At 52.6% G+C, this 137,904-nt stretch overlaps 7 protein-coding genes across 9 annotated transcripts; 3 read left to right on the forward strand and 4 right to left on the reverse strand.

The window, feature by feature from the left end:
- Window positions 1-429: 429 nt before the first annotated feature.
- Hmox2 (heme oxygenase 2) lies at window positions 430-19,222 on the reverse strand. 2 transcript variants are annotated; one of them, XM_042698384.1, is made up of 6 exons: window positions 19,127-19,222; window positions 4,879-4,998; window positions 2,699-2,816; window positions 1,610-2,101; window positions 793-919; window positions 430-706 (listed from the first exon to the last, which is right to left on the reverse strand). In XM_042698384.1, the coding sequence occupies exons 2-6, from the start codon at window positions 4,962-4,964 to the stop codon at window positions 579-581; spliced, it is 951 nt and encodes a 316-aa protein (XP_042554318.1). In that variant the 5' UTR covers window positions 4,965-4,998; window positions 19,127-19,222; the 3' UTR covers window positions 430-578. The 2 variants fall into 2 exon arrangements, with proteins under 2 accessions (XP_042554318.1, XP_042554319.1); XM_042698385.1 differs by lacking the exon at window positions 19,127-19,222 and adding an exon at window positions 18,922-19,103 and having other exon boundaries at window positions 4,879-4,999.
- Window positions 19,223-20,228: 1,006 nt separating this feature from the next.
- Nmral1 (NmrA like redox sensor 1) lies at window positions 20,229-27,805 on the forward strand. Its single transcript, XM_042698309.1, is given in 6 exon segments — window positions 20,229-20,351; window positions 20,699-20,808; window positions 22,087-22,325; window positions 24,745-24,994; window positions 25,474-25,664; window positions 26,790-27,805. Coding segments are annotated over 5 exon segments (900 nt in total). The 5' UTR covers window positions 20,229-20,351; window positions 20,699-20,768; the 3' UTR covers window positions 26,970-27,805.
- Window positions 27,806-31,783: 3,978 nt separating this feature from the next.
- On the reverse strand, window positions 31,784-52,164 carry Dnaja3 (DnaJ heat shock protein family (Hsp40) member A3). 2 transcript variants are annotated; one of them, XM_042698307.1, is made up of 12 exons: window positions 51,934-52,164; window positions 48,374-48,507; window positions 46,731-46,814; window positions 44,648-44,848; window positions 43,930-44,082; window positions 41,251-41,398; window positions 39,992-40,056; window positions 38,496-38,624; window positions 37,238-37,353; window positions 36,524-36,621; window positions 33,506-33,626; window positions 31,784-32,902 (listed from the first exon to the last, which is right to left on the reverse strand). In XM_042698307.1, exons 1-11 carry the CDS (start codon window positions 52,142-52,144, stop codon window positions 33,523-33,525), a joined length of 1,443 nt encoding a protein of 480 aa, XP_042554241.1. In that variant the 5' UTR covers window positions 52,145-52,164; the 3' UTR covers window positions 31,784-32,902; window positions 33,506-33,522. The 2 variants fall into 2 exon arrangements, with proteins under 2 accessions (XP_042554241.1, XP_042554242.1); XM_042698308.1 differs by lacking the exon at window positions 33,506-33,626.
- Window positions 52,165-54,098: 1,934 nt separating this feature from the next.
- On the forward strand, window positions 54,099-105,603 carry Coro7 (coronin 7). The gene is made up of 28 exons (XM_042698090.1): window positions 54,099-54,453; window positions 57,039-57,135; window positions 58,259-58,333; window positions 62,338-62,408; window positions 62,850-63,033; window positions 63,789-63,865; window positions 69,905-69,955; window positions 75,889-75,975; window positions 76,442-76,524; window positions 96,184-96,238; window positions 96,974-97,031; window positions 97,109-97,254; window positions 97,368-97,460; window positions 97,655-97,786; window positions 98,884-99,010; window positions 99,200-99,375; window positions 99,885-99,993; window positions 100,100-100,186; window positions 100,266-100,408; window positions 100,484-100,588; window positions 100,670-100,755; window positions 101,524-101,665; window positions 101,749-101,838; window positions 103,210-103,326; window positions 103,560-103,695; window positions 104,055-104,146; window positions 104,801-104,887; window positions 105,017-105,603. Exons 1-28 carry the CDS (start codon window positions 54,394-54,396, stop codon window positions 105,020-105,022), a joined length of 2,772 nt encoding a protein of 923 aa, XP_042554024.1. The 5' UTR covers window positions 54,099-54,393; the 3' UTR covers window positions 105,023-105,603.
- On the reverse strand, window positions 81,231-91,703 carry Vasn (vasorin). The gene is made up of 2 exons (XM_042698092.1): window positions 91,565-91,703; window positions 81,231-83,847 (listed from the first exon to the last, which is right to left on the reverse strand). Exon 2 carries the CDS (start codon window positions 83,836-83,838, stop codon window positions 81,808-81,810), a length of 2,031 nt encoding a protein of 676 aa, XP_042554026.1. The 5' UTR covers window positions 83,839-83,847; window positions 91,565-91,703; the 3' UTR covers window positions 81,231-81,807.
- A 1,818-nt stretch (window positions 105,604-107,421) lies between the features above and the next one.
- Window positions 107,422-113,595, forward strand: Pam16 (presequence translocase associated motor 16). The gene is made up of 5 exons (XM_042698093.1): window positions 107,422-107,529; window positions 111,621-111,705; window positions 112,539-112,675; window positions 113,003-113,068; window positions 113,438-113,595. Exons 1-5 carry the CDS (start codon window positions 107,527-107,529, stop codon window positions 113,522-113,524), a joined length of 378 nt encoding a protein of 125 aa, XP_042554027.1. The 5' UTR covers window positions 107,422-107,526; the 3' UTR covers window positions 113,525-113,595.
- A 225-nt stretch (window positions 113,596-113,820) lies between these two features.
- Glis2 (GLIS family zinc finger 2) lies at window positions 113,821-132,668 on the reverse strand. Its single transcript, XM_042698380.1, has 7 exons — window positions 132,629-132,668; window positions 119,466-119,705; window positions 118,661-118,833; window positions 117,521-117,697; window positions 117,300-117,433; window positions 117,105-117,223; window positions 113,821-116,287 (listed from the first exon to the last, which is right to left on the reverse strand). Exons 2-7 carry the CDS (start codon window positions 119,635-119,637, stop codon window positions 115,488-115,490), a joined length of 1,575 nt encoding a protein of 524 aa, XP_042554314.1. The 5' UTR covers window positions 119,638-119,705; window positions 132,629-132,668; the 3' UTR covers window positions 113,821-115,487.
- Window positions 132,669-137,904: the final 5,236 nt, after the last annotated feature.

Here is a 137,904-nt window from a genome sequence, read left to right on the forward strand (position 1 = left end):
TGTGCCTAGACCACTTTATTTAGTGTTATAATGTTTACACAGATAAGAGGAGGAGACAGCCCAAGCTCACAGACCTCAGGGAGTCCTGGTGGAAAGGGATGTACCACTAGGGTCTCTGGGGGCAGAGGAAACCAGGAAGCCGGGGAACCTGGCTTCTTCCGCCTCAGCCTGCCCTCCCACGAGAGACCAGACGTTGAACAGCAGCATCTGCAAAACCTCCTTCCTCCCAAAGAGCCAGAGTACTGGCCACAAGGCAATAACATCCAAAACCTGTCAAGCTGGAGGTTCAAGAGGTGTAGAAGCCCCAGAAAGAGCTGGATCAGAAGCATGGATCCACCCTGCCGCGTTGCACTTCTGTGAGCTGCTATGGGGTGATAACCTGCAATTAGTACATACCTGGCCCACAGAGAGGACACTGTCAGGAAAGGCTCTAGTGTCTGGCTTTTATTGGTTGCTTATTTTCTCAAACCCAGCATTTAAAAAAGTCACCTGAGGTGGTAATTTAGTCGGGTGGAGATTGGGGGGGTTGGGACAGTGGTCTCTTGGGAGGAGGATGCCGGCATGACAGGACAGGTCCTTCACATGTAGTACCAGGCCAAGAGTCCAGCAGCCAGGGCCACACAGGCAGCCAAAATGAACTGGAGGCTGGGCTTCCTCAGCACAGCTATGGCTGTCCGGAAGGGGCAGCTGCTGCCCTCCAGGGCACCTGTATGTGGCACAACAGGAGACGTGGCTTCAGTGCGGCCATTCACATGCCCACCCCAGGAGGGGAGCTTGGGACCTACAACCTACCTTTGTCTTGTTGAGCAGCGTAGAAGGGGCATTTGCGCACGTCTCCCTTCCCGTCATGCATCGGGAGCCCATCCTCCAGGGTCTCTCTGGCCAGCATGCTGCCAGCTTGATCCAGTTCATTGAATATCTGAGAAGCAGAAATCAAGGATCCATCCCTATATCATGTACAGACTCTGCTTCTGGAAAACTCCCTTGCTGCCCTACCACCAACACAGAGGGAGCTCTGAAGCAGGTACAAGGTACAGCACACTAACTGCATGAATCTAGCAGGTGATCCTGGGAGGCATGGTTTGTCTGTGCTGCTGGCACCTTACTCTACTCTCGTTGAAACTGCTGTTGACCTTAGGCTCTGGGTACAGAAACAACCTCTGAGTGGTTGGCCTCAAGTAAAGGCTTCTTATAAACAATCTATTTTTCTTGGTGAATTCTGGCCTTATTCAGTTTACCAAGCAAGACTTTTCATGCTAATACTCACTAAAAAGGAAGAGTTTTTCCACTTCTCAATCCCAGCATCTTGTGCTGAGAGGAAAAAACAGCTCTACTTTCTCCGACCCCTGTGTGTGCTGGCCCACATCCTCCCCAACACCAACCCTGTCAAGCCAGGCCTTTGTGCTGGGAGCCGACCACCAGGCACACCTTTTGGAGGCCAGTTTGGTTCCTTCACCTTCCTCCAGACCATGCTGCAGCTATATCTGTCCTCAGGCTCCTGATGCTCTCCTAGGAAGCTCTGGATTTGTGCCCACTGTCAAAGGTCCCTCTGAATCTCAGGCTTCTGCAGAAAAAGCTGGCCCCATGGTCAGTGCCCCATTGTAAGTACCTGCATGTTATACTCAAAGGCCCTGTTGGCCTCCTCCACGATCTTCTCTTTGGTCTTCAGGTTCAGATCCAGGGCATTCATCCTGGCCCGATAAAACTGCTTAAACTGCTGGGCATTGTCCACATTCTCAAACAGGTAGAACTGGGTTCCTTCCCCAGTGCTGGGAAGTTTCAGTGCCCGCTGGGCTACCTTCTTCAGCACTTGGCCTCCTGAGAGGTCTCCCATGTAACGGGTATAGGCATGGGCCACCAGCAGCTCCGGTTCATTCTGCCCTATGTAGTGGATCCGCTCCACATACTTCTGGGCAGCCTCGGAGCACTTTACCTGCTCTTCCCAGTTTTCACCAAAAAAATACTCCATGTCCTTGATCAGTGCCTGCTTCCGGTGCAGCTCCGTGGGGAAATACAGGGGTGTGAAGGCTGGGTGGTCCTTGTTTCGGTCCATTTCCTCCTCAAGGGCAGAGTATGTGAAGTAAAGTGCAGTGGTGGCAAGCTGTGGGGGGATGATGGAAGACTGGAAAGGGGCTGTAGGCCAGACCAGCAGGTCCAAACCTACATGTTGGAGCAACTGGAAACAAGAACTAAAACTCTTCCATATCCCCAAAACCCACCCTATGACCCATTTTTATTTACTGATCTTTGAGAATGGGATTTTTTTTTTTTTAGGTCCGGTCGTGGGGCCTGAACTCTGGGCCTGGGCGCTGTCCCTCAACTCTTCAGCTCAAGGCTAGGGCTCTACCACTTGAGCCACAGCACCACTTCCGGTTTTTTCTTTTTTGCTTATGTGGTGTTGAGGAATCGAACCCAGGGCCTCAGGCATGCAAGGCAAGCACTCTACCACTGAGCCACCTTCCCAGCCCTATTTACTGATCTTTGAAACACAGATATTTTTCTTCCTTTACACTATGCTGTCCATAACGTCAGGACAGCCACAGCTTAACACCAAGAATGAATGCATGTGGAGAAAGGCCCAGCTTGTGCCTCAAGAGGGGTGTCAAGACTACCTGGAGGACTAATTAACCTCCCACCTCCTACCCCAAACCCAAATGAAAATTTGACATCCAACCTCATCTGATTGAGAAGCACAAACCTTAAACAGTTCCTTTTGAATGTTGCCTTTCAAGAAGTCCTTGACAAATTGGGTATTTTCTGCCCGGTCATGTGCTTCTTTGGTCCCTTCCTTCAGGAGCTCAGAAAGGTCAGCCACTCTGCAGAGATGGGGTTTATGTATGTGTGTAAGAGTTAGCCCTTCCCAAAAAGGTCCACAGGACAAAATACAGATCCCATGGTGACCAGTTGCTAACCTGGAGGAAGGAGCTTCTCAGACACTTCATTCCAGCACAATAACTAAGCACGGGGAGCTTGTCAGGGAGCACAGGGCAAACAGACATAACAATCTTCTGCAAAGACTGAGGGGGCCAGGTACCAGTGGCTCATGTCTGTAATCCTTGCTCCTCAGGAGGCTGAGATCTGGAGGTTTAAAGCCAGCCCAAGCAGGAAAGTCTGTGAGACACTTATCTCCAATTAACCACTCAAAAAGCTGGAAGTAGAATTGTGGCTCAAGTGGTTGAGTGCTAGCCTTGAGCAAAAGCGTACAGGACATGAGGATGACTATGGCTTCCTCATGTCTTGTGCCTTCATTGCTAGAAACCATCCAAATGATTGACACTTTGCTTCTGTGACCATTTAGTGGCCAGAGAAACACCATTCTAATTTCAACAGTGTTAGCTAGTTTTCTCCAGAAATCTGCTTTTTAGAAATGTGACTCTCAGCCGGGCACTGGTGGCTCATACCTGTAATCCTAGCTACTTAGGAGGCTGAGATCTCAAGATCACGGTTCAAAGCCAGCCCGGGCAGGAAAGTCTGTGAGACTCTTATCTCCAATAAATCACTAGAAAACCAGAAGTGGCGCTGTGGCTCAAACAGTAGAGCGCTCGCCTTGAGCTGAAGAGCACAGGAAAAGCGCCCAAGTCAGAGTTCATGTCCCACGACTGACAAAAAAAAAAAAGAAAGAAAGAAATGTGACTCTCTCAGGATCCATGCTGTTGTGACGACCTGCGGTAGCACATCTCCCAAGGCAGCCCTGAGTCCAATCTCTCAGGACTATATGTGGCTTGGCCCATGTATGCGAAGATGAGATAACTGAAAGGTAGGGACCAGCACATTGGGTTTGTGTTAAAGCTGTACTCTTGGATGAATACAGATGATAGCATTTGGGTTGAGGGTCATGAGCACCCACAACATCTTAGAGAAAAACACGGCCTGTTTGTGGTCCAGCCTCTGGATTAGCTTGCATCACCCACATGCCAAGAATCCATTTATTAGCAGTCATTTCAAGGTATAAAAATGGAAATTAACGGGCTGGGAAGGTGGCTCAGTGGTAGAGCGCTTGCTTGCCTTGCATGCACGAGGTCCTGCGTTCGATTCCTTAGCACCACATAAACAAAAAGAAAAAAGCCTCAAGTGGCAAGTGTGGCTCAAGTGGTAGAGCGCTAGCCTTGAGCTGAAGAGCTGAGGGACAGCGCCCAGGCCCAGAGTTCAATCCCCATGACAGGACCCCCCCCCCCCAAAAAAAAAGGAACTTAACCAATAACAGGTTTCTAATGAGAGACTACAAACTCTCTGTAATTTGAGGCTACAAGCCGGGCGCTGGTGGCTCACGCCTGTAATCCTAGCTACTCAGGAGGCTGAGATCTGAGGATCGTGGTTCAAAGCCAGCCCGGGCAAGAAAGACCCTGAGACTCCTATCTCCAATAAACCACCAGAAAACCGGAAGTGGCGCTGTAGCTCAAGTGGTAGAGCGCTCGCCTTGAGCTGAAGAGCTGAGGGACAGCACCCAGGCCCAGAGTTCAAGCCCCACGACTGACAAAAAAAAAAAAAAGAAAAAAAAAAAATTTGAGGCTACAGAGGGGGAAAAAAGACTGCTCTAGAATTCACATTCCACATTTTAAAAGAAAGTAGTCAGGCTCTGCCTCTGATTACCCACTTCTCAGCTGAGATGAAAAATGCTGAGGTTGTAAAAAAAAAAAAAAAGGACAGGAATACCACTAAAGCCACAACTTAGCACTCCCAGTCTGCCTCCTTGGGCAACAGAATAGAGGAAATGAGAGATACTGAGCAGTCAGGGTTGGACATGAGCCTGAAGAACAATGCGCATGAGGAGACCACTGCTTAGGATATCTCACTACTTCCCAGGGGCACCAACAGAGGAAATCAAGTGTGTTGGGCAAGGCAGCCAGTGACCAGATGCAGCCAGCCTCCACTGCTCACCTGGCATGGTTTTCCTTGTCTGAGGCCACAGAGTTCTTTTTCTCTGACTCGTCCACCCCCTCAGAGGGTTCCACTTCCGCTGACATTGTTGCTGAGTGATTCTTGCTGCCTCACTCTGGTCCTGTAGAGACAGATCAAGCCAGTCCTTCAGCATCATTGTCACTCACTTGGCTAAATGCCTATCTGCTCTACCTTTCTCTAAGCCATAACCAAGGCAGTAATATACCCCTGTACCTCAGAGTTGTTGCCATTACTACACATATCACAATATAGATATATTTATATATAGACAGTGGATTAGATAAGATTTATAGGGACATTGAACCTGTTCTCAGCAGGTATGTACTGAGGGCATTCAGAAGGGACATCCTACTGTCAGTCAACCAGAAGGGTATGTGTGTAGACATGCAATCTATGTGCAGGAGAGTGTGGCTGCCTATAATCCTAGCTACCCAAGAGGCTGAGATCTGAAGACCACAGTTCAAAGCTGGCCCAGACAGGAAAGCCTATGAAACTTTTATCTCCAGTTAACCAGCAAAAAGCCAGAAGTGTAGGTATGGCTCAAGTAGCAAAACACTAGCCTTGAGGGAAAAAGCTTCCAGACTCTTGAGTTCCAAACCCAGTATCCCGCCCCCCCCACAAATATACCAAGAGTTCTTTTTATTATTGTTAAAGTGTTTCTGTGTTTGCAACTGTCAAAATTAAAAGCTACCAGAAAATACATTTAAAAACAAGCAAAAAAAGAAAAACACTGCAGTAGTTCCCAGCTTGACTTCCATGTTGCCACAACTGTACTTGAGAGTGGGGTTCCTGTTCATGTGTTTGGGCTAGATAGCTTCATGCAGAAAGAATGACAGGAACAAGGTGTTGACTGGAATTAACCAAACTACACCCAGCAGCTCTCCTGTAGAGCAGAGCAGCTCACAAAGCACCCAACAATCCTGTGTCAGCTACATGAGTCATCAACACACTAACTGGCCCCAGTCTACTCAATACTCAGTTGAAGGAGATAATAAATTGGCCAACTAATTCCCATCGCCTGCTTCAAGGGCTGAGCCTTCGTCAGGCTGGGAAATACAGTCCTACATGACAAGCTCATCCTCTATCCCTGGAGGCTTCCAATTGGCAGTCTAAGGGGCAGCCCAATTGGAAAACTTTCCAGCTCAACAGCAATAACCAATAAAGTCACAAAGACATTAGTACCAACATTCCACGTCAGAATGCATTAGACCAAAGAAAGAAGGAATCTTACTTTTCTACCTCAATCAGTATTTTACTATTTTCTATAAGCTGTATCTAGTTGTCAAGGAAGCCCAAGAAGTTTAAGTAGCTAGGCACCAGTAGCTCCTAGCTACTCAGAGGGGTGAGATCCAAGGATTGTGGTTTGAAGCCAGTCTGAATTAGAAGTAGAGGTGAGGTTCAATTAGTAAGAGTGCCAGCAATGAGTTTGAGGCCTGAGGTTCAAACTCCAGCGTATGTGCGTTTGGTCACGCTCTCCCCCACCCACCTCTTACAAATCCAGCCCTTAATGGGCTAGGGATAAAGCTTAATGGTAGGTCACTTGCCTAGCATGCTTGAAGATCTGTGCTTGATCCCCAGCAATGTAAAAAAAAAAAAAAAAATGCTGAGCACCGGTGGCTTACACTGCAATTCTAGCTACTCATGAGGCTAAGATCTGAGGATCATGGTTCAAAGCCAGCCCAGGCAAGAAAGTCCGTGAGACCCCAATTAACCACCAGAAAATCGGAAATGGAGCTGTGGCTCAAGTGGTAGAGTGCTAGTCTTGAGCTGAAGAGCTCAGGGACAGCACCCATGCTCAGAGTTCAAGCCCCAAGAACAACAACAAACAAACAAAAACCACCTGTCTTACCCCACCAACTAATGTATTGGTACACATATATCTTCCTCAAGTTTCCTCTAAGCGTCTAGCTACATTCTTTTTGTTATCTTTTTGTTCATAGGGTCAGTGGGATCAATTATAAAAATTAAATGAGGACAGGACAGCACAATGTCTGCTATGGCAAGCACTCAATATATGTCACTGATTGTATTGGTGTGTGTTGAACCCAGAACTTCATGCATGTTAGACAAGTGCTCTGCCAGTGAGCTACATCCGTAGCTCTTGTACTAGGGGATAGTGATGTCTAAGAACACTAAAAAAATAAACAGCAAAATAAAAAATGGACTTTCTCGACTCAAACACACTCTCTTCTGCATAAAGCTGATGAAATCCTGGGCAGTTGTGGCTTCATTCCTGTAATCCTAGCTACTCAGGAGTCTGAGATCTGAGGATCACGGTTCAAAGCCAGCCTAAGCAACAATGTCCACGAGACTCTAATCTCCAATTAACCACCATAAAACCAGAAGTAGCACTGTGGCTCAAACTGGTAGAGCATTAGCCTTGAGCACAAAAGCTCAGAGACAGTGCCCAGGCCCTGAGTTCAAGCCCTACAACTGGAAAGAAAAAAAAAAGCTGATGAAATTCATGGTCCACAGAACAGTCCAGAAAAGTACACAAGCACACAGTCATCAAGTGGGAAAGAATGCAAGTGAAGAGATGTTTCATAAAGGACTGATGCAGCACCTTGGCAATGGCAAGATGCCAGCTAAATGAAGGATCTGTGTTGTACATCATAATACCAGGTTTCTGGTAAAAAATGTGGTTTTAGCTTTCTTCAGATTTGACTTATATGGTTCAAGTGGTACAGTCTCAGTCTTCAATGAAAAAGCTAAGCAAAAGGAAGAGGCCCTAAGTTCAGGCCACAGTGCTGACACCAAAAGAAAGAAAAAACCCATAAATTCGTGGCTCATGCCTATAAATCCTAACTACTCAGTAGATTGATATCTGAAAGATTGTGATTTGAAGCCAGCCAGGGCAAAAACAAGTTCACTAGTCTCCATCTCCAAAATAACCAGCAAAAAAGCAGGTCTGGAGATGTGGCTTAAGTGGTAGAGTGCCAGTCAAGTTCAACAACATCAAGTTTAAACTCAAGTATTGTCAAAAAGATTCAAAGTTGCTATTTCCTGCCTTCCAACACTCACCTTGACACATTTAGATCACAGGGCAACCTGAGATTGTTCCTACTTTTGTTAACTAACAGGGCAACCCAAGGTTGTTCCCAGAAGGGAAGATGGCACAAGCCACCACTCTGTGCCTGCAGAAAATTAGCCAGACTGCCAGGTCTTGGTGGACAAAAAAGTTACAAGGATTCCCAGACACCTAGACACAAAAGAAGGTCACAATAGCATCGCACATCTCTATAGCACCCACTACCATAGTAACTAGAGATAGAAAAATAGATTTCAAGAATCTAAAAGTTATCTGAGTACTTTAAAGTCTAAGCTATCCTATCTTTGTGCTTCTGAAAACATATGCTACCTTGGAAACAGAAGTGCACAGATAGACAATATGCTCATAGAAACCTCCTGTTAAGATTAGCTTCCAGCTGGCCACCAGTAGCTCATACTAGCTACTCAGAAGGCCGAGATCTGAGGATCATGGTTCAAAGCCATCCATGGTAGGAAAGTCTGTGAGACTCTTATCCACACACAAGCAATAAAAATGTTAACCACACACAATAAAAATATATTAAATTTTTAAAAAGCTTAGGGACAGACACACACACACATACACACACAATAAAAAATATAATAAATTTTAAAAAAGCTTAGGGACACACACACACACACACACACACACACACACACACACACACACACACACACACACACACACACACACACACACACACACACACACACACACACACACACACACACACACACACACACACACACACACAGAGTTCAAGCCCTAGTACTGGCTTAAAGAGGCTAGGGAATTTTTCTGCCCAGGCTGGCTCTGAATCACGATTCTCAGATTTCAGCCTTCTGAGTACCTAGGATTATAGGCCCAGCCTATAATGGAGCCCAGCCACCCCTGCCTTTTGTGGTTATTTTACAGAGGAATTTCCTTTTTCTACCTAGGCTGGCTTTGAACCAGCTAAGATTACAAGAATCAGTGACTACTGCCCAGTACTTTGTAAGACAAAAATCTTAACAAAAAGAGCTGTTAGTAAAACAGATTACTCATAACAGATCTCATAACCATAATTAAAAGGCAGAAAATCACAGTGACATAGGGATTACTAAGCTAAAGAACCTTCAGCTGGCTTTCTAGGGAAGCATTCTAGAAACTCTAGCTCTTCATTGAAGCTTTCAAGTATTAAAGAGAAGAGGTAATAGATTATTCTGTATTGTCTACGTGAGGAACTTTAAGAGGTGTGCTATTTACCTTCCTCACTGTAGAATATTCTCAGAACACAGCCTCTCCAAGCTAACAGTTACTTAGTGATGACTCAATATCTACATGAATGCCATTTGACTATTAATTTAAATACACATAGTAAGTATCTGCACTGCAATTATGTGTCTTATGACATGGAGAGAGAATTTTCTCAACAGGAAGTTTCTAGAAGCTGGGTACGATATGTCTAATAACACCATGCAGACAAATCTTTTGTTTTGAACAAGCAGTCTTCATACTAAACTGTTCAGTCTGCAGTAGGCACCCACAAAGGTAATCTAAAATGAGCCAAGGGAGAAGTCTACTGGCCACATGGAGACCAAGAAGCAATACATGGTTCAGCCAAAACTCCTAACATGTACAACTAAGAGTAAATCCTGGATCTGCCCTATCAGTTGGATGACCCCAGAATAACTACTTAATTTCTGTTTCTTTTTCTTGTAACAATTCTGCATAAGAATTTAAGTCATCCAAATGCTAGAGGGGATGTGGAGAACAAGGAACTCTACTCCATTGCTGGTGGGAATGTATACTAATACAACCACTTTGGAAAGTAGTCTGGAAGCACCTCAGAAAGCTAAGTATAGACTTCCCCTATGACCCAGTCATACCATTCCTAGGCATCTTTCCTGAACAACAGGAACCAATATACAAAGATACATGCACCTCCATTTTTATTGCAGCACTACTGTTCACACTAACCAAGATTTGGAAACAATCCAGATGCCCCACTACTGATGAGTGGATACAAAAATTGTGGTACCTATGTACAATGGAATATTATGCAGCCATTAGAAAGGACAAAATAATGGTATTTGCAGGGAAATGGGTGGAACTAGAGCAGATTATTTTGAGCAAAGTAAGCCAAGAACAAGGAGACAAATAGCACATGGTCTCCCTGATATATGGATGCTAAAGCCAAAATACAAGAAGATATGGCAAAGTAACAGGACTCAAGAAACAAAAGACAGCCACCCATTTTGTCATATCATTGCTAAATGACTCCATGTTCTAACCATATTATGGTAGATATACGCACACAACAGAGGGAAGCTAGAAGGAAGAACAGAGTAAGTGGGAACAGACCACACTAAGCAAAAAGAAAAATGTAAACATCACCTGATGTGGAAAAAAATAACCTGTATTGTCAAAGCTCATAGAACTCACAAACTGTATAGACCATGATAATGACAATTTGCCTTGTGAAAGTTAAAATGTGTTTGTGACTTTAACTAAGTATCACTATTCCACAATACTGTGAAATGTGTGAAATTTATGTAATCACCTAATCTCAATAAAAGAAAAAAAATGAGAGAAGGGATGGGTTAGGAGAGATGGGTGACAATGTTGTCAGACACTTTGTACTCATATGCTGTTTTGTAAAATGGGAACTTCTTTGTACAACTACTTAAAGATAACAAAAAATAAAAATAATTTAAGTCATCAATTTTGCATAAGAATTAAGTTATAAGACTTGACTTAAATAAGTTAAGTCATGAGACTTAAATGAATTCAATGAATTATGAGACTGGAACGTGTGCTAACACACTCCTTGAAATCCCTGCATTAGGGAAGCAAAGGTAAAGAGGATCATGATTTTGAGGCCAGCCTTTGTAGGATGGAACCTAAAACTAGGAGAAATCTATCATTTATCAGTCTGGTATCTGATTGCTAAATAGGCTAAGAATCAGAAGAACTAAATTGTACTTACTGAGATTTTAGGAGAATTTCCAGACACTCCAGCTTCTCTAGAACTCCTGGTGTCTGGCCACATCTGTCTTTCTGCTAAGTAACTGAAGATAAGAGATTTTTCTGTCCTGGCTGGCATTGAACCGTAATCCTCAGATCTCAGCCTCCTGAGTTGTTAGGATTACAGGCTGGGTCCCTTAGGCCTGTATGTCTTAAGAGAAGCAGCAGTAGGAAACTGGTCCTAGATTATACACGATAACAGGAGCTTTCTGGCTACTTGCATACCTCATTTCCAAAAGTTCAAAAGGACCTTGAAAACTTCATGACCTCCCAAAAAGCACATGGTTTCTGTGTCTTCAACTCCTTCTACCCCCAACCATTCTTCTTGCCTTTAAACCCTATGTGATAGCCATAAGGGCCTTTCCTGATAGCAGAACTGAGCCTTAAACACCTCTGCCTCAAGACATTATCAGTGAAGGTGCAGTGCCACCTTTCCTGGGAATCAGATCAAACTACTGCATCCACATAGGAACAAGCTGTCCTTTGGATTAGCACTAATGCAAGCCCATGACAGCTGGTGTTCTGAGCAGTTGTGTTCATTTACAAAGGAATGTCCTTGGGTCTGCCTTTCACCCAAATACCTCCCTGAGAAGGTGGGAAAAAGAGTATTTACCAAAACAGTCTTTAGCCATTTCTGGTGGTACTAGAGTCTAAACTCAGGGCCTTGCACTTGTAGGCAGGCAATCTACCACTTGAGAGCCATGACCCAGGTGTTTGAGTGGTGTTGAGATTAAACACAGCTCCTCACACATTCTAGGTGTGTGTGTGTGTGTGTGTGTGTGTGTGTGTGTGTGTGTGTGTGTGTGTGTGTGTGTGTGTGTGTGTGTGTGTGCGCGCGTGTCTGTGTGCGTGCGCACGTGCGCGCGCACACGCTTGAATTCAGACACTGTCCTTTAGTTTTTGTACTCAAGGCTAGTGTTCTTCCGCTTAAGCCACATGTCCACTTCTCTGGCCTTGACGGCTACACAAGCTAGTTTACTTGGATCTCTGCCTCATCTTTCTTTTTATGGGCTTCAGCTTGCATGTGCATCCAGTTCTCATGGCATAGAGGTTTCTAAGAAGACAGAGCTCAGGCTGAGAGTCTTAGTATTACTATACTCTGTAGATTTGTACATTATTTAGAATTAAAAGTAATGAAAGGCTGGGAATGTGGCTTAGTGGTAGAGTGCTTGCCCAGCATGCATGAAGCCCTGGATTTAATTCCTCAGTATCACATAAACAGAAAAAGCTGGAAGTGGCACTGTGGTTCAAGTGGTACAGTACTAGCTTTGAGCAAAGAAGCTGAGGGACAGTGCCTAGGCCCTAAATTCAAGCCCCAGTAGGAAAAAAAAAAAGTAATGAAAATGGTGGGGGAAGAGTGTCATGTATTGCCTCATCCCTATCTCAAATAACTAAAAAAAAAAAAAAAGGCAAATTCAAAGTAGGAAAGCAGTCAGGCACTGGTGGCTCATGTCTGTAATCCTAGCTACTCAGGAGGCAGAGATCTGAGGACTGAGGTTCAAACTCAGTCCAAACAGGAAAGTCTATGAGACTCTTCCAATTAACCACCAGAAAGCCAGAAGTGGCACTGTGGCTTAAGTGGTAGAGCGCTCACCTTAAGCTAAAGAGCTCAGGGACAGGGCCCAGACCCAGAGTTCAAGCCCTATGACCAACCAAAAAAAAAAAAAAAAAAAGGAGGAAAGCATAATCTACAGCAGCTATCACATACCACTTTTCTTTTTTGGACCCACATAAAGTTTTTCAAAGTTAGACAAATATGACCTTCAGCACAACATTTAGGAATTTTTTTAAAGTTAATAAATAACCAACTGTGTGATAGAGGAAGAATAAAGTATGTGTGGGTGGTAAGGTTTGTTGTTGTTTTTGTTTTGTAATTTGCTAATTATTAGGATACCTGCTATTACTAAGCAAAAGGAAGGCAGGATTTTTTCCCCTTGTCTTCCAATATAGAAAGATAATATAGCTCAATGACACAGCACTTGCCTGCCACACACAAGGCCCAGAAGGGATTTTGGTTTTTTCGTTTGTTTTTTTGGGGGTCCGGTCGTGGGGCCTGAACTCTGGGCCTGGGCGCTGTCCCTCAGCTCTTCAGCTCAAGGCTAGCGCTCTACCACTTGAGCCACAGCGCCACTTCCGGCTTTTTTCTTTTTGTTTATGTGGTACTGAGGAATCGAACCCAGGGCCTCAGGCATGCAAGGCAAGCGCTCTGCCACTGAGCCACCTTCCCAGCCCAGGATTTTGGTTTTGTTTTGTGTTTTTTTTTCATCACATACCACCACACACAGAAAAGAAGGAAAGAAGTGAAGATTTATGTCTTTCAAACAGGACTTAGAGGGCATCTGGACCCTACTTCCCTCTATTTCCTTTCCTCATCTTCTTTCCAATAGAACTACGTGGGACCCTACATGGGAACTCTGTCGGCTCACTGAGTCTTCCCTTGTTCCCTCTTGCCCCTCTGGACTGCCTTGGAAACAGTTCATCTGCCTCAGCACACAGTGATCTTGCTAGAAAACAGCTCAAATATCTATGGAAGCGGATGGCTAGTGGGGGAGTGACATCACATACTATCAACATTATTCTCATGGGCTCTGTGACTACAAAGAAGGCTAAGACTGCACTTTGGATTTCAAATAGCACTTGCCCACCATGTATGAGGCCCATGAGAGAAAGATAAATGGAAAATCAGAAAAAGATCAACAGGCACACCACTGTATAAACACTAATTGTACAATACAGACAACTGTAGTAAAGACAAAGCTTATGTTCCAAATTTTCTAGAACAATTCTGTTTTGTTTTTAGTTTGTTTTATGCTGGTACTGGGACTTAAACTCTGGGCCTGGATGCTGTCCCTCAACTTTTTCACTCAAGGCTAGCACAGTACCACTTGAGCTACAACTCTACATCCAGCCTTCCTGCCTGGGTTGGCTTCAAACCATGATGTTCAGATCTCAGCTTCCTGAATGGCTAGGATTTTAGGCATGAACCACTGATGCCCGGCTTCCAGAACAATTCTGATTTCAGATATCCTTTTCCACCAGTTTCTTCACTACAACTGTACATTTGGATCATGAGTCTTTTCATGTTTGGTAGGAAACAAACAATCATAACAGCTACTTAAGAGGTAAGCTGATCAACTAAATCAACTGAAATCAAATAGCATATAATAATAAAAAAGAATAAACAAACCAAATAGCATGATGTAAAATTGTTCTAATCATGCTAGCACCTTCCACAGTACCAGCACAGTGCTTTAATAAGCTCTTAAGTAATTGCAGGATTGAATATGAAATGTAATAAATCAGGCGCTGATGACTCACGCCTGTCATCCTAGCTACTCAGGAGGCTGCTGAGATCTGAGGATTGCAGTTCAAAGCCAGCCTGGACAGAGCAGTCTGTGAGATTCTTATCTCCAATTAACCACCAGAAAACTGGAAGTGATGCTGTGACTCAAAGTAAGAGTTCAAAGAGAGCACCCAGGTCCTGAGTTCAAACCCCACAACTGACCAAAAAAAAAAAGCAATGAAATCAGAGTCTCCTAAAACTAAGACAGCTAATCAGGAGAAAGGTAGAAACCCAGAACACTTAAAGAAGCTTAGGAAAACCAGTTACAGGACACTAGTCTCTGTTCTGCCATCCTTCTCCAAGGCCCTTTCAAAGTTACTGAAAACTGTGACAATAATTAGGCCTGTGATACTCCTGGGAAAGAAATAAATCTATTCGTGTGAGAAAAATTAGTTTTCCCACTAAGCAGAAAGAGGAGACTATCTGCCCAGTTGCTCTCTGGCACATAAAGTGACAGCACAGTTATCACCACACAACAATTACCTCTTTCTTCTCTCCCTGTACCTTTCTTCATGTATCTTATTGACTTACTTCTATAAACTCTGTCCATTCATTCCCTCCTCTGTCCAGTATGTGCTTTATAATCAAGGAAATCGCAAACAAGAGTCAACTAGAAACTCTTAAAAACCAGATTTCCAGTCCTACTCTCATATTTACCAAATAGGAGTTTGGAAACCTGTGTCTTAGAGCAACCAGGCGCCAGAGACTTTAGCATTCACCAAGTATTAACAGCTCCCCCCCTCCCCACCTCTTTCTCTCCAGTCCTAGGGCTTGAACTCAGGTCCTGGTACTGTCCCGGAGCCAAATTTTGCTTAAGGCTGGCATTCTACACTTGAGCCACAGCACCATGTCTGGCCTTTTCTGTTTAGGTGGTACTAAGGAATCAAACCCAAGGCTTCATTCATGTTAGGTAAGCATTCTACCACTGAGCCACCTTCCCAGCCTCAACAGCCTCTTTTTTATTTTTGTGGTAATAGGGTTTGAACTCAATTCAGGAGCTTGGGCTTGCTAGAGCCCCTTTTCCACTGTTGCTTGTCAAATAGGGTCTTGCTTTTGGCTGAGGCCAAATCCTCCATTTACGCTTTATGTATAACTGGGATGACAGGCATATGGCACCACATCCCACTTTTTACTAGCTGACAGTCCTTGATTTAAAATATTTGCTTAAGCCGGGCGCTGGTGGCTCACGCCTGTAATCCTAGCTACTCAGGAGGCTGAGATCTGAGGATCGCGGTTCAAAGCTAGCCCGGGCAGGAGAGACCGTGAGACTCCTATCTCCAATAAACCACCAGAAAACCGGAAGTGGCGCTGTAGCTCAAGTGGTAGAGTGCTCGCCTTGAGCTGAAGAGCTGAGGGACAGCGCCCAGGCCCAGAGTTCAAGCCCCACGACCGACAAAAAATAAATAAATAAATAAATAAAATATTTGCTTAAAATAGTTATACCATTGTACGAATATATGGTTAAAATGGGCATGGTAATATACATCTGTAACCCAAGCACTTGGGGGGCTAAGGCAGGAGGATCTTAATATGGACATGCTAGGAGAAAAATGGTGAAATCCTGTCCCACTCCAGGTCAGGTGGTCATAACTGAAATTTAGATGTCATTTTAGATGTGTTGGGCTGTTTATAAATGGCTTCTCTTTACAACAGCTTTATATCTTGCCTCTTAATAAGCCAAGTAACTACTCTTAGTTATTACTATTAATATTACTTTAATAAGAGTAATATTATTAATATTACTTTAATAAGAGTAATATTATTAATATTACTTTAATAAGAGTAATATTATTAATATTACTCTTAGCTGGGCATGTTGGTATGTGCCTATAATCCTGGGGACTCAGAAGATGGATCCTGAGTTCAAAGTCAACCTGGCCAAAAAGATATCAAGACCCTGGTCCCAAATCAAAAACAAATGGCAGCTGGGCGCTGGTGGCTCACAACTGTAATCCTAGCTAGTCAAGAAGCTGATATCTGAGGACTGTGGTTCAAAGCCAGCCCAGGCAGAAAAGTCCCTGTGAGACTTTTACCTGCAATTAACCACTCAAAATCTGAAAGTGGCACTGTGGTCAAGAGTAGAGCACTAGCCTTGAGCACAAAGAGGCTCAGGGACAGCACCCAGGCCCTGAGTTCAAACCCCACAACCAACAATAAATAAATTAATTAATAAATAATAAATAAAAAGAATCTGGGTTCAATTCCCTCTACCACAGAAAAACAAAACAAAACCCCACAACTAATGTTTTTGTTTTTTTTTTAATTTAATTTTATTTTATTTGAGAACATACTGTACAGAGGGGTTACAATTACATGGGCAGGATAATGCATACATTTCTTACCAAGCATTGCAGCCTCCTCCTTTGTTTACCCTTCACCTCCCTTCCCAGCCACAACTAATGTTATTATTAAAGAAAAGACTGAGAAGCCTGGCCCCAGTGGTTTATGCCTGTACTCCTACTCAGGAGGCTGAGATCTGAGAATCTTCAATGTCTTGTATACAAAAGGGAATGTGGTCTTGACTTTTCACTTATTATTTTTGGCAGAACTGGGGATCAAACCCAGGGCTTTTGGCATGATAGGTAAGCATGCTACTACTGAGGCACATCTCATCTCCAGAATTCTTGATTCTCCTTTTAGCTACTATCAGAGAAAAAGGCTATGTCATTTATGTTTGTAACTTTTTAGTTAACTATGACCAGCAACATAGGCAACTTATAGGTCAAATTCTTCATCTTTTTTTTTCTCCAAGGAGTGACAAGGTGAGTTTTACATTTCATGTCAAAACATAACAATTCCAATTTCTAAAAGATCTGATCTCTGTAGGAATTATATTCCGGTTTTTGGTGCAATCTACATGCAGAGCCCAACTGTCCTATAACAAGTCACCTACTTAAAAGAAATTTGAAAATGAAGGCAGCCCTAGGTGTCTTATTGAGGGATAAGCTAAAGGTAATAAACATTAAATTTTATGTAACTCACTGGTATTGTCATTTCTAAGTAGGTCCTATTCTTGCTTCCTTTGACTCAAAGCAGCTCAACTTATTGACCCAAGCAAAGGAAAAATGGAAGTCAAGTCATTCAAAGGGGAATCATAGGATTTACTCTTTATATCCCTAGCTGGATTAGGTCATTCAATGAACACAAGGCCCACATATTCCCAAACCTACATCAGTGTTTTGGCTCTAAGACTATTTTTGGAAACTTTTTCCTTTTTTTGGTTGGTCGTGGGGCTTGAACTCTGGACCTGGGCACTGACCCTGAGCTCTGCAGCTCAAGGCAAGCGCTCTACCACCTGAGCCATAGCACCACTTCTGGTTTTCTGGTGGTTCATTGGAGGTAAGAGTCTCACAGACTTTCCTGCTTGAACTGGCTTTGAACTGTGATCCCAAATCAGCTTGGCTACACAGAACAGGCTCTATTAAAAAAAAAAAAAAAAAGCAAGAAAAAAAAAAAAAAAGCCCACATACACACATGCAAGAGGCCCAAGATTCCGTCCCATCACCAAAAAATGATATACACTTGTTAATGAACACCATGCCAGAAATTCAAAGGCACAAAACCATTTTATATCCTTTTACTTGACAGGAGTGAAGGAAGACCACTTCAACAACGTAATCCATTTCCAATTTCTACAACTCCGTTTAGGAAGGAGCACAGTATCTATCTGGGGCCAAACTGCCGAGTTCAACATCACCTGTGCTATCTTCTTGATTGTGGGATGTAGGTCAAGTTACTTCCCATGAGTCTCTTGTTGATCTCATTTTACAGACAGGAGAAATGATCAACTCACAAGATTCAGGGAGAGCTTGAGAGCAAGAGGTCTTGCTCTCAATTATAGTACATTATAAAAGGTTACCGTTCAAACCCGGTCTTGTCCAGTTTATGGCATCATCAACAAAGCACAGTAAGAAGAACAGCCACCGGCCACGACAACTGGTCCTTCAGAACCAATTTAAGGGGCGTGACCCACAGAGAGGCCTTTTGCAAAGACTGTGCAAGGCGGTCCCGACAGCTTTTACAAGGCAATTAGGACGCCTAAAGCACAATACTCAGAAGGTGACTAGTGAGTGAACTCCTCATCCAGACTAACCAGCTTCACTTACAGGTCATTGCTCCTCTTGCTGAATTCTGCACTAAAGGGTACCAGATCTAAGCCGGGCGTAGTGGCTCATGCCAGTAACCCTAGCTACTCAGGAGGTTGAAGATATGAGGACGGAGGTTCAAAGCTAGCCAGAGCAGGAAAGTTCATGTGACTCTTCAATTAAACACCCAAAAGGTGGAGGTGGAGCTGTGGTTCAAATGGTAGAGCGACCCTCCCCCCCCAAAAAAAATAAGCTCAGGGGCAGCCCAGGTCCTGAGTTCAAGGCTCCAGGACCGGCAAACACACACCCACACACAAAAGGACACCGGAGGTCACCCCCAAAGTCCCCACGCTGACGCAAAGGGCGCCTCCCACGAGGTGAGTCACTACAAGGACGGAGCTGCGGCCGACAGCCAGCGGGACAGCGACGCCGGGCTCCCGTCGCGGACCCCGGGGGCCCCTCGCCAAGCTCACCCGGGACGCTGCGAGGGCTGGGCCCCACGGGACATCAGGGAGCCGCTGAGGCGGCCCGGGCCCCCCCAGGCGAGGCTTCGTCCTCACCTGACACTCCGCCGCCGCCCGGGTCCCCGCGGTCGGCCGCTCCTCCGCCTCCCTCACCGGCTTCCGGCCGCCCCCCGCCCGGCGTCCCCTCAGCCCCGCGCCCCGACGAGTTCCTGAGGAGCCCCGTCAGGTCAGGACCCGCGGGGTCCCGGCGGCGCTGTCCGAACAGACGACAGGAAGGCCAGGGAGAACGCGGGTCACTCACCCCGCAGCCAGTGCGCTCCCCAAATCCGCCAATCCCCAAGTCAGCGACTCCCTCCGCGGCGCCGCAGCCGAGCGGGCCAGCGACAGGACGGCGCGACGTGCGCACGCAGCGCGAGGGCGGGGCCTACTAGAGACACGCCCCCAGACATCACGCCACGCCCCCCTACGAGAGGCGGGAGGCATTAAACCAGGACTGAGGTTGTTTCGCTCATTGGCCGAGCAGTCGTCTTGCCCGGGTAGTGGGCTCCACCCCTCGCCTGGGAAAAACAAAAACCCCATCATCTTGTGGGTTATCTCAAAGGCTAGATTATAACTAAAACAGCAGCCGCTTTCTGACTTGACCTCGTAACTGCAGTGCCAGGCTGTTCAAAAGTTGTTTCAATGTCTGCCTTGTTCCAGATACCACTTCTGGTGCTAAGAATCAGCAGTGCCAGCAAAACAGATGCTCTGCAAAAGATGACCTTGGGGGCTGGGAGTGTGGCTTCGCGGTGGAGTGCTTGCCTAGCACGCTTGACACCCTGGGTTCGATTCCTCAGTAACACACACACACACACACACACACACACACACACACACACACACACACAGAAAGCTGGAAGTAGCACCGTGGCTCAAGTGGTAGACTGCTAGCCTTCCACAAAAGAAGTTCAGAGACAGTGCTCTAGACCAGAGTTCGAGTCCCAGGACTAGAAAAAAAAAAAAAAAAGATGACTTTGGTCTGGGATCTTGATACAAGTAAGGAAAAAAATAGTGATCTTAAGCCAACAGCAATAATTTTTTAGGAGTCATTTCAGAAGTTTGATTAAACACAAGACCTACCATGTAATAAAAAGGATTGTAATCAGAGCAAGTCCTGACAACTGCAAACGTGACTCAGGCATACCCAAGCACTGCAACAGGCCGGACTTTGGAGGTTAAGAGTTATAGCCACAGGCTTGGTTGGCGGTAAGAGAGAAAACGCAATGGGTTTTTTTTTTCCTTTCCTTTTTTTGTTTGTTTTTTTCGTCCCGCCTCAGGTCAGGCAGCCTCCCCGACACGTGCACTAGAGGAAGAAGTGATTTGCAAGATTTTTCCAGGCTTGCGCAAACACGTTTGCATCCGGCCAGGATCCGGACAAACCATTTGGGCCAATATGTGGGGAAGAGCAAGGTCTGCGGCGTGCAGGGCCATGCTCAAGACAAGGACTGCGGGCGTCCAGGAGCCGCGAACTGGAGGGGGATTCTCGGGTACAACGCGGCCTACGGGGGCTCTGCCAGGATGGGTGGGAGCTGGAGTGGGTCAGGCAGCTCACTCAGGGCAGAACCACCCGTCGGCAGTGGGCTCTGCTGCAGGCTGGCGGGCGGGGTGCACAGAGTGCCCAGGCAGGGCCCCGCCCAGTGGGCGTTTCCCATTGGGCGTTTCCCATTGGCCAGCTGCGAGGGAGGTGGAGATCTCGCTGGCCGGAAAGAGGGGCGGTGGGCGTGCCCGGAAGTGGGCGGGGTCCTGTGGTGGGCGGGCAAAGGGGGCGGGGTTGCAACCACCAGCCCGCTCTTCTTTGGTGCGCACGCGGCGTCTCCGGCGGTTCTGCGTCCAGATCGTCTATTTCCACTTCTGCAATCCGGCCACTTCAGCCTTGGGACCTCGCCCCTCGCCTGGAGCCCTTCATGGCGGACCAGAAACTGGTGGTGGTTTTTGGAGCCACAGGTGAGCCGGCGGGCCAGGCCTGCGCGAGCCACAGCTGCTCTATCCTGGGTCTGCAGAGACCCAAGGCGCAGAAATTGAGTGCAGATGACTTTTAGATTTAAAAAAAAGTTACATGTACAGGATACCAAATTGTATTTTCCTACGCCCCTCTTCCATCAATTAGCAAATTTCTGGGGTTATCCCCCAGTAAACACTATCTTGCCACCCCACTTTTCCTTTTGTGTGTTTGTATGCATGCACGCATGTGTGTGTGTGTGTGTGTATTTTCTTCTTTTTGCGTGCTAGGGGTCAGATTCAAGACTTACCACAGCTAAACCTAAATTCTTTCACTGAGCTACACCTATGAGGGATTTTTTTAAATGGTGTTTTCTTAAGAAATTAGTTGTACCAAATGGCTTCAGTTCAACATATTAATTTACAAGTAGAATAAGGATTTTATTTACTACTTTGCTTTTTAAATCCCCTGATATTGAAGGCTTGATCTCAGGGCCTTGTCCCTTATTAAACTTTCTTCCTAGGCTGGTGCCATGAGAGTTTTGGATTGTCTGCTCCTCCTGGCTCCAAACCTCAATTCTCAGATCTCATCTTTATGAGTAGCTAGGATTACAGGCCTGCTTGCTTGTAGGCTTTTTAAACTTGGTTTCTGTGCCAGGTATGGAACCCAGGGCCTGGAAAAGCACTACCCTGTACATTAAAAGAAAAAAACATTGGTAGTATACTCCTGACACTGAGGAGGCTGAGGCAGGAAGATAATACAGTTTGAGGCCAGCCTTAATTTCATACAGAGGCCATGCCACAAGAAACAAACAACCCCAACTAAAGGGTGTTGGGGTTGTTGAGCTGGGGATGTGGTTCAGTGTTAGAGCATTTGCCTAATAATCTTTTTTTTTGGGGGGGGGGCTGGGTCCAGTTTGTGGGGCCTGAACTCTGGGCCTGGGTGCTATCCCTCAGCTCTTCAGCTCAAGGCTAGCGCTCTACCACTTGAGCCACAGCGCCACTTCTGGCTTTTTTTTTTTGCTTATGTGGTGCTGAGGAATCGAACCCAGGGCCTCATGCATGCAAGGCAAGCGCTCTACCACTGAGCCACCTTCCCAGCCCACTTACTTAGTATTTTACAGACCATAGGTTCTATCCCCAGGACTGAAAAGGTAAATGTTATGCTAAGTGAATTATATGTGAATACACCACAGCTCCTTGCTGTGGTGCAGCAGTCGCTTCTGAGCTCTGCTTTCTCAGGACTGTCAGTAGTGACTCTGGAAGTTTTCTGACTCTTCACAGGTGCCCAAGGGGGCTCAGTGGCCCGCACACTCCTGGAAGATGGAACATTCAGGGTTCGAGTAGTGACCCGGGACCCTGGGCAGAGAGCAGCGAAGGAGCTGAAACAGCAGGGTGCAGAAGTAGTATAGGGAGACCAGAGTGATGAGGCCAGCATGGAGCTGGCTCTGACCGGGGCTCATGCCACCTTCATCGTGACCAACTACTGGGAAAACTGCAGCCAGGAACTGGAGGTCAAGCAGGTGAGGGCAGATGGGAGAGGCATCTTTGACCCTAGTTGATCTGCTTTGCTAGGAGCCAAGCACTGCAGGCCTTCGTCTTCTCAAACCACCCGTAACCTTTAGCACCAGAACCCTGGGAGGCAAACTACATGGAGACCACAACAGAGTGGACAGTCTCTGGGTAAAACAAATTGTGTGTGTGTGTGTTGACTCTGGGGCTTGAACTCAGGACCTTGGCACTGTCCCTTTGTTTTTTTCATTCAAGACTAGCACTCTACTACTTCAGCCATATTTCCATTTGTGGCTTTTTGGTGGTTAGTTGGAGATACAAGTCTTATACATTTGCCTTTCCAGGATGGCTTCAAACCTTGATTCTCAGATCTCAACCTCCTGAGTGGGTAGGATTACAGGTGTGGGCCATGGGCACCCAACCAAATCTCATTGTAATCCTTGAAAACCTGTGTGAGCATCCAGGATCTACTGTGGCAAATGACCATATTTGTGTTTTTTTTATTTTTTTTTTTGTTGTTGGTGATGGTGGTCATGGAGCTTGAACTCTGGGCTTGGATGCTGTCCCTCAGCTCTTCAGCTCAAGGCAAGCGCTCTACCACTTGAGCTACAGCGCCAGTGGTTTAGTGGAGATAGGAGTCTCACAGTCTTTCCTGCCCAGGCTGGCTTTGAACCATGATCCTCAGATCTCAGCCTCCTGAGTAGCTAGGATGATAGGCGTGAGCCACCAGCACCCTGCCATATTTGTGTGGTTTAAAATCACAGCATACTCATACTCCCTCTCCAAAGGCCCTAGGTGGGGAGGATCTTTCCTCACCTCTTCCACCTTCAGTAGCTCCAGGCATTCTTTGGCTTGTGACTATATCACTCCAACTTCTGCCTGTCTTCATATGGTCTTCTCTTCATGTGTCTTCTCTTATTCCTTTTTGAGTTGTCTTCAAGATAGGGTCTTGCTTTATGCCCAAGTTGGACTGTCATCCTATTTGTGCAGGTGTACACTTAAGCACCCAGTCACTGTGCTTACCCTATAGCTCAGGAGGAAAAGTATGCACTACCAACGCCCAGCATTGTCAAGATGGGACTCCTTCTTGACTTCATGAACTCCATGAGACTTCATGAACCTTTTTTGCCCGGGCTGGTCTTGAACTGAGATCTTCTGATCTCCATCTCCCAGGTAGCTAGGATCATAGGCTTGAGACACTGTAGCCAGCTTTGTTTTTGAGATAGGGTTTTGAACTAACTTTGGCCTCTGCTAGCCTTTGACCATGGTCATCCTAGCTCTATCTCCTGTATAGCTGGGATTCTAAGTGTATAACTACCATGCCTAACTCCTGACTTTTATTATAATTATTAGCATTATTAAATAGTTGTACAAAGGGGCTATAATCCCTTAAGTCAGGTTATGAGTACAATGCTTCTTGGCCAACCCCCCCCCCTCTTCATTTTCTTCCATTTTCCCTGTCCTTTCCCTCCCAAGTTATATAATGTGTATTGACTATAATGACTATAGTTACTCACCCTTCCTCTCTCCATTCCTGTGGCACCCCCTCCCTTTGCCCATGTTTCAAAACATATTTTCACCTCCTGGTATTTGTTTTGATAAAGAGTATTTATTTTTTCTAGTTCTGGGGCTTGAAGTCAGAGCCTCTTGCTCAGCTTTTTTTGCTCATGGCTGGAGCATTATCACTTGAACAATTCCTCCAGTTCTTTTTGCTGGTTAACTGGAGATAAGAGTCTCATGGGACACTATGTTGAAAAATGAACTTTACAACTTGGGGGGGGGGAGTTGGGGAGGTGGGAAGGGAAGGGATGGTAGGGGAAAAACAAAGGAGGTAACAATGCTTGATAGGAAAAGTACTCATTGCCTTACTCATGTAACTGTAACCCCTCTGTACGGTATTTTTACAATAAAAAATGTATTAAAAAGTCTCATGGATTTATCCGTCCAGATTAGCTTCAAACTTCAGTTCTGCATAGCATATGGAATTATAGGCAAGAGCCAGTAGTGCCTCTTTGACTCTTGTAAGGTCACTTGTATTGGATTAATGGTTAATCTAGGATGATCTCATCTCAAGATCCTTAGTGACATCTCCAGTGACTCTCTCTCAAAATAAAAAATCCTTACTTAGGAGGCTGAGATTTGGGATCGCAATTTGAAGCCAGCCTGGGCAGGAAAGTCCGTGAGACTCTTATCCCAGAAAACCAGATGTAGTGCTGTGGCTCAAGTGGTAGAGCGCAGCCTTGAGCACAACGAGGCTCAGGGACAGTGCCCAGGCTGAGTTCAAGCCCCACACCAACAAAAATAAATAAAATAAAAGATCCTTAGGTTTCACAGATTTCTTTCAGAGATGGTCACATAATCTTAACAGCAGGGCTCATTGCTGAGTTTGACCAGTGGGGTCTTAATCTTGTGATCTCTCCTGTCCACCAGGGAAAGCTGTTGGCAGATCTGGCCAAGCGCCTGGGCCTCCACTATGTGGTCTACAGCGGCCTGGAGAACATTAAGAAGCTGACGGCAGGGAAGCTGGCAGCAGGCCACTTCGATGGCAAAGGGGAGGTGGAGGAATACTTTCGAGACATCGGCGTTCCCATGACCAGTGTGCGGCTGCCCTGCTATTTTGAGAACCTCCTCTCCTACTTCCTGCCCCAGCGAGCCCCAGATGGAAAGAGCTACTTGTTGGGTGGGTTCCCCCACAACTCACAGTTCTCACCCTGTGAAGCTGCAGGTGTAGCTGGGAGGTATAACTTGTCATCAGGGTAGTCCTGGGTGCAGGCCCTGACTCCCTCTCATTACGTGTGAGCTCATCCTCACGTGCGGGCACTAGCACTGGCAGAGAGCTAGGGGAGCCCTGCCCACATGGAAAGTAGAATCTGGAACCACTAGTAGGCCACTGGCATGGCCCTTTGTAGTTTGCAGAACTACTGCCAGGAATTTATGTCTCTTTGTTGGGCTCCATCCCCCTGGGTTCCTGGGTGATTTGGACAGACCCCTTTTCCAGGGTGAGGAAGACTGGTGGATGCTGAAGTGCTATTGTCATCACACCTGGACGCTGACCAGGCTGATGGATGCAGGTTCCTAGAGGACTGACTGCTGAGAAAACCAGTCCCAACCCCCACAGAGGTACTCTGTCCCTGCTAGCACATCTCTCTGTCCCCACAGACCTACCCATGGGTGACGTCCCCATGGATGGCATGGCTGTGAGTGACCTCGGTCCTGTGGTTCTTAGCCTGCTGAAGAAACCAGAAGAGTACGTGGGGCAGAACATCGGGCTCAGCACCTGCAGGCATACTGCCGAGGAGTATGCCACACTGCTCACCAGGCACATCGGCAAGACTGTACACCATGCCAAGGTGGGCTGTCCCCTCCCCAGGGTTGTGTGTTCCAGCTCCTGCCAGGCAGGGCCACTTGAATCCCAAAGGAACCTTTGGGGGTTTGTGAGAAAGGAGTCTGTAGGGTTTATGCAACCCTCTTAACAAGGCAAATCTAAATTCACAGTCAGGGTGAATGTCTGTGTCATGCTGTTGCTAGGAGCTAAGTGTCGCCAGAGTGAAATTTTTGCCTTAGAGGTTTTGACCAAGGTGGGCGATAGAGATTTCTGCAAGAATGGACAGCAGTCCTGGCTGGACAAAGGCCTGACCTGTCCTGCACTGGGCCTGAATGGGTAAAACAGGAAGTTCCCCTATCCTCACTTTTCTCACAAACTTTCATGCCTTGGCTGGCTTTGAACCATGATGCTCAGATCTCAGCCTCCTGAGTAGCTAGGATTACAGGCGTGAGCCACCGGCGCCTGGCTCCCTCAGGCTTCTTGTTCAGACCCCTGAGTGCCTTGTTTCTTTTTAGAAAGTAGGACCTACTACTCATGTAAGAAACTGAAAAATACCAAGTTTTTGCAGCTCCCACTCAGACCTAAGCAGAACCACAGAGGGAAAAGGAGGGGTGGAGGGCCCAAGCTTCTAGATTCACATCCAGGTTCTAGCCCTAATCCACCAATGTGTGAGCATGCTAAGTCCCTGGCCTCCCTTATTCATAAATGGGTAAATACAGTCTATCCCCATGGGTGGCTGAGGATTAACATGGTAGTTTGTATTAGAGCTTTCTTAGCACTTTCAAAGGAAACGTTGAAATGGACACTAAGGAGTCAAGTTACATTTTTTTTTTTTTTTAAGAGGGCTTAGGTCAGGGTTGTGAAGATTTGGAGATTCACTTCTGTAGGGAAAGGCAACCGTTTTGACTTTTGAGCTAGAAAGTGATGTTGCATTTTCTACTGTTTTGAAAGGCTTTCATTTTATGATTTTGAAAGAAGATCTAAACCAACTAATATCAAATAGATCTCCAGGGATACTGGCTTCCAAACTTTTTATCTTTCACATGACTGCAGACTATGGCCAACAGCGACTGGGGGCAGGGTGGGAAGCAGGTCTAGCTTCTCCCCACATTGGAGACAAGATGGAGCAACATGGGTTTTCTGTTTCCAGACAACTCCTGAGGACTATGAGAAACTTGGCTTCCCTGGGGCCCGTGACCTAGCCAACATGTTCCGTTTCTATGCCCTGAAACCCGACCGAAACATCGAGCTGACCCTGCACCTCAACCCCAAGGCCCAGACCCTAGACCAGTGGCTGGAGCAGCACAAAGGGGACTTTGCCCGGCTGTGACCGGCCTATCTGGAAGCCCCTCTAGTGTGTGTGGGGAGGCTTAGAGGCACAATCATCTGTCCTGTGTACAAGTTTGTTGTTGTTTTTTTTTGAAACAAAGCCATTGTTCTTACAGATGGTTTCAAAAAGAAAAGGGCTCTGTCTCTGGGACGTGGGTTGGAGTGGCAGCTGTTGGGCACCGACAGCATGAAAAACCCAGCAGGAGACATGAAATGGCTGGTGTGGGAAGCCTCTCTCTCTTCCCTGAAATAAAGGGGAAATGGGAGAACTGGCTAGCCAGAAGGTAACTGCAGAGAAGAAAACGTTAATGTTTACGTGTGGAGTATTCCACCCTGGCCAAAAGAGACGCACAGATGTTAGATGTGCACTAGGCACAAAGAGGAGCCTCAGCATCAACAACACCCTGTACGCACCCCTTGCATCTCCAGAGCCAGTGGCCATCTGCACATTTATTTTGAATAGTGACAGACTTGGAAGGGAAAGAAAAAATTAGAAACCCCTCTCCTTTTCCCTTTCTGTGTGTCTGGTATAGCCCAAGATGGACAGAACTTTCACAATAGTCAGGAGGGTGGGAGGGAGGATGGCAAAGTTGTAGACCACAGGACAATGGTGCTGCCTACAGCAAAGACCATTGTGGTGAACCAACTCCAACTTGGCTCCTTTTGAAGAGCACAAGTTACCTGCTGAGATTCCATGGTAAGTGAATGTTAACCTGTGTATGAGTTTGTGTAATCACTATCAAACTCCACCCTGACCTATGAGCTGAGGTATAAAAGGAGCAGCATCCCCATGAGATTTATTCTACATCTAGAAAACAGGCATTTCCTTGACAACTTAAATACAACCTTGACACAAAAAAACAAGTTATACCCTCTGCCTTGAGAAGTTTATTTGTTGTTGTTGTTGTTTTTTTGCCAGTCATGGTACCTGAACTCAGTCTGGGCGCTGTCCCTCAGCTCTTCAGCTCAAGGCTAGTGCTCTACCACTGGAGCCACAGGGCCACTTCCGGCTTTTTCTGTTTATGTGGTGCTGAGGAATCGAACCCAGGGCCTCATGCTTGCAAGGCATGCACTCTACCGCTGAGCTACCTTCCCAGCCCCAGCCTTGAGAAGTTTATATGGTGAGAAAGCCACATAGAAACAGAGTAGACACAGTTGACACCAGGGCTGCAAAAGACCAGGCCAGAAAGCCGGGCACCAGTGGCTCATGCCTGTAATCCTAGCTATTCAGGAGGTTGAGATCTGAGGATCGCAGTTCAAAGCCAGCACAGGCAGGCAAGTCTGTAAGACTCTTATCTCCAATAAACCATTAGAAAACTGGAAGTGGCGCTGTGCTCATGGTAGAGCACTATCCTTGAGCACAGAGGCTCAGGGACAGTACCCAGGACCCAGAGTTCAAGACCCAAGACAGACCAAAAAAAAAAGCCATACAATGGATTATTTTTACTATACTGTGTAATGACATTCTGATGCATTCTATAGCATGGATAAGCCTGAAGAACATTAATTGAAGGAAGTCAGATTCAAAGGATCACATGTATAGGAAATGTCCAGAACAGGCAAGTCCACACACAGAAAATAGAAAAGGAACCATCAGAGACTAGGGGGCACCAGAGAGCCAAGAATGAGTGAATGCTAACCCACACAAGGTTTCTTTGTAGAGTTCTAAAATTGGTGATGTTCAATCAATGTGAACTAAAAGCCTTCATAATATACAAATTTAAGGTATGTGAAAGATATCACAACAGCGTTATTGCCGGAGAGATGAGGTTAGTAAGATCCCTGTGTAAAAGCCTCGTATCTGAGCCAGGCACTGGTGGCTCGCACTTGTAATCCTAGCTACTCAGGAGGCTGAGATCTGAGGATCCTGGTTCAAAACCAGCCTGGGCAGGAAAGTTGGTAAGACTTATCTCCAATAAACTACTCAGAAAAAGCTGAAAATGGTACTATGGCTCAAGTGGTAAAATGCTAGCCTTGAGACAAAAGAAGCTCAGGGATAGTGCTGGTCCCAGGACCAGCAAAAAAAAACAAAACAAATGTTTTGGTTCTCCTAGAAAGGCCAATCTCACAGGACTGGGTTTGGAATCTCCAAGAATCCCTTAGGCTGGAGGAGGAACAGGTGACTCCAACAGACAGGGCACCTGGTCTGTACCTCTTCTCACTGTATAGACACAGGTTCTGGCCATGTCCTTGGCCACATGACTGTAAATCTACCTTACTCTATTATGTAAAGATCCTGACCCTTTAAGAGTGTCATGCTTGGGGCTGAGAAGGTGGCTCGGTGGTAGAGTGCTTGCCTTGCATGCATGAGGCCCTGGGTTCAATTCCTCAGCACCAGATAAGCAGGAAAAAAAAGCCAGAAGTGGCGCTGTGGCTCAAGTGGTAGAATGCTAGCCTTGAGCTGAAGAGCTGAGGGACAGCACCCAGGCCCAGAGTTCAGGCCCATGACCGGACCCAAAAAAAAAAAGAGTGTCATGCTAAACAAGCAGAATTCTAGCTAGAAGATATAACAACAGAGTATATGTTTAATGATGCTTAACAAGCAAGAGTATTTAAACAAACCATCAGAGATGTTTTCATCTGCCTCAGAGCCAGCCCAAGGATACACAGCAGGATAGGCCAGGGCAGTTTTGGCACAGAGGTGGCAAGGCTTGTGGGACTAGCAAAGGTTCTGGTTTTTGTTGGTTGTGTGCAGCCCAGGCTAGCCTGGAACTCGTTCATGCTTCTCTTGCCTCAGCCTCCTGAGGGCTAGGATTACAAACCTATCACCAAGCCACTATGCTTGGTGAAAAGGATTCTAGTCTGCTGAGGGGTTTTGATGATGGGGAAGGGTGCAAAGGCCTGAGAAGGCAGGAGCTGAAGGCTAATTCCCCAAGAGTCCACTTTGTCCACTCCATTACTATACCTGTCCCAATGGATCCTCCTAAGATTGCAGCAAAGGCTGAACAGCCATGTACCTTCTCCCTATTTGTAATCCCCAGAGGTCACAGGCCTAGAAACACCTTTAAAAATATATATATATTACTTATTTATTTTGCCAGTCCTGGGGCTTAAACTACAGGGCCTGGGCATTGTCTCTGAGCTTCTTTTGCTTACGTCTAGCACTCTACCACTTGAGCCATAGCACTGTTTCCAGCTTTTTCCGATTATGTGGTACTGGGGAATTAAACCCAGGGCTTGATGCATGCTTGATGCATGCAAGCACTCTTACCACTAAGCCACATCCCTAGCCCTGAAACACCTTTATTTTAAATATACCATATTGCACACTAGCTCAGAGGGCACAAAGAAGTCTGGAATCAAACGCTTAGAAGCTACATGTAGAAATGAACATGAAAGCAGAAGTCTGTAAATGTTGTATAGCACTTCTACCTGAGGAGGCCTCACAGCAGCAATGCTGTCCTTCTAGACAGAGGACAACACCTTTTTTTTTTTCCCCCAGTCGGAGGGCATGAACTCTGGGCCTGGATACAGTGTCTAGCTTCTTTTGCTGAAGGCTAGTGCGCTATAACTTGAGCCACAACACCACATCCAGCTTTTTCTGAGTAGTTTATTGGAGCTAAGAATCTCATGTACATTCCTGCCCAGCTGACTTAGAACCATGATCCTCAGATCTCAGCCTCCTGAGTAGTTAGAATTATAGTCATGAGCCACCAGTGCCCAGCTTGTCCCTTAGCTTTTCTGCTCAAGGCCAGCACTCTATCATTTGAACTTTTTGCTGCTTGACTGGCTTTGAACCAGAATCCTCAGATGTCAGCCTCCTAAGTAGCTAGGATTACAAGTGTGAGCCAATGGTGCCCAGCTATACACCTTCCTCTTCTAAAGTCTTCCTAGAACCCTCTTTCCAAGTACAGAAGTAAGACTCAATTCCCACAGACCTATGCTTTCCTGAGACACTGTCTAACCTCATTGCTTTATCCCCTCTCTAGAATTGTGTCTGAGCACTATGTGAATGAAATAGGGGAAAATATCTCAAGTTTGAAGAGAATCTCTATTGAGCCTTTCTTATCCATCAGCTTTCGTGTGTGTGTGTGTGTGTGTGAGAGAGAGAGAGACAGCACTAAGGCTTTCCTGGAAGCACAGGTGGGTTAAACTCATCGAACTCTCAGTGGCTTACATCTATAATCTTATCTACTCAGGAAGCTGAGACCTAAAGGATAGTGGTTTGAAGTCAGCCTGGACAGAAAAACCTATGAGGCTTCCTCTCCAAAATAATCAGCAAAAAACAGGGCTAGTGGGGCTGGGAAGGTGGCTCAGTGGTAGAGTGCTTGCCTTGTATGCATGAGGCCCTGGGTTCTATTCCTCAGCACCACATAAGCAGAAAAGGCAAGTGGTGCTGTGGCTCAAGTGGTAGAGTGCTAGCCTTGAGCTGAAGAGCTGAGGGACAGCTCCCAGGCCCAGAGTACAGGCCCTGCAACCGACAAAACAATAACAACCAGGGCTGGAGGATTCACTCAAGTTGTAGAGCACCAGCCATGTGCAAGAAAACCAAGCAATAGTACAAGGTCTTGAGTGTAGCTACAAAAATAAATAGGTGAAAACTTTCTGAAGGTAATGAAGGAAAAGGAGCCAATGTACATCTTAGCACAGGCTCTCCAAGTCAGCCAGGTGCGAGAGCATTTGCACAGGAGAATGCTGTTCGATGGGGTACCCTGCTTTGGGTTTGGGCAGTGGGGGAGCAATACTGTCAAGACACTATACCAGCTAAGCTGCGGGGGAGTAACCTTGTGGAGGAAGGCAGCTGACCCTCCAGTCCCTGTGGGACTGCCTGCAGGTTGTTTGAACTCTTTCAAAGAAGAAATGACCACAATGTAGGTTTTAAATATCTTTTGCAGTAAATAATCTTATTTACATTGATACAGAATCATTTTACATTCTTGAGTCAGACGCTAATAGATGCTTTACTTTTGTAAATTATAAAGGAAAATACAAAGGAGGCTACTGAGAAAGTGTTCTTCATTATCCTCTCTTATGCTAGTGCTCAAAACCTTGAAACACATGGACAATGACATGTTACCAGTATGAAGCTATGGCTACCAGGCTGAGGATGGATTGTGTGCTCTAGCTGCACGGTGGGAGCCTTCACTGGCTCACACTGCACTCTGCTCTCTTGAGCAGACCTTCACATAGGAAAAAGACAATGATTCATAGCATAGCATTAATTTAAACACACAGTATAAGTGGGGAGAACGAAACCCTCCCAGCACAGCTCCAAGAACCCATAGCATCTGAAGTCTGCCCTATGGGGCTACAGTGTAGTCAAGTCCTACCACACCAGCAGCAGCTGAGGCAGGTGGCCATGTGAGGTGGGCAGGAGGAAGAACTGTCCTTTGCCTGGCCCCAGTACCCGCTTTCCAGCTGCATGGAACCTTGTGGACTAAGAACACACTCCAAGAGGAGAAACGTGTGTTGGCAGAGCCTACCGGGAGAGAGCTGACCTGGTAGGGTGTGCAGTCCTCTCTTCCTGAAGACAACCTGTCAGGAAGGACTTTTTCCAGAACCTCTAGGAACTTGCTGAGAGGAAAATTAATCACATCACAACTTGATGCAGCTTAAGGCTTCATTTTTAAGCAGTAAGCATGGCCTTTAATTTTTTTTTTTTAACTAAGATCACCATATTTGATTCCAAATTAGAGTTTTACTACTGCAAGAGGAGTCCAAGTGTCTTACCCTGCCTAAGCCAGAAGTGGAGAATCTTCTACTGGTGGACAGAAAACTTCTACCAGCTCTCGGGTGCTACATGTCACTGCCCATGGCTGCCTACTGTGACCTTTCTATTCAGAGGTGTTGTCACATGGTTGTGCTGTTGCCGGGCGGTCTGGAGGGCTGTGCAGGCAAAGGCTCAGTGCTGTTGCTCTGGGATCCTCCTATCTCCGAGGTCCTGGCCATGAGAGAGGCTACTGCTTCCAGCCTAGTTTCCAGTGGACCGTTTTCCTGAACCAAGGGGACAAACGGTTACATTTCACAGTTCACAGAACACACTCCTGTCCTGTCAGAGAGCTTCCATTAATCCCTGGAGAGCACCAGGAGTGAGCACACACAGTAGTACATTTCAAAACACCACAGTGTGCAAGTACTAACCCCACAGCAGCCCCAGAGTTGGCACAACGCTACACTGCCCAGGCAATGGGAAACAAGCAGGAGGTGGAGGAGATCTGAGTTCTAGGCTTGGTTCTGCCATATGCAATTCACTCTTCGTGACCATGGGCAAGCTGATCCCACCGCTAGGATGGAGAGCCCCTGGGAACTGGCTTAAGGAGGGTCAAGTGGCAGCCCCCAAAATACAAATTCCCCAGGTAGGAGTATATAGAGTTGGAATGTAAGAGACTAGTTGCAGCAGCCTGGTCAGCCCTATGCTGGCTGACCGTGCCACATTCTCTTCCTACTGGCTAAGAAGATGCCAGATTCATCACTATCTTCAACTCATACCTCTTGCAAATCCTGGGGTCGGTGGGGTTGGATAAAATGTTAAAGTGAGACAAAAGGGGATTAGTTCACAGAGGGAAACAAAGGAAGAAACCTCACAGGTTTTCCTACCTCAGCTGGGATGGGTATCAGGAGATAAAAATTTTCTTAAGTTTGGAAAGGAATCCCTCTTTGTCCTCCCCAGCCTCACGCCTAGCATTGTTTCCTTCGGAGCTATCCATGGTCCTGCCACCTGGGCACAAACAGCAGAAAGAACTGGGGTCAAGGGTGCACTCTTTCATGTGGCACATCCCCAGCCCCCACCTACCCATGCCTGTGTGCTCAGGCGGTAGCACTCAGTCAAGAAGCAAGTAAATGCTACCCCAGAAACAGGGAGGTCACTCCCACGTTGGCAAGGGCTATCTGAACTGTCTCACCAATTCAAATGGGCTACTCAGAACTCTGTTATCCCAATTCCTCTTCAACTCATGGACCCACAGCAACCAGTTATCTCTAATCTGAACAAAAAGTAAATAATGGAGCCAAATGACAGACGACTTCTAAGCCACGCCACACTACTTACTTAGGGTAGCATTCATCATCATAGATGTGATATAACAACATGGAGGCACAGTTCAAGTGGCCCCAAAGTCAGTTGGCAGGGGAGCAGATCTGAGTTCAAGTACAAGCAGCCTGAACCTGAAGCTCAGGCTCTTTTCATGCTACTAGCAACAACAGATCCTACTTCTAGGTCCACTACCACATTCCATATGCATGCACTTGTAACGTGCCCGGGAAACCCAGTAAGGAAGTCACTGCCGTGTGAAATCCACTATTGAGTGCACTTCATCCTGTCTACCACGCCAGCAGGGGGCATCTGTGGCTCTAAGCAAAGTCTCTGTGGCTGGCTCCCAAGCCTGACTGCTAAAGGTACGAGCAGCCCCAGTGATGGTTCCCCAGGGCCCAGGCCAAGATTACCTAGGTAACGCTGCTATACAAGATTCACGATGATTTGCAGTGACGTGCACAACAACATTTAGAACTTACAGGAATACTGAGTAGTGTGCAAATAAAATAGTCATGATCTCCTTGAACTCATTCTGAGTCAAATGAGGCCTTTCCAAAGCATGGACAGAAAGGTCCCCAAGCAGAAGGGGTAAAAACCTCTGGGTTCTGCACAAGCAGCATGACTGGGGCTCACTTCTCTGACAGGCAAAACTGCAGAGCTCAGGTGTGCCCTTACAGAAAGAACAGCCACCTAAAGAGCACTCTCAATAAGGTCTGGATAACTGTCAAAGCTGCAGGGGTCGTGTCCAAGTTCCAGGGCTGCACAGAGAAAGATTCAGGCCCTGAACAGCACGCTGAAAAACTGGGGTGCTCTCCTTCAGTTCTTGGCAACCTCTTGCTTACGTAAAGACTTGAGTAACAAAAAGAACCCTTTTGCCGGGTGCTGGTGGCTCACACCTATAACCCTAGCTCCTCAGGAGGCTGAGATCTGAGGATCGCGGTTCGAGGCCAGCCCAGGCAGGGAAGTCTGTGCGACTCTTATCTCCAATAAACCACTAGAAAACCGGAAGTGGTGCTGTGGCTCAAGTGGTAGAGTGTTCGCCTTGAGCTGAAGAGTGCAGGGACAGCACTCAAGCCGAGTTCAAGCCCCACATGGACAAAAAAAAAAAAAAAAAAAGAGCCCTTTTAACAATCCATAAAGTGTACACTCCTGGACCTCCTAAGACAGGAAGAGTCTGGAATTTTGTCTAACCATTGGTAAGCAGATGGCAAAACTTGGTGAAAGGTATTGTATGTGACACTTGCTTTTGATATATGACAAGCTCAGTGTTGCAGGCTTTACTCACACAATCTTATTTAACTGCTGAGAAAGCCTATTAAGTGGTATTACTACTGTCCTCAGTTTAGAAATGATGAAGCAGGTTCACAGAGATAATCTGCCTAAGGCTTCACTGCCAACAATGATAGCTGGGATATAAAACACCCAAGCTCTAAGTGGACATAAAAACACTCAGCAGGCTGAGAATGTGACTTAGTGGTAAAGCACTTGCCTAGCATGCATGAAGCCCTGGGTTTGGTTCCTCAATAACACAGAAAAAAGCTGGAGCACTGTGGCTCAAGTGGTAGAGTGCTGGTCTTGAGCAAAATTAGCTCAGAGACAGTACCCAGGCCCTGAGTTCAAGCCCCAGGACTAGCAAAAAAAAAAAAAAAAAAACCTACTTGGCATCTGCCACTCCCACCTCCCCCAACTCTGCCACCCCACCACAACCAGGAAGTGGTTTGTGCCTCATAACTATAGATACACTACAGCCAGAGTGGTTGAAGTCTGCAAGAGTTACAATAAGTACCTGGTTAGCTAGTAGGTGGTTCAAGGAGTAGAACAAAAAATGCCAAACAAGCTAGACATGGTGATGCATGCCTAAAACCCCAAACAAAATGATGCAAGGAGGTAAAAACATGTGCAGCCTGTCCTGACCTGAGCAAGGTCCCCATCAACGGAAGAGCCTGCCTCCTGGAAGGGGGCCAGTGGCCGCCAGTGCCTTCATCAAGCAGGCGGCTCCAGCAGGCAGAGGAGCTGATGGCAAGTCACCAATGTTCAACTAGTCTCCCAATGACAGTATGACATCTGAAGTAACGTGCCTGTACACTGCAGGAAGAAGTCAAAGCTAGCCTGCTCTAAAAGACAGAGTCCTCTCCAATACAGTTTTCACTGTGGCTTGCAAGACATCCTGGTGCCCCAGCAAGATGTTCAGGGTAGGGAATGTACAAACGCATCCAAGTCACCTCCTTAAGCTGTTACAAGAAGCTCTCATGGAGGAAAGTGCCCAGTCACAAGGGAAGTGGCAGAATCAAGGCTAGAAATCAGAACATTTGCTCTGAGACACAGAGCTGCCTGGAGAGGAAGTACTCCAGCACCTCCTTGGCACATGAACACAAGCTAAGAATGGGAGAGAAGCTTTCATAGGGAGGGGAGATTCGAGACTTCTCTCTGGCTGTTCCTGCCCACCCCTCCCTCTCTCAGTAGTGCTTTTGGGGGGCTTCATGAAGCCTGACTGGAAACTGCAACATTTTGCTCCAAATTATTCACCCTCCAAGGGACTGAGAAGCTCCCTTATGCCACCATGTCACCTCCAGACCCCTTACCGGTGCTTGTGTGGGTCACGCCATTCACTGTCCCCTCCACATCTGTCTCGTCCTCAGCGTAGCTCAGAATCAGGCTCTGCTGCCGGCTGGTGAGCCTCCTGTGGACCCAACACAGCAACAGTGCTTCCTCTGGGCATCACCACACAGACAGACAAGTTGCTGGTCTGGGCAGGAGCATACCCACAGCCAGTAATAAGAACCTGAGGGCCAGGGCCTCAAAGCTCCCAAAGTACACCAAGTCATTTAAATGACTGTCGCAGTGGCAATGCTGCCACAGTTATACGAGGGGCCTACAAGTAAGCATGTAATGAAGCAACAGGCAGGAGACTATGGAAAGGATGAGTGCTGGAAACCAGCCTCCAAGCGAAGCCAGTGGACACCTAGTTTTGGTGCATACCCAGCCTTAGTGCATACCCAGCCTTGGTGCCCACAGCATTCTGCCCATAACAACTCAGTAGCAGCTAAGCATCTTCTGTGTGTTATTCACATCATTCCCCCACAATTCAGTGAGGCTGACCTCTGGTATGTCTACTCCACAGATAGGGAACCTGGACTACACACACCTGATGCCCAAGCCTGGGGCTCATAGGACCCTGAACTGTTGGCATAGGGCTTGGCAGGTGACAGGCTCGGAGGGTGCCTGGAGCATTGTGTGTGTGTGGGGGGGGGGGTGCAGAGGGTAGGCTTGGCCACTGAGCTAGAGAGGACACTTACTTTGGAACTCTGATCTTCACGTGAATGTAATGATCACCATAACCATAGCTGTTTATCCGGGGTATGCCTTTCCCAGTCAATCGAATCTTCTGGTCTGTCTGAATTCCCGGGGGAATCTATATTGAAAGGAAAGCAGTACATTCCTTGGTCACCACTACCCAAATGTAAACCATTTCACTACACAAAAACAATCTTGAAAGGACTCAAGGAAATAAAAGATTGCATTCAGGAGTACGGAGCAAGCCCATCAGTAACCATGAAGACAATGGCTGAGTTGCAACCAGAACTTGAGAGCAGGAGTTATGTGGGGTGAGCCCCGGAAGCAGAAGTGAAGGTCAAAGCACTGGACACAGGGATAGAAAAACACAACTCGGGATCCAAGGCTGAGCTTGCTCCAGGGCCCTCACTGGGCTGGAAGGCATGGACAGGGATGGCCCTTGGATAGAGGCAGCAGTATGCCCACAGTGTCCACTCCACGGACAGGGGTCACCCCAAAATCCCTACACAGAGTCTGGAGAAAACCCTAGGTAAATGCTAACAGTGGTGGGACCTGGAGATAGAGGAGAGAGGTTCAGGTGGAACAAGAGGCTGTGTACTACTGCTGAAACCTGAGGGGAGGAGACATAGCTCCTGAGGATCTGCTACCATCATCAGACCCTGAGGAAGCAGACGCAAAGAGCACCAACTTCAACAACACACCTCTGTGTCACAGTTTCTGGGATTGCTAACCAGCAAAGGAGGGGACCCAAGCCAGGAACTGCTTTACATGGCAATACACCAAGGCCTGGGCTTATGATTCTCACAAGGAATAACCTAAAGCTTCTAGTGTCCACCCCAGGCCTCTTCTCTCAGAATCATTGACGGGCTAGGTGCTTACAAGTCTCATTTCCCACTTCAAAGAAAAAGTTGCTGGGTACTGTCTCATGCCTATAATCCTGGCTACTCAGAAGAGTGAGATAGCCTGGTCACAAATGTTTGTGAGACCCCCATGTCAAATAATAAAAAGTTGGGTATGTGGTGAAACACGCCTGTCATTCCAGCTCTGTGAAAGCACAGAGAGAAAGACTGTGGTGCAGAATTGCCTGGGAAAAGGTGAGATCTTATTTGAAAAATAATAAAATCAGAAAGGGCTGGGAACATGCGTCAAGTGCGAGAGTACTTGTCCACAAGTTTTCAGTTCTAGTGCTGCCAAAAGAAAAAAGAAAACAAAAAGGCGCAACAAAATACTGCTGGCAATGTCATCCTTGCACCCTCTTACCGTCACACTGATGGTCTCGTACAGACCCTGGGCTCTTGCTGTCCCCCCAAGAATAGCCTGAGCTATTGAAATAAAAAGGTCGGAGTGGATATCTGCGCCGTCCCTCCGGAATATAGGGCTTTTCTGTACCTGAGGCCAAAACACAAGATGATTGTGACCATCACAGAATTCACCAGCATGAGCCACATGGCTTGGCAGGCCTGAGCTTTCTACACTTACAGCTCAGCACTGAGAAAGACCTGCATATCACAAATGTGTGCTAGCCCCTCACAGCTCTGGAGGGGACACAGCCTCCGTACTTGCATACTGCAGAGGAACAACATCTACCCCTTCCTCACAGTGCCCAATTGGAGAGGGAAGAGAATGAAAATTAGCTTTTTTAGCTTCTTTTTCTAAAACTTCTATTGCTTTTGCTATGTATTTCCATGTCCCTAAATACAGTCCATCTCATACATCTATGACAGCTCTAAGGAGATGGTATTTAAGGCAGGAAAGCCTCCCAGGACTCGCTTTCTTCTGTTTAATGACAGACAAGGTGACTTGTGCTCACACTTGTGGCTCTGGTGGTATTCTGATTATTAGCAGCCTTCACTCTGTCACTCAGCAATTTGCAGACTATTCTCTTATTCAAAACCAGCAAACCGTTGGAATCTTACAAACAGGGCTGTCAAATCACCTCTGTATCTGTCATGTATAAGTATACCCTATACGTTTACAAGTGTTTTTCTCAGGTACACATCTAGGACTGTAACTAGTGACAGAAGCCATTACTTTCTTTTTATCTGCATATTATAACATATAAAACTTTAGCTTAGGGGGCTGGGAAGGTGGCTCAGTGGTAGAACGCTTGCCTTGCATGCCTGAGGCCCTGGGTTTGATTCCTCAGCACCACATAAGCAAAAAGAAAAAAAAAAAAGCCGGAAGTGGTGCTGTGGCTCAAGTGGTAGAGTGCTAGCCTTGACCTGAAGAGCTGAGGAACAGCGCCCAGGCCCAGAGTTCAGGCCCCACGACTGGACCCCCCCAAAAAAGAAAAAACTTTAGCTTAGACCTGGGGATGCTTGCAGAGTATGCCAGAGGGCCTGAGTTTAATTTCTGACCACACACACACACACACACACACACACACACACACACACTAAACTTCGTTGTAACTTTTTCCCATCAACAGATCTCTGTGTGTTCTTGTGTCTTGCACACTTGCACACACACACACACACACACACACACACACACACACAATAAACTTTGTTGTAACTTTTTCCCATCAACAGATCTCTGTATGTTCTTGTGTCTTGTTTCTAACTTGTAAACATCATGAGGAAGCTTTATTTTCACATCAAGCACAAAACCTCCACAAAACAGTTAATAACCACATGAACACAGCCCTTCTTCCTTTTAAAAACAGCAACACTTCACCCACAAAACTCAGGCCAACAGCAGCCTCAGAGACACTGAGAGGGCAAAGACCTAACAGAAGGTAAATAGAAAATGCCTACCCTGAATGTGACAAAAATCTCTCGTTTTCCCACGGGCATCCGCACAGTCTGGCCATCCTCAACTCCTAGAAGAATCAAAGTTCCAAAAACAGCAGTTAGGTGGCACCTCATGCAACACTGACTTCCCAAACCCCTTGCTCATTCCCAATCCTTGTTAAGGTGGCTCTCATTGAATGAAGACAGAGGGAGGGGAGAGGTGAAAACCACAGACTGGGAGCTGCTCCTTCACAAGCTGAAGTAGAGTGGGCACATTTTAAAGATAACTGGTACAAAAAAAAAAAAAAAGATTTCAAGAGCCCGTGTCTACAATCCTAGCTACTCAGGTGGCTGAGATCTGAGAATTGTGATTCAGAGTCAGCCTAGGCAGACAAATCCAAGAGATTCTTATCTCTAAGTTTAGCAAAATGCCAGAAGTGGAGTCATTGTTCAAGTGGTAGAGCACCAAAAATGAACAAAAAAGCCAAATGAGAGCAAGAGGCCTTCCATTTAAGAACCAGTACCAGCAAAAACAAAAAGGTGGCGGGGCTGGGAAGGTGGCTCAGTGGTAGAGTGATTGCCTTTCATGTACAAGGCCCTAGGTTCCATTCCTCAGAACCACATAGGCAGAAAAAACGGAAGTAGCTTAAGTGGCTCAAGTGGTAGAGTACTAGCCTTGAGCTGAAGAGCTGAGGGACAGTGCCCAGGCCAAGAATTCAGGCCCCACAACTAGCTACTCAGGAGGCTGTCTGAGGATCATGGTTTGAAGCCAGCCCAGACAGGTAAGTCCAAGACTCTTATCTCTAATTAACCACCAGAAAACTGGAAGTGTAGTAGTTCATTTTTTTTTTTGGTCCGGTCGTGGGGCATGAACTCTGGGCCTGGGCGCTGTCCCTCAGCTCTTCAGCTCAAGGCTAGCGCTCTACCACTTGAGCCACAGCACTATTTCCAGCTTTTTGCTTATGTGGTGCTGAGGAATGGAACCCAGGGCCTCATGCATGCAAGGCAAGCACTCTACCACTGAGCCACCTTCCCAGCCCCTGGAAGTGTAGTAGTTCAAAGTAGTAGAGCACTAGTTTGAGTACACAAGCTCAGGGACAGTGCCTAGACTCTGAGTTCAAGCCCCAATATCAACATAAACAAATAAATAAAATAAAAGATTCTAGGAGATTTTAGCTCTTTCTCTAGCCTGAACTCCAGGGCCTCAAACCAAGCTCCTGCCAGATCACATAGGGCTCAGTGGGCCTGGCCATCTCCTGAACATGGGGCGCTCTGGGACCCACCTGCAGGCACAGGGATCACCACTCGCTTCTTCTGCTTGGCTTGTCCTGTTCCTCTACAGATCACACAAGGATTTGTGATAATGGAGCCTCGGCCACCACATCTCCTACATGTGGAACGCATCACAAAAGGGCCAGTATTGATGGTTTCCTAATGAATATGAGGGGGGAAAAAAACAGTAAGCAGGCAAGTACACTGACTCCTGAGAGAAATGTTTGGTTGAAGGCTTTTTTGGTGTGCACGTGCACCTAAAGAATACTAAGAACGGGCTGGGAAAGTACCTCAGTGGTAGAGTGCTTGCCTCGCATGCATGAGGCCCTGGGTTCAATTCCTCTGTACCACATAAACAGAAAAATCTGGAAGTGGTACTGTGGCTCAAGTGGTAGAACACTAGCCTTGAGCTGAAGAGCTGAGGAACAGTGCCCAGGCCCAGAGTTCAAGCCCCACAATGGACAAAAAAAAAAAAAAAAGAATACTAAGAAGCCGGGTGCTGGTGGTTCATGCCTGTAATCCTAGCTACTGAGGAGGCTGAGATCTGAGGATCACGGTTCAAAGCTAGCCCAGGCAGGAAGTCCGTTGAGATTCTTATCTCCAATGAACTACTTAGAAAACCTCAGAAGTGGTGCTGTGGCTCAAGTGATAGACCGTTAGCCTTGAGAACAGAGAGGCTCAGGCACAACGCCCAGGCTGAGTTCAAACCCCACGACCGACAAAAAAGAGATCATATTGCCTGTTTGAACTTGTAAATACAGACTTTACAACCAATTTTTTATAGTTCAGTTTTAAATATTCTTTCCATAACTCTTTCCATGTCTTTTTTGCTATGTAGATTATGGTGGCATTAAACACTTGATCTCCTACTTCAGCCTTCCAAGTGTTAGCATTACAGGGTTGAGTTACCATACACAGCTAAATAATTAATTTATATCATTACATATTCTGAAATCCTTCCTGCCATTAAGGATCAAATCTAGGACTTTGCACATACTAAGCACATGCTCTAACACTTTTAAATATTGAGAATCTTTAAGCAGAAATGTTTTCCACATTATATGGATTTACAATTCTAAAATGGTTAATTCTTTAATGTGTTTTATATGATGGAGAAAATGATTAAATATTTTGGGGATAATCACAGCCAGGTTTATCTTTGTTAAAAACTGTAAGCCGGGGACTGGGAAGGTGGCTTAGTGGTAGAGTGCTTGCCTCTCATGCATGAGTTCCTTGGTTCAATTCCTCAGCACCACATAAATAGAAAAAGCTGCAGGTGGCAGTGAGGCTCAAGTGGTATAGCACTAACCTTGAGCTGAAGAGCTGAGGGACAGTGCCCAGGCCCAGAGTTCAAGCCCCACGACCAACCAAAATAAAATGTAAGCCAGGCACCGGTGATTCATGCCTATAATCCCAGCTACACAGGAGGCTGAGATCTAAGGATCACAGTTTGAAGCCAGCCAGGGCAGAAAAGTCCATGAATTTCTTATCTCCAATTAATCACAGAAAAAGCCAGAAGTGTGCTGTGGTTCAAAGTGGTAACATGCTAACCTTGAGCAAAAGGAGCCCAGCATTCAAGCCCTAAGACTGCCCCCACCCAAAAAAAAAAATTAAGTGTGAAATGATTAGGTTAAATTCAGTCTGTGATGCACATATGTGCACATGTATATCTATAGCATTTGAACAGACAGATAAGGAAAGAAATGCATGACTATACAAAATACTGACTCAGTGACTGAGAGGGCTGAGAGGCAGTCTTGTAATAGGAGCAATTAGTACTTCCAGGTGTAGATCTTGGTTTTTGGCCCATCATATACTAAGCAGAACCAGGGCTCAGTGGATAGGGCTAACTGCAGTACTGATAGTACAAGTTCAGCTTAATAAACTTTGTTAAAAGGCAAGGTAAGAAAGTGCTGAACCTATGGTCAGAAGACAACACAAGGACATAGGACCAGATGGAAGGGACTTCAAAAGGCCAAATCAGGGACAATTTAAACACAGAAGTAGGGCTGGGAAGGTGGCTCAGTGGTAGAGCGCTTGCCTTGCATGCATGAGGCCCTGGGTTCGATTCCTCAGCATCACATAAGCAAAAAAGAAAAAAGCCGGAAGTGGCGCTGTGGCTCAAGTGGTAGAGTGCTAGCCTTGAGCTGAAGAGCTGAGGGACAGCGCCCAGGTCCGGAGTTCAGGCCCCATGACCGGACCCAAAAAAAATAAATAAATAAAATAAACACTGAAGTAACTATACTGACCATAACATAGGAAGAATCCTTGAACTCATACAGCTATAAATAAATAAATAAACAAAAATGAAAAGAAAAGCAGCACACCATCAATGACAAAAAAGCAAAGGGGGCCAAATGCTTCAAGTGGGTGCATCTGAATAAAAGGAGAGAGAATGATGATACTTCAAGTAAAATCTTAATCCTGATTTTCAAATTCTCTGTATTTCCCAAAGTACATTTTCTAAGACAATGGTTTCCTTTTGCCATCTGTACTGTTGTCATGGGCAGAGAACTAGTGCAAAGTGCAGAAGGTTCTAGATTTAAATACTCTCTGCAGCTATGAATTTTCAAAGCCTAGAGTCCTTGAATAAAAACCTACCGGAGCATATAAAAACAGAATGGTGTAAGTAGTAGGATTAGGTGGTAGGAGGGTGGGGAGCCTGCAGGGAAGACGGGGCACACCCTTACCATGCCTGAGCCACCACAGTAGTGGCAGTGCTGCACCTTGGTGCCAGGCTCATTGCCCTTGCCATCACAGCGCTCACAGGTGTCCATGATGTTCACGGTGAACTCCTTGTTGACACCCTTGGCAGCCTGGTTGAATGTCAATTCCATGATGTACTTAAAAAAAAAAAAGAAGAAGCATGGCTTGTCAGTCTTTCCTTGACAATAATCACTGGGATGTACCATTTGGGGACAGAAAAGCACTGACTACCACTTGCAGCTACTCTGTCACTACTACTGTTCTTATGTAAGTCTGCCAGGCAAGAATGACTGGGACTCAGTTGGCAGGTTTTGTTCCACTTCTCAGGAATTTTAACGGATAATATGTCTTAGTTTCAGTGAAAATTTAGTTTCCTTTTGTGCTTCAAAGCCATGAGATGAGCAACTATATTCTACCATGCATTCCTCATTGGGATATGAGGTCAAGTCAGAGGCCTAAAAACAGTGGGGCCATATATATGTGTATATATATATATATATATATATATATATATATTATATAAATAGTCAAATGAATGTGTTCATTATTATCTATAATACTTTTCAAATGTTGGAGTTACTTTCTGCCAAAAAGCTACCTCAAGATCATTCCATTTAAGCTGCTTTGCCTCTCTCAGAAAAAGAAACTGACAAAACACTGTTTAGATCACCTTTGGAGGAGTCTTCAAAATAAGAAACTTACTTCTTGAGGCTGATCAAACACACTCTGGAAATCTCCAAAGGAAGATGATGAAAACTCCCCAAAGATCTTCCGGAACAGCTCCTCTGGGTCAACAGAGGGCCCCCCCCTCCAATAGCTCTGTCCAGAGCTGCTGGCCCCAGGATCAAAGCCAGCAGAACCGTAGGCATCATACTGTTTCCTCTTCACCTCATCACTCAGAACCTATAAGAAAAGCAGAGTTATCAGGTCTGGGAAGGTTGCTCAGTGATAGAGTGCTTGCCTCGCATGCATGAGGCCCTGGGTTCAATTCCTCTGCACCACATAAGCAGAAAAAGCCATAAGTGGTGCTGTGGCTCAAGTGGTAGAGCACTAGCTTTGAACTGAAGAGCTGAGGGACAGTGTGCAGGCCCAGAGTTCAGGTCCCACAATTGACCAAAAAAAAAAAAAAAAAAGCAGAGTTATCAGAAATTTCTGGTTTTTTGATACCCAGGAACAGTGATAAAATTCACACCAAGTAACCTCACATACAAAAACATTCAGTGAGGGCTGGTATGTAGCTCACTGGTAAAGTGCTTGCCTAACAAGTGCAATATACTGGGTTCGATCTCCAGTACCAAAACACACGCGCGCGCGTGCACTTTAAAAACAAACAAACAAACAAAAAAAAAAAAAAAACAGCTGGGAAGGTGGCTCAGTGGTAGAGTGATTGTCTTGCATGCACAAGGCCCTGGGTTCGATTCCTCAGCACCACATAAGCAGAAAAAGCCAGAAGTGGCGCTGTGGCTTAAGTGTCTGTAGAGCACTAGTTTTGAGGTGAAGAGCTAAGAGACAAGGCCCAGGATGGCCCCATGACTGACCAAAAAAAAAAAAAAAGGGGGGGCTGGGAAGGTGGCTCAGTGGTAGAGCACTTGCCTTGCATGCTCGAGGCCCTGGGTTCGATTCCTCAGCACCACATAATAAAAAAGCCGGAAGTGGCGCTGTGGCTCAAGTGGTAGAGTGCTAGCCTTGAGATGAAGAGCTGAGAGACAGCGCCCAGGCCCAGAGTTCAGGCCCCACGACCAGACCCAAAAAAAAAAAAAAAAGAAGAAAGAGATACAAAACTAACCAAACCTAGAGTTCCCAAATACAGCCACAATAAATTGCTTGGGGAGTTAAGTCAATGCAAATTTCTGGATTCTGTTCTTCATTGAGATTCCAAGGTAATAGACCTAGTATGAGGTCTTAGAACCCTTTTTTTTGGGTCCGGTCATGGGGCCTGAACTCTGGGCTTGGGCGTTGTCCCTCAGCTCTTCAGCTCAAGGCTAGCACTCTACCACTTAAGCCACAGCGCCACTTCCGGCTTTTTTCTTTTTTGCTTATGTGGTGCTGAGGAATCGAACCCAGGGCCTCAGGCATGCAAGGCAAGCGCTCTACCACTGAGCCACCTTCCCAGCACAACAATTCCTTTTCTTTATTTACTTTTTTTGTCAGTTGCAGAGTTTGAACTCTGGACCTGGGCCTGGGCACTATCCCTGAGCTCTTCAGCTCGAGGCACTCTACCACTTGAGCCACAAAGCCACTTTAAGTTTTCTGTGATTAATTGAAGAGTCTCAAGGACTTTCCTGCCCTGGGCTTTGAACCATGATCCTCAGATCTCAGCCTCTTTAGTAGCTAGGATTATAGGCGTGAGCCACCAGCGCCTGGCTTCTTTGCTTGCTCCTTTCCTTCCTCCTTTTTCTATTGGAGGTGCTGTACCTAAGCTCTTTTGCTTAAGGCTAGCACTCTACCACTTTGAGCTGCAGTGCCACTTCCAGTTTTTGAGTGGTTAATTGCAGATAAGAGTCTCTTGGGGACTTTTCTGCTTGGCTGGCTTTGAACTTTGATCCTCGGCTTTCAGCCTCCTGAGTAGCTAGGATTATAGGCATGAACCACCAGAACTTGGCCTCACTTTTTTTTAAATAAAATCAAGGTGACTTGGTGCAAAAACATAGCCTTCACACTAGACCTCTGACACGCCAGACCATCCTGTGAACAAAGCAAGCACTGATTCATGGACACAGCTGAACAAAATGACTGCACACATTTACCTCATAGGCTTTTTGAACTTAGGGGCTGGGTGCTTTACCTCATAGGCTTCTGCCAGCTGAGAGAATTTTTCCTTGGCTTTGGGATCATCCTTATTTGTATCAGGGTGGTATTTCTTGGCAAGCTAAGGGGAAAAAAATTATTAAAGACATAGAATGGTTACCAAAAGAGAGCCCAGAACCCAAATAACAGCCACAGTTATATCTTTTTTGATTTTTAAGACAGGATCTTATTCTGTAGTTCAGAAGAGATTTATACTAACAATCCTCCTACCTCAGCCTTCTGAGTACTGGGATTATAGGCATCCATCACCATGCTCATCTTACAATTATTCTTTAGAAATGTTTTGTTTCTGAGCCAGGCACCAGTGGCTCTCACCTGCCACTCCCCAGGAGGCTGAGATCTGAGGATCATGGTTCAAAGCCAGCCTGGGCAAGAAAGTCAATGAGAATCTTTTTCTTTTGGCTGGTCGCGGGGCTTGAACTCTGGGCTTGGGCGCTATCCCTCAGCTCTTCAGCTCAAGGCGAGCTCTCTACCGCTTGAGCCACAGTGCCTCTTCCTCAATGAGAGTCTTTTTTTTTTTTTTTTTTGGGTCCGGTCGTGAGGCCTGAACTCTGGACCTGGGCGCTGTCCCTCAGCTCTTCAGCTCAAGGCTAGCACTCTACCACTTAAGCCACAGCGCTATTTCCGGCTTTTTTCTTTTTGCTTATGTAGTGCTGGGGAATAGAACCCAGGGTCTCAGGCATGCAAGGCAAGTGCTCTACCACTGAGCCACCTTCCCAGCCCCCTCAATGAGAGTCTTATCTCCAATTAAGTTACTAAAAAGTCAGAAGTGAAGCTGTGGCTCAAGTGGCAGAGTGCAAGTCTTGAGAAAAGAAGCTTGGGGACAGCACCCAGGACCTGAGGTCAAGCCCCAGGACCATCAAAAAAGTTGACTTTCACACTCTAACTTAGCCTTTACGCTTAAATCTGGTGCTCGTCTACTTGAACCACTGCTCCACTTTCAGCTTTTTACTGATTAATTAGAGATAGTCTCTCGAGCTTGTCTGCCCAGGCTAGCCTCAAACCTAAGATCTCAGCCTCCTAAATAGCCAGGATTATGGATTACAAGTGTGAGTCACTGGTGCCCAGCTTACTTTTACTTTTTTTTTTTTTTTGCTGGTCGTGGACTTGAACTCTGGGCCTAGGCGCTGTCCCTCAGCTCTTTAGCTCAAGGCGAGCGCTCTACCGCTTGAGCCCACAGTGCCACTTCTGGCTTTTTCTGTTTATGTGGTGCTGAGGAATCGAACCCAGGGCCTCATACATGCAAGGCAAGCGCTCTACCATTCAGCCACCTTCCCAGCCCTACTTTTACTTTTTGATTCTGGGGTTAAACCCAAGGCCTCTCACAAGCTAAGCACACACAGAATCTATAGCTGTGGTCTGTTTTGTTCCTTCACAGGTACATGCTGTCTGGTCATTTATTCACAATTTCCATGGAAAAAAGGATTGTTTTTCTAAGTAGTAACTGACAATTTCATATACTAAGAATTTATCCAGCAAAGTCTACTTTTCTGGAATCATTCCATGGTTCACAGAGCTGCATGTTTCCCATCCATGTGGTCTGTGCCTTGTACCAATCAGGCCCAGATTAGACCAAAGCTCCCTTTATAGTCTTTTTCACTAAATCTGAACAATACAGACCTGATAATAGGCTTTCTTGATTTCTTTCTGGCTGGCATTTCGGGGCACACCTAATATCTGGTAATAATCTTCTTTGGCCACAAAGGCGCTCGTGTGGAAGGAGGCAGTACAAACAAAAGGGTAGCTTTTAGTTCCTGAAAAAGAAAAAAAGAAAATCACTCTGGGATTGTATTCAACAAAAGGAAATAGGGGTAAATGGGCAGCTGCAGTACACCTTTGAAGGACCTTACAAACCAGACCATGACTAAGAGATCTGTTCCCTCCCAACATACTGGAAACTACAATTACCCACTGCCATAGATAACACAACAAAGGGTGTTGTTGATTCTGTTGGGTTATACTATTGGTGTAGTCTCATTATACCACTACAGGAATAGTGAATACTTCAGACAGAGGGGCTATCCCAGGGAAATTATTAGAAAAGGATTCTCTTTTTAAGTTATATTATATCTTTAAGTAGTTGTACAAAGGGGTTACCATTCAACAAATCAGCTTATAAATACAATGCATCCTGATCAGTGTCACCCTTTTAGCATTCTCCCTCACCCCTAGAAAGGGATATAGCTCCCTCTCTTAGATTGCCTAAGCATTTACTACTGTTGTATATTTCCATATGCTGGTCTCATTCACTTACAATCCTCCTTGTCTCAGTAATGGCTTAGTAATTTTTTTTAATCCCCACATCTTTCTTCTATCGTACAAACCTGGGGATCTGCTTATAGGTTGTATCTCAAAATGTGGTCCCTGGACTAGCAGCATCATAGCGTGTTGAAAATGTAACATACTGTAAGGCACTGGTGGCTCAAACCTGTAATTCTAGCTACTCAGAAGGCTAAGATCTGTGGATCACAGTTTATATCCAGCCCAGGCAGGAAAGTCTATCTTATCTCCAATAAACTACTCAGAAAAAGTCAGCAGTGGTGCTGTGGCTCAAGTGGTAGACTGCTAGCCTCGAGCATAGAGAGGGACAGAGCCCATGCCGAGTTCAAGACCCAGGACCAGCAATAAAAAATAAAAAAAAAAAAAAGCAACATAGAAGTTGTTGGCCAAAAACCAACAACTCTGAACCAAATGTCCTGTTGATGGAGAAATTGTCCATTGATGTAAAATCTCTAACCCTAAGATATTTAGGGTAGGTGCCTGTGCAAATGGCATAAATTTACTTTCAGCAATTCAGGTCGTGGGGCCTGAACTCTGGGCCTGGCACTGTCCCTCAGCTCTTCAGCTCAAGGCTAGCATTCTACCACTTGAGCCACAGCACCACTTCCAGTTTTTTCTGCTTATGTGGTGATGAGGAATCAAACCCAGGGCCTCATGCGTGCTAGACAAGCACTCTACCACTGAGCCACATTCCCAGACCAAGATTTTAGACTCTAATTTGGGAGATGAGTTGCTGAGTTTGGGACATGAGATGTGGTAACAGACTGCAGCTTGAAGAATGTTACTTTTTTTTTGGCAGCACTGGGGTTTGAATTCAAGGCTTTGAGCTTAATAGGCTGGTACTCTACTACTTGAGCCATATCTCTAGCCCACATTGACACTTCTCACAAGTGTATGGCACCTGATGTAAACATGCCAATCACAGGCTATGGTCTCACTTGGGGAAAAAAGAAAAACTGATTCTTTTCCTTAGTAATAGCATCACACTAGGTTTAGGACTTAGTTCCTAATTCTCTCTGTAACACAATTATAAAAACGCTCTTGAGGGAAAGTAGGAGAAAAATGAGGGAAGTAACAAGTTTGAAGAAATGTACTTATTACCTTACTTATGTAACTGTTGTAACCCCTCTGTACATCACCTTGACAATTTTAACTTGGTTAAGATAATTTTTTTTTAATGCTCTGGGTAGAACATTTGCCTAACATTTACAAGGACCTGAGTTCAATCCTCTGTAGTACAAAGGAAAAAAAGTGCTCTATAAATCTGTACAGATGTAATAATAAATTTAGTTTAAGAAGCTAGGCATGGAGCCGGGCGCTGGTGGCTCACGCCTGTAATCCTAGCTACTCAGGAGGCTGAGATCTGAGGATCGCGGTTCAAAGCCAGCCTGGGCAGGAAAGACCGTGAGACTCCTATCTCCACTAAACCACCAGAAAACTGGAAGTGGCGCTGTAGCTCAAGTGGTAGAGCGCTCGCCTTGAGCTGAAGAGCTGAGGGACAGCACCCAGGCCCAGAGTTCAGGCCCCACCACCGGACCAAAAAAAAAAAAGAAGCTAGGCATGGTAGCACATGCCCATAATCCTAGTACCTAGAAGGTTCAAGTAAGAAGATGTAGATGTAACCAAACCCATACTGAATTGTACAAAGGACCACAAAACCACCAAGACCACAGCTAAGAGGCTCAAAAGGATTAAATCATGCACCCAGATTGCAATCTGAGATGTAAATTGTTATTATCACTCATATACTTTTTTTTTTTTTTTTTTGCCAATCCTGGGGCTTGAACTCAGGGCCTGGGAAACTGGTGCCTGAGCTCCTTTTTGCTCAAGGCTAACACTCTACCACTTTAGCCACAGTACCACTTATAGCTTTTTCTCTTTATGTGGTAATGAGGAATTGAACCCAGGGCTTCATGCATGCTAGGCAAGCACTCTACCACTAAGCCACATTCCCAGCCCCTTTCTTTATAAATTTAGGTAGCTTAAATATCACTTGCACAAAATATAGGGATACCTAACAACCACCCAATTCAGAGACATGGTCATTTGTTCATTGCTTCCTTCCTTTCTTCTCATTAAAACGGACGTCATCCACTATATAAGAAAACAGCATGCCTAAGCATTTCAAGGCTTAATACATGTAATTTTCTATTCCAACCATTAAGGAAGGCAATTTTCAAATGAAGGCACTGCTGTACTGTTTTTTAGCTTTGTGATTTTGTACAAGTTGTTTAACACCTAAACCAATTTCTCTGAAAAATCAGTGACTGTCACAGGGAAATGTGACCTAGGAAGATAAACCGTATCTGACACACTGTTACGAGCTCAGTCTACGTTAGACTGTGTTATTACACAGACTTTAGGCTCTCAAACGAAAACAAAACCTGTTAACTGCACCCTTCGATTTACACCGTGTGGCGAAAAGGGCAAAAAGCTATGAAATGATCATTCATCCACACTTGATGACCTTGACCAGTTCCTCGGTTCAAAGCCTCCGTTTTCCATTCTTTAAAACGGGGGTGGCGATCCGCAGCTTGCAGGACTTCCCGAGTGCCTCAGTTCACTCACCCAATGGCACTCGCCTCTCCCTTCCCCTCTCAAGGAGAAGGAACGGTGGGGAGATGGGGAAGGCGTGAGCAGGGCAGCAGCGGTCTGGAGAAATGTTGACAGAAAGGTGAAGGTTCACGGCCTTTGGGGCGTTTCAACACCCCGGGCTCCATGCAACTCTTCCCCCTGGACGGCATGTGTACGTCGCCATCCGGGCCTCTCCGCCTCCTGCCTGCCTGTCTCCTAGCAGCTTCGCACGGTAGTCGGAAGACACCTCTATCCCCGCTACCCCTGTGGCTGGAGAAAGGCGAACCCCTCCTTTCTAGGCCCGGGAGCCGCAAGTGTGCCCTCACCTGTGAGGCTGACACCGGGCCTCAATGTCAGCAGCGCCGGGGGGCCGCGAGCACCCACGGAAGGCGCGAAGGCAGCGACGTTCAGCTTGCGAACCAGTGTCGCCCCCACCACGCCCTCCCGAGGTGACCGGGCCCCTCTCCCCGCTGTAGCCGGCAGCCGGCGGGTCCCCACGGCCACCAGCAACCAGCGTGTGGAACACCGTGCCGCCATCTTGGCGCGGGGACACTGCGCCTGCGCCGCCCGGCGCACTGGGGCGGTGCTTCTGGGGGCGGGGCCTCCGCGCGCACGCAGAGCATAAGCGTTGCGCACGCGCAGATGATCTCCCGACCCTCCTGGTATCCGGCGTTTGCTGAGGTTTACCTTGCAGATGTCTGCATGGTAGGCTTTCCTTGTAGGATCTCGTAATTCTGCATTGGACAAGGCAAATACTAAGCCTTATCTGTGAACAATGTGGCTGAAAGTAGCGACTGTAACCGGCCCGCGGGTCCTAGCCAAGGGAAGAACTACAAATCCCGATAGGCAATGCGACACTGGTCTCGCAGATCCCAGCAGGCAGTGCGCGGCTGCCTTCTTTGACCCTTAAAAGTTGCAGCTTGTTGCGTCGGTCAGTTTGCCAGCAGTTCTCCCGCTGCTTTCCTCGTCTAGCAGGAGTGGTGGCGCTTAGCTATCACCTAAGCTCGTAAGCCTTTTCCAAAGCTCTATCGAGTTTGCTAGTTTAGATGAGAGCCGACAAGCACAAAAATGAACGTCAGGTTTGTGAACACATACTATGTCAGTCACCTACTTCTGTTAAATACGTTCAGAATATTGGGAATACCAGGATGAATGTTACAGCAGAACTTATCTAGAGGAGCAAATCTCAACGGAGAGAAAAGACAACTTCTTTAACGAGTACCGTTTTGAATGCTTTCAAAGATATAAACAGTTGCAAGGGTAAGCAGTCATTCTGCTTCTAAAACTGGGTGTGCAAGGTTTGGGGTGTGAAGAGGACATTGTTCGAATTCCACTTTGATGAAAAGTGTTTTGAGTAGGGCCACAGTATTCCAAGTAATGTAAGGACTTCAAAAGCGACATCTGAAGATGTGAAAGTTTGCCCTAAAAGTAGAGTGTGTAACTGGAGATGAGGCTAGAAAAGTAGATCTCCCTGCTCATTTGCAAAGAGTTTGAATTTTTCACACTATCATCTTCCCAGGTCTTAGGAAGGGATCCTGAGACCTTGTGAATGGGTGTAGGATTATCAATGCTCTTCCCCTAAGGGCATACCTAGAGCATTGTTCACAAATGTTTTCTGCAAGCAGGTGTTAATCTAGATATACACGCATAGCTTTCATCAATAAGATTCAGGTTGGCTCAAGCTTGTAAACCTCCCTGTTTACTTGGGTTGCTGATCTGAGGATTTGGGCTTGAAACACGACATGATCCAGTTATTAAACATGGATGAAGTGTAACATTTACTGTATTCCTAGGACATGAAAATATTAGGCACAAAGCAAGGCAAGATAGATGACCCTTATGTAGAACCTATTGTGACTTGAGCTTGGCTTCCCAGCAAGGGGAAGTGGTCTCTTGTGTGGAACGTTGGCACTGTAAGCTAGGGTTGCCTCATGATACAAATGCAGTTGACTTGGTAAAAGCCATTTGTGGCATCTCTATCTGGCCCAGGTGTCATATCCCCAATGTCTTCTTCCTGTGGCAAGATTCCTCCCTCTTGTAGGAATCATCCAAATCTGAATTAAAAAATCCAGAGCCCAGTTGACAAGCTCTTTTCTCAGGGTGGACCTTCAAGAGTCAGGTTCCTTGAATTCGTGGCTTAGGCACTCTCGATTGACTTTTCTGCCCCAAACTGGAGCTCGACCATTTGAGCCACACCTTCACTTCCAGCTTCTTGCTGGTTAATTGGAAATCAGAGTTTCATGGATCAGTCTACCCAGGCTGGCTTCCAACCAACAACCTCAGATGTCAGCCTCCATAGTAGCAAGGATTACAGGCCTAAACCACCTGCTCCCTCCAATCTACTTAAAGTAACTATTGTGGGAGAGCGCAATCAGCCCACTGGAAAAAAAAAAAAAAAAGTCTTGGGAACAAACTCAGAAGAAGCAATCACAACCACGGAGCACGATCCGCCAAGCACGCCGGAACGTCGGTGGTGGGGCGCAAAGCCGAGATGTACACGACCTCTCACCCGCCCCGTAGCGTTTTTAGGTGTGTGGGCGTGGCTTCATGGGATTGCCATGTGGTGATTGGCCAAGAGGCGGGGCCAGCGCGTGAAAGAAGCGGTGGGGCGTAGCCAGGCGGACCGTAGGCGGTTTCGATTGGATAGCGGCGCGTTGGGGCGTGGCGTCGAGCGGCGGGCCGCGGGTGGGGCTCGGCAGGCAGCGGGAGTAGCGCGGCTTTCGGCGTGCACCTGAGAGCCGACGCCCCTCGTCTTCCAGGCTGCGCCGCCGCAGGTCTCTACTGCCATGAACCGCTTCAAGGTGTCCAAATTCCGGCACACGGAGGCCCGGCCGCCACGCCGGGAGGTGAGCCTAGCCCGCGCGGGCCCTGTGCCTTCGCCCCCGGCCCCGCGCGGTCCGCCCCGCCCGGCAGTGGATACCCGGTGCCGCCGAGTCCCCCACAGCCTTCCCACCCTCCCCGGGGCGCCTCCTTCAGGCCCCGGCGCAGCGCCCTGGCTGGGCTGTCGCTGCCGAAGAGAGCAAAGTCCGGAGCTGTGGTGACGCGCTCTGGGCCGCTCGGTGGTCTCGCCCGTCCGTGTCGCCCCCGGACCCCGGAGACTGCGCCTCCCTCCCGGCCCGGGCCAGGCCTGAGGCCCGCGGGGCTGCCTGACTTTCCTGCTTCCGGTCGGCCTCGCTGAGGAGCCGGGGCTGGGGCGCGGCGGCGGCTGCCCCCCGCGTGCCTCGTCCTCCGTGCGGTGCCATCCAGGATCCACTCCGTCCTGGGCCCAGCGGTGGCAGACGTGCCCCCTGTTTTCCCTGGCGCCCCTCGCCCGGGCGGCCCTCCCCTCCCTCGGGTTTCCGCCAGCGCTTCCTCCTGTCGCTGCTGGCGCAAGCTCTTCTCCGACTCTCTCAGTGATGCTTCCAGCGGCGGCTGGGTGTGGCTTGGGGGAAGCCAGAGCTAGTGGAGCCCAGAGAAGCTGAGCCCCGTGCTGAGGGGTTCCATTCCCAGAAGCGCCGCCAGCCGGATGAAAGAATGCTTAGCCCTAGTCTGTCTCCACGGTGTTATCTGGAAGGCCTGGGAGTGTCCTCAGCTAATTGGGACTAGGAATTGACCTCTGGTGATCCCATTAGTGAGCCAGAGCAAGTCGTGGCATCTCTCTCTCTCTCTCTCTCTCTCTCTCTCTCTCTCGTCTCTCTCCTTGACCTTTTTTGCTCAAGGCTGGCGTTCTACCACTTGAGCCACAGCTCTACTTCCTGCTTTTGGGTTGGTAATTGCCGGTGTCTCAGCAGGATTCTTCATCCAACTGCTACCCTCAGATCTCAGCTCCCTCCCTGAATAACAAGGATTACAGGCATGAGCCACTGGCACTGGGCTTGACTTCCATTTCAATTTTTTTTTTCTTTTACCAGTATTTTCTCTGCCCTACTATGTGCATTACCCAGCTTCTGCGGCCACAGTGGTAAATGTGATAGCATTTTCCTTCCCCTGTGGCACTTAGATATCATGAAGGAGACAGCCAGCACACAGAGAGAACTGGTTTAAGGACATTGCAAATTTTCATCAGTGCATTGAAGAGCATATGAGAGGCTGGGTTGGAGACAGCAAGGTAGGGGTTAACCTTAGAAGGGTGGTGGAGAAGGCTTGGAGGAAGAGGCAGATTAGTTGAAGCCAGAAGGTTGAGAGTGAGAAAGAGCCTGGTGGAGGAGTGGAAAATGGAACAAGTTGGGTGGCGAGATTGGTGACCAATGAGAGCCCAGCAGTCCTGCAGGAGCCTGGGGACCACAGGAAGAAATTGGGTTTTATTCTAAGTGCAAATGGCACTTGTTCAGTATTTAGATTTACAACAAAACTGTTGCTCTGAGTGCAGTAAGTACTACATGAGGGACTTGGTGCTTGCTCCTAGATGGGCCTCCAGCCAGCCAGGTAGACTATAGGACCATGGAACCCGAAACTGCATGGCGAGGTAAAAAGAATTTATATCTGGGAGTCAGGAGAGCAAGTGATCTATTCTGCTTTTCAAAGATATGGTTTTGTCACTATACAATAAACACGATTCAGGAGGGAAAAATAATACAAGGTATTCGTGTTCTATCAGTGGCCAGTAGACACAAATGGGAAATTTAGATGGTGATGCTGTAATGGAGGGAGGGGACAGGGAAAGTGCTGTCAAAGTAGGAAATAATAAGGACTTTGTTCATCTTAGTTTTAGAGAAAGTGTTACCGTGGAGCCCCACATGTTGGGAATGTTAAACGTCTCTTTGTGGGAACAAGGCATTCACTTACCTAGGGAACTTAGTGGAAGTACATGTTCTAAGGATTCTGGGCCTTGGTTTTCCCCTTCTGAGTAAGGGTGTTTTTTCTCCCAGTGTTTGGAAAGGGATCTGAGGGGGTCCTCAGCAGAGGGCTGGGGAAGCTGAGCCCATCTTCTCTTTTAGTAACTCACTCTGACTTCCTCTGCCTCCCTCCCTCCATCTTAACAGAAACAAGTCTCCTACCCACACACTTCCTTCTGACAGCCTCCTCCCCCTTATTAAGGAACTGACTTGCTAAGCAAAATCACCCCCTTAGGTTATTTCAAGAACATTTTTTTTCTAAGGGACTGTGTGAGCCCGAACAGGGTTTGAGCCAGAGGAATGAATCTATTGTGGTGCAGCTTTAAGATAGAATTCACTGGGCTGGGAAGGTGGCTCAGTGGTAGAGTGCTTGCCTTGCATGCAGGAGGCCCTGGGTTCAATTCTTCAGCACCACATAAGCAGAAAAAGCCAGAAGTGGCTATGACTCAAGTGGTACAGCACTAGCCTTGAGCTGAGCAACAGTGCCTTGGCCCAGAGTTCAGGCTCCACAACCGACAAAAAAAAAAAAAAAAAAAGAATTCACTGGATTATGGTCACTGCTTTAGGCATGAGCAGAGAGACCCAGCCCTCACCTTGTATTTCTTGTTCTTTTCTAGGCCTGGATCAGTGACATTCGTGCAGGGACAACCCCCACATGTGGCAGCCATATCAAATCAAGCTGTAGCTTGATTGCCTTCAATTCTGACCGTCCAGGTAGGGGTGGTGATGGTCATGGGGGAATAGGTTCAGACATTATCATTATAGATAGGATGAGGAGGAAGAACAGGCTCAAACCAGCTGGAGAGCTGGAGCAGTGATGGTAGTGGGCTGGGAGAGTTCAGAGGGGAGCACCAAGTAGGGCTTCTATCAATACAAAATGGTTAATGTAATCAGATTGATTGCTTGATTGTGCACGCGTGCGCGCAAGCGCGTGAGCGCGCGCACACACACACACGTGTGAATATGAATACTGAGGCTTAGGGCCTGGGCTCTATCTTTTAACTTTTTCATTCAAGGCTAGCATTCTACAACTTAAATCACACCTCCACTTTTGGATTTACAGTAGTTAATTGGAGATAAGAGCCTAATGTAACTGTAACCCCTCTGTACATCACCTTTATAATATCAATAATTTTTTTTAATTTGAAAAAGAGGCTTGTGGCCTTTTCTGCCTGTACTGGCTTTGAACTAAAACTACCAAAAACGCCAGAAGTAGAGCAAGGACTCAAGTAGTAGGGCACTAGCTTTGAGCAAAAGAAGCTCAGAGACCGGGGGCGGGGGGGGGGGGGCAGGGGGGGGGGATATCAAGAAGCTGGGCAGGATGATGTATATCTGTAATCCCAGCCCGTGGTAGGCCAAAGCAGGGAGATCTTGATTTCTGGGCCAGTCTGAGCTACATAATGTGAGCCCATCTTGGGAAACCCATTGGCTGCTTACTATAATATAGACTTCAATCAATTGTTTGAGAAGCCAGGAGCTTCTGGTAAAGCAATATCCAAAAATTGACACATGGTATCAACCCAACCTCTCAGTCCCACTCTGCTGCCTTGGGGGGTTGGCTTCTTTCTCTGGTAAAGGTGGGAGAACTGTCAGTGGTCAGAAAGAAAATTTCTCCCTCCATCAGCCTCTCATCCCCCACACAGATATACATCTTATTTGGGGAAGAACCCGGCCCTGGGCTATTTGCTGTGTCTGTTCTACTGGTAGACTGAGACTAGGAGTCTACCTGTAGACTACCAGGCTGAGTTTTGGGTATGACCCTCTCTGGAGGCTCTGATCTAGGAGTTAACTGGTCCCCATTAGACCCAAAGTCAAAGCCTCTGAATTTGTTTCATAGGTGTGTTGGGTATTGTACCTCTGGATGGCCATGGAGAGGACAAGAGACACGTGGCCTACCTGGGCTGCCATTCAGGTGAGTAAATGCTTGATTCAGACTCCTCCAGCTTTTCTGGGGACAGGGAATCATACATACTTGGTGTTATCATCCACACTGAGTGTTCCTACAAGGTTCTCAGTCTCAATAGGTTCAACCTGATTTAGAATTTGGGCCTGGGCAGAAAGAAGGGAAGCCAATGCTCCAGGTCATCAATCAGGAGGAGGGGATGAGCAGCACCAACCGTGGGCTTGAGGCTGGCACTGGCTTCTGTCACTACTGAAGACTCATCTTGTATAGCTCTTAGCCCTGTGTCCTCTCCTGGAGTGCCACCAGGCACCCTCCTCAGCCAGGCTGTGCAGGACCCTTCAAGGAGGTGGCCGTATTGGCTGGCAAGGTTGGAGATGGGTCCTTACAAAGTGCTTTTGTCTGCTGTAGTTGCTTCTAGAAATGCCTGGCTTTTTCTCTGGAAGCCTGCCTGAATTGAGGAAAGTGTTTGTCATAGAATGGCAGCAGCACCTGGCAGATATCATCTCCCTTCTGTAGCTCGCACCCCAGCAGCTATGGGCCCAGGCTCTGGCTTGTGTACCTGGTCACTCTATGGGAGGCCATGGAGTAGAACTGTGGGTAGAGTCTTGATGGTGGTGGTTGAAAAAGATGACCAAGATTTCTCTAGAGTGTTCTATATGTTAAATTTTACAATCTCAGTTTCTGATCTAAACTTATAAAAAGAATTGTTGCCAAGTGCCTATGGCTCATGCCTGTCATCCTGCCTACTCAGGAAGCTGAGATCTGAGGATCCAGTTCAAAGCAAGCCTGGGCAGGAAAGTCCATGAGACTCTTATCTCCAATTAACCACCAAAAAGCCAAAAGTGAAGCTATGGCTCAAGCAGTAGAGAGCTATCCTTAGCAAAAAACCTAAGGGACATTGCCTAAGCTGTGAGGTTCAAGCTTGAGGAACAGCACACATATATATATTAAAAAAAAAAAAAAAAAGAATTAAGGGGGCTGGGAAGGTGGCTCAGTGGTAGAGTGCTTGCCTTGCATGCATGAGGCCCTGGGTTCGATTCCTCAGCACCACATAAACAGAAAAAGCCAGAAGTGGCACTGTGGCTCAAGTGGTAGAGCACTAGCCTTGAGCTGAAGAGCTCAGGGACAGTGCCCAAACCCAGAGTTCAGGGCCCACAACCGACAAAAAAAAAAAAAAAGAAAATCTCTACGATTTATCTGCTGGGGCTGGCTCCTAACCTTGATTGTCAGACCTTAGCCTCTTGAACAGCTAGAATTATAGGTTGTGAGTCACTAGCACCTGACTTGTAAATACTTCTATTGGAACAGAGTCCTTCCACTCACTGGTGTATAGCCTGTCCTGTTTCTCAAAAGGACAGAGTTGAAAAGGTTATTTATTTATTTTTCTTGTTTTTTTTTCCATTGTAAGGATGGAGCCCAGGGCCTCAGGCATGCTAAGTAAGCACATGGCTTACCATTGAGCTTTGCCCTCCACCGCTCCCCCCGCCCCCAGAGTTGAGTAGTTTTGACAGAGACTGGGTGTGAACTGAACTGGGTACTGCCTGACCCTTAGCAGGAAGAATTTACTAGCTTCTGCTCTGCAGATTGGCCTTTTCTGGACATTGTACCTGAATGGAACCATACAAGACATTCTTTCAAATCTGCCTTCTTTCACTCAGCATAATATTGTCTTCATCTCTGTTGTATCATGCAGTCGCTTGACAGTTTTCTCATTTAAAAACTTTTTTTTTTTTGGTTGGTCGTGGGACTTGAACTCGGTGCCTGGGTGCTGTCCCTGCACGCTTCAGCTCAAGGTGAGCACTCTGCCACTTGAGCCAGCCACAGTGCCACTTCCAGTTTTCTTATGGTTAATTGGAGATAAGAATCTCACAGACTTTCCTGCCCTAGCCGGCTTTGAACAGTGATCCTCAGATCTCAGCACAGGTGTGAGCCACCAGAGCCCAGCTAAAAACTTTTTGAAGTAGTTTTTAAGGTAATCCATTTTTTAGCTAAGAAAACTGAGGTTTGAGGAAATTAGAACTTTCCAGTATTCATACAGCTATGTGAGTAGAACCAGAATTGGAAGAAGCCAGGACTCCAATTTTTTTCTTGGGGGGCGGGGGGAGGCGGGGAGAGTTGTCCTCAGGCTTGAACTCTGGGCTGAGTGCTGTCCCTGAGCTTCTTTTGCACTGTGCCTCTGCTGTGTGCATATGTGTGTCTGTGTATGCTTGTGTATACTGGAACTTGAAGTTGGAGCTTCAGACTCTCACTCAGCCTTTTTGCTCATGGATGTTACTCTACCCCTTGAGCCAAAACTCTAGTTCCAGTTTTTTTGTTGGTTCATTGGAGATCAGAATTTCTCCAATTTGTCTTCCCAGGCTGGCTCTGAACCTTGATCCTCACGTCTCAGTCTCTTGAGTAGCTAGGATTATAAACATGAGTCACCAGTGCATAATTTGCCTTTTGATAGTTTCTACCCATAGAGGAGCCACCCCATGTTGGTGATACTTGAAAGGTGAGCACCCCATTGCCAGTATACTCTAAAGAGAAGCTGCACTGTGCAGTTTGTGCCGTTGGTGTGGCAACTCTTCAGACCCTCTCTCCCTCTCTGTAGGAGCTCTGCCAGGAAGCCCTTTTAGAGGTAGCTGAGCTCAGTTTCTGCAGAACTTTCCCTGGAGGCATAGGTGCCCATGGCAAGAAAAACTGGGACAAACGGGGCTAAGGCTACAGCCTATCTATTAGTACTCCCTTCCTTCAGCCTAGCAGCCAGCATTGCAGAGCCAGACACCTGGAGTAGTCTGGTGTGCAGGCCATTGAGTGGCTCGTGGTCCTCTCCTGCTTCTGGAAAAGGCAGTATAGAATCAAATTGCTAAGTACAATTTCTAAAACTGCATGGACCTGATCCATAGCCCACCTCTTCTAAGCTGTGTGCTTCTGAACAAGTTACTTCTCCTCTCTGAGTTTCAGTGTTCTTACCTTCCCATCGGGGTGATGCTACCTGATGTGCTATTGGTAGGGGTTGAGGAATCTATGCACAGAAGTACTTAGCACAGGTACATTCATGTCACTCAACCCCATTACTGCATCCCATTCCTTTCGGAAATGCCAGGCTACCAGTGCCATTGGCAGGCCCAGCTGGGATTTCAGGAAGGAGCCATTGCAGAAGTGCCTTGTTGATGTCTACTCCCCTTCCCCTGTCTCCTCTGGCCAAGAAGAAAGTAACCTGGGATGCAGGCAGAGAGGATAACAGACGATGGCTGGGCTGCTGCTCACTTGGGTGAGCTGAAGTCCTGCCCATACTCCTCCTCTCTCTGCCCACCCTCCATCTTGCATCTCCATCCTATTCCACTAACCCCATTTTCCCTCTCACTGTGGCTCACTCTATGCTCCACATCCTCCTCTCCCACCAAAGCACTGAAATCAGCTCCAGTTGCTCACATCAAAAGAAGGATTTTGGGCTGGGCGCCAGTGGCTCATGCTTGTATCCTAGCAACTCAGGAGGCTGAGATCTGAGGATCATAGTTCAAAGCCAGCCTGGGCAGGAAAGTCCGTAAGACTCTTATCTCCAATAAACCACTAGAAAACCGGAAATGGTGCTGTGGCTCAAGTGGTAGAGCACTCACCTTGAGCTGAAGAGCTGAGGGACAGCGCCCAGGCGTAGAGTTCAAGCCCCACGACAAACAAACAAAAAAAAAGGATTTTGGGGGGGAATTCCTGGGGGCCTTCCACAGTTGTAGGCCCAGCTGGGTACGTTACTTAGGAGGTATGTGCTGGCAGCTGTGGCTGAGCAAGCTCAAGGAGCTTCTGCCCACCTGATGCTGGGGTTCTTGGAGACACTTCCCAGTGTGTGTAGAGGATGTGAAGGTCATTTGTCCCCTACCATCTAGGGGACCTGGCCATGGAAACCTTCAACTGCTTCTGTCAGGGCATTAGATATCACCTCCAAAGTCCTGGTCTTTGTTCCCCCTGGAGAGGAACCATTGGGTTGGGACTAGAATATATATTCAGTGGATCTAACCATTCTTTTCCCACAGACCTAGTCACTGACTTGGACTTCTCTCCCTTTGATGACTTCCTTCTGGCCACTGGCTCGGCTGATAGGACGGTGAGTGGGGCCAGTTTGAGTAGCTGCCATGTCCTATCCACCCTAACCTGAAGCCTTCTGAGTCCCCAGGCTCCTGTCCCTTCTCCTGGGGGCCCGCAAGTATCTGCCAAGCTGTGGTTTGACTTTCCCTTATGTTTCTGATTGCCCAAGGGAGGCGGGCAGGGGTAATAAGGGAGGTTAGAGGGGACAGCAGAACCCCTGACCCCACTTACATGCCTTCCCCACCAGCCTCCAAATGTAACCTGGATCCCTGTGCTGGGGGCCCTCCCACTGTCCCAAGACACAGAGTATACAGCTACTTAGCCCAAATTGCTGAGGCGGTGGGGTGTACTGACAGGCGATCCTAGTGGCGATCTGCCTTGTTCCAACATAGGATCTTACGGGGTGGGGAAACCCTGGGTGAGGCCCCCAGCCCTGCCATAAACTGCATCTTGCCCATAGGTGAAGCTCTGGCGGCTGCCAGGCCCTGGCCAGGACTTGCCCTCAGTGCCTGGGGTGGTGTTGGGTCCTGAGGATCTACCAGTGGAAGTACTGCAATTCCACCCTGCTGTGGATGGTGTTCTGGTGAGCACAGCAGGCCGAGCTGTGAAGGTGTGGGATGCAACCAAGCAGCAGCCTCTAGCAGGTACTACATTGTGCAGCCCTTCTCCTTTTTGGGGGGTCGGTTGTGGGGCCTGAACTCTGGGCCTGGGCGCTGTCCCTCAGCTCTTTAGCTCAAGGCTAGTGCTCTACCACTTGAGCCACAGCACTACTTCTGGCTTTTCCTGCTTATGTGGTGCTGAGGAATAGAACCCAGGGCCTCCTCCATGCAAGGCAAACACTGTACCACTGGGCCACCTTCCCAGCCCTTCTTCTCCTTATTGGTGTTAGTAACTTGAATTAAAAAATAGGTGTCAGCTTAATCAAAATAAAAAAAAAAAAAAAAAAAAAGAACCTCGGGGAAGGTAGGGAGGGAGGAGATGGTAGAGGGGAAAACAATGGAGGGGGTAACAATGTTCAAGAGGAAGTGTACTCATTACCTCACTCATGTAACTGTAACCCTCTGTATAGTATCTTTACAATTAAAAAAAAAAAAAAATAGGGGTCAGGAACAGGGATGGGAGCTCAGTTGGTAGAGCACTTGTTTAGCATGCCCAGGTGGAATTGATCCTAAGGCAACCAAGGTCCAAACCAGGAAGCAGAGATCCTTGGAGCATCGAGTGGAAACACATGGCCTGATGAGAATAGAGGTGAAGGAAGAAACCCTTGGGTGTAGGCGTAGCAGATCTGGAACGAGTTTCTGGCCCTTCCCTGTCTCAGCTGAAAGGGACCCTTGCTGCTATCTTTGCTTTGGGCCAGACATCTCCACCCAATTCCTTGACTGTGGTTGTTTCTCTGCAGAGCTGGTGAGCCATGGAGACCTGGTGCAGAGTGCTGTCTGGAGCCGAGATGGAGCCCTTGTGGGCACGACTTGCAAGGTAAGGAGGCAGTAAGCACTTGTGGCGTTTGTGTGTGGACAGCTTATGCTGTTTAATCCTTGACTCCTTTGCAAGTTCAGCAGCATTTGTGGGGCCAAATAGCACCGAGGTTAGGAAGGCCATTTTTGAGCCCTGTCCTTTACCTGGAACCCTCTTAGAAGGAGCTTGAGGAAAGCCTCCTGCTAGTCCCTGGTCTGTGCCATTCAGCTCCCTTCCACTTTCAGCCAGCCTCATCCAATGTCTGTTTGGTTTGTCTGAACAGTCTTCCTCCCTATGAGGCTGGTGTTCAGCAGTGTCTGTACCCAAGCACTGGGCCAGCTTTGTGCTGGTAGAGCAGCCAACTCACATCAAGAGAGTACAGATAAGAGGGTGGTTTTACCGGGTGCCGGTGGCTCACACCTGTAATCCTAGCTACTCAGGAGGCTGCGATCTGAGGATCACCATTCAAAGCCAGCCCGGGCAAGAAAGTCCGTAGACTCTTATCTCCAACAAACCACTAGAAAACCAGTAGTGGTGCTGTGGCTCAAGCAGTAGATCGCTCACCTTGAGCTGAAGAGCTGAAGGATAGCGCCCAAGCCCAGAGTTCAAGCCCCATGACTGACCGGGGGGGGGGGGGGGGGGGGGGGGGCGGGGAGTGGTTTTGACCTGTGACCTGCCTCTGAAAGGGACATGCAGTCTAGAGCTGGTCAGATTCTGGGAAGGTTTCGTCTCTGCCAGGGGCTCCGGAGCAGAGTCCAAGAAGGAGTTGACTTGGGGGGCAGGGAGGGCAGGAAAATCACACTGACTGGAGGAAGCCGCTGGTATAGATGTCTTCCAGCCACTTAGATTCACACCTGGAGAGACAGGTGCTGAGGCCTCTCACATGAGGGGAATGAGCATTGCACCTGTTGCCATAATGGCAGCGGATGAGCAGTCAAGTACTAAATGCCAGAGCAACCAGTGATGACCTAAGTGAGCTCTCTTTTGCCGGCCATGTGGACAGAATATAGCCAAGATGGGCAGTGGGAGAGATTCAGGTGGCAGAGGGAGAAGTATAGGACCCGGGGGGGGGGGGGGGGGGGGTAGCGGGAGGGGGGATTATGCTATTTCCCTGGAAGGAAACATTTCTTTTTTTTTTTTTTTTGGTCCAGTCGTGGGGCCTGAACTCTGGGCCTGGGCACTGTCCCTCAGCTCTTCAGCTCAAGGCTAGCGCTCTACCACTTGAGCCACAGCGCCACTTCCAGCTTTTTTCTTTTTGCTTATGTGGTGCTGGGGAATCGAACCCAGGGCCTCAGGCATGCAAGGCAAGCACTCTACCACTGAGCCACCTTCCCAGCCCCAGAAGGAAACATTTCTAAGCTCAAAACCTCAAGCTGCAGGAATGAGGAATGGTGGGAGCAATGCTGTGGAGTGACCCCCTGCTCCTGTTTCCTGGACTCAAATATTCTCCCTGTGGGTATGCAGCAGCATTAGCAAGTCAGACCTGTCAAACACACTGAGACCAGCAGATGCCTGAGTCCTGCATCTACTGCTACCTTCCTTAGCTGAAAAATATCCTCGGTTCAGCTGCCAGCACACAGTATGGTGTTGGGGAGCTGGAAGTGTCCCCTGTGGTTACAGGTGGAGATGTGATGTTCATGGTTTGCCATCGGCATCTGAGCAGAGCCCCTTGGTCATTGGCCCGGCGGAGCTGGGCTATGCACTGGTTCATACACGGTGACTCCCTATGCTCAGGGCAGGCTGATTGGGGTTGGTGTGGGACAGATGCCTTCCCATCAGAGCCTGTCACCTGCCTCTCCCTCTTGGTTGGGAGACCTCCCTGTGGCTGGTTTCTACTCCCTTCCTGCTTCTGGTGGTGTGGAGCAACTCTGTTCCCAGGGCCACCCCAGCCTCTTCAGCTCCTTCCTTGCACTTTGCCTTAAGAAGGGACTTCCCCAGGGCCAGAGAGTAGAGGAAGATGTCCACTAGAGGGCGTGCCGGCCTTGTGGATGACTGGGACAGTTCTTAGTCCTAGGTCCTGTCTAGTGAGTCCAGGGAAGACAGGGTAGCTGCAGCTCAATTCCACTCCTTTACCTGACCCAGAACAACTTCAGTGTTCACTCTGAATCCTGGTTTGCGTCTATATTAAACTACTGCCCTCAATGGCTCAGCTACCTTCATGGAGCTTACTAGGTGCCAAAAACTGAGTTATGTTCCCAAATTTGCCAAGAGATGGAACCAAAGCATCTAACTGGTGGAAGAGTGGATAAACCAACAAAACATGGCATATACACACAATAGAATACAACACAGGCTTTAAAGGGAAGGACAGGGGCTGGGAAGGTGGCTCAGTGGTAGCCTGCTTGCCTTGCATGCATGAGGCCCTGAGTTGCATTCCTTCGTACCACATAAACAGAAAAAGCCAGAAGTGGCACTGTGACTTAAGTGGTAGAGCACCTGCCTTGAGCTGAAGAGCTGAGGGACAGCACCTAGGCCCAGAGTTCAGGCCCCACAACCTACCCCTCCACCCCATCAAAAAAAAAAAAAAAAGGAAGGACATCCTGATATAAGCTATAACACAGCTGGATTTGAAAACTTAGCGTTTCATTATGCTAAATGAATCAACTAATACATGATTCTCCTTTTTTCTTTTTTTTCTTTTCTTTCTTTTTTTTTTTTGTGTCAGTACAGGGCTTAAATCAAGGCTTCTCATTCTCACTTGGATTTCTTGCTTTTGTTATAGCTTAATTTTTATTTCTTTATTTCCTTATTTTTATTTTTGCCAATACCACCACTGCCTGGATTACTGTAGCTTGTTTTGTAAAATTAGATTGTATTAGTCCTCTGGTTTTGTGCTTCTTCAATTATGTGTTAAGTATTCTGTGTTATTTGTTCCTTTCTCCCCCAAAGGTCTTACTGTATATCCCAGGCTGGCCTAGAACTTCTGATCCTCCTACCTTGGCCTCCCAAATGCTGTGATTACAGCATCTAAGCTTTAGAGTCAGATTGTCAGTATTGACAAGTTAATTTTGATTAGGATCATATGGTAGCCATAGAACAAATTAGCAGAACTGTTATCTCAGCAACTTTAAGTCTTTATGTCCGAAATTGGAATATTTGCCTATTTATTTAGATCTTCGATTTGTGTGTGTGTGTGCATGCATGCACGCGTGCGTGCGTGCGTGCGTGCGTGCGTGCGTGCATGCGTGCGTGCGTGCCAGTACTGGGGCTTGAACTCAGGGCCTGAGCACTCTCCCTAAGCTCTTTTTCTTAAGTCTGGCACTCTAGCACTTGAACTATAGCTCTACTTCTGGCTTTTTGTGTTTAATTGGAAAAAGAGTTTCTTGCACTTCTCCAGCCTTGGCTGGCTTCAAACTGCAGTACTCAGATCTCAGCCTCCTGAGTAGCTAGGATTACAGGTGTGAGCCACTGATAGCAGGCTTTCTTTGATTTCTTTTTATCAGAATTCTGTAGTTTCTCTCATATTTGTTGATACATATTTTGTGTGATTTATGACTAAGAATTTCTGGTGCTGATATAAACAGTAATGTTTTTTTTTGTTGGTGGTTTTCTTTTTTGTTTTGTTTTATTTTTGCCAGTTCTGGGGCTTGAACTCAGGGCCTAAGCACTGTCCCTGAGCTTCTTTTTTGCTCAAAGCTAGTACTCTACCACTTGAGCCACAGCACCACTTCTAGCTTTTTCTGTTTAGGTGGTACTGAGGAATGCAGCCCAGGGCCTCGTGCATGCAGCACTCTACCACTAAGTCACATTCCCAGACCCTGTTGGCTTTTTGTTGTTGTTGTTGTTTGGGTTTTTGTGTGTGTATGTGCCCATCCTGGAGCTTGAACTCAGGGCCTGAACTTTTCTCTTCAAGATTGGTGCTCTACCACTTGAGCCACATCTCCACTACTTTTTTGGTAGTCTATTAGGGATATGAGTCTCATGGATTTCCCGTGCCCAGGCTGGTTTTGAATTGCAGTCCTCAGAACTCAACCTCCTAAGCTGCCTAGAATTATAGGTGTGAGCCACCAGCACCTGGCAACAGTAATGTTTTTAATTCAGAGTCCAATTGTTATGTTCAAAAACATGAAAATAGAATCTGTGATGCTCATGCTAAGATATAAAAAGAAATAACTAGTCAGCCACACTCCCCACCTTCGTACCCAGCATTTACACCTTGGCCTGTGCTGGTTAGTAGCTTTCTCCTTGCTCAGCAAACTCCCAAAATGTACAGGAACATGGTCACATAAATAGAGATTTTTGTTTATTTTGACCACAGTAGATTCACACCATGCCGTGTTATTCTGAAACTTCCTTTTTGTATGTAACAATTTATTGCCACCAATTATGGCCAAGCCTATAAATAGTGGACACAGACTGGGCCCTGCCCTGTCTGTGCCCAGGTTGTCTTCTTTTTTCCCTAGACGCTGCTCCCCCAGGTGTAATGCTTCTGCCCCAGTTCTTTTTTTTTTTTTTTGCTCTATACTAGGGCTTCAACTCAGATCCTCACGTTCTTCCTTTTTTTTTTTTTTTTTGCTCAAGGCTGGAGCTCTACCACTTGAGCCATATCCCCACTTCTGGCTTTTTGCTGGGTAACTGGAGATAAAAGTCTCTCAGATTTCTCTACCGAAGCTGGTTTTGAAACGTCCTCAGATCTCAGCCTCATGAGTAGCTAGGATTACAGCTGTAAGCAACTGGTATCTGGCTCTGCCCGGTTCTTTTTGCACATATATTGTGTATACAGCATATACATTATTCCATAACTATAAAGACTTACAGGGCTGGGAATGTAGTTTGGTGGTAGAGTGCTTGCCTAGTATGCATGAATTCCTGGATTCGATTCCTTAGTGCCACATACACAGAAAAAGCCAGAAGTGTCACTGTGGCTCAAGTGGTAGAGTGCTAGCCTTAAGCAAAAGAAGTTCAGGGACAGTGCCCAGGCCCAGAGTTCAAGCCCCAGGACTGGTAAAAAGAAAAAAAAAAAGACCTATATATAGGTATAGACATTTTGTTTTGTTTTGTTTCTTTTGGGCTCGGTCATGGGGCCTCAACTCTGGGCCTGGGCGCTGTCCCTCAGCTCTTCAGCTCAAGGCTAGCGCTCTACCACTTGAGCCACAGCACCACTTCCGGCTTTTTTCTTTTTGCTTATGTGGTGCTGAGGAATCGAACCCAGGGCCTCATGCATGCAAGGCAAGCACTCTACCACTGAGCTACCTTCCCAGCTCAGGTATAAACATTTTATTTCAATACAGTTTCTCACCCCACTATCCCCATATCTGTTTCCATCCTGGCCCGGGGGTAATATGGTCAGTCACTGTTACTGCTAGGAGGATGGTTGAGAAGCGAGGCTTTCTAGTTAAAAGTTCTGGAAGTGCAGAAATGACATTACATGAGCCAGGCTGGGCCAAGCTCAGGGCTGGACAGACAGGATGTAGCCAGTAGCCTCTATTTCTCTGTGTATTGGGGCGGGGGCGGGGAGGGGGAGCAATATGGGTTTGTTTGTTCAATTGTTTGTTTTGGGTTTTTTGTTTGTTTTTTGGTGCTGGTCTTGGGCTTGAACTCAGTCCTGGGCACTGACCTTGAACTTCTTTTGCTCAAAGCTAGCCACTTGAGCTACAGTTCCATTTCTAGCTAATTTGATAGTTTAGTGGAGATAACAGTCTCATAGACTTTCCTCCCTGGGCTGGCTTCAAACCATGAGCTTCAGATCTTAAGCCTCCTGAGTAGCTAGGATTATAGGCCTGAGCCACCAGCACCTACCAAGGAGGAGTTATGTTGATAGTATTGCTTCATAAGGCTGTTGGAAAGATGAGGAGCAGGCGTGTGTGATGTGTTTAGCGCATTATGTGTGCACAAGGAGGTAGACTTTTGTCTCTCAGTGCAGTCTTCTGGGTAACTACATAGGAAGGAGACATGCCTTGGTGTAAGGAGGAAGTTGGTTGAGGAAGGGTCCCTGGTATGTGGTGACCCCTTGCATACCGGGGTATGGGACAAGCAGAACCTGGGGTCAGGGAGACAGGCTGGTTCCTAGGGACCCTCTGGCTCTAAACATCTACACTGTTTCCTTCTGTGCCTTTTCAGGACAAGCAGCTGCGGATCTTTGACCCCAGAACAAGTGACAAGGCCTCTCAGGTAAGTTGTGTAGGAGGTAGGGTCGGTGGAAGGCAGTGTGCAAAGTGAGGACCCTGTGGTTCCAGCACAGGCAGGGAGGGGCAGACTCGGGCTCCCGGCATGGCCTCAGGGAGGCGGGCTGCTGCTTTTGGTGCTGTGCCTGTTGGAAGATTTGTCTGGGGGCGTGAGTTCTGGATCCTGGGAGGGCATAGCTTTGATCACAGGGTGCGGTGCAGCCAAGCAGCCCACGGGCTTGTTGATAGAGGCATCCTCTGGCTTCAAAAAACGTAATATGAGATTCCAGCTTCCTCCCCTCCTCTGAGACCCCACTCTCCCTGCCTGGCATAATCAGCAGAGACCAGCTACAGAGAAGCAGAGACTCCGGCTCTGTCCTCCGTGCCCCTAAGGTCTTACAGTGCATCCTGGGGTGGGCAGGCCTGCCAGCTGCACCGGAACCAGGGGCTGTGGGTGGTTGAGCCTGTGTACCAGGTGCACAGAGTGCTTGCAGCCATAGGTTCGAGCAAGAAAGCTCAGACCTAGGATCCTGCAGCAGGCGCAGAGCCACTGGGGAGTCAGTCTTTCTTCCAACAGAGGCCATGTAGGCAGCAGCTAATAAGCCAGACACATGGCCCTGCCCTGTGATTGCTGGGAGGGTTTATGGCTTCACTGAGCAACTGGCCTTGGAGCTGAGGTCTGAATTTCAACAGGAGACACACATAGATGGCCCCAGCTTGTTGCCAAAGAGGCACAGGGGAAACAGGGCATGTGAAGGTCCTATTCTTGTGCTGTGGGACACCAATAGAGAGTTTTAATCAGTAAAAGTGATGAGTGGATTTATATTTCTCAAAAGAACTTTCTAGAAACTGATGTTTCTTTCCCCAGGGAGGTGAAGTGTAGGATTCTGTTGCCAACTCTTAAGGAGGAGCTCCCCAACAGAGATGCAGGCCCATCCCTCTTCCCATTTCCAGGACTGATTCACTATCAGGGGTCAAGAGTAAAGTTATCTAAGAGCCAGGCTCTAGTAGCTCATGCCTGTAATCCTGGCTATTCAGCAAGCTGAGATCTAAGAAGTTTGAAGCCAGCTTGTGCATCAGTATCTGAGAGACTTATCTCCAATTAGCAGCAAAAAGCCAGGAATGGAGGTGTGATTCAAGTGGCAGAGTACCAGACTTGAGTGGAAAAGCCAGGTTTGAGCTTGAAACTCTCAGCTCAAGTTACACACACACACACACACACACACACACACACACACACACACACACACACACACACACACACACACACACACACACACACACACACACACACACACACACACACACACACACACACACACGTAAACTGATCTAGCCCAAATATAGCAGTCTAGGGGTGGGGCTGCCCCTCATTTTGCCCTCAGAATTCTCCACGTGGATGGAACAGCACACCTTACACCTTACTGGTGTGCTGGCCAAGACAATGTGGTCAATTGCACTCATTCCAGTTGAACTGAGAATATCTGGCAGGTAAATTGAGCCAGGCAGGCGGTTTAACATTTCACTTGGTAGCTTTCTTTGACCTTTAAGTCACTGCCCTCCCTGCTTAAGTGTCTGGGCATTTCGTGGGCACCTGCATTCATGCTCACTGGGCCTCAGATGGGGCCAGCTCCCTGAGTATATTCCTCCTCCCCCCTCCTTGGTGGGGTCCTCCCAGCCTTCCTCCTCCTTCATCCTGTTCTCACAGGGGTGGGCGGCTATTGAGGATGAGGTGGAGCAGGAATGGCTGCCGGCCAGGGGGCTCCCCATTCTTGAAGAGTGCAGGCGCAGCTCGGGTCTGGGTCTGGAGGAGCCCCTGGAGGGGGGCTTGGGCAGGAGACCTGGGAAGAGCGTGGGCGGCTCCCCCAGCTGCTGGGACGGTGCCAGTGCTTGGCCCTGCCGCTGAACTGTGCTGAGCTGAGCAGCGGGGGCTGCAGTGGCCTGGAATGCTGCCCTCCGCCAGCCCTGCCCCCCACTTCCGCCCAGGGCATCTGGCCCACACCTGGCTTCTATTAGGAAAACCGCTGCTGGCGGCCAGGGTAGTGTGAGCTGAGGGGCCGGCTTGGGGAGAGGCCTCAAGAGTGCCCTCTCTGAGGTCCCGCTTCTTACCTAGTGGCTAGGGAGGAAGGCGGTGCCATCTTCTCTGGGTCTCTTCTCACCTGAGCCTCCCTGTCCCCAGAGCCTGGAAGCTACACATGGAGGGGGGACCCTTTCCTCCCCCTATCATCTGAGCCCTGCCTTTGGCCACCAGAGCCTGAAGGAAGGGACCTTAGGTGTCACCTCCTATTCACACTCTATTTTTATTTATTTTTGAGATGGAGTCTTGCCGTGTTGCCCAGGCAAACCTTAAGATCCTAGGCTCAAGCCATCTCCTGTGTCAGCCTCCTCAGTCGCCGGGATACTGACAAGCACCATCCTGCTCTGCTTCTGATTTTGTTTTTCAATGACATTTATAGCTATTAGTTTTGTCCCCACACTTAGAATGTATGTCCCTAATCAACCTTCTAGGAAGTCGGCTCTTGGTTCTTTCTGTAGTCCAGGCTAGGACACTGAAGCCCACAAGCTAGAATTGCAGGGCTGGGCTGTGTGTGTCCCCCTAGGCCCACTCTGCTGCCCCTTCACCTAGAAAGAGCTCAAAGTGGAGGTGGGTGAGGCCCTGAGCCATGGCTATCCCAGGCAGCGGAGTGATAATGGGAGCAGGGCTGGGAGGCCTCAGTCAGGGACAGGAGGGACCTGGGACCAACCCTTTCATCTCTCTCTTGGGTAGAGGAGCCAGTGCTGTGAACTCCATCCTCTCCACCCTGTGGCAGGGCCTGGCCCGGGCCGAGCAACTCAGTATTGAGCTGGATGAGATGGGATGGATAGTGAGAAGTCTTTCTCCTAAAGAAGTTCCCCTCACCCTAGAAGGAGCCCAGTGCTGCCCCAAGAGCAGCCACACCCCACACAGGAAGTGTTACCATGGCAATGGAGAAGGGATTTGGCTGTGTAGCAGCTGGAATGCGGAGTATGTACCTCTCCCCCCCCCCCATCCCCCCCAAGCAGGGCTGGTGTTCAGCAGCCTTGCCACAACCCTTCTCTTCTCTTCCCTAGACCAGGTGTGGTCAGGGGACTGAGGGGCAGCAAAGCCCTCTTGGGATTTCAAGAGCAGGACGTTCTGTCATCTGTGGAGACAAAGGCCATTCCCAGCAGGACTGGCTTGCACCCACCCTGCCTCTGGGTAGAATCACCCAGCGTGGCTCCAATATCTTCCCTTGTACCTCTTGTAGTAGAGGAGCCAGCAGTCAGCAGAATGCCTTCCCAGAGCACAGAAGTTTGAGAACTGGGAGACTTGAAAGAAGGGATCATCCTCCCTAGGGATCACCGAGGCCAGTGAAGAGCCTTCAGTTTGGAAACTGAGCACAGCTCCCGTGATGCGGGGCCAGAGTGAGGGAGGGCGAAGGTAGGAGCTCTAGAGTAGGCCTTCCTGAGGCTCTGGGCAGAGAGCTGGTTGTGCTCACAGTTGGAGTGTCTTCCCTGGTACTCTCCCAGGCTCCAGGGGCTCGCCAGACCCCACTCCACCCAGACACCAGGTGCTCCCCACAGTGTGAAGCAGCCTGGGGCTGTTCACGGGAAACCTGAGGGCACCTGGGTTAATAATGGTGGTCCTGGGCTCTCCTGACTTCTGCCACTTGCTCTCTGCGACTGCAGATCTCCTGCCCCATGAGCCCTAGGCTGCCTTGTGCTGGTGGGGCTGATAATAGGCCCAGCCCACCAGGACTGGAAGTTCACGTAGCCTAGAGCTGTGGCAGGAAAAGACACTTCTGTCTGCTCCACCATATGACAATGTAAGCCAAGGTGTGTTCCCCCCCAGGCTGTGACTCTGGAGGAAAACAGCTGCCCCACATCTTGCAGGCTGGGCCTGCTGTCTCCCTTACTATATTGCCCCGCAATATAGTCTTATAATGACAGAGTCTGGAATGACAGCCCCTGGGAAGGTGGCTCAGTGGTAGAGTGCTTGCCTTGCATGCCTGAGGCCCTGGGTTCGATTCCTCAGCACCACATAAGAAAAAAGCCAGAAGTGGCACTGTGGCTCAAGCGCTAGAGCGCTAGCCTTGAGCTGAAGAGCTGAGGGACAGCTCCCAGGCCCAGAGTTCAGGCCCCACGACCGGACCCCCACACACACACACAAAAAAAAAAGTTTTTAAAAAGCACCTTAGCAAATGTAGTTGCACATGCCTGTAATCCCAGTAATTGGGTAGAAGGATGGCAAGTGTGACATCGGCTAGTGAGTCCCTGTCTCAGTAACAACAGAGCCATACACAATTGATATGCATCAGGCATGTTGCTAAACACTTAAGCGTTAACACCTATTCTGTGTGGCAGTCATCCAGAAGAGGTCCTGTGGCGGTGTTTTTACAGATAAGGAAACTGAGGCACAGAACTGCTGTATAACTTGTCTTGGGATGTGGTAATGGGGGCAGGGCTGGCTTTTCCCCCATGCAGTCTGACTTTGCTCCTCTGTGGCACTTCAAGTAACCATAACTACAGCGCTGTGGCTAGTTAGTTCAGTGGGTCTCCTCATGTACATATTGCATGGACTTGGGGCTATAGTGCCCAGCATTGTGTGAGCTGAATACCCACAGTGAAAACAAATGAATGAGCTTGTTCTTCATAATCTGAGAATCATCCAGCCCCTCTGTCAACTCCTGCCCTGTGGAAGCCTCACATGTTTACTGAATGGAATGAATGAATGAATGAAGTGCAGACCGGTTGGACGGCATCTGGCTTGCCACTTACACAGAGTATTTGTACCCTGAGCCCTTGTGGTCCTTCCGACCCTCTCTGGAGTGTGAAGGGTAGGGCTGGCCAATGCCCTGACCCTTGTCCTGACCGGACAGCCCATTATGTGGGGAGAGAGGGGAGTGGGGCCCTGGTTCTCAGGCGCTAGTCCTGATTTCCCGGGCCACTGTGGCGGAATGAGAAGGGAGCAATGAGAAAAGCCCCTTGAAGGACACAGTGGAGCGTTTCCAGCGGTCTCCCACGCTAAGGGCCGCCTCTGTGTGCTGGGGAGGGGGCCCTGGGCCAGCTTCTGGAGGCTGCTTCCCTCCCTCATTGATTCCCAAGGAGATCGTGGGAAGTTCGGAGGAGGCTGGCCATGGTTGGGGTAAGCTATTTTTGGTAACAGGGTCCTTGTCTCAGGCTCCAGGGGCCAGGGTGACTGGAAGGGAGCTGTTAGCATTTCCTCTGGCTCCCTCCACTTCCCCCCTGCCAGGGCCTAGAGGGACAGGGCCACCGCCTGGGATGTGAACTTCCCTTTCCTTTTTGGGGGCCTTAAGTCTTCCCACTGGCAGCTCCAGCACCACAGAGAGCCATGAGGGGTACGGTGTTGCCCTCCCAAGACATTCCCCAGAGGTTGGCCCAGGCCTTCCCTCCTGCCTACTGGCAGCAGCCCTCCTAATCCCAGGATTTGCACGGTGCTTTGCCTGGCAGAGGACCCGCCCTTCCACATGGACTCCTTGCCATGGCTCCAGGGACTGAGTGGCCACATCTTGAGTCTTGCGTACAAATGAGAAAAATGAGTTCCAGGACGGTGTGGGTCACAGGGTCACACAGCTCTTGGGTGTGAGGGCCGAGGGCCAGAGTTGGAGACCCCCAGCCAAGTGCTTCCTGTGGGCACCTGCCAAAGTGCCAAGCCAGGCCTTGCTGCCAGCCCTCTCAGGGGCCAGACTGAGCCTGGGCCTCATCGCCTCTAGCTGTAGCACTGCCCACAGGAATGGGAAGCAGGGTTCTTCCTGTTTATACCCATAGCCTCCAGGGAAAAGACTGGCCTGCTCCCTCCCACTCTGTTGGGTGCACAGGTGGGTGGGTGACAGCAGAACTTCCCAGCTCCAGGCCACTCCAAAGGATCCTTGTCCCCGGCAGGGTTCCTGTTGGCTTACCTCTATCTCTTGTCTCCTGCAGAGCACTCAGGCCCATGAGAACAGCAGGGAGAGCCAGCTGGTATGGACAGGTTCCAAGGAGTACCTCGTGTCCACTGGATTCAACCAGGTAGTAACTCCTCCAGCATGTGCAGGGCATGGCCAGACAGGCATGTGTCTGACCCTTCAGGCCCATGCATAAGGGGTGAAGCCATTGGCCATTGGGGCGGTGCCTGATGGTCAGTTTCAGGCCTATCCATATACGGCTTGGCTGTGCAGCTGGGTCTTAGAGTCTCAGGAGACTGATGGTGGTGGAAAACTGGCAGATTCCATTTGTAATAGCTAAGCCTGACCCTGTGTTGGCCCCTTAGGGACCAGAGTCCATGGAGGGATCCGCCTCTTGTCCCTTGTCACCTAAGGGTTCTTAAAGGGGCAGGACATGAAAACCCAAACTATCCCTCCTTGGCATGACTCCCCCTCACTGCCCTGGGGCAGGAGTCTACTGCCAGACTGTGCCCTCAGGCCCTGAGTCCTGGGTGTCCTGGCATGGGGCTGAGGTCAGGCTTCTCAAAGCTTCTTTATGATCTCCCCCACAGATGCGTGAGCGGGAAGTGAAGTTCTGGGACACCCGGGTCTTCTCCAGTGCCCTGTCTTCCCTCACCCTGGACACTTCACCCAGGTAAGAACTGTGGCATGGTGGGAGACTGGGGGCTACTGGACCAGATGATGCTCTGAGTCCAGGCCTAGTGTACAAGTGCCTCTGGTGAGGACCCCAATCTAGCCTGTCTGTGAAGCGGGGTCTCGCTGCAATGTGTGGCAGGTGCCCGAGCTGGGCTTTGACATTTTCAACAAAGAACCCTGGCCTTGCCTTCCAGAAGCCCTAACCTCACCAGCAGTGGGCATGGGGCAGCCCCAGGCAGACAGACTAGCTAGATTCCTTGTTTCCACCTCCTCTCCCCGCTACCCCAGTAGAGTGGCCCTCTGTCCCTGGGCAGCTTCATGGGATGGAACTCACAGTAGTGTGCTCTGGGGAAGGGGCTGGGGCTGCAGTGTGTGCAGAGATGTGTGCAGAGATGTGTCTGATGTTGCTGTGGATGTGTCTGTGAGGCCGAGGGCCCCAGAATATCTAAGAAAGAGGACATGGGGCGGTATGAGGACAAATGAACAGGTTTAGAAGTGCTTGTGGCACTTGTGGGTGAGCTTGGACTCTTGTGGTCTATATAAAGGGCTCACCCAGCTCCTGACATCTGGTGGTCTCCATGTGTCTGGTCTGACTACAAATGAGACTGGTGCCCAGGCAGCATAGGAGGTCCAAGACACCTTGTCCTTCTACCCCCCATTCCCTGGAAGCATATGAAGGAGAGTTTGTAGCAGGGTTCAGCCTACTCCATCAGCTTTGTGCAGAGATGGTCTTGATTCACAGTGGCTCGGAAGCCAGCTACCAGGAGGCCCACAGTGCATTCTGCATTACCATCTGCTTTACAGCCGAGGAAACAGGTTCCAGGAGGCTTAGAGACTTAGTCAGGCGAGGCTGTGGGGTGGAGGCAGGAACACATGCAACCCCCTGTGCTGAAACCTCTGCCTGTCTCAGCTGTAACTCACGAGGTCCCTCTGCAGCAAGGAGATTGGGAAGTACTGGAGCCAAGAAAAGGACCTTGCTTGGCTGGCTTGTCCACCCCTTTCCTGCTTGGATTTCACAACTGAGGAAACTGAGCCACAGAAGGCCCAGTGGCCTGTCCAATTTTAGAAGCAGCAGGATGGTGTGAGGTGAGAAAGACTGAAGGATCTTCCTTGGATCCTCTAAAACAGCTCTGCACTGGGTCCCTGGCTGAGAGGAGGGGAATGGACAGGAGGACAGAGATTCTTTGTCCTGTCCTCCAAATCAGGAATAAGACACTGGGGTGCTGGCAAGGCCCCTTGTACAGATAAATAAGGCAAAGCTGGCTGAGATTTAGATCGTCCTTGAAACCACATGGCAGGTACGAAGCCAAGGCAGGTTGTCACCACCCTTCTTCCTCTGCTGGCATGGGGCTCAGGACTGGGTTCAGCTGGGCTCCCCTGTCCTGGAGTGGCAGACCTTTCTGGGCCAGATGGCCCCTTCCCTACAAGCCATCAGCAGAGGCCTATGGGATAGTGTAGGCGTGAAGGGCCTGGGCATCAGCAATCCAGTGTGCTTCTGCCTACCACTTCCTGTGTTTCAGGCTCCACCCTTGCTAATGGTGGTGACTGTCTCCCCTCCCCTGCAAGGCAACCCCTGCCAGGCCCTAGTGTGGCCCCTGGAAGAGTTAATGATGCCCAGACCCTACGGTGCCACCAGCCAAGGCTGACCCTGTAATTATAGCAGTTAAGAATAGCCTGGAAGGACCAGTGAGGGCTGGAATTTGTCAAATCACTCCCAGATGGGCGGCTAGGCCAGTGGTCCACCCCTGTCCCCCAGCCCTGACCTTTGCCTCGGTGGGCCAGCATCCTCAGCCAATAAGCTAGGACTCTCCGGCCTCTGTGAAGCCGGCAGATGCCAAGGATGCATGCTAGCCTCCCAGCTGTTCTGAGAGATGGTGGGTTCCCTGGAAGCAAGAGCCCCTGTGAGTGGAGATGGAACGTGCTCAGGGCGTCGGCTGTGGGCACAGCCATGGGGGAAGGTTGGCAGCCGTGTCCACCCAGTCGCCGCTGCTCTCTTCGGTTTTACAGATTTTCCATCTTGGTTTGGGCAGAACAGCATGTGCTTTTAAGAGCTGTAGGGGCCACAGGTCAAGCTCAAACTCCTCCCCCATCCTCTCCCAGGGCCTCAGTCATGTTCCCATCTCTGTCCTCTTGTCATTCGTGTCTACAGAGGAGCACATCTCGTTGGGGAGAAGGGGTGACTGGAAGCCAGGCCAGCCTCAGGCCATGTGGAAGAGTCAGGCTGCCGTCCTAAGAGGGTTGTCCAGAACTTTACGTGCCAGGCCCTGTAATGTGGGAGGAGAATGAGAGGGACTGGCAGAGCCAGAGCAGCTCGTGCTCTGCCACATCATGCAGGCACACCTGTCTCAGATGCTCTCCTCCTGGGAGACGGGCCGTGAGTGTGCATCCATGACAGTGCCCCATCCCCTGTACCGGCAGGGGTGAGCAGGGTACCCCCACTGTAGTCCGGGGAGCAGATGTTAGGGTTCTGTCCCTCTTGTTCAGAGCAGGCTGTTTCAGCTCTGTTTTTCTGTAAAGTGAGCTGTTAGTCATGGAACAAGTAAAGCCCTCACAACACGGTGTGGGACAGGAAGGACCTGGTGATTGTGAGTTACTGCCTCCTCCCGTCTGCCCTGATCCCTGGCCTGAAGTTGGCGCCATTGCCCTGGGTAGGGGCTGCATCTTGGCTTCATCCTCTCAGGATGGGGGCGCTCTGAGTACCTTTCTCTGGATCCTGCCACCCCACCCCCCTGCTATCCCTTTAGGCCAGGTTTGCTTTTGCAGTGAAAACATTTACTCAGCAGCCACTGTCTCCGGCAACAGCCCACAGGCCCACAAAGGGCCCTTTGACAGGACTGCGGGGAGGGGGGGGACATGGACGCTGCCCTAATAGGACCCAGGCTTACAGGAAATCCACCTGGGCTGCTGCCGCCACTGCTGCCGCCGCCACCACCTCCGCCTCAGGAGGAAGGGGCCCATTGCCACCACCCACTACCCTCGTGACCCGCCGCCACCTCCCTCTTCAAGCCAGAACCCTCAGCAGCCGCTAATTGAATCCAGAGCCTCGCGTGGCCAAGCCTGACTCGGTGCTGACATCAACACCCCAAGCCACAGAGTCTGGTCTCCAGGCCTGGCTGGGCCCCCTCCTTCCCACTGGGAGGTGAGGCTCAGAGCCAGGGCCATGACCTAAGGAGGACATCGGTGAGGGGCCTCCAGGAGTTCACTTTAGGTTTTGCTGAACCTCTCCTTTACCCCTCTTCTACCCTCCCCCAAGAACAAGAGGAAGAGCTGTGTATCCATCAGTCTAAGCTCCCCATCCCCAGACAGGCCATAGCTGTCTTCCACATCTGTGGCCCTGTCCTCTCTTCTCCAGCTTGCAGCCTTTCTGGAAAACACCCCTAAACTCCTAGGAGTCCCAGAACAGTTGAGCACTCCCCTAGTACAGGGGCTCTATGGAGCCATCAAGACTAGCCCTATCTGCAGTACAGATGGAGCCCCTGGCCCTTTCCTGTATCTGCTGCAGATCTGGCTCGACCCCTCCCTTTTGCCCATCAGGGTCTTTGGCTTGTTGATCTGTGCTTCCCCACTCCAAAGCCCTTCTGTACAGCTGGGGTAGAGACAGCAGGATTTTTCTGCTGAGCCTATACCAGGGGTAGAGGAGCAGCAGAGGGAATTGGAGCCATGCTCCTACCTGGCCAGCCTAGGACTCTTCAGAAGGTTCTGGAGGCTCCCTGAGCCCAGGACCAGCCATAAAGTCCTGGAATGAGAGAGTGTAAGGTACCCATTCTCTAGGGAAGTTAATGAATTTCCCACTGAATCCACTGAGGAGGGGATGGCTTCCCTTGGGGGTACTCTATGCTGCATCTGCTATGAGCCACTCCCATCCTGACCACAGACACTGGTGTGGGTGAGGCTGTCCTAACTAGACCCCTTTCCTGAGACTGAGGCAGCCCATCGCACCCAGGCCTCAGCCTCATGTTGGGCCAAGACCCTGAGAGAGAGGGTCACCCTTCTGGGGAGGTCCATGACAGTTTGCCAAGCCCAGGCCTGGAGCTTGCTAGGGAGAATGGATCTGAAGCTTGCTGGGGAGAGTGGATCTGGAGCTTGCTGGGGAGAGTGGATCTGCTAGGGGGTTTTGTGTTTTTTGTGGGGTTTTCTTTGTTGTTGTTTTGTTTTGTTTTGGTCAGTCGTGGCGCGTGAACTCTGGGCTCTGTCCCTCAGCTCTTCAGCTCAAGGCTAGAGCTCTACCACTTGAGCCACAGTGCCACTTCTGGTTTTCTGATGGTTTATTAGAGATAAAGAGTTTCTTGGACTTTCCTGCCCAAGCTGGCTTTGAACAGTGATCCTCAGGTCTCAGCCTCCTGAGTAGCTAGGATTACAGGCCTAAGCCACTGGCACCTGGTGAGTTTTTTGTTTGTTTGTTTTTTTCTGTTGGTTGTGGGGCTTAAACTCAGAGCCTGGGTACTTACTGTCCCTGAGCCTCTTTGTGCTTGAGACTAGCACTCTACCACTTGAGCCACAGCGCCACTTCCAGTTTTTGAGTGGTTAATTGGTGATAAGAGTCTCACAGGGACTTTTCCGCCCAGGCCAGCTGCGATCCTCAAATCTCAGCCTCCTGAATAGCTAGGATTACAGGCGTGAGCCACTAGTGCCCGGTGGGCTCTGGTTCTTTACACGCTCCATACACCCAACCCATGCACCCCTGCTTAAGTCCAAGACATTCACTCCATTCTATCCTTTATTTTCTTACAAAAGGCCTTCATGTCATCGTTTGTCTTACAAAAACCATAGTCTTTGTCACTGAGTTTGAAAAACATTTTCCCAACATAAATGGGAAAGGATCTTTTATAAATATATTCTAAAAAAATGGAACTGAAGCAAATCCACATGTGCCCAGAGCACCTTCCCTTCCAGTTTCCTGTACTTCTAGGGCCAAGGCCAGAGCCAAAGGGCCCGCTCCACAACTCCTTTCTGGGGGCTTCCTTCACTGGCCCCCAGTCTCCATGGTCAGCTGCGGGGAGCCTGGAAAGGCCCGGGCCGCGTTACCAGCACACGGCAGGGCCCACATGCCCTGGCATTGCACTATGCAGAAGACAGCACTCGCCGTCCTGTACACACTTGGGCTGGGGCTACCAGAATTCATCGCCTGGGCTGCAGCAGCTCAGAAATGAGTACACTTAGCCCAGAGAGGGACAGAGGCCTAACCGTGGTCACACAGCCCCATCCCACGTATGTCCCGGTGATACATGCTAAGAACTCACTATGGCAACAAGAGGGTGCTGGCTGCTCCATCTCTTCTGGCTTAGATGTAGCACTTAGCAGGGAGAGCCCCTTGGAGGCTGGGCCCCGAGTAGCCCATGAGTGGGAATTCACACTCAGGCCCACCTGGCAGGGCATCCCCACTGTCCTCAGTAGCCTTGGGGCCTGGCTCCAAGGGGGCTTTCACCCCCTCCAGCTCCAGGGGCCCAGCCCCTGGTCCCACCTGCCCTTTGCCCTGAGCTGCAGCTGCTACGGCCCGTCCCCGCCGCACACAGTAGGCCGCCCCTGCGGCAGCCAGCGCAGCCAGGAGCACAGCGGCCAGGGCGGGTGCAATGAGGAGGGGCAGGTTGCCCTCACGGGCCTGGGTGACAGGGGCGTGGTTCGACCGGACCGCTGGGGGTGTGCGGGCCTCTCCGCAGGCCTCCTCACCTCCTGGCAGCCGTCCGAGCCCTAGGGGTGTGACGCAGATGGAGTAGGTGGCATTGGGCTGCAGCTGAGTGACGGTGTATTCTGCCAGCGAGGCAGGCAGCCGCAGGGTCACCAGTCGCTTGTCAGGGCCCGACAGGTTGCGGTAGGTGAGGCGGAGGCTCCTGAGCTGCACGGTGCTGCCCTGCAGGTAGCGCTGCAGCCCCACGCGCAGGGAGGTGGGGCTCACTGGTTCAACACCAAGGGGCAGGGGCCGTGGGGGCCCTGGTGTGGCCTGTGGGGTAGGGCTGGGCTGCACCGCCTGCCCTACTCGGCTCTCGCAGTACAGGCCTGTGACACCCTCCGGGCACAGGCATTCCAGGTGGCGCGCTGCCCCGAGGCGGCAGGTGCCTCCATTGAGGCAGGTGGACACAGGGCAGTCCCGGGGCCGGGGAAGAGGCTCCACCGTCGGCAGGGCAGTGGGTGGCATGCTGGGGGCCTCCGTGACTGGCGCGGTGGGGCTGAGCCAGGTCGGGACTGGGCTAGAAGGCAAGGGTGTGGGCTCCCCTGCCTCAGTCCTTGTGGTGGGCACCGTGGCTGTAGTGGTGGTGGCGGGGCAGCCGAAGTCCGCATAGTCCAGCTCTAGCAGCAGCTGGCCAGCATTCTTTGGTGGGAAGTGACAGCGAGTCTCCTCAGGGCTGGTCAGCGTGATGTGGTTCTCTCGCACCCAGGGCCCAAACCAGCTCAAGGAGCATACACAGTTGAAGGGGTTCCGGGCTGCTGCCAGGAGGCGCAGTCGGGGGAAAAGGTGGGAGAGGTCACTGGGCAGGGCCTGCAGGCTCAGGTTGCTCAGGTCCAGCTCCTGTAGGGCAGCCAGACCCGCCAGGTCCTCGGGCCGCAGCTGAGCGATGCGAGTATTGCCAGCGAGCCGCAGGCGTGTCAGGCCCCGCAAGCCTCGGACCACAGACGGCAGGCGCTCCAGCTGGTTGTCAGACACATCCAGGTCGTGGAGGTTGCGCAGGCGGCCAAAGAGCCCCTCGTCCAGCTGCTGCAGCCCCAGACCGGCCAGCCGCAGCGCCTCCACATTGGCGGTGTCCAGGACACCAGGCTCCAGGGCCAAGAAGCTGTTGTGGCTGAGGTCAAGCAGCAGCAGGCGGGGCAGTCGAAGCGGGGGTAGTGTCCGAAGCTCGTTGTCCTGCAGCTTGAGCTCCAAGAGGTGGTCAAGAGCATCAAAGGCGCCTGGCTGGATGTGGCGGATGCGGTTCTTGCCCAGGTACAGGCGCTCGAGCCGCCGCAGGCCGCGGAAGGTCTCGTTGGTAATCTCGCGCAGTTTGTTGGCGGTCAGGTCCAGGTTGCTGAGGTTGACGAGCGGCTGGAAGATGCTGCCGGGCAGGCTGGCGATCTGGTTCTGTGACAGGTCTAGGAGCTGTAGATCCGGCAGGCTGGCAAAGCTGCCCGGGTCGAGCGTGGTGATGCCGTTCTCGAAGATGTACAGGCCTACTGTGTCAGGCGGCACGTCTCTGGGCACCGTGCTCCCCTGGCGGGCAGTGCAGAAGACAGTCTGTGGCTGGTTGCACTGGCAGCCAGATGGGCAGCCCTGCACCTTGGGCTCCAGGGCCAGCAGTAGGAAGAGCAGCAGGGGCGGCGGAAGGTGGCTCCTGGAGCGCATCTTCTGTCCCTGTGTGCAAAGTGGTCGTGAGTCAGGGCCTCGAGGGCAGCCACGCCAAGAGGGCCAGAAGGGGATTTACCACTCCCTGCCCCCAAATGCAAGAGCCAGCACTATGAGTCAGGTCCCCAGTGCCCCCTGGCCAGTTCCTGGCCCATCCCCATTACTCCCTCATCATGTGATTTTATCCTTATGGTGTCAGCTATCAGGAGCAGGCAGTGGGCTGAACAAGACCAGCAGTGACTAGCACATGGACGGACCGATAGCTTCTGGGTACTCAGTGACCACACACCATTTCCCCCGGCTGAGCTCAGGCGCTCCCGCTGAAGGCGGTGGACAGGGAAGGGGGCAAACCAGGGAAGGAGAGGAGTCATGTGTCCTGGAGCAGCAGCCCCTCCTCACAGCAAGCGTCTGGAGAGACGGGGCGGGCAGGCGGCCCAGGCGCGTAAGCAGAGAAGCTGGCTGCCCTGGGCCGCTGGCCCCTGCGCCACGCTGTGTCCCTCCCTCCTCAGAGTGGGGAGAGACCGCAGCAGGAAGACTTCACATGGAAACTATGGGATCGGTGTTTTTCCACTTGTGCAGTCAGACCTGCCCAGGACGGGGGCTGCGAGCCACCAGGATGTGGCCAGTGGCAAGGCTCCTGAAGGAGGGGCGGAGGGTGACTGCAGTCTTTGGCAGGTGCCCCTCTCCTGGGAAAGGAGGAAGGAGGGAGGAAGGCTTCCTCTTCACACTCCCTCACCTCCAGGTCATGATGATACAGTCCTCATGACCTCAGGCCTGGCTCTTGCTAGGCAGGCTCTCATAGCATGATGATAGAAACTGGAAGGCTCAGGCAGGGGATGCTGGTGTGGGGTGGTGGCTAGAGGCAGTGCCAAGCTTAACAAGCCCTGCAGTCTCATTCCTCTTAAGTTACCATAGCTGCTGTGGGCAGAAGACGAGTAGCAGCTACCTCTCAGCGGTGACAGTGCCTGCTCTTGCCACATGCCAACACTGTAAGGCACGTAGACACTACTGGTTACCATTCCCAGGTGTCAGGAAAGGGGGCCCTTCGAGGAGCAGGGAGACTGAGCTAGAGCTCAAGATGTTAGCTATCTATCCCATGGCAGGGTCCCCAGGGCAGGGCCCCACACGCTCCCCATGGAGACACTTAGACCTGGATTGAGCGGCTTCTTAGCTGGATTCTCCTGAGAGGAGATAGGTCCAGCTAGGTCCAGGCTCTCCTGGGAGAGCCTTGGGGCCGCCCCACATGCTCTGGCAAAGCCCTTACCCTGTGCCCCAGAGGTTCCCAAGCCCTGTATAGGGTGCCAGCCCATCCCTAGGCAGACAGACCTACCTAGTGGCAAGTGCCCCCTCCCCCTCCAGGCGCCTGCTGCTCGCACAAGGGCCTTTTGTTGCTGGAGCTTAGGCCTCCCCTCCCCCTCCGTGGCCATGGCAGGTAACACGACCCCCACCCAGCCTTCCTGTGCCCTACTGCCTGCTCCCTCAGGCACAAGGAGTAGAAGGAGGAGGAGGTGACAGGCAGGAATGGGGGTTAACCAGGACAGTTGGGTCTCTGGGGTCTTGAGCCAAGTCTAGGTGAAGGAGGAGACTTTGTTGCTCAGGTTGGGCCTATCCTTCCGCCAGAATTGTCTCCCCCAGGACCCTGCAGCCTGAACGTCCTCGCTCACTAACAATGATGAACACTGTTTAGAGGCTACCTGGGAGAGGTCTTGTCTGACCCTTCAAGTGCCCCCCCCCATAGATGCCCTCCAGGAGTCTGCGGGCACCTCACTGAGGCCAAGGCTCTGTCTGACTGGACTCCACGGTTTCCAGCACCCTTATAACTTATCTCCGCTGAGGGAACTTCTCTACCCGGCCTTACCCTCAGCATCAGGTAAAGCAGGTACCAGAGCCCAAAAGGCCTTCCATGTCACTGGCCCTGTGAGCTGTTCCCCACAGGGGACCCCCTACTCCACCCTCACTGATTCAGACAGTGGGTGGGGCCCGGCTTCTGGATGTGGACTTCAACTGACCTCCAGACACCCATGTCTGCGTGAGGCTGCGGTGCCCTCTGAATGAGCCCTCTCACAGTCCAGTGGGAGGAGACCCTGCATGTGGCCAGCCTGGCCAGAGTACGCCTCTATGGGCCTTGTGTACGGTCATGGTTAACAGTCCTTGCTCCAGGCAGGTGTCCTTGTACCCAGAGGTGTCAGACTGTGAGACCACAACCAGTGGCTTGACTGTCACTACCTTAGTTTCCTTCGTATGTCCTGCAGGACAAGGGGGCCATGGGCTAGGGAAATGCTCCCCACTCTAATCTGTTGGGCCTCTCTGGATATACCATGTTTACCTGGCTGGCAGGTGAGCTATGGAACATGTGTCTGAGTTGGTAAGAGAGGAGGCTGGGTCTGGAGGGGCTAGTGTCCTGGGCCAAGTTTGGAGACTCCACAGAAAGCAGCTAACCAGGGGCTGGGAAGGTAGCTCAGTGGTAGAGTGCTTGCCTTGCATGCATGAGGCCCTGGGTTTGATTCCTCAGCACCATATAAGCAGAAAAAGCCGGAAGTGGCACTATGGCTCAAGTGGTAGAGCTCTAGCCTTGAGCTGAAGAGCTGAGGGACAGCGCCCAGGCCCAGAGTTCAGGCCCCATGACCAGCAAAAAAAAAAAAAAAGAAAGCAGCTAACCATCCCCCCAGGATTCAGAGTGATATCCTTGGTCTGAGCCTAGCCTCACCCCCTCAACAAGGAGAGACTAAGGCAGGAGTTGGATACTAGGGTCTCTGGAAACCCTTGAGTTTACAAGCTGCAGGCTGGTAGATACGGGGCTCCGCCATAGGTTTCCTGGCACCAAAAGCAGACTGGGAAACCCCTGGAAGAAACCTGGCCAGAGCAAAGGCTGATCATGAAGAGGGAGAGCAGGAGATAGGCTAAATCCCCAAGCCTGGTGCGGAAGCCTGCTCCCTTCACCCTCTGCAGTCGTCCTATTTTGTAGTATTGTTTGACTTCAAACATGAAGTTCTTTTTAGCAAGCTGTAGATGTTCTACTGGTCTGAGGGTGCTGAATCTGCTGTGTGCGCATGTGGGGGTTGGCACCGCCATGCTGTCCAGTGATTACATCTGGCTCCACAGGGGCAGGGCCTTGGCTTTGATATCTGATCCTGGAGCTGAGCCAGGGAGGGGAAACCTTTCCTTCTGCAAAGGGTGTTCAGAGTTCTGGAGCAGCTATGGGCCCTGGGGAGCAGGAGGGCAATGGTGAGGGGGGCAGGGGGAGGCCTGGCCCCATCTTAGGGTAGTAGAGGCCAGATACTGAGGCCCGGGCTCTCCAGCACACAGCATACTCAGAATGGGGTATGACCGACAAGCTTCTCAGCCAGCTGGCAAGATAGTCTTGCCACAAAGCCCACCTCAGCTCCCATCTGTGCCGTGGGGGCTGGTCACAGTGCCTGCTCCTCGGGATGGCTTGGTTTGCACTGAGTATTTGCCAAGTGGTCAGTAAACATGAGCTACCGAGGATGTAAATGGGGAGCCCTGCCTGCCTCCTAGGGAGGGACCACCATGGAAGAAGGGGCTATACAACACTTCCGTACCCACAGGGCCCAGGGGCCCTGCTGAGCCTCATGCTGAGGCTGCCTTCTATTCTCAGGGTGGTGGGGAAATGGAGGTGGGGTGCCCGTAGTCATATAAAAGGGTGTGGGGGGTGAGCTGTCCTTTGGCCAGCCCCTTGTAGCATATGACCTCTAGGAGGGGCTCTGTGCGTAAGGGTGTCTGTCATCTCAGCTCTCGGGGGAACCCAGAGCGCCCCCACGCCCTGAGTGTGTTATACACGTGGGGGTACCCACTCATACACATGCTCCCAGGACAGGCAGAGACAGGAAAGAGGCTGGGGTAGAACCCAGGCGTTTGGGTGGCCATATCAGCTGTGGGGCCAGCCCATCTCCCTGCTGCCGGGGAAGGCCATGTGCCCAGCTGGGTGAAGGAGGACTGAGTCCTCAGATGGATTGAGTCCACACACACCCTCCTGTGCCAGCCACTTCAGAAAAGGTACAGGGAGGGGGGGGGGGCGGAATGAGCCCTGTGGGCCTGCCCTGTGGCTCCGGGCCTCTACCTCCTGGTGCTGGCCCGCCCAGCACTGCACTGGGCCAAGCCTGGCAGCAGCCCAGACTCAGGAGTCTGCCAATGCCCCCCCCCACCCCCCAGGCAGGCGGGACTGTGCCGGCAGCCAGAACTGCTGGCTCTGGTTTCGCTGACGTGTCCGACGAGGCTCAGGGCCCCGCTTGGGTCCACCCCATCTACCCCCTTCCCTGGGACACAGCAGCCCCTGGCCCAGCAGTGCTGAGAGGTCAGGGTTTTCTGTCCTGAGTCGTCATACCAAGGGCATAGAGGCCTGGGCCTTAAGTCTCTCTAAGACCACCCCAGCTAGTGATTAAACTATAGAGGAGCCCAGGTAGGCTTTGCTCATTTTCCTTGCTTTGTGACTTCACCCTAGCTCCCTGCCCTCTCTGAGCCTCCACCTCCACTTGAAGCCCTTAAGGGTTGCAGATCAGGATCACCCAGAAATGTTTTTTAAAATCCTTACTCCCTAAAAGACCACTTAAATGAGAACTTCCCAGGTAAGGTTCAGGCAGCATTGGGAAAACTCCTCTGGCAAGTGCTCTTTATCAGAGAGTGGCCAAGGGAATAACTAGGACCTCAGCTTCTGCCCCTCTGGGAAGCAGGTTCTGGATCCCAGAGCAGGTGCAGACAAGCTGGCAGCTTCCTCCCCCCTCCCAGGAAGAGGCTGGCCTGGCCACTGCCAGACCTGTCAGCCCACAACAGGAAGACCAGTGACTAGGGCCAGTCCCTGGGCTACGTGAGCCCTCAGGGTGGCAGGACAGGCTGTCTCAGTCAGGAGAGGTGCCACTTATTGGGCAGGGACATCTGTGGCCCCAGGAGCTATGCAGTGGCTGCTGCCCAACTAGAAGTGGGCCAGTCCAGATGCCACTGTCAACACAGGGCAGGTGTGATGCCACCAAGGGCTGGGCCCAGATGCAAGGCCTCCTCACTGCCCTGTCCCCACCCAAGGCCAAGCACTGATTAAGATTCCAACCTTACAATTAACCTTGAGTTTGCCAGAGCACTACCTTAGTCACCAAGAAAGGCCCCCGACCTGGGCCCAGGAATCTAAGAAGGAAATGGTCCTGTGGGGGGAGGAGTCTTTCTTACATTTACCAGAGCCCATTAACCACACAGAGATCTGGCCACTCTATGGGAGAAATGACCCTTCCTAGAGTCTGTGGACTTGTCGATGGGTAGGTGGGCCTTGATCATTGAGCCACAATGCTGCTGCCCACAGCCATCACTGCTACCGTGCTACTGAGGCCAGAGGCCAGCAGATCCCTAGCCTGCCCCAGCTCCATCTCAGTGCAAGCCAGCTCCCTCCTTCCTCCTTAATGAAATCTCTCAGGCAGCCTCCTGGAATGTCAGAGCCTTATTGCATTCCCCAGGAGGAGTCTGCTGGGGGGTGGGGGCTGTCCCTAACCTTCCAGGAGAAATGGCCCTCTGCCTGTCCCCACTCCCCACCCCCAAGCCGAGGTGGCTTGAGGGAGCCTCCTCCAGCCTCCTCACACCCAGGGAGGCTGGAATGAGGAAAAGCGGGGGAGGCCTGTGGGCCTGGACGGCAGCAGGCTGAGGGGTTGGGGAAAGCAAGCCGGCTGACTCTGGAATGTGAAAAGCGATAAAAAGGAAGGAGGCTGAGCCCCCGCCCCTCACACTGCACACCGATTCCCCAAGCCCCCCTGCCTGCCCCAAACACAGCCCTGCTTCAGTCACGCGCACAGACACACGCCCACACCAGACACACGCCCACTGGGCTGCGTTCCTGCACACACACACACAAAACCCTCATACCCTCCCCCTTCTCCAAGAACTCACGCAAATTCCATAGCAGTGAGGGGAGCTGGTTTTCTTGGCAATACACAGCCTTGGGCTCCCCAGCTCAGGGAGAGGCGCCGAGGGGGCTCTGGGAGGGGTCACTAACCCCCTTGCCATGAGCTCAGGACCTGCCAGAGGTCAAGGATGCTTCTGTGGACAGCCTTTGTCCGCTTACGGAGAGGGACTGTCCAGTTGGGCTGCCGAGATGGGCAGGATAGCCCTTGCTATCCTGTTCCAGAGGCTGTCCACTTATAAGCCTCAATGAGGACTTCACTCTCTGCCTCGGACTTATCCTAGTTCCCCCAAGGCTGTAGGTGAGAGTATCAGTAATAAAAGCTGAACCGGTGGGCATCTCCCTAACTCCAGGCCGTCTGCCAGACCTAGCTAGGCACTGTCTGAGGGGATCCAGCACAGAGCCCCACCTCCCCCATTTTTAGAGTGTAAGGAGAGAAGTGTCACATCGAAAAATGTCTGGGACACAGGCCCCTCTACCCCCAGATGACCCTCCGGCCCCCCAGGTTTCAGGTGGCTGTTCTAATGGACTTGCACAAGGCTGGGGGAGGTGGGGCAGACAGTGCCCAGGCCCTGGAGGCTGGCATGTGTGCTCCTGGGTCCTTTCCCTCCCTTGACCCGGAGAGGCTAGATAATGGTCTGGAGGGAATCCAGCTGGGCTGCTCATTACCAGAGCCCTCTTCCTGCCTCTGACACTCTGTTTACAGAAGCCTAGGGGGCTGATTCCCCCTGGGAGAAGACAGTAAACTCTTCGGGACTGCTCTCCCATCCCCCCACCAGCCTGTCCCAGCTCTGTTGGGCTCTGCCAACAGCTGGGCCCATACTGGACTTCATTGCCCTCCTGGAGGATGCCAGCCCGGCCACTCCTGTTGCGGGCAACACCGAAAGACTAGCCTAACAAGAAAGGATCTTCAGGATTTAGGCCTGTTCTTGGTTTTAGCTTCCGGTGCCTCTCTCTGAACCTGTGCAGAAGACCAGCAGAGAAGACACCTGGACCTGGGGGCCCATCCTGCCCTGCAGACTCCACCCCTGGGCTTCCAGCAGAAGTGGTCAGCGACCCTGGTGTGGTAACTGTTAACAAATGGGGAGGAATCAGAATGGTTGGCACCCATCAGCTGGCCTGCCAGTGACCACAGGGAACCTCGGCAGTCCTCAGGCCCTAGAACTGCCAGCCCAGGGACACAAAAGACTAGGCTGGCTATAGGCCATTAAGTTCGCAGCCCAAGCACAGCCCCCCCCCCCCCCCCCCCCCCCCCCCCCCCCCGCCCTCCCTGGCAGAGGCAGAGATGCAGAAATGGGGTGCCCTGTTGTCTGGAGCACTGGCTAGCCAAGGTGCCTCCCCCACCTTGGGGTGGGGGGTGGGGAGACCCATCAGCCACCCTGCCACAGCCCCCCTGCATGTGTGACAAGACCCAGAGGAGGGACTCGCCCACCCAACTGTGTGACCCCCCCCCCCCCCCGAGGGAAAAGTAAGCGAAGACTATGGCTGGGTCATCCCCTGAAAGGGGTTTGATTCATAAAACTGGTCGTGCCGGAGGGCGGGCCGGCCGTGGGAGGAGGAAGCGAGGGAGGGGGTGTTTATTTTGTCTGCTCGCGGCCACTGAACCATGAACACGCGCGCACCCAGGCCAGCCGTGGGGGGCGTCGCCCTGGGACGGCCATGGGGGGGGGCGCGGGGACCGTGCGAGGCCGGGGGCCGCCATCCGCCCCGGGGTGCGGGGGGCGCGCGGTGCGGGTCTGCGCGCGCACACTGGGTGCACGGAGCCCACCAGCCGTCCCCACACCCGTTCTCGCCCGCAGCCTCCCTACTCCCCGTCTCCCAAATACTCACCGGCTGGCGGTGGCGGCCGAGGGAGCCGGTAGGGGCGGGCCGCGGCCTCAGTCCTGGGCGACCGGCCGGGCCCTGAGAGGTCCGGGGTCCCGGGGTCCCGAGGCAGCGGTGTCCCCCGTCTCCCCCGCCCCGGGCTCGGGCTCTGGAGTCGGCCCGCAGGAGGCGGGTCAGGCCTTAAGAGTGGGGGGCGTGGCTGTGGTGGGGGCGTGGTCCGTCGGCAGGGGGCGTGGCTCCTCCCCATTGGCTGGGACGGGCGGGGCCTGTGGTCATCCGCCCACTCCTCCGCCGAGGCTCCTTGGACCTTTCTGGTCTCTTCTTCACCCTGTCACACCCCGGCCTGGTCCAGGAGAGACTTCACCCCACCTGATGGGAGTCAGAAGGCCTGGGCTCAACTCTGCCTCTAGTTTACATGTAACATTAAGCTTTTCGCATTAAAAGCAAGCAAATACCGACGGCAAGTTAGAAACCACATGCCTCTGAGTCACCAGACAAGGTGAAGGTAGATGCAAGGAGTGGACCCCGGGGCCTGTGGGGCCTAGGAGAGGCAGGGGTATGGCAGTCGGTGGGCTGGGATAAGGGCTTAGTTCCCATGACCAGCCTAGCATGCCAGGGCTAAAGACTTTTCAAGACAATCCAAAATCCAGATTTTGAGGCACAGCCTCTCAATGTGAGTATTGTTAGCAGCTAATCCCAATTTCAAACACTCCTTCCAGGAGCTGCTTACATACGACCTCCTTAAAACTGGGGTCCTAGCCTCAGGACAAAACAAGCTGGAGCCCTTCCCCACATTTTAGATGGAGGACAGATATGGAAAGGGAAGTGGCCATGCGCCCAAGGCTACTGGCAGTTTCCAGTCCAGAATGTGCCAGAGGTGGGGGTTAGGGTGGGGGGATTGGGGACTTCTGTAGCTGTGGATGGGGCTTGTGTTTCAGTTCACTATGGCCTTTGATTGGCTAGGAGGGATGGGTGCCAGGGGGTGGACTAGTCCAGAAAAATCCCCTGGCTTGGAGGATTCCAGGAAAATGCTCTGTCCTCCTCCCCCTCCATGTTTGTGGTCAGAGTCATGCCTCAGAGCCTTTGGGGACCCAGGTCAGCAAATGAGCTTCCGGACACCATACCCCCTCCTGCCTGGGCTATAGCCAAGGCCTTTGGCTAGGCCATGCCAGTTGGTGACTTATATAGTCCCTGGAGGCCCCTGCCTCCAGAAAGCAGGATGGTCTTGTGTCCTCTTGTTGTCAGGGCCTAAGCAGGGTCCAACTGTGACAGTCACCTTCTAGATGTCTCCCCTTGGCCCTTTGGCCTCCACAGAGTCCTCTCTCCAGGACAGATGGTGCTCGTCGTCACATACATTCTTGTGTCATGGGTGTTTGCACGGCCTGTGAACCCCTGTTCTTGAGCAGAGCTCACCACTGAATGTGTTTCGTTGAAGGTGCTGCGAGCATTGAAAAATCAGGTGGTTTTGTACTAAACTGGGACTTCCCAGCTTGCCTCGGACAGGAAGTCTCAGCTGGGGCTGAGTGGCAACCCCTTCTGGCCAAAGCCTGGGCAGCTTAGAGGTCACTCTGACCCCCACCTCCCGTTGTCTCACACTGGGCTCTCCACTCAGCCAGCTTCCTGCCGGCTCAGAAGCATGTGCGTTCAGAGCTATGTGACTTCGGGGCAGACTGTCCCTGAGCCTTCATTGCACCATGAGTCCTCAGAGGCCCTGGAGAATATTCCACTGATGACCCACAGGAGTGATGTCCCAGGCTCCAGCCTGATATTCTCCAGGCCTCAAAGCCATTTGCCTCTGTTGCCAGTTGCTCAAATGTACTCTCTACGTAAGGTGTCCCCTGCCCTGATCCCAGGCCCTAGGCTCATGTGAGTCTCCTAACCCTCCAGAGACTCCTGGGTAGCCTCCAAGAAACCTCCCCAGCTTTCCCAATCTGTAGATCACAGGAGATCTGGGAGAACTGGCAGCATAATGAGGGACAAAAGCCCCTCTTGTTGGTCCATCCTCTTAACTTGAGCTGAAGGCTAGGGGCCGATGTGAGCTCTCGGGCTTCTAAGACTTGGAGTCAGGGTCAGAGGCCTTGGAGATGGAAGGCCCAGCACTGGGTAAGGCACAGGCACTGCTCCTTACCGTCTCTGGCTCTCTGCCAGGCCACAATGCACCGCCTGCATTCCAGACGCAGACCTAGGTTGGCTGTCTTCATGAGGCCCGGGGTCAGGCCCGTGCCAGATCTTGGCCAACTCTTGGCACTGGATGTCATGACCCCATTTTCCAGTGCACGCTGTGCCATGGACAGGAGGATACTCCTGCCTGGCAGAGCTGCCCAGATGGCTCTGCCTGAGGCAAGGAGGACTGGCCTGACCTGTCAGAGGAGCCAGCCCTGCTGGCTGGGCCTTTCTGCCCCCGCATCCCGAGTGCCTGAGTCAATGGGCAGGGGCTGATGCGGCATAGAGTGGGGTGGGCAGGGAAGCCGTCCATGTCCCAATAGAATCCTCAGGACTCATCCTGGTCTTACCTAGGCAGCAGAGGGCCGCCCCGCCTCCCCCCCCCCCCCATGCGTCCCTTGTTCTCAGCCTTGGCCCTGGGTCCCATGTTTCCTCCTGCCCCACTCTTCCTACCTGAACCTGTACAGTGCAGCCTCTGTTCAGTGACACCCTGGTCCTACCCCCCCCACCTTTGCATAAAACATGCCATCAGGGACCGGTGATAAAACTCACTAGAGAGCTTGCCTGGAATGCACAGGGTTGGCCCTCAGCACCCCAAAACAACCTCAGCTTTTGTTACTCAATCTCCCAATAAAGTCAGAACTCCCCCATTCTAGCAGAACACACACCCCTCCACCTGTTGTCACAGCCCAGGTCACCAGGAATGTATCACTTCCTGCCCTGAGTGGCTTTGCATCCACCCACCACAGGACCCTTGTACATGCTGCTCTTATTGGAACTGTGGCCTCTTGGATTTTTCTCCTAACATTGGGACCATAGGGAAAGATTTCTCCTGAGCGGCCCAGCCAAGGCTCAGTCATCCTGTCCCCCATACTGAGATTCATTGTGGGAGTGTGTCTGCCCCTATGAGGCAGTGAATTCCTTATGGACAGACAGGTTTCTGTTGGGATCACCTCAGATCACTCTAGCAGGCTGAGCAGGGGGCTAGATGCACAATAACTAGTCAAGACATGACTTTTTTTTTTTTTTGTCGGCCATGGGGCTTGAACTCTGGGCTTGGGCACTGTCCTTGTGTTCTTCAGCTCAAGGCAAGTACTCTACCACTTGAGCCACAGTGCCACTTCTGGTTTTCTAGTGCTTGATTGAATATAAGAGTCTCACAGACTTTCCTGCCCAGGCTGGCTTTGAACCTTGATTCTCAGATCTCAGCCTCCTGAATAGCTAGAATGACAGATGTGAGCCACTGGCACCCAATTTATAAACGTTCTTTAAGGAATGGATGTGAGTTAGAGGCCTGTAGGAGCTACTGCAGGGACCGGATGCCAACCCACTGGTTCCAGCTCAGTGTGGGATGTGCCCAGGCTACACATCATCTCTCTGCCGCAGCAGGCAGTGATGACAGTGCTGAGCCTGGCTTGCCCTGCTGGCCTGAGGTAATTAGGGCCTGTGTTACTCACAGGTGTCCAGCCCAGGGCCCTCCAGGAAGTTGTGGAGACACCAGGGCCCCACCCAGCTCCTCACCCATTCTGTGGTGTGGGCAGGAAACTGGTGGGCAGGGGACAGGGAGGTTGAGCCCCTTGTTACCTGGGTGAGGGACACAGGCAGCTGCCGCAGCTGGGTAACCTGAGGGGGACTGGTGGGGGAGGGGGGGCGCAGGACAGGGCCCTGCTGCCAGGGTGGTGAGGTTGAGCCAGGCCCAAGGGTCCCCAGGGACAAGAAGCCGAGACCAGGGGCAAGGTAAAGAAGACTCACATCCAACTTCTCCTGACCCCTCCCCAAGTGCTGCAGGACAGAAGGCAGTGCTTCTAAGCCCGGGCAGGTCTCAGCGACCTTCCAGGGCCCAGAGAAGAGAGGTGTGAATCCCTGGTCACACACAGTTGGCAGAGGCTGGGCCCAGCATAGGGTAGCTCTAGTCCACCTTTCACTTTCCCAGCTGCTATCCCACCTCAGAGAGGTGTCCTGCCCACTTGGTCTGGGGAGGCCAGGAAAGCTCCGCCATGGTCCCTTCTCCCCAGCATCTGGCTCAAGCCTCGGATCTGGGACTTAAGAGACTACCAAAGGGGCATCTATGCCTTTCTGGGGCATCCAGAGGACCCATAGCATGGTGGGGGGGTGGAATAGTTGGTGTCACCTCAGTGAAGACCTAGAGAGGGTGGCTGAGCCCCGCTGTCCTCAGGCAGCACTGGGGCCCTGGTTCTGGCAGTGTCCCCCACACCTTCCTGGCCATGATGGCCTCATGACTAGCCAGGCCAAGGGCAACAGGACCGATGGCATGTGAGGTGGAGGTCCCCAGTGCCCGGGTCCTGAAGGGAAGCAGGTTGAGCAGCTGATGTGGGGTTGGGCACAGGAGGAGTCGGAAGGGTTAAGTGGTTCCTGGTCCCTGGTACTTTCCAGGTCTCTGATCTGAGATCGCACATGCTGTCCTGAAACTTTCATCCCATCCCCTGGCCCTCTCTCCCCAGGTCTCTGATACCCCTGCTGGACCCAGACTCGGGACTCCTGGTCCTGGCTGGAAAGGTAAACAAGAAGCCGCTCCTGGTGCCATCAGCCACCTAGAGTCTGGGCCCTCTTCTGCTGGTGTCCTCCTTGCTGGACCCTCTAAGAGGAGTGCCTAAGCCACATGCTGGCGGTCAGGCCTATAATCCTAGCTACTCAGGAGGCTGAGATCTGCAATATATTCAGGGCCAGCCCGGGCAGGAAAGTCTGTGAAACTCTTATCTCCAATAAGCCACCAGAAAACCAGAAGTGGCGCCGTGGCTCAAGTGGTAGAGTGCTAGCCTTGAGCTGAAGAGCTGAGGGACAGTGCTCAGGCCCAGAGTTCAAGCCTCATAACTGAGAGAAGAAAAAAAAAAAAGAGGAGGACCTAGAAAAGTGCATGCTGGCCCTGAGGGGGTTTCCCCCCTCGCCCCCCCTCTCCGCGCCACTGCCATTCACCTCTTCACCTGATCAGCCAAATGATCAGATGATGTGGTCCTAGACAGCTGGCTTCAGAGCTGTGTTAGCACACAGTGGGCAAGCCGTAAATGTTCCCGCAAACACTGGGTACTCGTCATGTGAAATTGGTGGTTAAACAAGTGAGGGAAGGTCTGCCAAGGGCACAGCTCAGCACCCAACAGTTGGTGCTCCTAGGTGGCCCTCATGGCTCTGTGGCTTGGGTCCCGGGAGGAGCTGGGAATCTGGTGTCGGAGCCAGGCCCTGCCCAGGCCACCAGGGCACAGCCAGCAGATGGAACTCAGACAGGGCTTGTTTCAGGGCGAGAGTCAGCTGTCCTGCTACGAGGTGGCTTTGCAGCAGCCAGCACTGAGCCCAGGTGAGTCCCCGCCCCTCTCCAGCCTTCCCCTTCCATCCTTTTCCCTCCCTCACTGTCCCCGGTGATGTCCTTGGCAGTGACTCGGTGCGTGCTGGAAAGTGTGCTGCGGGGGGCGGCCCTTGTCCCCCGGCGGGCGCTGGCTGTCATGAGCTGTGAGGTACTCCGTGTCCTGCAGCTGAGTGATACAGCCATCGTACCCATCAGCCACCATGTGCCCCGGAAGGTGAGGAGGAGTTTGGGAAAGGGACTGCGGGCGGGGGGGGGGGGGGGGGGGGGGGAGTGGGGGGTCTGGGTCTGAGAGATGAAGGCCTTACCACCCCACCTGCCCATCACTAGGCTGTGGAATTCCATGAAGACCTATTTCCAGACACTGCCGGCTGTGTGCCTGCTTCTGACACCCAAGCCTGGTGGGCTGGGAGCAACCAGCAGGTAGGGCCAACCTTGCCTCTTGCTCCCACCCAGCTCCACCAGCCCCTGCAGCTCCAGTATAGCCATGTGCAACTTACTGGACCGGCTGTTCCCTCCGCTCACTCCAGCCCTCATCTAGTCTACCCCTTCAGAGGTTCCCTTCCCACCTACTAGCCTGTGGTGCTCCATGCCCTCAACTGCCAGCCTCTCCACAGGTGCAGAAGGTCAGTCTCAACCCAGCCTGCCGGCCCCAACTCAGCTTCACTTCCTGTCTGGTACCCCCTATGGAGCCTCCCCCAGATACCACCCAGCCTGTGGAGACACCGGGGACCAATGCAGACCCGAGCGTAAGTATGAGCCACGCTACCTTCCCGTGGCTGATACATGACCCTGATGGGTGCACTGTCACTTGAGCCATGCCTCCATTCCTTTTCAGTTCATTTTTCAGATAGGAGCTCATGCTTTTGCCACAATCCTCCTACCTCTATCCTGTCCTAGCCAGGATTACAGATATGCACCACCATGAAAACACACACACACACACACACACACACACACACACACACACACACACACACACACACACACACACACACACACACACACACACACACACACACACACACACACACACACAGCCAAGTTCTATTTTATGTGCCAATCTTGGGGCTTAAACTCAGGATCTGGGCACTGTCCCTGAGCTTCTTTTTTCTCAGGGCTAGTGCTCTATCACTTGAGCCACAACACCACTTCTGGCCTTTTCTGAGTAGTTTATTAGAGATGAGAATCTCACAGACTTTCCTGCCCAGACTGACTTCAAACCATGATCCTCAGATCTCAGCCTCCTGAGTAGCTGGGCTTATAGCTGTGAGCCACTAGAGCCTGGCTTAGCCAAGTTCTTTATCTTGTATGCATTCCTGAATCTGTTATGCTTGACAATTAGACAAGACAATACATGAGGACTGGGTGTGGTGTCACCCACCTGTGAACACCTGTCATCACCAAGTGTTCTCCCTCTTGTTCTGTACTGTGAGCCCTTTTGTTTAGTGATTTTGTTTTTTGATAGAGGGTGTTTCTGCCCTGGCTGTTCCCAAATTTATGTTTCTTCTGCCTCTACCTCCTGAGTGGCTGGGCTCACAGGCATGGTGTCACCATGCCCAGCTAGCAGTGTTCTAAACCCTGATGTCCACTAGCAACATTGTTCTGGCTTCAAACACTGGCAGCTGAAACTTCCTGGCGCAGCCTCCCACCAAGCTAGGAGCCAGGACCTGCTACCTCTGTCCACATGGCCTGAAGCCCAGCCCCTGCCACCATCCATGCCAGCAGCAGAGCCTATGCCCAGTCCAGTGTCTCATGGCCAAGAGAGGCCCACAACAGGAGTTGGCCTGGCTCTGCCTAGCCAGCACACCAGGGATCTGATGGCTAACTGGGTCCTTCTCCCCAGGAGGGCTTCTCTTCCCCTCCCAGCTCGCTGACCTCACCCTCCACACCCTCCAGCCTGGGGCCCTCGTTCTCCAGCACCAGCGGCATTGGTACCAGCCCCAGTCAGAGGTCGCTGCAAAGCCTCCTGGGTAAGCTGCTCAGGACAGCCCCAGCTGTCCTCCGTCCCCCTCAGCCAGATCCAGGCTCCTTGGAGTCATTTGTTCTGCGGGGGGAGGGAGACAGAGAGCGAGCTTCTGCCCTGTCCCACAGGGAGGACAGCAGGCAGGCCGGCAGGCCAGGCCCACAGTGACAGGCTCTGTGTGTCCTCTATCCTCTAGGCCCCAGCTCCAAGTTCCGCCACGCTCAGGGCACTGTCCTGCACCGAGACAGCCACATCACCAACCTCAAAGGGCTCAACCTTACCACACCTGGCGAGAGCGATGGCTTCTGTGCCAACCGGCTGCGAGTAGCCGTGCCCCTGCTCAGCAGTGGTGGGCAGGTGGCCGTGCTGGAGGTGAGGGGCCTCACCCCATTAAGGTTGCCTCTCAGCTGCCTGTAGTTGGCAAGGATGCTCAGGGCATCAGCCACCCACATCATCTCTCTGAGCAGGGGCACGTGCCAGGCTCCTGCCCATCACGTCCCACAGTCCTCCCAGCTGGCCCATGCTGTGGGTGCTATTCTTATCCCCATTTTACAGATGAGAGTGAAGAGGCACAGAGAGGTTTAGTGACTTGCCCTGGTCACACAACTGTGTAAGTGGAGCTGAGTTTGAACCCAGGCCACCTGAACCCTAAGCCTGAGCTCTTTCCACTACTCCACGCTGCCACCCCCTCACTTTCTGGGGCCTCACCGTTGGCACCTGGGACTCAGAGCATGAGGGACTAAGGCAGAGGGCTTGGGCCATCCAGCAGTGGGTGCATCTGCTACGGAGGGGTGGGAGCCTAGGCACAGTGTGGCCCTGCAGTCCTAGGACTCGCCCTTCTGCCTCATCCTGATGGGGTAGGGGGTGGGGTGCCTCCCCAGCTGCGGAAGCCTGGCCGCCTGCCGGACACAGCGCTGCCCACGCTTCAGAATGGGGCAGCCGTGACTGACCTGGCCTGGGACCCTTTCAACCCCCACCGGCTAGCTGTGGGTAAGGAGGCTCCCCCCACCCCGCTCCCTTCCCCACTGGCTTGAGGGAAGGCCACAGATCCTGAAGAGGCGGGGCCCGGCAATGAGAGCTGCTCCTCTCTCTGCAGCCGGGGAGGACGCCCGCATCCGACTGTGGCGAGTACCCCCAGGGGGCCTGGAGGATGTCCTCACCACACCGGAGACTATACTCACAGGTTAGGGTGACTCAGGTAGAAGGAGTCTGCGGGAGCTGCGACTCCCGAGGGGCTCAGAGCCACCTATGGCCCTCCCCAGGTCACACGGAAAAGATCTACTCTGTGCGCTTCCACCCACTGGCGGCCGACGTGCTGGCCTCCTCCTCCTACGACCTCACCATCCGCATCTGGGATCTTCAGGCCGGAGCTGAGCGGCTGAGGTTGCGGGGCCACCAGGACCAGGTAGGACAGCTACTAGAGCAGACAACCCAGGCATGTGGTGAGAAAGTTGCCCCTTAACCCCCACTTTGTCCCCAGATCTTTGGTCTGGCCTGGAGTCCCAATGGACAGCAACTGGCCACTGTGTGCAAGGACGGGCGTGTGCGGGTCTACCAGCCCCGGAGCAGCCCTGAGCCCCTGCAGGTGAGTACACAGAGGCTAGGTGTTGGCCCACTGACCCACTTGGGGAGCTCTGTCTGGGCCTCATGTGCTGGTTCTCAACAGGAAGGCCCAGGACCTGAGGGAGCTCGAGGAGCTCGTATTGTCTGGGTGTGTGATGGTCACTGTCTTCTGGTGTCTGGCTTTGACAGGTGAGGATTTGGGGACCCCTGCCCCCCAGGCTCCACCAGAGTCCCCCTTCTCCACAGGCACCAGTCAGGCCTGCAAAATAATTTTCCTCCCTTCCTTACTCAGTGGGACCCGTGGCTAGATGGGTGGCTGGTTGAGGTATAGGTGAGTTGATGGGTGGGTGAAGGGGTGAATGAGCAGATGGATGGACGGACAGGTGAGAAGATGTGCATGGGAGGGAAAACTGAGTCAATGAGGAGCCAGGGGTTCAGGCCAGGCCCGGAAAACCAGGCCTGATAGGAACTAGAGGGGCACAGGAAGCCCAGAGCCAGGCCAGCGAAAGAGGCCTGGACATGGACACCTGGAACTTTGGAGGTTGGATCAGGGAAGGGTCCCTCAAGGTTGAGACCATCCGGGCTGGGTCACAAAGGTGCTGCTACAACCTGGAGAGGAGGGCATTGCAACCTAGACGGGAAGGCCGGAAAGCTGCCCAGCTGAGCCGAGGGCAAGGAGCAGCATGTGCGGAGAGGTCCCTAGTTAGGAGACTAGCAGTGGGCTAGGCTGGACACCCCCCTGCACTGAGGAGGGTAAGACAGAACAAGGAGTTGGGTTGGGACTCCACGGCCCCTGCCCCTGGCCAGGCCAGTTCTGAGAGTTGGAGTTGGCTTTCCTTTTGCCTACTGGCCCTCAGGCTCCCAGCCCAGAAAGGATGAGGGTCCCTGTGGGCATCTCTGCCCTGCCCCAGGCCTCTTCCAGCCCTAAGGACCTGCTTCTGCCCTGACCCCTGGCAGCCGAAGTGAGCGCCAGCTACTGCTGTACGCAGCTGATGCCCTAGCGGGTGGCGCCTCTGCAGTACTGGGCCTCGACGTAGCTCCCTCCACCCTGCTGCCCAGCTATGACCCAGATACCAGCCTGGTGCTCCTCACTGGCAAGGTGGGCTGGGATGGGTGGTGGGGTGTGGGAAAGGCTGGTGTAGCTAGTCCCTTCACTGTCGCTTTCCATCCTCTGTCCCCCAGGGTGACACCCGCGTGTTCCTGTACGAGCTGCTCCCTGAAGCCCCTTTCTTCCTGGAGTGTAACAGCTTCACATCATCAGACCCCCACAAGGTGGTACCCCCCACCTGGCCATCGAGCTTCTGTCCCCAGTTGGGACTGCAGAGCTTCCCTGCCCCCCTGTGGTCATGAGAAGAAGTGCAGGAGCATGTGGGGTTGGGATCAGACTCAGGGAGACTGGCTGAAATTATCCAGGACTTTTGAGGGCTGGTTGTTATGCAGGGTCAGTATTAAAAATCAAACTTTATAAGGTTAAGCTATGTGAACCTGCAGTATGAACATACAAGCAATTCCATGAAAAAAAAAAAAACACAAAGGAAGTAGAGCTGTGGCTCAAAGGGATAGAGCTGTAGCCTTGAGCAAAAGAGCTCAAGGACAGCACCCAGGCCCTAAGTTCAAGCCTTATGACACACACACACACACGCATGCATGCACACACACACACACACACACACACACACACACACACACACACACACACACACACACACACACACGCCAGGCACTGATGGCTCACACCTGCAATCCTAGCCACTCAGGAAGCTGAGATCTAAGGATCATAGTTCTAAGCCAGCCAGGGCAGGGAAGTCTGAGACTCTTATCTCCAATTAACCTCCAGAAAAGTGGAAGTGGAGCTATGGCTCAAAGTGGTAGAGCACTAGCCATAAGCAAAAAGAGCTCAGGGATAGAGCCCAGGCCTGGAGTTCAGTCCCTTCCCCACCACCACTACCAACAACAACAAAAACAAGCAAAAGGAGTTGGTGGCTCATACCTAACTCATGAGGCTGAGATCTGAAGATTGCAGTTCAAAGTCAGCCCAGGCGAAAAATAAAATAATAATAAAGCCAGAAATGGAGCTATTGATCAAATGGTACAGCCAGGCCCCAAGTTTAAGCCCCAGGACCAGCAGGAAAAAGAAAAAAATCAAGGAAACCAGGCATAGTGATGTATGCCTATAATCCCAGCTACTCAGGATACTGAGGTAGGATTGTGATCCAAGACCAGCCTGGGCAAAAAAGGTTACCATGTGACCCTATCTCAAAAATCAGACTATAAAGAAAAAGGACTGGAGGTGAGGCTCAACTGGGAGAGAACTTGCCTAGCAAGAATGAGGCCCTAAATCCCATCCTTAGATGGGGCAGAAGAAGAAAGAAAAATAAAAAATGGGTCCTGTGTTCGATCACTTGGTGATGTCACTAAGGCTATGCACCTACCCTGATTCTGGGTTAAGTGACCCATCCATCCTTGCTCAGCTTGGTATTCTGTGAGTTGAGTTGGCGGCTTGAGACGAGCCATGGTTGCAGTTTGCCCTCTCTGTTCACGTTACCAGCACGCCACTGTCCAGGGCCAGTCTTTGGTCACCTGGAGTGCTGTGTGCCCAGCCAGGAGCTTTTGGCTCCAGCTTCTGCTTCCTTGTCCCCCCAGGGTTTTGTCCTCCTGCCTAAGACTGAGTGTGACGTGCGGGAAGTAGAGTTTGCTCGATGCCTGCGGCTGCGCCACACCTCCCTGGAGCCTGTTGCTTTCCGGCTGCCCCGAGTCCGGGTGAGGTTGGGTCTATAGACTGTAGTGCCAAGCCCTCCATCCCACATTGGGAACTTAAGTTCTTGTCTGGCCCTGCCTCTAGCCCCTCCCCTATTCCCTGCTTTTTGAAGACACCTACCTCCTAATTTAGCTGGAACTCAGGGAAACCCTAGTATTGGGGGGGGGAATCCCCATTGCTGGTGTGTCCTGGTCTCTGATCAGTGTTTCAGGATGGCTGCCCCCCTTTGCTACAGAAAGAGTTCTTCCAGGATGATGTTTTCCCCAACACGGCCGTGAGCTGGGAGCCGGTGCTCAGTGCTGAGGCCTGGCTGGGAGGCGCTAATGGGCAGCCCCGGCTACTCAACCTGCAGCCCCCTGGCATGACCCCAGGTAGGAGAAGGGTCCAGACTGGGTGAGTGAGAAAGGAGTAAGTCCAATCTTTTGACGCTACGACCACACAGAGACCCGGGTCTCTTCCTGAGAATAGAGGGTCAAAGTCTCTCGACCTGTCCCTGTGCTCCTGGAGGGCAGGGCTTGTGGTCCTGTTTCCATCCCAGTTCCCACTCCCAACTCACACGTGTATGTGCCCACGTCTCCAACCTGGTCCCTGGAACAACCTTGTGAAGAGGGACTTGGATAACTGTTAAAGATACTCCTTGGGTCTCTACCTGGAGGTGCAAGTCCCCTGGATGCTAGCACCCAGAACCCCACCCAAGGGGCTCTGATACCTTATCCTTGCCCCTCCTCAGTGAGCCAAGCCCCCCGGGAGGCCCCCGCCAGGAAGGCCCCATCCTCAGCACAGTACCTGGAAGAGAAGTCAGACCAACAGAAGAAAGAAGAGGTAGGTGCGGGGAAGAACTGGACTGCAATGCAGTGAGGGAGAGCATGTGTCACACTGTCTCTACACCAGAGCTTGGAGGGGGAGCATGGAGGGGCATTGCGCTGCCTCCGGGGCATAGGAAGCCAGGGGAGCGGCAAAGGGCCTCAGCCCGGCCAGCCCTAACTGAACCAAAGCTGGACGTTGGCGCAGAAATGGCAGCATCTGGACCAGGAGTCACGATGCCTTGGTCTCTGACTGCCTAGCCAGGCATGGTAGCTCCTACCTATAATGCCAGAACTCAGGAGACTGATGCAGGAGGATCAGAACTTCAAGGCAAGCCTGAGCTACATACACGTCTGTGCAAAAAACATGTCTCGTGTGATAGAATAGCTACCTAGCAAGTCCAAGCTCCTGAGTTCAAACCCCAATACTACTCCCCCCCAAAAAAAGGTCATAAGGATATAGTCAGTAATAGAGCATTTGCCTAGAATGCACAAAGCTCTGAAGCTGATCCATAGCACGACCAAAAATGTAAAAATTGATGTATGCTAATAAGCAAAATCAACTTTGCCAGGGCTCTAGTTGAAATGGCTCTTTTCCTGACACTGTTGGGGTTGAGATCATGAGATTTTGATGTGTTCCTGAGGTCAACACTCTTCCTGTCTACTTTTGTAGCTGCTCAATGCCATGGTAGCCAAGCTGGGGAACCGTGAGGACCCGCTGCCCCAGGACTCCTTTGAAGGAGTGGATGAGGATGAGTGGGTGAGTGGCAGGCAGGCCCAGCTCCCAAGCCAGCAGTACCATTCCTCCCGAGCATCCTGCAGCTTGCCCCCATCCCCGTCCTTCCTAGACCCCCTTAGCCCCCTCCCACCTCTTGGTTTCTCATCCCAGGACTAGCCTGCTCACCAGGTACCCTGGGCCTCAGATGCCACTGCCGCCTCCTAGAGCACACCTCATATCTCTTCCAACTGGAGGCTGCCACTCTGGCCCTGGTACACTTCTCCCAGAAGCCCTGGCCCCCTGTGGAGCTCGGGTACTTCCACAGCTGCTGCGCCCACCACATCTCCAAGGACTGTCCACACCTCTGCTTCCTCTGGGACGAGCTGCCTCTCCTCAGCCGCCTGCTAGCATGTGGAACCAAGGGATGGGGGCTGGGGGTCAGTAGCATGTCCCTGGGCAGGTTCTGGGCTCCCTATCTCCCCTATTCTTTCTGCCGCCTGGGCTGGCTTTGTCTAGCGTTTTCAGTTGCTACATGCCAACCCATCTTGCCTGCTGCCCCAATTCTGGTCAAGGGTGTTGGGGGCTGGCCCTCCACCACACTGGGAGCAGCTCCAGCCTCAGGGGCCTCAGACCAGTTACCCTGCTTCCCAGGGCAAGTCAGGAGAAGAGGGTCTTACCCAACTGATGATCCCAATTAAGGGTCATGGGGCCCCTCAGGGACCTGGGTATTCTCAGCAATTAAACTTTTCTAAGCTGGCCATCTCCTGTACTGCTCTAGAAGGGGGATGGGGATGGGAGTGTGAGTGAGTGAGAAGGCCCTGGGTGCCTGTGGGTCTCAGCCTGACTTTGATCTTAAGGCCTTGAATGCTGCAAACTTGTGAGTTCATTCACTTAGCACTCAGATAGCTAGCAGTACTCTGGGTGCTTAGGTGCTGTAATGAACTGCAGGAGAGATGGGACTTCAGGTATTACAGCCTTTGACAAAGGAAGCAGACTTCATGAGCAGAGTGAGGATGGACAGTCAGAAGATGAACTATGAGGAAGGAAATAACTTGGATGCAGAAGCTGGTAGTGTTCATGGGTTGAGAAGGGGACTCTCATGTAACCTGAAAGCTAAGACCTGAAGAAGCCTGCCACAGAGAGACCAGGAGAATGGTTTGCACACAAGGAAGCTCAGCATAGTGCTGAGGGAAGAAGGAATTTGGACAGCCAGAGGAAAGAAGAAGGGAGAGAAACCATAGGAAAGGACAAGAGAAGAAAGGAGGGGAAAAGAGAAGGGAGTAGAGAGGAGAAAAGAGGAGAGGAAAAAAGTCAGTGGTCCAGAATGTAAGCCCAAGGTGGCCTGGTTTTCATCCATCTGCCACACACTTGGGGAGTGGAGAAGAAAGATCAAAGTCCTAACCACTGGGAATTCTATTAGGAGTGGACTATGAAGAATAAGCAAAATTAATACGTTAAAGGATAAAGGAATTATATAATAGGGTAGAGGATAAGAGCTCTGGAGACAAAAAAATAGAGGTCTCAAGAACAGAGGCCACATTCCTGTGGGATATCCAGAGCAGATCAGTCCAGAGGGACAGAATGCAGAGAAGAAAAAAAAAAGTGAGGTCTGAGAAGGTGGCTCAGTGGTAGAGCGCTTGCCTTGCATGCATGAGGCCCTGGGTTTGATTCCTCAGCACCACATGAGCAAAAAAAAAAGCCTGAAGTGGCGCTGTGGCTCAAGTGGTAGAGCGCTAGCCTTGAGCTGAAGAGCTGAGGGACAGTGCCCAGACCCAGAGTTCAGGCCCCACGACCCACAAAAAACTAAAGGGGGAGAGAGGCCTCTCAAAGGGTCTTAAATTGTCAACACAATGATCTTGGGCTTCTAAGACTTTACAATGATCAGAGAGTAAATGAAGTGGGTGCTGCTGGCGGCTTATGCCTATCATTCTACTCAGGAGGCTGAGATCAGAGGATTGAGGTTTGAAGTCAACCTGGGTAGAAGAGTTCACAGGACTCCCATCTCCAATTGATCAGCAAAATGTCAGGCTGGAAAGAATGGCTCAAATGGTAGAGCACCAGCCATGAGCAAGCAAGCCGTCAGAGCACCTCTTGACCCAGTTCAAACCCAGTTCTGATGCACGGGCGTGCACACACACACACACACTTGTTTACCCCCAACTCTCCTCAAAACATGGGAGCGTGGAGGGCAGTCACGGGCCTCATTTGGGCACAGATGTGAAGGAATGGAACTGAGTTTTTCAGGTGTCTGGGAGTTTCCCCGCAGAAGGAATCTGGAATAGACCTATTAAGTTCCTGGTTTTCTTAAGTATGCCCGAGGGTTTGGTGCCTCCTCTGTGTCCTGTTCCCTTATTTCCTAATGTTTCAGCCTAAAAAGTTCTGGCAAGGGAAGAAACGGCGCTGCTTGGCGCCGGCTGACCGCGCGGGCCTGGGCTGGCCACGGAGCCCCAGGTGGGCCCCGCCCACCGCTAAGCCCCGCCCTCGGAACAGCCCCGTCCGTTGTACGTCACGGCAGGTGACGCCCCGCCCCCTCGGAACTTTGAAAACGCGCATGCTCGCCGCAGCCTGACGCATGCGCTGTCGGCTTCCTCCCCGTGACCTCTGACCCGTCGCCCGCCCTTCAGCGGGGCCCACGGGGCTGAGAAGCCGGAGCCCGCGCACCCCGAGGCCGAGAGGCCGTCATGGTGAGGCTCCGAGCGGCGGGCGAGGTCCGGGGACGGGAGGTCGCGGCGGGAGAAGGGTGGCGCGTTCCGGCCGGGCGCTTCCCCGCGAGCCCGGCTTCCAGCCGGGTCCGGGCCGTGGCGCCGGGGTCTGAGGCGGGCGAGGGCGGGGCCGGGGGCGGCGGGCGCGGAGGGCGGGCCGGCCCTGCGCCGGGCGCTCCGGTGTCGGCGGCGTCGCCCGCCCCTTCAGCCCGCCTGGCGGTTGACCATCCAAGCCAACGGCAGAGCTGGGATTTGAACTGGGATCCGGACAGGGGAGACGGCGTTTCTGTGGTTACCGCCCCGGCGGGTCACCTGGGGAAGCTTTAAAAGGCAAGTCCTGGCTGAGCTCTGCCCCTGGGGGTTCTGTGTGCCCCGGTTAGTTCGCGACACGGTAAGGTAGCCGCTGGCTGCCGGCTGGTGCCAGGCCCTTCTCACGAAGCCATGCCGATCTTGCACAGGAGGAGCCTGCAGCTTAGAGAGTTAACTCCTCCAAAGACTTTCCCCCAAGAGTCAAATGCCAGGTTTGAGCACAGGTCTTTCTGTGTCCTGAGAACGCCTGTTTCTCACCACCTTGTTTATCCCTTGCCTTGCCATTGTAACGGTCCCTGACTTATTGAGGACCTGCCATGACCCCTCACCGACCTGGATCATTGATGAGCGTTAACTCACTGAACTCTGAGTCGTCCTCAAGGCCACAACCTAGGGCCCTGGAGAAGTTTGTAACCTAGAAGAGAAAGAAGGGTGACAGTGCATGCCCAGGAAAAGAATGTAGGCTGGGAAGATACAAGTGGAAGGGACCCAGGACAATTTCACAGGGGGTTGGGGTGTGCCATGTGCCCTGTCCCATGCCCAGGATGTTGAGTAGAAAACGCTGCCACGTGTAGAACTAAGTTGAGGCTGGAGGAAGAGGTTTAAATGCCAAGCTGGAAGTAGACTGGATTCACAGACAAAGGTGAATGAAGTACAGGGGGTTAGGAGGTATTTTGGAAACTTTATCTTGGGGAGGAGAGGTGTGGGGGATGACTGGGTTTGAGATTCCAGCTTTGGCCAAAACAAAGCTGAGGGTAAACTGGTAAAGTGTGGGACACTCATTCAAGTACACACTGGACACCTGCAGGTTACTGTCAAGGTTCTGAATACTGTGGCAAATGTCTGACCTTCCTCCTGTCTAGCTGTGATGCCTTGCAGCTGTTTGCTGGGCCTGGGTGATCAGAGCCACTTCCTATTTCAGAATCAGCCTGCCTCTGTGCCCTGGAGGAGCACCTCACACGGGGCTGTGTCGAAAAGCCCAGATCCTCCTGGCCTCCCCCACCTTGTATGTGGTCCTTTGCCACAACTTCAGGGCTTTGGGCCCACATGTGCCACATTGCTCCCCACACCAGAAAGCATTTGTGGGTCCCAGGGATGGAGCCTTGTGCATCTTCTGACCTGTTACCTGCCCGCTGCTTGACCTGAAGTTCTTGGTCTGTCTGTTAGTGATGTTTTGGGGAGCCTTCTGGGAGGAGCCTCAGCCAGTGGCTGTTTGGATCACCTGTGGTAGCCACAGCTGGTAGAGCTCTGCTCCCCAGGACTCCTCAGCTGTAAGAATGGCTTGGCCAAAGCCAGCACTCAGGGAATGTTGGAGCTCAACTAGTGGATGAGAGGGCTGACTGGGCCACCTGATCACCAGATATTAACAGCAAGCAGGATCTGGACCAGAAACAAAGTCAGCTGTTGCTGAGTTCTGCTTTGGACCTGCCACTCTGTTTTTCCACTGTTTTATGTACATTGCCTCGAGGGTCCTAGAGCCCTCCTGTAAGGAAAAATTTCCTTCCTTCCTTCCTTCCTTCCTTCCTTTTCCCTCCCTCCCTCTTTTCCTTCTTTCTTCCTTCCCTCCTTCTTTCTTTCCTCCCTTCCTCCCTACCTCCTCTCCCTCCTTTCCTCTTTCCTTTTTCCCTTTGCTTCCCACCCTCCTCCTCTCCATCCATCCTTTCTCATTGTGTCATTAAGCTGTAATCCCAAGCCCAGCAGTTCACATCCACAATCTGTTTAACCTCGGTGACAGTTGTGTTATTGTGCAGTTTTTATAAATAAGGAAACTGAGACTCATTGGGGTTGAGACTTTCCCAGTCACACAGCTTGCACCATTCTGCCTCCCCTGGAAGAGGTCTCCCACAGGAACCTTGGTGTCCTCAGACATCCGTCCAGCTCCCCTGGCTGGCTGGGGTAGCTGCTGAAGTGTTGCAGGCCATCCTGCCTCCTCTGCAGCCATGGAGGTCTGGGCAGGAGCCACACACAGGCCACCAGACACTTTGTTTGAACTCCGCAGGGGATATTGGAGAAGTCTTCAGTGACAGCCTCTGTTTAGTTGTCATTGTTGTTTCTTGTTGGATTGTTTTTGTATGTGCAGCTCACAGCCTGTTTTGTTTTTATTTTTGTTCTCCCCCCTCCCCCAGTTGTGGGGCTTGAACTTGGGCCTGGGAGCTGTCACTGAGCTCTTTTTTGCTCAAGGCTAGCGCTGTACCACTTGGAGCCACAGCTCCACTTCAGGTTTTCTGGTGGTTAATTGGAGTCTCATAGACTTTCCTGCCTGGGCTGGCTTTGAACCTCAATCCTCAGATCTCAGCCTCTTGAGTAACTAGAACTACAGGTGTGAGCCACAGCCCCCAGCTTCAGCCTCAGTTCTTAATCTGCATTGTTTATCAACAGCCATCTGCCTCATAGAAAAATTACCAGTGAGGGGCTGGGAAGGTGGCTCAGTGGTAGAGCGCTTGCCTTGCATGCTCGAGGCCCTGGGTTCGATTCCTCAGCACCACATAAGCAAAAAGAAAAAAAGCCGGAAGTGGAGCTGTGGCTCAAGTGGTAGAGTGCTAGCCTTGAGCTGAAGAGCTGAGGGACAGCGCCCAGGCCCAGAGTTCAGGCCCCACTTCCGGACCCAAAAAAAAAAAAAAGAAAGAAATAAAAAAAGAAAAATTACCAGTGATTGATTAGAAGGTTCTGTCTGTCTGTGGCAACAGAGGGCTTTCTATGGGAGGTGAGGTTCTGAGGAGTTGTAGGCTGAGGAATCTGGCTGTGTGATCTGATACCCCGTAGAGTCACTGGCTAGCTGGTTAGACAAAACCAGCATTCCATCTCAGCCTCCTGTCCCACTTGGCATGGCTTTAGGCAAGGAGGGCAGAAGTCAGGTGAGATTACCTAGTCAGCAAGTACGCCCTGTTACAGCTGACTCGTTGGGGTCAACTCTGGGCTTGCAATGAAATCAGGGCTTACGAAATTTCCACCTGCTTGGCAAACCCACTGGTGTTTATTCATTCCCTTCATGGCCCATATTCACATCCGGCCTGTTAGGGAAGACAGTGCCTTAGGTCCCACTGGAATCTTAACAGCCCTCTTGAACCTCTGGATTGGATTTCTGATACTAGCCAACTTGCTGTTGCCCTCCTAGGCCCCAGAATGCAGTATAAGGTTCTTTGTGTCTCTGTGCTCCCGTGCTGACCTGAGAGTAGCATAGACAAGGGCTCCGAGCGAGTGAACCAGCGGCTGACCTGATGAACTCACCAGACTCTCCCTGATTGCTGCGTCTGTGCCTCTGCCTCACAGGCAGGCTCCTGAGAGTCAGGACTGCTGTGCTTTGAGTAGATCCTGAGTAACTTCTTGTATCCACTGAGTGAAACGCCAAGTCACAGGACTTTGATAGCCTTGAAAGAATTAAGGATGGATGTTTCTCCCTGGCAAGGTGAAGGCTGGCCCAGAAAAGGCTCAGCAGTACAGAAAAGCCATCATTGGCCCTAGGTGGCAAATGATTTGGTGGTTGACCTGGGACTGTTCCTGTGTTCCAGCTCCCAGTCCAGTGTTTCTTCCTAAAGCTGTTGCTCTTCATCTCCTGTAGCCATGTGCCCTGGGCTTCTCTCTACCTTTCCTGAGGGCCAAGTAGGGGCCAGTCCCCCTCTGGGGGGCTCCAGGGAGTATCTGAAGAAGATGGCTTGTCACTAAAGCCCTGTGTGTCCCCACCCTGATTCCTGGCAGCCTGCAGGGTGGTCCCACTGCAGGCCTTGTGGTACAGCCTGGTAACCAAGTGCCTACCCTGCCCACAGGCCAAGTACCTGGCCCAGATCATTGTAATGGGTGCACAGGTGGTGGGCAGAGCCTTCGCTCGGGCCCTGCGACAAGAATTTGCAGGTAAGTGTGGACCCCTACTCCCCCTGGGCCAGGAGCACCTGGCCAGGCCACATTTTTTCCTAGCGGCCTTGCTGGTTATGAGTGTGGGGATTGCTCTGTTGCTGGGATTCTGCATGCTGGTGGCCCTGTCCTGTCTAGTCCCAGGGGCAGTGGGAGACTTTGGGACAGTCCCATGTAAGGGAGCAAGGTCTGTCTCCAGTGAGGCTGAGCTTCCATGGGCACCCTGGCAGGAGGCAGCAATCTGACCCACCTGCTCACTTCTTTTCATAAGTAAAGTTTTATTGGCACATAGTCACAGCCTCTGGCTGCTTTCAAGGAGAACTAATCATCCTAACAAAAACTGGCTGAAGAGTTAAAAATCTTTTCTCTTTGACCTTTAAGGGAAAGTTTAGTGGCTCCTGACTAGGCTCACTGAAAGGGAGCAGCCACCTGTGGCAGCCTGCCTTAGTGATCTGGGCAGCAGCAGAGTGTCCAGGTCCTGGCCGTTAGTGCTCCTATCCTGCCTGTTGTGTCTTTACTTTTTGGTCATCATAGTAACCTAAAGCTTCCCAAGTTGCCCCTGGGATGAGGATGAGGGTGGGGAAGGATCATCTGAGGCCTGGGTTGGGACCAGGAGCCAGGTTTGATGGTTATACCCTGCTCTTAGCATACCTGTATGTATGTCCATCCTCTGCGTCCCCACCCCCACCCCTCCCCAAGAGAAGCCAATCTTGGCCACCTTTGTTTCTGTATGTCTCCTCTGTGCCACCTTGCCGTGGTGAACCAGTTGGAAGGCTCAAAGGGGGGAATTCTGGGCTGCAGAGGGCTGAGCAATCACCCTCGTGTCCATACAGCCAGCCGGGCAGCAGCTGACGCCCGGGGACGTGCTGGGCACCAATCCGCAGCTGCATCCAACCTCTCTGGCCTCAGCCTCCAGGAGGCTCAGCAGATTCTCAACATCTCCAAGCTGAATCCCGAGGAGGTCCAGAAGGTGAGGCCACCAGACTGGCTCCTGGAGGGGGGGGGAGGTATGGGGGGTGGCTGGCAGAATGGGCAGGGCAGGTGCAGAGGCTCTGGCTGCAGCCAGCCACGCTCTATGGGAGAAGCACGTTGTTTGGGACATCTCCGGCCCCAGGCAGGCTGGCTGCAGACACCACAGCTGGCCATCAGAGCCCCCTCAGTGGTTGCAGAGCCTCCTGGGTTGCCCAGCATGGCTTATGGGTCTCAGGTTGAGGCCTTTAGCCTCCCTTCCTCACATCTGCTTGCCCATCGTCTTACCTTGAAACTGTAAGCTGCTTGCCATCTTCTCTTCCTGCAGAACTATGAACACCTATTTAAAGTGAACGATAAATCTGTGGGTGGCTCCTTCTACCTGCAGTCAAAGGTGAGTGCTCTGCCACAGACCTCTGTCCTGCCTCGCAGGGGCCCCTTGGTTCCAGGCAGGGCACCTAGCAGGTAGGCACTTGGCAGGCAAAGTTGTGCCAGAGTCTCCTCCTGGAGCCCCATCCTCAGTGTCCTCTCCCCAAGTCAAACTGCCACTCCCTCTGGCTGCCCAGGGGCGATGGGGCTAGGACCTTGAGGGAACAGGAGCATGTGGTTGTGGTGTGCTCCAACCAGATCCCAGAGCAGGTGTCCTTATGCCCACTGTCCTCCAGGGAGGCGCCTGAGCCTGGGACAGGAAGGGAAGAGGCCTCGTGCAGGCAAGGGGCAGAGAGCACAGGTTGTGCCCGCTAAATCTTCCTGCTCTCCTCAGGTTGTCCGGGCCAAGGAGCGTCTGGACGAGGAGCTCAGAATCCAGGCCCAAGAAGACAGAGAGAAAGGGACGACACCCAAAACGTGACTGCTCAGCCCCTCCCACCCCAGCCCACTCCTCATAATTTATAGCTTGGTAATAAATGTCTTTTCCGCATTTCCAGAAAGCAGGCTTGCCTTCTTCCCTGGAGGTGCTGGGACCGGGAGGCAGGAAGCTTTGGCAGCCTAGGGACAGACGTGGGGTGAGGTTCATATGTAGCCCTGGGCCACTGTGTGGCCACTCCTTTCTCCTGTGTCCTGTCCTCTCCCAGCCAGGCCCAGACAGCGTGGGGTGGCCTAGGATCAGGTGGCCCAGCTCCTAGGATGTCCACCACACAGAAACCATCTTTACAACTTACTTTTATTGTTTCTTTATAAACTTCCTCTCACATGGAGGAATATATTGTTATAGTCATTAGCTTATCTCTTTTTTTAAAACTCTATGCTAACAGCAATGGAGCCAAGAGGAGGAAAACATAAGCTACAATAGAAAGGCACTTAGAACCTGTTAAAATACTGACATCCGGAATGTGCAAGAACAAACTGACAACAACAAGTACACCGGCCCTTCCAAGCCTGGTCTATCACCAAGTCACATGCTGAGCTAATGTCACCGTCCAGTGCCCTGTTCCTCTGCTCCTGGCCTTGAGTCTCAAACCCCAAACCCCCCCAGCCAGGGACTTAAGGCCTGGGCCCTAACAGGGTGGGGGCGGGGTTTCTGGGTCCTGGGTGAGGCGGAAGGAAGGAGACCAGCTCCCTCCCATCTTGCTCACAGCCCCTTCAAGGGGTAACTAGCCTGGGTCCTGAGCCCAGCTTCGGGGTGGGCCAGGTCAGGGTCAGGGTGACCCCTCTGGGACAGAAGGGCAGTCCAAGAAAGGGTAGGGTCAGCAGAGCTGCTTAGAGGAGGAGAGGGCTACCAAGGACCTCACACACACACTTGGCCGCTCTTTTGTTCTACAAGTAGGGAAATGGGAGGACTTGGCCTCTCCACGGGCCAGGAACAAGACATCTGGAAGCCACCGGTGGGAAGGAAGCAGTGAGTGGACTGTGGGGTAGGAGGTCCTCTGTGGGAGCCCAGCATCCCTGGATTGCACAGTGGGGTTGCAGACCACGTGGGGCCCCAAAGAAGGGAACCACTAAAGGAAGCCACCCTGTCACAAGTCCTCCTCCAGCCTGCTCTTCTCAAGCCCAGGGCCTCCAGGATACAGCCCCCAGAAAGCTACCTCTAGGCCCTCCCTGCATGCTGATGTCATCGTACCTGCAGGCCAAGAGCTGCCTAGGCTATCCCCAGCCAGCCTCCTACTCCTGGGCTGGACCAACGCTCTGCGAACTGCTACAAAACAGCACTGCCCAGGCCAGGCCCAGCAGGATGAGGCCAGAGCTCACCCCAGCCCCAGCTCCTGTTCCCTGAGCCCAGGCTGGCTGCAGCAGGGGCCTGGGTCACTTGGATATGTTGCCAGGGCTGCCTGACACCTCCCTTCCCTAGCACAGGAATCCCGTGGGCCTGCGTCCCACGCTCCCAGGCGTGGTGCCCCTTCCAGCAATGGATGCGGGATGGGGGCAGCTGGCAGAGCGGGCCTTCCTGCCCCAGTGAGCTGGAAGGCACCTTGTCGTAGGGGTGGGTGGAGAGCAGGCTTCTTCCCTGTGGCTCGGGAGGAGGGCCAGGGGGAACGGGTCTGGACAAGCCAAGGCAGGAAGTGAGGGAGGCACCGAGGTGGGGGGACAAGGACTGAGGTGGAGGACAGAAGCTATACGGCAGGGCCTGGAGTGAGGCCTGAGCACCTACGAGCACAGCGCTCCTTGGACAGCAGGTGCAAGCCAAGCCCCCCCTCAGGAGCTGGAGCCAGCAATGACCTTCTAGCACCATCCTTGCTGCCCAGCTCTCCGGGCTGTAGCTGCCCTGGGAGCACCCAGGCCCTGTGGCAGTAGGACATTATTGCTATTCGCAGAAGAGTTTCTGTTCGTCGGGGGACAGCACCCGCGGAGGCCGGCGGGGCTGCTGGGCAGGCGGCTCAGTTCACCACGGCTGGTTTGAGCAGCACGGAGCCAGGTGGGATCACCACCCAGCCCGGAGTTAGCGCTTCGGGGCTGCTGGCTGCCGAGTTGACGCCAGTGGACAGGTCCAGCACGGTGCCTGGCAGCAGGGGGAGTCCATCAGGGTTGGGCCGGGAGCGGCTGCTCTCCGTCCTGTCAAGGGGAGTCTTGCGGCCCTCCATGCCCAGAGCCCTGGCGGGCACTGACCCTCGCCCCTTCTCCCCCTCAGCCTTGCCGCCAGCGGAGCCAGCGAGGAGGGAGACCACAGGCAGGCCCAGTCCACCAGCCCCAAAGGGCGAGGGTAACAGTGGGTTCTTGGCCAGATTGAGGGGCAGGACGGGGCCTGGCAGCCCTGGACCCATGCTCCCCCCTGCTCCAACCCCCCCACCGTTGCCACAGGCCAGGGCACTGAGGTCGAGGGGGCCAGGGGGCAGGGGCAGGGGCAGGCCAGGCAGGCTGGGGCCTCCGAAGAGAGCAGCAGGGTTGGGGATGATGATCTGGGCCCCACTGACGTAGGGGCCGCTGTCAGGGGTGGGCAGGGGTGGTTTGGGAGGTGGGCGCAGCTGCAGGAGCTCCTGCTGCTCCTGAGAAACGAAGTGGCCATGGGCCTTGATGTGCTTGCGCAGCGAGCTGGGGTCTGTGTAGCGCTTGTGGCAGCCAGGCATCTTGCAGTAGTAGGGTTTGTCCACGTAGTGGGTGCGGGTGTGCTTGAAGCGGTCACTCGAGTTGGAATAGCGCTTGTTGCAGCCTTCGTAGGGGCAGACATAGGGCTTCTCACCTGTGGGAGTGGGGGTACCAGATCTGGCTGTGCAGGTGGCAGGCAGAGCAACCCTATCAGGCCCCAGTCCGCTGAGGTCCTGCTGTGTGTCCTTGGGTTCCCCCACCACAGACACGAACACTGACAGGCTGGAGGGGAGCACCTGGCCCAGGGCAAGTGCTGACTTGCTAACTATGCTTTATTTTGTTTTGTTTTTTGCCTTACTCAAAGATGAGTTTTTACCCAGGGCTGTTTTGAGGAATGAAACTCTCTCACCAAAACTTCGTAAGTAGCTGAGATTATAGCCAAGTACCATTACATCCAGCTGTGTATTTATATGGGGTCTTAGAACTGTAGTCCTCTTGATTTCTGCCTCCCACTTAGCTACATTAGAGGCATGAGCCACCACTGTTAGCCTTCTTTAGTTCTTTTTTTTTGGGGGAGGGAGGGAACAGGGGAGTCTTTTGTGGGGCTTGAACTCAGGGCTTGGGCATTGTCTCTGAGCTTTTTATGCTCAAGGCTTAGCACTCTACCATTTTAAGCCACAGCACCATGTCTGGTTTTCTGGCAGTTAACTGGAGATAAGGGTCTCATGGGCTTTCCTGCCTGGGCTGGCTTTGAACCATGATCCTCAGATCTCAGCCTCCTGAGTAGCCAGGATGACAGGCGTGAGCCACCAGCACCCGGCACTTGTTCTTTTTAAGGCAGTGATTAGGTCTGTGCCTGGAGGCCAGAACTGGCTCTCCTGTGGGTTCTGGGTGCAGTGAGGAATAAAGCAGCCCCATCTCTGCCGTCCCTTAGGTGTCACCAGGCAGGGGGTACAGGTGGGATCACTCACCAGTGTGGGATCGGTTGTGGATCTTCAGGTTCTCCAGGCGGGAGAAGCTCTTGTTGCAGGTGGGGCAGCGGTGCGGCTTCTCGTTGGTGTGCGTGCGGATGTGGATGAGCATCTTGTACCTGCTCGGAGGGGAGGGAGGCTCTCAGCCCACTGCAGCCCCAGCCCTGCCCTCCCACCCTCGCCCCGCTCCCTCACCTGGCATTGAAGCCCCGGCCATGGCGGGCGCAGCCCTCCCAGTGGCAGCAGTACCCTGCGTCCTTCTCGGGCTTGACGTGGTAGTCGTTGACGTGGTCCACCAGGTCTTGCAGGAGCTCAAAGAGCTGGTTACACTGTAGGGTGCCAGGTATGGTTCTCAGCCCGCATGGGGCCGTGGCCCCGGCCACACGGCAGTCCTAGACACCCCCTTCCCCACTCACCTTGGCCCAGCGACACACCAGCTGCTTGGGCAGGGGCAGCTCTGGCGAGAGGCACTTGTCCTTGGTGGGGGTGAGGAAGGAGGAAGTGGGCAGGTGCAGAGCTCCCCCAGAGCCCAGGGGCAGAAAGAACTGGAAGGAGCTGGGGACGCCATCCAAGTAGCGCAGGGGCTGGAAGTCCTGTAGGGTGAGTTATGAGGAAAGCTAGTCCGTGTCCCAACTGAGGGCCTCAGGCAGGCCCAGCTCCACGCCCCCCCCCCCCCCCGGAGGTAGGCTGAATGGACCCCCCCAAATGCTCAGGTCCTAATTCTTGGTGCCTGTGGTGTGTGACTTTGTTTATAGACAGGGTCTTTGTGGACAGAGTTAGTTAAGAGGAGGTCCTGCTGGATTAAGGCGGTCTTAAGACCAATGGCCAGGGCTGGGAAGGTGGCTCAGTGGTAGAGTGCTTGCCTTGCAGGCATGAGGCCCTGGGTTCGATTCCTCAGCACCACATAAGCAGAAAAAGCTAGAAGTGGTGCTATAGCTCAAGTGGTAGAGCGCTAGCCTTGAGCTGAAGAGCTGAGGGACAGTGCCCAGGCCTAGAGTTCAGGCACCATGACTGCCAAAAAAAAAAAAAAAAAAAAAAGACCAATGGCCAGTGTCTTGTATGAGGAGGTCAAGGGAGGTTTGGACAGATGCACGCAGAGGGAGGGTGAAGACACAGGCAAGGTTGGAGGGGTGCAACACCAGACTAGCACTCCAGCTTTGAGCCTCCAGAAGCAGAGGGAGCCTCCGCGGGAACCCAGCCCTGCCAACACCTCCAGACTTTAGATTCCAAAAGTGAAAGAAGGCCAAGTTTCTGGTAGTTTTGTTTTTGAGGTGTGTGTGTGCTGAGGCTTGAACTCAGGGCCTCAAGCTCTTGCTCAGCGTTGTCCCTCCGTGGCTGAATCCGACACCTCTTGAGCCAGTCCTCTAGTTTCAGCTTTTTGCTGGCTAACTGGGGAGAAAAGTCTTGAGAATGTGTCTATCTGGACTGGCTTCAAACTAAGACCCTCAGCTCTCAGCCTCCTGAGTAGCCACTGGCAGCTTGAAAATGTCTGTTATTTTAAGTCACCCAGAGAAGCCCACTGCACCTTCTTGCCTGGAATCCTCACCCCTCCTTACCGGGGCTGTGGGCATGGGAGGCAGGTCCCCATTGCCCTGGCGCTCAGGGGACAGGGAGCTGCTGCCATTGGGGGAGTCCAGGCCGGATGGAGGGGACAAGCTGAGGTCCACCAGGGGGGCTGCAGAAAAGCGTCCGTCTACCTTCTCAGGGAACTTGGGGTTCAGCAGGAAGCCTAAGAGAGAGGCACGATTGGAGAGGCGGGGCGGAAGCCAGGCGTCCCAGTGGGCCAGGTCCTAGCGGCTCTGGATCCCCACTGGGACCCCCAGCCACAGGTTTCAGGGAGCAGCTGCTACGGCCGACAGGGTGATGGCATCACCCATTTTGTCCAACCTTCCGCAGTGAGCTCTACTGCGCAAGACAGGAAGTGGGTAGCACCGTCTTCTGGACAGGGCTGGTCTGGCACAGTGGGTAATGGAGACCAGAAACCTGAACACAGGCCCCTGGCTGGCTGTCAGACTGGCAGAAGGAGTCCCTTCGCATTCTCCCCAGGCTCTGCCTACCTCAGAGCTCCCCTCTGTAGACGAGAGGGGCTGGGCTGGGGTGGGCTGCCTTCACAGCCATCCATCTCTGCCAAATGGCACATCTGGTTTTCAGGATCCACTTGGAGGCAAAAGATGGGGTGACTGCCACGCCGGGCCTGAGCACCAAGACCTTTTGAGATGCACTTGCTCGGTCTGGTCCCCAAAATTCTCGCACCCAAGCTGACCAGCAGCCCAACCTCAAAGCCCACGCCCCTTTCCACGTCCTGCCGGAGGTCAACTAGAGCCTTCGGGTCTAAGCACCCTGCCCTGCCCAGTGCCATACCTGAGGTGGGGGAGCCCGGGGAGCCCGGCGTGGGGCTGTCATCCACCAGCCCCAGCTCCCTGTGCAGCGCCCGCTGCCGGGCCGCACCCAGTGTCCTCTCCCGCTTCTCTCTCGCCGCTCGGAGCTTGGTGATGCTCAGCTTCAGGTCGAGCGGCTCGTCCAAGGAGTGCATGGCGGTGGGGGTGGTGAGGGAGGAGGCAGCAGGCAGAAGGGGAGCCCAGTGGGTCTTCAGGCGGGAACCTGCGGAAGGACAGGAGTGTGCTGGAACAGTGGGACCCCAGGCAGGCTGCACCGGCAAGATGTAGCTGGTGGCTCATTCCCGTCATCCTAGCTACTTAGGAGACAGATCCGAGGACAGAGGTTCAAGGACAGCCTCCAATTAATTATCAAAAAGAACTAGGCAGCAGTGGCTCATTCCCGTCATCCTAGCTACTTAGGAGACTAAGATCTGAGGATCGCAGTTCAAAGCCCGCCCGGGCAGGAAGTCCATAAGACTCCAATAAACCACCAGAAACATGGAAGTGGCGCTGTGGCTCCAGTGGTCGAGTTCTCGCTTTGAGCTGAAGAGCTGAGGGACAGAGCCCAGGCCGAGAGTTCAAACCTCACGAACAACAACAACAGCAACAAAAAAGCTGGAGGCATTTGGGTTCCTTTGCATGAAACTGAATGGGGAATTTTGTTTCTTGAAACCAACTCTTCTTATGTAGCCCAGACTAACCTCAAGCTTACAATCCTCCTGCCTCAACTCCCCAGTGCTGGGATTACAGACATGTGCCACCACACCTAGTTGAGACTTGAGTTTTGGAGAGCTAGGATGCGGCCAGCATGACTCAAGGGTAGTTCTCTTCTCAGGAGATGGCTAGCCAAGTCCTGGTAGTCAGATCTGGTAGGACTGGCAGCCATGCCTGGGAAACCTGTCAGCCTGAGTCGGAAGATGCAGAAGTATGCCAGGGACCAACAAACGTCCTCCAAGGTACTGGTTACTCCTCGGCGACCCACTGCCGGTACCCACTGCGCCCCGCTCTCATCTCTTCCCAGCAGGCCTCTACAGCACCAAGGGAAGAACCAGGCGGACAGCTTGAGCCAGGGAAGCCACGCATGGCTCGGCCATGACTGCACAAGGGCTGCCTGCCGCAGGAGCACAGCACAGCCCACCTTTCAGTGAGGCAGGAGAGACATTTATCCACACAGGGCCAGGAGAGACGCAGAGCTCCCGGCTGCCACCAGGGGGCAGCTGGGGACTGTAGTCAGGCGAGACAGGGCAGGGTTGGCAGAGTACAGGAGCTCAGTCATCTGTAACACTTTTTTTTTCCCCTAAGTCGGGCACAGGTGGCTCACACCTGTAATCCTAGTTATTCAGGAGACTGAGAGCTGAGGAGCTGAGGATTGACGCCAACCTGGGCAGGAAAAGTCTGTGAGACTCTTATCTCTAATTAACTACCAAAGAGCCAGAAGTGTTTTCTTTATCACACTGGTGATGATGCTCTCATGGGTTTCATTCTGTAACTTTCAGCCTTCTAGAATACCTCACTGGCATAGTTTTCTTCACATATAATTAGGTCCACTGACCCAGGAACATCAGCTCTTCCTCCCAAGTCCCGCTTCCCCCACGCACAAGAGGGCACCCCTCCCACCCCATGCCACACCTGGCCTTCACACTCTGCCTGCTAACCAGGCCGCACCAGGCCGCTCTCTGCATTTAAGGGGTGGATGCGGTGGGCATACCCACTGTCTAGAAAATACTTGGGACATTTCACCATGTGCATCCTTAGAGGCTGGTGTGGCCCACATGAACCTGGAGCTTCCCAAACCCTCCCACTGGCAGAGAGGGGCCGAGGGTGACCTCTAACTTCCTTGCTCATCCCTTCTCTAAGGCCAAGAACCCTGGCAGACTTACTCCGCCCCCATCTCTGCCCAGCCCTGCTCATCATCCCCCTATATCTCCCACAAGCTCCAAGCTTCTCTCCAAAGCACACAGAAAATTAGATGGTCCCTTCCCTGCCTTGAGACACTGGCCGCTTGTGGGGACCCACGGCAGGCCCCACCGCATGGGCTGCAGAGAGTCAGGGCACAAGGAGGCTGTGGGCACCTGCTCTTGGCCGGGGACCCAGGGCCAGGACTTTCCCTGTTGGAGCCATCACGTGTGTGTGGATGCGTTCTCTCAAGCCAGGCCTGGACCAGAGGCTCCCAGGAATGCAAAGCAGATGGGGACCGGAGTGCCAGCAGCTGCCCCCCTCAGAAACTCAAGACCCTGGCTGGCAGGTGAGTCCTGGGTCTGTTCCTATACTCCTTAGCCTTGAGTTGCCCTCTACCTGACCCTCTACCCCCAGTTATGTCTGTCTGTCTGTGTGTCTGCCTGTCCTTCCACCTGTTTATTTTTAGACACAGATCCAGTCTAACCTCCCCGAAGCTCTACTGTGCTGGGAGCCATGAAGGGAGAGGAAGGAAGTAAATATTTATGCTGATTAAGAATTCAGGAGCCAGGAAGGGCTGGTGGCCTAGTCCCTCTGCTGGCCCTCCCCCCCCCCCCCACGGCATCCCCACCCCACCCCGACGTTCTAGAGAAAGGGGATCACAGGGCAGGATGCTGCTTCTCACTGGCACCCTTGGCACCTGCCCCACTGTCCCATCCTGTCCCTCCCACACCCCAACCCCACAGGGAGCCAGGGCAGAGTCAGAGCCAGGGCACCTGAGGTGGCGGACGCCGGCCCCAGGAGAAGCCCATCTCTCTGGGTGCAGCTAGACACTAAAGCAGGAGGGGGACTCCAGTGCCCCCCCCCATCAGCAGGCCCAGTCCTCAGGGACCCTACCCCACCCCCAACTTCCTGCCACTGGATTCTGCCCAGGGAGGCAGGGGTTCATGGACATAGAGGGCCAGGCATGGCCTCCCCGCCTGGGAGAGGAGGAGGAAGGAGCCGCCCCGAGCCCACACCTCCCAGCATCCCCCTGCCTAGGTTTCCTCTGAAGTTGGTCCCCCAGGGAGATGGCCTATAACCCCACTCATGGTCTGACCTTGGCCAACCTCTAAGTGGCCCTTCCCTGCCCCCCTCCCTGGCCGGCAGCAGCCAGTCTGCGCTCGGCTCTGCCTCTTTGTTCCAGGCTGGGTGAAGAGGACAGGCTAGAGCCAGGTTCCTGCTCGCCTAAAAGCTGGGGCCCAGCCCCTCGCACCCCAGGTTTAATGCTGGAGGGGAAGTGGTGGAGGGAGTGAGCTCCCTCCTGCCATGCCCACCCAGGGGCCCCCTGGGTGAGATCTGGCCCCAGTGTACCTACTGTCCCTCAGAACTGGGCTGTCACAGGCAGGTGCTCCTGCGGGGGGCGGGGGGGGGGGGAGGCTCTGTGCTTCATTCTCCCTTCTGGGGAAGGCAGTGCGCAGCTGCGATCACTGACAATGCTACGTCTGGGAGCAGTGCTCGCCCCAGGCCACTGGAGGTCCTTGCCACACCCACCCACGGGGCGGCAGGGAGGGCAGCAGGGAGGCCACACCACCGTGCGAGCTGCCCCGGACCTGCAAAGCTCCCCGCGCTGCAAAAGGAACTAATTAAAGGAGAGGGAGCGGAGGAAGCAGAGAGGGAGGAAGCGCGCGGGGGTGGCGGGGGACCACCGGGGATGGAGGGGAGGGGGCGAAGGCCCTCCCCCACCCCACCCCAGGGCGGGGGTCACCCGGAGGGTGGGCTGCCCTCCCCTGCGTACCCCCTCTACGGGGCCGAAACAATGGCTGCCATTGTGCGCGCCCCTGGCCTTCCTGCACAGAGGCCCCCAGCTGCAGCAGAGAGGCAATGGGAGGGCGCCCGGCCCAAGGCCCACCAGCCATTCCCCAGGGCGCGTTTGGGAAGAAGGCCTCCATCTCTACCCAATGCCCAATGGGGTAACTGAGGCTGGAGGTCACTAAGCAAACAGGAGCAGCTAGAATCCTGGGGAGGGGGGGCAGCAGACTGGCCCTGAGCCTGGGGGAGGGGAAGGGGGGCAGAACAGCGGGGTGTCTACACTGGCAGACAGAGGACAGGGGCCTTTGAAAAATAGAGGTGCATCCCTAGCCACCCCACAGCAGTAAGGGGCCTGGTGAGTGGCTGCTATGGACCAGTGTTGGGCAAGGGCAACACGAGGCTCACCCCCAGATTCCTGGGATAGTCCCGAAACTGCCCCTTTGGTTAGCTGTGTCAAGTAATGCCTGGGACTTGGGGTTAAAACCTGCAGACACACAGCTCACAAGTGCATGTACCGTTAGCTGGGCCTTCTCTGTGCGCGCCACGGACTGTGCACACTCTGCTCTTACAGAGGGGGAAACTGAGGGCCAAAGAGGAAGGCACCTGCCCCAGGCTACAGGAGTAGATGAGTTGCAAGTCGTGGGTACAGGCAGGATGACAGTCCAAGGACATGCCAGCCAGCACCTGCTAGGGCAGGGGCTGTTTCATTCCCATTTTACAGATGGAGAAACTGAGGCTCAGGGGAATTAAATGACTCACTCAAGGTCACGGGGCTTTGTTCATGGCAGAGCCCCATTTCTTAGCAGCTCCTGTGCCCTTAGACATGGGGGAAGGCAGACAGGGAGCTTAGGCTAGGCAGCCCCTCCCTAGAGGGGCTAGAGGCGGAGCCCTGAAGAGGCGGGGCAGGCAGTGGGTGGGCGCTGTAGGGGCTGGACGGGGTGGAGGGCAGGAGGGGGGGTACCAGGAAGTTTGGAGAGCTGAAGGCAGAGCCCTTGCCAAAGAAAACGGCCTACAGCCCTGCATTCCTGGGAACCAGCTGAGGCTCCCTGCTCAGCCCAAGAGCTCCACCCTCCTTGGCCGCCTAGCATGGGGGGCTGCGGGACAGGGGGGCAGGCCCTCTGGCCAGCCCCCCTTTCCTGACCAGGGAGCAGTGCAGGGCTCCAGATTCAGGTCTGACCACCACTTGAGCCCCCAACCCTGCTCTCTGGCTTTCTGCCCACGCCGCCTGAGCCCCTCATGTAGAGTGGCGAAGTAAGGGGACCCTTGATGGAGCTTTGAGGAGAAACCATGTGCCTGCTGCACATCAACCATTACTTAAGTGTTTCCCATGGGGGTGTGCTAGTCAGCATCTCCAACAGAGCCTAGCACACAGTAGGAGCGTCAGCATCATCCTCACACGCCTTGTGGCTGTTTATTGCTGAGTGACCCCCAGTCTTCATCTCGCCCCAAACCAGAACTTTGGCTTTGTCAAGGCTATTGCCCATGCGGGAGTCTTAGGCCCCCACTGGCCTCCGGAGCCGGTCTGAACCGGAGGAGCTGGAGGGAGGTGGCTCAGCTCAGGGCCTGGACCTTGCAGGTCCCAGGAGACGGCCTGGGCCGGCAGCACTTCCTGGATGGGCCTATGGGGGTTCCTCTTCCCTGGGAACTTCTGGCGAGACAGAGCGCCCCTCCCCAGGGAGTGGAAACAGAAATATAAACTGTCATGGGGACCTCAGGAAAAAACAAAAAAACCCAACTCAGCAGTGGCCAAGTTTTTCCAGAGTCAGGTACCTGGCCACAGCCTCCCGTGCCCCCACAGGCTGTGGGGCTCAGTCCCTGTCACTCATCTCTGAGCCTTGGCTCCTTGATGGCAATGCAAGAAGCCACCATCGTGGTGGTGTGGGAGGGGGGGATTCAGGGCACCCTCAACCCAAGGCTCCTGATGAGCCCTGGAGCAGTGCCTGCCACACAGAAGATGCTTGCCAACTGGTAACCCTGAGGGCTCATTCACACATCCGGGCTGGGGTGCCCCACAGAGCACCCCCCCCCCCCGGGCCTGCCGGTGGGGAGGGCGGCCGGGGTGCACGCATGCTCGGACACACCTCCGCAGCTGTCCTGCTGCAGGGCTGGTATGGCACAGAGGCCTCCCAGCGTCCCGGTGGCCCCGGGCCCCCCTCGGTGGCCCCCACCCCCAGCCGCCTGCCCGCCTGCAGCCACCTTTGCACAACTATGTCTGGTATTTTCCTGTCTGCCCAGCTCGGGGGTGGGGGGTACACGGGGCCATGAACGCCGCCTGCACCTGGGCCTCAGCCAGAGACGAACCCGCCAAGCGGCCCCCACACTGCCTGCCTGCCTGGAAGGGAGAGAGGGCTGGGCCGGGCCAGCCAAATCCCTGGGAGGGGCAGGCACCAAGAGAGCCAGACAGCAACACACACCCAGCCAGGCCAGGCACAGGCAGAACTGCCATGGTTGTGGGGGGGAGGGCCTGGGCGCTCAGCAGAGCACTCTGGAGTCGGCACAGCCCTGGGCCAGCATCCCATAGGACGTGAACTGTCACTCCCATACACACACGTCACACCTGGGCACACATGGGACTCAAGCGTCACCCCATGTTCCAGGGTCAGGATTCAAGACTCAGGAGGCTGCATGGGTGGGGGGGAAGGCAGGTGTGGGGTTCAGTCCCCAAAAAGAAGGACACTACACTTTTCCCAAGCCATGCCTGGTGATGGACAGATGCCACCAGAACTTCTGAGGAGTCGGGGGGGGGGGGGACGTCCAGTGCCTGTGGTCCACCTCTTCCCACGGCCTTGGGGCAGGCACCAGGCCACCAGGTACCACAGCACCTGGCAGCTGGGCACGGGGGGGGGGGGGGCCGCTCTGGACTTTGGCCCTTCCCTCCCCCCTCATCTCATTTATGCATTCCAACACCAGGCCCTCCGCTGGGTTCCAGGGGGCCCGTGGGTAACTCAGATGGAACGGGGCCTTAAGGGCACCCAGAAGCACTTAGAGACAGGCTGCTGTGCTGAGGGTTGGGGGCAGGAGCCCAGAGCCCAGGGTTGGTCTCCGTGGCCAGCGACCAGCCGACAAGCCTCCCACGCACCATCCCGGTTCCTCTCATGAGTGAGGTGCACTTCTCCCGATTTTCGCCACAAAGTAGACAGCCAAGGTGATGGTTCACAAAGCAGTTTCAAGTCCAGTGTCCTGGACCTCAAAGCAAGCATGGCCCCAAGAAGCCCACAGGAAAGGCCATCACAAGGGGCTAGGCAGGGACCTGGAGGACATGAGCGAGAATGCCACCGGCCATCAGCCCAGAGCCGCCCTTTCATGGGCTTTCCTTTCCCCAGAGCCGGAGGCTCACCTCACAGCTCCCGCTTCCCAACCTCACACCCTCGTATTCTCCTACAGCTGCCATTCCCTTCCTCTAGCAAGTCTTCTCTGATCCGCCCTCTCCAGCTACTTCCTCCTGAGTGCCCAAGTCAGCCAGTCGAGGCCTGGCCTTTTCCCTACTGCTTAAAGCAGCAGTGGCCCTCAGCCCAGGTCCGGGCTAAGCATCACTAGTGCTGCGATGTCACCAGCCCTGGAGCATGCCGTGTGCCTGGCGCTTGCAGTGCTGCAGGCGCTGCCCCCTGACCTTGGGCTCCAGGCATTCGCGTGGCACTTGAAGCTTTCTCCCAGGGGCAGGGACCAGGGCCCTGGACAGCCCCAAGCCCACCGGAGATGAAAAGACAGCATACAGCACCCCGGCCTCAGAGCCCCCTCCCTCCTTCCAGAGGAAACTGAAATCCCCAGGACTCAGAGCTATAGAATCAGCCCAGACCCGATTTGATGTGGGGCAAGGCCTTGGGCCTTAGTTCCCCACTGGATTGGACTGAAGCCGGAACACGCTAGAACCCCTTGACCACACGGCACCGTCACTCGACCCCCTCACTTCTCACGAGCACCTGGTCTTCAGTGGGTGTTGGCTGAGTGAGCGCATGGGTAAGTGGGTCCACTATCCAGGTGCAGTGTGGGTAGGAACTGGACAACCTGAGGCCCAAAACGGGGAAGTGGTTCCCAAGGTCAAGGTTGGAGGCTGGGCCTGACACAGAGGTCGTTTCTTCCTACCTGTAAGGGGGAGGGGGTGAGTAGGAGAGACAGATGGACAGAGTGACCCTCCCTGGGGAAAGTTCACCTCCCCAGTTTCATCTCCTGTGAACGCCTCCCCCAGTCTGGGCCCAGAGTAAGACCAAGCATAGAAGCCCTCACACACAACCTCCAGCCTCTACCCTCTGACCTTCTAGGCCACCATCCTTCCTCACCCACTTTGGGCAACAAAACGTTCAGAACCAGAGCGGCCTCCAAACTCAGCCTGTCATCCCCTTCCAGAGGGAGATGCCCATCACGCAGAGCCCTGGCAGACTTGGCAGACGGACTCCAGCGCCATGCGACCAGCCCGGTGGGTGAACAGTGAGTGGTCGCTTTTTTGGGGGGTGGGGATGGGCAGGTATGCCAGGCTAAGAGTCGGCAGCACCGGGGTGGGAGGAACATCAGAGGATGACGGGGGGGGGGGGGTGACCCTGAGGACTGGGGGGGAGGGGACACTGCAACTGGGGGGGTCACTGTGCCTGAAGGAGACGCCAGGGGCTCCAGATAGAGAGGACCTAGGGGAGAAGCAGCCCAGGCAGGCTGAGACTGGTCAGCCAGACCTATGGGGGGCTGGCAGCAAAGGAGGAAGATTGGAGGGGTTTCCTCTGGTCACACATTGCCCCCCCCCCACAGACACAACAAGCCCTTGTCGTGGGGTGGGGGAGGACAAGGGGCACGGGGAAGGGGTGGGGGCGGGTGGACTTGGGTGGATTCCAGGCTAAAATGACATTTCAGACTCCTAGATGCCACCTCTCCTTTGTCCCTCCCTGACATCAAAGTGACCTCACACCAAGCCCCTGGATGTCCTAAAGCCTCATTTCTGTCTACATTCCCCAGTGGGGAGGGGGCATTCCTGGCTGAGCACTGGTCTGTGTGCGCTGTGCCGGGTGCACAGCCCCCGCCCCCCCAAAGGGACTGTTTTTCCTGGAGGCTCCCAGTCTGGGCTGACTCAGTAGGCTGGGGTCTCCTGGGGCCTCCACCGCTTCCCCACCCGCCTTCAGAGGAGGGGACCCAGGGCTGGGTGTGAATCCCCTCCCGGGCAGCCATCTGCCAAGGCTGGAGCATGCTAGTGCGCGCGCACACACACGCATACACACACACACACACACACGCATCACACTCAAAAGCTGGGGCACCTCCCTGCCGTGGGTGCTACCTGGCCCCTCAGGCAGCCAAGACAAAGAGCGTGAGAAGCCAGTGCTACTGGACAGTCCCTACAGTGGCCAGCCTCCACCATCTTCACGCTGGAAGAGTCTCAGCCCTCCCATCCCCCACCCAGGGCATGGAAGCCCCCCTCCTCCTCCTCCCCACGCCCCTCACAACCCTCCCGCCCTGCCCCTCGCTCATCAGAGCCTGTCTCCCTCCCACCAGGGGTAGAGGATGGAAGGCCAGCGCCAAGGCTTCTGCACCTGCCCAGCCTGGAGGCTCAGAGGAGGTGTGCCAGCTGGGACACCAGAGAGGGGTCACCCAGGTCGGCCTCTGCGAGAGCGGCTCCTGATAAACGTCCTGAGATCCTCGAGCCTCAGAGCGGGAGAGAGCAGTGCCCCCCTGCCTCCCCCATGGAGAGGCCTGGAGCCACAGGGTGGGGTTCACCTGCACAGGAAGGGTCCATGGGGGGTGCAGGGTGCAGAGCTGTCAAGGACAGGGCCCCTTGCTACTCCCAGGCTAGGAAACTGGCGGGGGGCCCCCAGCCAACACAGGCCCCATGCCCCTTGACCTCTTCCCATCCTGAGCCCCAGTTTCCTCATTGTCTAGTAGGGATACACAGACCTCTCTCACAAGGCTACGACTCCAGGTAAGAGCAATGGCCCCTACAGTGGAAGGCATTTGTGCTGGTTGGATTTCCCCCCCCAAGGGTGATTAGGGATCCCCCACCACCACCACTAGCACCTCCACCACCAACACCGGCAGCTCATTCCCGTCCCCGAGATCAAAGCAGTGGCCCAACTCTGGTCCCATCAACACTAGAGGTGTTTGTCAAAAATTGCCCAGTCCCAGACCCCAGCCACACCTGAAGTAGAATTCCCCGGGGTGGGGACCCAGGCAGCCACCTCGGAAACTACCGAGTCAGCAGCTGTGTCCTAGAAGTCTGGTCTAGGCCGTGGTCCCTGTACCTAGGCTAGGGCAGGGCTGGGGGTACGCCACCCCTACTTGGGTGTCCTCTAGGAGGTGAACCCCCAGGACATGCCAGGGACTCAGCCCCTCTCTGGGGACCTTTCACAGTCCATGGGAGAGACACAAACAGGCAGCGAGGAGGCCCATGGTCCTGGAGACTGCCACCTTCACCATTCAGCTCACTGCCGGCCTTGCCAGCGAGGATGTCCCCATCCCTGAGGTCAGTTATCAAAGGGAGGTGTCCCAGCACCCTCTAGGCCCCGGTTGCCTGCTGTGAGCTATAAAATAACCATCAAAACCTGCACCCAGCAGGGAGGAGATGGGGGGCTGGCCTTCTGTGGCCTCAGAAAAGGCAGCACCCCCTCATTCCACCCTGCTCAGGGCCTCTCTTCTGGAATCCAAATTTCCCACTTGGGCAAGGGGCCTCCTAGGCCTCTTGCTGGATGCAGGAACCTGAAGAGGTGCATAGGGCTGGGGTTGGGGGTGTGCTCACCAGGAGCAGGGTCCCAGATCAGTTCCCAGCATGCCTCCTGAAGAGCCCCACCCCACATGCCTCCCGAAGAAAGAGCCACAGGCCCCAGCCCTAACATCTGGTCCCTCAGCCACAGCTGCTGCCCCCCCATCCCGAGATGGCCCCAAACGCTGCCCAGCGCAGGTTTCCGCCCCCTCGCCCGAGTGGGAAATTCAGATTCCAGCCGAGTCCAGCTGGGTAGATGGAAAGGCACACAGGGAAAACACATTTTTCCCTCCACACTGCGCCAGCACAGACCCTGGGAGGATTAGATGGCCTGGAGACCCTCCCACCGCCCAAGACCAAGGCTAGCCAGCGAATAAAGACGGAGGGGCACTGGGGGCAGCAAAGGTGGCGTCCAGCCTCCCTCCAGGCCCAGGGGAGGGGCCCTGGCAGACCTTTGTCTTCCGGCTGACCAATGCAGCCTCTAGTTCCCCCCCCCCCACTTGCGCTCATAGGCAGGGGGGCCTGGGCAGGAGAAGCAATGGCTGTGGCCACCCCTTCACAGCTGGGCTTTTTAGAAACAAAAGCTTTGGGGAGATGTGGTCCGCACGATTGTTTAAAATGAGGTTTTGGGATGTCTGTGGCATCCAGTTATTCATGCTGGATCCTCCCACGGATAATTGAGAGTTGGCTTTTGTTGGACTTAGCCTCCTCCCCACCCCCCCCCCCAGCCTCAGTCTTCTCAGGAACTCTTGAGTTCAGGAAGCTCACCTTGTCTGACCCCTCAGTTTCTACAGATAAGGAAAGTGAGGCCGGAAAGGGGAGGAGCCAGCTCCAGGTCCCTTGGTGATGATGCCAGGATTTGAACCCAAGACATCAGACTCCCAGACCAGGGGCTTTTTGAATTCATCCCACAGACTGAGGCGTAGTCCCACAAATCCCCCAAAGCCACTGACCCCAAAAGCAATGGTGCCTGGAAGTGGGGTGACTCACTGTCTGGCTTCCCAGGGCACCCCCTCCCTATTGGGAGAGGGGGACTGGCAGGTGTCCCTGTGCAGAGAGCCAGAAGCAGGGAGAGGCCCCCCAGGGGACCTGGGACAGGGTCACTCAGGGGCCAAAGAGCCCCAGCTGGAGGGATTTAGCACAAAGGTCAAAGGTCACAGACAGGGAAGGACTGGCAGGCATAAGGGGTCAGGGGGGTCAGCGTTAATGGCAGCTCCGGAAAGGAGGGGGGAAGGGAAAAGGCTAAGAAAACAGGACTCCTTCCAAGGGGTCCCCACGCCAGAAAAACCAATGTTCCAACCGTGTGGCACTGCCTCCTGCCTGGCTGGCAGCAGAGAGGGCCAAGACGGGCTGGGGGCAGGTACAGAAATGGATGGGCTGGGCTGGACTAAGCAAGAGGTGACCTGGGTGGGGGGCTCAGGTGCAGTCCCTCCCCCCAGTTAAGGCCCAGCCAGCTGGGAGGCCCAGCCTGGGCAAGGGGGTGGGAAGCAGGGGGGAGGGCTCCGAGGTCACCAGGGAGGGACGCGTGGGCCGGGCTGGGACAGCTGTGATACTATGCCCCAGGATGGGGGCCTGGGGAGGGGTGGGCGGTGGGAAAGGGGCGCATTTCCCTCCCCCGAGCAGGGGGGGGGGCTTTGCCAGACCAGAAGAGGGCACAGCCGACTTCCCCCCCTTCTCCCTGCCAGGATGCCAAGACAGCAGGCCGGATGGCTGCCTACCACACTCAGGGTGGCAACCCCCAAGAGCCACTGCCCAGGAGGCCCTAGCTCCGGCCCAGACCAAGACCCGCAGGAAGCCCAGGCCTTGGCCAGGTCCCCGGCCGGCCTGGCTGCCCCCTCGGTGTCAAGTGTTCCCTCCAGAGCCAAGATCCTGGGCCGCGATGGCTGGGGTCCCAGGCCTCCTCCCAGGATCCCTTTCCAGCTTCCCAGGCCCCAGGGCAGGGCCGGGCAACTCCCCGCAGCCGCGGCTCCCCGCCACCCGCGGCAGGGCTGGGCGGACGGGCAGACGGCGGCCCCGCGGTGCCCGCGGACCCCGCCGGGCAGGGCGGCGTGCCAAGGCCTCCAGGTGCCAGCCTGGACTCCAGCCCCATCTCGGGGGGCCTCGGGGAGCGGCGCGGGCACCTCCCTCCCCGGGGATGCACCTGCCTCGCCCCCTCCGCCGCCCTCCCCCAGACCCACCCGGCCCCGGCGCTCTCGGAGCCCCGGGCTCGCGTCCCCCCGCGCCCTGCCCCTCACCTGCTTCCCTCCGTGGGGCAGGGGAGGACCGAACCCCCGACCTGCCCCCGGCCCCCCACCCCACCCGAGAGTGACCCCAGAACCACCCGGTTCCGGCCTAACCCCGGGCAGTCCGGAGGCTTCCCGGGCGAGCGCGGCTCCTCCCGGACCCCGCGGGGAGGGGCGGCTGCCCGGTGTCCGGACAACTTCGTGCCCCGGCCCGGGGCGCCGTCCTCTCACCCCGCAGCGCCCCCCGCCGCGGACGCCCAACTTCCCCGCCGAAGTTTGCTCCCCGCCCGGGGCCGCGGCGGCGGCTCGGCCGGGTCCGGAGGCCCGAGGGCGGGAGGCAGGGAGGAGAAGGACGGAGCCCGCGGGACGGAGCCCGGCGCCGCGGAGGAGGGAGCGCGCGAGCCCGCGAGCGAGCGAGCGCGGGGGCCTGGGCGAGGGCGCACAATGGCCCGGGGCGAGGCGCGGGGCGGGGGGGCTGGCGACCCCCGGGGGCCCCCCGCGAGCCCCGGCCCGCTCCCCGGCCCCGGCGGCGACCCCCGGCGGGGGGGGGGGGCTTCCTACCTCGGCGGCGCGGCGCTGGCGCTCGGGCCGCGGGCTCCGGCGGTCGGCGGGGGGCGAGCGGGGGCGGGGCGGGGCGGGCGCGGGGCCGGGGCGCGGGCTCACGGGGCGCGGGCTCCCCTGGCACGGCCGCCCGGCGCCCGGCCGCTCCGCCACATCTGCAGCAGCTCGGGCAGGGAAGGTGGCCGCGGCGGCCGGGCCGTGCGGGGATGTCTGCGCGAGGGCGGGGGGAGGCGGAGGGGCGGCGGGAGGAGGGCCGGCGGCCGGGAGGAGGGGCGCGGGGGGCGGCCTCCCTCCCCCGCTCGCGCTCGCTCCCGCCCTCGCCGCAAACCCCTCCAGCCGCCGCGGCCCCAGGCCCGGGGCGCCAGCTGCCAGGCGGGGCGTGCGCGTCGGGGGGAGGGGGCGGCCGGCTGGGCCGGGGGAGGGGCGCGGAGGGGAGGGAGGAGAAAGGAGGGGACGGGGGCGGAGGCGGGCGGCCGAGCGGGCACCGCGAGGGAGGGAGGGAGGGAGGGAGGGAAGGGGGGCGAGACGCGCGCGGCCGCCCCGCCCCCGGCCCGAGGGCAGCGCTAGGACACGGCCAGGAGGTGGCCTGGGGGGGACCCGAGATCCCCCGCCCGGGGGAAGCCCAGGAGGGGCGGGCGCGGCCCCCAGGAAAAGCCCCACACGCGCCGGGGGGCGGTGGGGGCGTCGGCGGCCGAGGGGGCGGGGAGCCTCGCCGCCTCCCGCGGGGTCACCTTGGCCGGGGCCCCCCGCGGCCCGGGCAGCTGGGAAGGCGGCGGGAATGCTGCCGGGCTTCTCCCCGGGCCCGGGTTTCTCCGCCCAGTCCAGTTCCAGGAACGCGCGGGCAGAGGCCTCCCGCGGCGGGCGAGGCAAACCCGGGTTCGAAGCCCGCCCGTGCCGGCGGGGCCGACGCGCCCGGCCTTGGCCTCAGTTTCCCTCAGGGTGGAAATCCACGCGGGGCCCGGCCCCCGAGACACCGAGGGCTTTCTGCTCGTCTTGCTGTCAGCAGGCTGGGCCGACCCGGGTCCCCCCCAAGCCTGGGGCGCCCGCCCCCCGCCCCGGGCATCTCGGTGCCCGCCCCGGGTGGGGATCGGATCGATCCCCTGCTCCTCGCGGTCCACACAGGCCCAGGGGCTCGGGGAGGCGCCGCCCTCCCCCCCCCCCCCTCCCCGGGCTATCGCGGAGTGTGACCGGGTTAAACATTAGCCGGCAGATGGGCCGGGGAAGGCGGGCTGCGGGACCCGGAGCCTCCCGGAGGGGAGCTGTTCAGGGCCGACGCTCCGGGTCCCACGGAGACCGGCGGGGCGGAGGGGTGACGAGCGCCCCCTCCCCGCGGCGCCGGGCACCGCCGGTGGGGTCCACAGCACCCCCTCGTACCAGTTCCACCCAGGAGGAGAAACAAAAGATGCCCCTGTGACCGGCCGGGGTCCGTGGCGTGGCAGAATCGCGCATGGAGAGCCGGGGGAGCAGTGAGGAGCGTGTCGGGCTCTCGATTCAATGTCAGACCCCAGCAACGCAAAGCAAAAAACAATACTCATGGGGGGCCTGCGGATCGGGGCGCACTGGGCAAACAGCCGCGCGGCTGGCCTACGGAGACTTAGGGCTAAGACTCTCATCCTGGAGGGCCTTTCCCAGAGCTGGTCTCTCTGCACGTTGCTCCCAGGAAGAACTTGGAGCTGAGATCTCTGAATGAAGTTATTATAGGCCTACCACTGGTCAATTCCAGGACTTACCTGATGACTAGAAAAACCCTACATTTGGCTGTTTGACGCCTGCAAAACCAGTAAGAGTGGAGAAGGAGCTCCATCCACCCCAAGTAGGCTGGCACATGCCTATAACCCCTGCCTGCGGCAGAGGCTAGCCGGGCTACAGAGCTCATTCTTCTTTCAAACAAATAAAAAAGGATTCTAATCTCCAGGAGATGACCAAGCCAAAAGTTCCCACTTCTGTATTCAGCTAAACCACTTCTTACTCCCTAGCCAACATTTTCATCCCAGTCCCCACAACCCTGAAGGTAAATCTTATTTCCATTCCCACTTTTTCAGAGGTTGGAAACAGGCAGAGGATTACACCAGGTTGCAAACTCAGTGGATCCGAGTTGTACACAAACTGACTACCTTCCTGGGCCATCAGGTAACCAACAAGGGAGGAGGGAGGAGCTGTTTTGGTTTTTTTTGGGGGGGTGCAGGGGTTCTTGTTAGTGAAAAGTGGGTAAGGAGAGATACCCTCCTTTCCTACCTTCTTTGTGTGTGTGTCCTCGGGCTTGAACTTAGGGCCTGGGTGCTGTCCCCGAGTTTTTTAGTGGTTGATTACAAGTAAGAATCTCACAGACGTTCCTGCTCCACCAGCCTACAAACCACAATCCTCAGATCTCAGCCTCCTGAGTAACTAGGATTACAGGTGTGAGCCACAGCACACAGCCCTCCCTGCTGTCTTGCTGATCTGCCTTCTCCAGGTCCCTCTTTGAGCACACACCCATCCTTGCTGAGTTAGATTCACAGTTCTCCAAGGAGTAGGAGTGGCAGATATTGTCTATTCTGTCACTCCTCCTGGAAGATTCTGCTCGGATGGGCTGCCACACGTAAATGCTTCCTAAATATTACTGATTGGTCTATTTGGAGGCTGGATTTGATGCCCTAATCCTTGACCAATGAATATTAAGTGTACCAGGCTCCTGTTCATTCAAAGAAGTCTTATGTGCTTATTCAATATATATTGAAGACAGTGTAGCAGCACCTAGTGTGTCTGCACCGATGCCTTTAAGGAGATCTCTGGGTTTAATGAAAACCCCTCAGGACCCAGACTGGCTGCTGCTTACCTGTCACACACATGCATCTGCCCACTGCAAGGAGGCTGTTCTGCACAATGTAGGCACTTCATGAGTGGATCTTCATTCACACTCCCCACAGTGCGAGTTCCAGTAGGAAGTCAGCACCATTCTGATCGTTTCATAGCCCGAGCCCAGCATGAAGATACCAAATGACATTAAAAAAAAAAAAAAGTGAGCCTTGCTAGGCACTGGTGGCTCAGGCTTGTAATCCTTAGCTACTCAGGTAGCTGAGATCTAAAGTTCATGGCGCAAAGCCAGCCCCGCTGACAACCCCCAAAGATTCTTATCTCCAATTAACCAGCAAAAAAGACAGAAGTAGAGGTGTGGTTTGAGTACCAGCCTTGAATGAGAAAGCCCAGGGAGAGCTCAAGGCCCTTAATTCAAGCCCCCCGCACCAGAAAAAAAAAAAAATGACATGTGTTTCAGATGTAGGAGTGATGATTTAAAAACTAGAATGGATAAATAGTGGCAAGCCTCAAACTCTAACCCATGGCCTTGAGTGCTGCGACTTTTCTGAGCCTCAGTTTCCCTATATAAAATGGCGATCTTCAGAGTACCTTACCACAGAGCTATTTGAGCCTCCAGGGAGAAAGCTTGGAAGAGGCTTCTGCCAGGACCTGGCTGGGTGAAAGAGGAACACAATCTACAGCTAGTATTGTTATTAATGAAGTTGAAACCCGTGGTAGCAGAGCCCAGGCACAAGGAAGGAAGGAGGGAGAGAGGGAGGGAGGACAAGATGACTTATTAACCTTGCCCTGGTAGCCTGGTGAGCAGCTCTCTGGGTTGGCTCCAGCCGGCTGAGCCTGCAGGGCTGGGGCTGTCTGTGGGTGGGGTGTTTATTCTGGGAAGTGGCCCTGGCTGTTCCTCAGGGGAAAGAGGGCTTTGAATCAGAAGCAAGGTCCACATTGAGCCTGGCTATACAATGCAGCACCACCTGTGTGCACACAAGTACCTTGCGCACACACACACACCTTCTCCTGCTGAACAGTGCACAAAGCACGATCAGTCCAGGAGTCCAGCTGGTCTTGCATGTGTAGGACCTGCTCTTCCTGAGGGAAGTCATCTCACCCCTGAAAAACCTGTCCCTGAGAGCCTAAAACACTCAGCTTTTGGGAGTCTGGGACTGAGCAGGTAGTGATCATACCTTGGAGAGAAGACCCTTGGCTTTCTTCAGGTGGGCTTCATGGACATTCAAACTGGATAAGCACATGGAAGCCTATCTGGGTTGAATGTTCCAGCATTAAAGGAGGTCCCACACTTTATCTTTTTTTGTTGGTCATGGGGCTTGATCTCTGGGCCTGGGCACTGTCCCTCAGCTCTTCAGCTCAAGGCTAGTGTTCTACCACTTGAGCCACAGTGCCACTTCCAGTTTTCTGGTGGTTAATTGGAGAAAAGCGTCTCACAGATTTTCCTGCCCAGGTTGGCTTTGAACTACAATACTTAGATCTCAGCCTCCTGAGTAGCTAGAATTGCAGGTGTGAGCCACCGGTGGCGGGTCCACACTTCCATTTTAAGTTATGGAACTTTGAAGGTGCCTCTAATCCACTTGGCACCCCTCAGCCACACCCAGCAAGAGCAGAGGGCCTTAGGGAAGAACCATTTCCTGAAGGGACAGGCGCAGCACCCCCTCCCCCCATAAAGCCTGGGGCCAGCTATGTGACCTGCTCAACTCTCTGTCACCTGTTCTGAGCTTCTAAGGATAACATTGTGCAAACTCCAGTGGAATCATTTGAGAGGTTTGTTTTGTCTTGTTTTTTAATAGTATGTGTAAACGGCCTGACAGAATATGAGCTCAGGAATCACAACGATTGTTTTGTTTGTTTTATTTTGGGGTACGGTCGTGGGGCCTGAACTCTGGGCCTGGGCACTGTCCCTCAGCTCTTCAGCTCAAGGCTAGCGCTCTACCACTTGAGCCACAGCGCCACTTCCGGCTTTTTTTCTTTTTGCTTATGTGGTGCTGAGGAATCGAACCCAGGGCCTCATGCATGCAAGGCAAGCGCTCTACCACTGAGCCACCTTCCCAGCCCATGATTATGTTTTTAAAGTGAGGACGGGACTGGAGGCGTAGCTCAGAGAAAGATCCCCAGCACTCAAAAACAAAAAAGGAAAAAAAAACACAGTTTTTTTTTTTAAAGGATGAAAAACCAGGTGCCGGTGGCTCACGCCTGTCATCCTAGCTACTCAGGAAGCTGAGATCTGAGGATCACAGTTCAAAGCTAGCCCGGGCAGGAACGTCCATGAGACTCCTATGTCCAATAAACCACTAGAAAACCAGAAGTGGCGCTGTGGCTCAAGTGGTAGAGCGCTCGCCTTGAGCTGAAGAGCTGAGGGACAGCACTCAGGCCCAGAGTTCAAGCCCCATGACAGACAAAAAAAAAAACAAAACAATGAGGATGATTACAGGGTATCGAGTAGGAGCGAGGGGAGGGGTCTGGGGGCATCGCTGAGG

Source organism: Dipodomys spectabilis, unplaced genomic scaffold, assembly GCF_019054845.1.
Source record: "Dipodomys spectabilis isolate Male_0828 unplaced genomic scaffold, ASM1905484v1 ptg000231l, whole genome shotgun sequence".
Lineage (NCBI taxonomy): Eukaryota > Metazoa > Chordata > Mammalia > Rodentia > Heteromyidae > Dipodomys > Dipodomys spectabilis.

What these genes read in the sequence shown, in the direction of transcription:
- Hmox2 (XM_042698384.1), bottom strand. Translation starts at nt 4,964, where the DNA reads ATGTCAGCGGAAGTGGAACCCTCTGAGGGGGTGGACGAGTCAGAGAAA. An exon ending in GACAAGGAAAACCATGCCAG is followed by an intron (nt 2,817 to 4,878) that starts GTGAGCAGTGGA and finishes CCATCTCTGCAG; the next exon opens with AGTGGCTGACCTTTCTGAGC. An exon ending in CGCTGCTCAACAAGACAAAG is followed by an intron (nt 707 to 792) that starts GTAGGTTGTAGG and finishes TGCCACATACAG; the next exon opens with GTGCCCTGGAGGGCAGCAGC.
- Dnaja3 (XM_042698307.1), bottom strand. Translation starts at nt 52,144, where the DNA reads ATGGCGGCACGGTGTTCCACACGCTGGTTGCTGGTGGCCGTGGGGACC. An exon ending in ACTGTGGTGGCTCAGGCATG is followed by an intron (nt 41,399 to 43,929) that starts GTAAGGGTGTGC and finishes CATATTCATTAG; the next exon opens with GAAACCATCAATACTGGCCC. An exon ending in GTGAAGATCAGAGTTCCAAA is followed by an intron (nt 36,622 to 37,237) that starts GTAAGTGTCCTC and finishes TTGGGTCCACAG; the next exon opens with GAGGCTCACCAGCCGGCAGC.
- Coro7 (XM_042698090.1), top strand. Translation starts at nt 54,394, where the DNA reads ATGAACCGCTTCAAGGTGTCCAAATTCCGGCACACGGAGGCCCGGCCG. An exon ending in CCCGGCCGCCACGCCGGGAG is followed by an intron (nt 54,454 to 57,038) that starts GTGAGCCTAGCC and finishes GTTCTTTTCTAG; the next exon opens with GCCTGGATCAGTGACATTCG. An exon ending in ACCAACAGAAGAAAGAAGAG is followed by an intron (nt 104,147 to 104,800) that starts GTAGGTGCGGGG and finishes CTACTTTTGTAG; the next exon opens with CTGCTCAATGCCATGGTAGC.
- Vasn (XM_042698092.1), bottom strand. Translation starts at nt 83,838, where the DNA reads ATGCGCTCCAGGAGCCACCTTCCGCCGCCCCTGCTGCTCTTCCTACTG.
- Pam16 (XM_042698093.1), top strand. An exon ending in CCTGCGACAAGAATTTGCAG is followed by an intron (nt 111,706 to 112,538) that starts GTAAGTGTGGAC and finishes GTGTCCATACAG; the next exon opens with CCAGCCGGGCAGCAGCTGAC. An exon ending in ATCCCGAGGAGGTCCAGAAG is followed by an intron (nt 112,676 to 113,002) that starts GTGAGGCCACCA and finishes CTCTTCCTGCAG; the next exon opens with AACTATGAACACCTATTTAA.
- Glis2 (XM_042698380.1), bottom strand. Translation starts at nt 119,637, where the DNA reads ATGCACTCCTTGGACGAGCCGCTCGACCTGAAGCTGAGCATCACCAAG. An exon ending in CCCGGGCTCCCCCACCTCAG is followed by an intron (nt 118,834 to 119,465) that starts GTATGGCACTGG and finishes CCTCTCTCTTAG; the next exon opens with GCTTCCTGCTGAACCCCAAG. An exon ending in GGCCGGGGCTTCAATGCCAG is followed by an intron (nt 117,224 to 117,299) that starts GTGAGGGAGCGG and finishes CCCTCCGAGCAG; the next exon opens with GTACAAGATGCTCATCCACA.